Source organism: Dipteris shenzhenensis, chromosome 10 (genome assembly GCF_047967505.1).
Source record: "Dipteris shenzhenensis isolate YYH24624 ecotype China chromosome 10, Dip_SZ_1.0, whole genome shotgun sequence".
In the NCBI taxonomy this organism is placed as follows: domain Eukaryota; kingdom Viridiplantae; phylum Streptophyta; class Polypodiopsida; order Gleicheniales; family Dipteridaceae; genus Dipteris; species Dipteris shenzhenensis.
In genome coordinates this window covers 10,062,953-10,207,131 of record NC_141605.1, presented here as the reverse complement: position 1 = coordinate 10,207,131, position 144,179 = coordinate 10,062,953, and the positions used below count along the sequence as shown (strand labels likewise).

Here is a 144,179-nt window from a genome sequence, read left to right as displayed (position 1 = left end):
AATAAAAAGTGGCTCTTGTAAAATGAAAGCAAATCAAATCATAATTTGGTGGAGATGACACATTAAGCTTCTTTGTTTCAAGAGATTTCCAATTATATATAGCATGATAATAGATTTTTCATTGTGGGTCGTGTTTGGATCTAGTTAGCACTTCAAAAATTGTGCTAATTAGCATTGTCCATGGACATGCTTTTTTGTACACATTAACATCCATCTCTCCTCTATCAAAGCAGATACACATCTCCTCATTACCCTTCATGTACCTCATGATGCACTTAGCTACCTACCAATGCCTCTTTCCTAGATTAGCCATATACTGGCTAACAACTCCCACTACAAATACAATGTTCGGCCTAGTAGCTATCATAACATAGATAAGACTCCCAACTACTGATGCATAAGGAACCTTCCCTCTCCTCATCTGATTTGGGATTATCTGCTTGACTTAGATTCACATATGGAGGTAATGGAGTACTTACTTCCTTCCCCTCCTTCATATTGAAACACTGCAACACTTTTGTAACATACTCTTGTGAAAGCCAAAGGAGTTTCCTACTCTAGTCATGCATGATGCGCATACCAAGAATATGACCTGTAGGTCCCAAATCCTTCCTGTCAAAGGCCTCATGCAACTTGGCCTTCAATGCATCCAACTCATAAGTGTTCTGGCTATCCAATAGCATAGCATCCAACATAAAGTCTCAGGAGTATCAGGCTATTATCCTTAGCCCTTTTAGTGTAGAGGAATTGATCAATCTCACTTCTTTTGAAACCCTGGACTGAATGAAAGCATTATCTTCTGATACCATTCTCTAGGCAATTGCTTAAGTCCATAGAGACTCTTTTTCAGTTTACAAACCAAATGCTCTTTGCCCTTTTCTTCAAAGCCTTCTGGCTGTACCATGTAAATTTTCTCATATAGATCCCCATGCAAGAAACTTGTCTTGACATCCATCTGCATAAGCTCCATATCCTTTGTTGCCACAAGTCCAACTATGCATCTAAGTGTGGTCATCTTCACAACCGAAGAAAAGATCTCATTGAAGTCCACACCCTTCTCTTGCTTGAAGCCTTTAGCAACCAAATAGGCCTTATACTTAGGCACATCATTGCCTGTGACCTTCATCTTGTAGACCCATTTACATGGCAATGCTTTCTTTCCATATGGCAAAGAAACCAAGTCCCAAATCTTGTCTTTCATGAGTGAATCCATCACCGAATTACATAGCATACTCCCACTTTTGCTGATCCTTGCGCATCATAGCATCCCTATAGCAAGAAGGCTCCCTGCAATTAGTAAGCATCACAGAGTCTGCCCTTGGAACAAATCTCTTAGGCAATCTAGATACTCTAGCTAATCTTCTCAATGGAATTTTAGCTTGCTGTCTTGCTTGCATATTAGCCACATTTGGCTCATAATTTCCACCAATAGATGATTCATCATCTACCCTTGATTATGTACCTATAGGAGTACCTAGTGGCACCATTTCTTGCACATTCAGTGCATGGACAGTTTGCTGTCTATCAACATATGTGGTTGGATTCACATCCTAGAAAGTGATTCTCCTCATTTTCACATCCCTCATGGGTGTCTTATGCAACTTCTTCTCATTGAAGACCACATCATGGCTTCATATGATCTTCTTTGCTTTTGGATCTTAGAGATGATAGCCTATCTCTCCACTTTTACCATAACCCATAAAGATGCATTTCCTAGACTTACAATCTAGCGTCTTCAGAAGCTCTTTTGGCACATGTACATATGCTCACACCAAAATATACACAAATGAGAGTAAGAGGGCTTCTTGAGACTCCATGCCTCTTCAGGAATACCACCATCCAAACTCTTACTAGGTGACCTATTGATCACATGCACTGCAATCTTCATTGCCTCAGCCAAAAAACCACTAAAAAGACTTGCATTGGAAAGCATACATTGCAACCTTTCCTGAATGGTATGGTTCATCTTTTTTGCAAATGGATTTTTCTCTAGACTATGAAGGAATGTGAGCTCCCTCTTCATCCCATGTGTATCATAGAAATGGTGAAAGTCATGAGAAAGATACTCTCCACCATTCTTAGTCCATAGGTATTTGAGCGTTCTACCTGACTGATTTTCAAGTATTTGAGCATTCTACTTGACTAATTTTCAACCAAAGCCAGCCACTTTTGAAATACCTTGAACACATTGTTGTTCCAAGCTATAGCATAAGCCCACACTTTCCTAGTTGCATCATCAATGAATGTCACATAGTATTTAGCCCCGCCTAATAATCATGTAGGCATGGGACCACATATGAATAAATGCACCAAATCAAGCCTTTCAAGTTCTTTCTTTGCCCCTTTTATGGGTTGATTTAGTTTGCATCCCATAGAGACAGTGCTCACAAAATTCAAAATCAGTTAAACTCAAATGCGGTACATAACCCAAAATTAGTTAAACTCAAATGCGGTACATAACCCACTGAAATGAGAATCTTGGTTAGATTAGGCACATGTCTCACATTTTTCAAAACAAAAGAGGACCCATTTGCAAAAGAAAACTTTATGTCACCTACTCCCACTATGTCACATGCATAGTTATTTCCAAGATGCACACAACCTATCTTTCCACTGTCATAAATGGAGAACCATTCCCTATGGGGAGCAACATGGAATGAAGCACCAGAATCCAAAATCCAATCCTGGGAATATGCATCATCTAAAGTGGTAAGCAACTCTGCAAGTAGACTAGATATGAAGAGAATGTCATTGTTGCTATTATTAGTGAGACTGCCTTGTGACTGCATTGATCTCCTCGATCTTCACTTTTCCTTTGTCCTCCCTTGGACTCTCTTCCTTCTTATTGGCACCCCAATTTGCATTCTTTTTCTTATCCTTTTGCTCTCTCTTTCAGCTTGTAGCAATCCTTTTTCATGTGGCCCTTCTTGCCACAATGGTAACACTCAATGTTCCATACCCTAGTGGCCCTCACAATTGATGACCATTTACCAATGCTCAGTTTCAATCCAAATGCACTGATAGATGCGAAAACAACCAATCGCCTCTCTCAATGAGCCATATTTCTTCAGGGATGGTATGTTTGTCTATTTGAAGAAATGTTGATACTAGCTTCCTACAAACTGAGTAGAGAAACTTATGGACTTCACGCACTACAAGGGAAGGATCACCACGAAGTTTGCAAACTACATCCTTGATGATAGCTCTACCATAATAAATGGGTTACCACAACTACATCAGAGCATCGATTGCATAATCAAACATAACCCAAATAAAAGTAATCAAATTGGTATAGGGGAATGTTGCCTCTGTGGCACGAAGAGCCAATCAATGTGTGTGTGGAATAGTGGCAAATCTCCGCTTGTAATATCTTGAGATTGGAAGACAACTTGAGAAATCTAGTGGGACAAGGATAGCCAAAATCCTCTCTAGAAAAGATCTAGTCATATTTATAAAATCAAGATCTAGAGAGAGAAAGACTAAAATCCTTCACACTTTGAGGTACCCTCACAAGGTACCTTTACAAGTACCTTCACAAGGTACCTTGGACACCCCTTCTAGCTCAAACAACCTCTTCATGAGGTAAACTTTATTAGAGCAGTTTTCTTCTCATAATTGGCACATAATTTCTTCCACAAATCTTCTGTAGTCTACTCATTTACTACTGTGAAATAAACTGACTTTGCAAGATGAAATCTAATAATAGAATTTGCTAATGCATCCAACTGAAACTTTTTAATGCTGAAAATCTCCTTTTCAAACATGGAAGAGGATGCCATGAAAATAAAGCAAAATTCCAAATGCTAGTGCCTGCAAGAAATAATCACACCAAATACTAGGTGCACCTAAATATGTCTGCCACCACAATGGAGGGTAATATCACCCAAAACCCAAAGCTCAAAGCATCAAAATACATCTGTCTTATGTGCATATACTATGCATCCATATGAGGAAATATGACCCAAAAGAAAATGTTAATCTGCAATGATAAAACAATGACAAACCCAATGCCAATAAGAGCTAAATTCCTCAAGCAAGCATAAACACCATCCATGGACATAAGCATCAATAACATCTCATATAAGAGACCATAGCACTATCAGTGCATCAACTGCAATGTGTCAAACCTATCCCTCAGCATAAAATAGCATCTATGTGCTAAACGTCCATCAATAAAGCATCCCACAAGGCAATCTAGGCCTATCAACGCATCCACCAAGGATCACAATGCATGCAAATGGCCTATAAATCATCCACTACAACCCAATGCAAACCAAAAATAAGTGCACATGACTGAGATTGCAACCAAAGTGATTTGCATAAGGTATGTCCCAAAAATCATGCCCCCTGGTAATGATCGCTACTAAAAATAGGACTTGAGATTCCTTAAAACATGGGCATCACTGCATACTCAAACTTAGCAAGACAATCTGCAAATATCTAACTTCCTTTAGAACTCTAAAATCCCAACCGATGAATGGGAAACAGGGAGTCAACCCTTGCAATTGACCTGTAATCAAAAAATCAAAGGTTTGAACCTTTGAATGGATTTTTGACATAGAAATAGATGATTCGATGTCTCAGAGAGATAGAACTTCTCCAAATCTCCATGGAATTGTGCAAGAGCTGACAAGTAGGGGTTTTTGGGCCTCCGAAACGCAATGGAATAGATGGTTTTAGAAATCATGGTCCCAATCATAGGGTCCAACACATGGACCAAAAAACATTTTAGCAAATAGATCTCTTTATAAACATCACTAGAGTGCGAATGATGAGCAAAATGAAAGTTTAGGACCTCCTTAGTCCATTAGAATTGACAGATCTATGAATGGTAGCTCCAAACTTGAGTTCCAACACACTGATAGAAAAACGTTGAAGCAGAGATAGTGAGTCAAAAATCCAACAAAATGATCCCAAACTCACGAATGAAGGGGTTTTCAAACTCTCAAAGTGTAATGGACACCAAAAGCAGGAACCTTTGCAAGTCATTTGGGACTCTCAGTCGTTGAAAGGAACATGGGGATTGTCAAAAAATGTCTTTTTGCTCCAAAACCACCTGCAAGCTTGCAAAAACCACTCAAAGACTTCCAAAAACCACTTGCATGCTTCTACAAGGTTCCAATAGCACTCGGGCAGCTCAAACAAGCACTTACTAGCTTGCTCCATCCTCCCACAGAGCTATAGCAATAGACTCTAGGCTCCAGGTGGCAGGCACATACATGGGCTCAACTAGACCACCTACAAGCATCAGATAGACCATCAGGCTATGATACAAGTTGAGAGTTCTCTCAATGGAAGTGGAATGGAAGAGGGTGAGAGAGAGATAGAAAGAGCCAGAAGAGAGCCACACAAGTTTTGGTGGGTGCAAAATACCCTAATCTTCTATTTCATCTGTATATGTGTGTGTGTGTGTGTGTGTGTGTGTGAGTATTATACATAACTAGGGTTCAGGAACAATGGCCTTTAACCCCCACAACCCATATGCAATATATTCCCTCAAGCTCATAAAAAATGGCTCTATCAAAAACTTGAAGTGAGAAAAGCATTAAAATGTAAGAAATTAAAAAATTAAGAAAAATAATGTATACAATTTGTGATGAAAATTTTGACGATATTATTGACAGTAAGATCAATGACATGCAGTAAAACACACTAATAAAAAATTAAGAAAAATAATGAATACAATTTGTGATGAAAATTTTGATGGTAGTATCGACAGTAATTTTGACAGTAAGATCAATGATATGCAGTAAAACACACTACCTTGAATTACATTGGTTTACTAAACTCTTCAAGCTACCTACAAATCTCAATCCTACAAACCTTGCACCAATTTTCCCCTTCTTGCTTTGGAGACACAGCCACATTGGGTGAGGGAAAATGGTATGGCCTCCAAAAACAAAATCTTAACAAGTGTACTATGTAGTTTAGCACTATCAATTTGCATTCTCCTCTCAACTTGTTGCTTTAAGGATTTCTTTGCTTTTTTTTGCAAGAAGAAGAAGAGGAGAAGGAAGATTTTTGAAGAGGAGAAGAGGGGGAGGAGGATTTTTAAAGAGAAGAAGAGGGGAAATAAGATTCATGAAAGGGAGAAGAGGGACAGGAGGATTTTTGAAGAGGCGAAGTAGAAGAAGAGGAAATTAGAATTTGCTTAGTTTAAGGAGTATCCATTCCCCTTCCCCTTCAACTTCACCTTTCCATCCTTTCTCCCTTTCCCTACCCATCCACTCCCATTCCATTTTCTATCTTTCTCCCCCCGTTCCTCCCCCTTTCCATTTTCCCCATCTTTCTCCCCCCTTTCCTCCACCTTTCCCTTTTTCCAATCTTTCTCCCCCCTTTTCCACTTTCCCCACATTTCTTTCCCCCTTTCCATTTTCCCACCTTTCTCTCCTCCTTCCTCCCCCTTTCCATTTTCCACTTTCTCCTCCTTTCCATTTCCCATGTTTCTCCCCTCCTTTCTACTTTCTTGTGTTTCTCCCCCTTCCCATTTTCCTGTCTTTCTCCTACCTTTTTCTCGACCATTCTTCCCTTCTTCTTTACATATCCCCCTCACCTTTCTCACATCGTTCTTTTTCTCCTTGCATCTTTCTCGTCCTTCTTGCCTCCTTCTTGCTCATCCATTTTGCACCCATTTCTCACCCGTTCCCATCCCTCCATTCCCTTCATAGATACAACTATGGAGGCACAAATTTAGCCCTCTAGCCCCTTCTTAAATCCAACCCTCCATCCCTTACTTAAATGCTTGAATGAAGTGTTTAAATGGAATGAAGTTTAAAGAAAATTCTTTGTTTAAATAGAATGAAGTGTTTAGCATGTTTAAAACTTGAATGAAACTCTAAATCTCATATTAATGCCATTCCCCCCTTATAAATTGCTTCATGGGAGGTATCAAACATCTCTTAGTTTGGTCCTATTGCTTCAAAATGTCTCTTATTTGCTCCTATTTCCTTGTTTTTATGCATTAGATTAATGGAACGTCCAAATCCTTCCCACTCCTCTTTGAATCTGTCCAATATTGCTAATGTTTCGACAATACGGGATATGTTTTCCTACTATCTCATGTTTGAGAGAAACTCAAACAAGGGGACCCTAGATCAAATGGATCAAATATGCTTTGAGATAATTACTTAGAAATGGACAAGGAATAACTTAAAAGATTGCAACTCCCAGTGGAGAGATTGAGAGACACACAATTTATACACAATATCGACAAGTCAACCCATGTAAATGCTATAATGAACAATGTTGATGACTTCATGGATCAAGGATACATTATCTGTGAGAAGTCAAAATGGACTTGTAAGGTCATCCTCCAAGTGATGAAGATGAGATTTGTAGTGATAGATGATAGCAATGCTAGTTTGTCGTGTGATGTTTGTCTATTTCGTGTATACTTTATACTCTCTTTTTAATAGAGTTTTCACATCTTCTTAAGGAAAAAAAATAGTGTAATCCAAAAAAACATAACAAAATATATTGTCCTCCTCCCCTTCTCCTTCATCTCCCATATCCATTTTTAACTCCCTATCTTTTTTTCTCATGCACAAAAGGTAGCTCTGGGATTTTCATTTGGATGTGCTATGAAAAATTTCAAGAATGTTTTCTTTGATTTCATAAAGTTGTTTTAATACTTTTGGTGTTCTTTTTCCATCTTTTTTTCCTCACAAAAATTCTTATGTTTTTGTTTTGTAGGCTTCACAAACCACTATCAAAGCAAACTCCACGTAAGCACCTTCTTTGTTTTGCTTTTTTCATGTTCTCTTTTGCTATGGTGTTTAAGTAGAATGAAGTGTTTAACTACCTTATTCCATTTCCCTATCCTGCATTCCATTACTTTTAAAAGATGTGAATTTCTTTTTAAAGGATGGCAAGCAGAGGGGAGAATAGAAGACCCTCTAACGCTACCACCTAGGATAATGGTATGGAGAATGTGAGGCAATTGCTGAGATATCGAGCTCCACTCGTGATATGCTAGGGTGACCGTTGTGCATTTATGTCACCGACTTATTAACTGCAGATGCGGTTGGTACACCACCCATTAATAATAGCTAGATGACAGCTATCTTTATGTACTCTAGTTAGTGGCTCAGTTAGTATGCCACCTTAGTTAGCTGAGTTTGGTTTGAGACCCACATATAGGGTTCACCTATTCTTTTGTACTTAGAGTTCTTTTGGCTTTCACAACTAAGAAGAGGAAAACTATTTTCAGCCCTTACCCTTTGTGTATATTCCCCCATTGTGTATGTGAGAAAGCTGCAAGTGAGACTCCTTTCTTCTCTCTCACTCTCTTCACATGGTATTAGAGCTCGATTCGTGGTAAGGAGATCAAGAAAGAAAACCAAGTTCACAGTGTCCTAGTAAGAGGATCAGTGTTGCTTTCCTTTTTTTTTTTCAAGTTTGGGATAGCATAGCATAGCTGAAAAGTAGTTGCAGGCATTTAAAGGCTAGCATGAGAGAGCAGAAAAAGTTATATACTGGCTATCTATCAGTATTTTAGATTCTCTAATTCTGCATATTCAGGATGCAAGCGTGCCATAGGAGGCATGGGATACTTTGACAAAAATGTATAGCACAAATACACAAGCCAAGAAAATGCAGCACAAGCAGGAGTTGCATAATGTGCAGAGAGAAAATATGAGCATCAATGACTACCACATGAAGGTGAAGAAGATTGCAAATGCACATGCTTCTATTGGGTCGCAAATGGAAGATGATGATTTAGTTTCTGTGACCTTGAATGGTCTAGGAAAGGATTATGCACAATTTCAGACATCCGTTGCCGTCCGTGAGAATTTTCCTAATTTTGAGGAGTTGATTGCTCTTCTAGTTTCTGAATAGCAGAGAAATGGTGGTGCATCTTCTTCAGGAGGAACTTCAAAAGAAGCTGTCTTCTACTCAAATATTGGAAGAGATAGAGGCAGAGGTAGAGGAGGCCAATTTGGAGGCCATGGTAGAAATTAAAATATGCATCAAATTCAAGAAAACTAGTCCTATGGAGGAGGACGTGGTAACTTTAGGGGTAGGGGGAGCCAAAGAGGTCATGGTGGATGGTAGAGAGGCCAAAATGCAAACAGCAATTTGTTGAATGCTACTACCATGGTAAAATGGGTCATATGGTTAAAGACTACTATAAAAAGTAGAATGACATCATGACTAGAAAATTGTAACAAGGCAATTATGCATCCTCTAGTAGACAGGGTGATGACAGAAATGAGCATCTATTTATGGTGCAACACATGACCAATTCTGTGACGTGCAGAAGAAAGCAATGATGTGTGGTATGTTGACTTAGGTGTATCAAACCAGATGACAGGCCATGTAGAATGGATGCCGGATGCAAGGAAAATGGAAAGACTAGGATTTGTGGAGACTGGTGATGATGGTGCACATCCTATTGTGCAGGTTGGTAAAATTCCTTTGTCTATGCAGGATGGGAAAAAGAAATACCTGTCTGATGTATTTCATGTCCCAAATATCACCAAGAACCTGGTTTTTGTTGGTCAAATGGTTGAGTAGGGCTTGCAGGCTAGATTTAATCCTCATGGTGGCTTTGTTAAGGATATGAAAAATAAAGGTTGCTTGACAACAAAAGGGAAGAAGAAGGGTAGGATGTTTACGTTGGATGTGGACATGCCTGAATTAAGTGCAGCAATGTTTGCACATGGGACTGGTGTAGTTGTAGATATTGATATCTGGCAAAAATGCATTGATCATGTTAATGTACAGTGACTTCATTTAATGCAGGCCCAAAATATTATTGCAGGATTGCCTAAGTTTAAGGTTGCAGAAATGCATAAGGTATGTGAAGCATGTCAATTTGGAAAACAGGCAAGGAAACCATTTCCTAGACATGTTCAAGAGAGTAAGAGGCCATTGGAATTAATCCACTCTGACGTGTGGACAACTAAAGCTACATCTATTGGAGGTTGTCATTATTTTGTCACTTTTATTGATGACTACAGCAGAAAAGTTTGGGTGTATATTATGAAAAAGAAAAGTGAAGTGTTGGGCATTTCAAAGCTTTTAAAGCTATGGTTGAAAAAGAAACAGGTTACATATAAAATGCCTAAGGTCAGATGGAGGTGGAGAGTACCTCTTAAATGAGTTTGCAAGTTTCCTGTAGAAGCATGGCATAAAGTAGCAATATTCATGCAGTCATACCCCACAGCAAAATGGACTTGCAGAAAGGAAAAATAGGCATATTAGAGAGGTATCTCATGCCATGCTTAACGAAAAAGACCTACTAGATTATTATTGGGCTGAAGCAATTGCTACATCAGCCTACATAATGAATAGGACTCCCATTGTAGCAATACATGGCATGATGCCAGAGGAGAGGTATACTGCTAGGAAACCAAATATTTCTCATTTGAAAATTTTTGGTTGCGTTGCCTATGTTCATGTGCCAGATGACTTGAGATCCAAGTTGGATCCAAAAGCTGAGAAGTGCATCTTTATTGGTTATTCTCTGCAGCAGAAAGGGTATAGATGCTATAACCCTTCTACTCGTAAGTTTACAGTGAGTAGAGATGTTGTTTTTGATGAGATGCGTAGCTGGTATAGACCAGTAAATGTGATTGATGATGTAGATGCACAAAATGGTAATGCTGCACAGAACTCACACAGCAATCACAAAATATTAGTGGATCTGTTGTGTCCTCTAGCAGCGGTTGACATACTTCGCCATGGATAGGCAGATCGAGATTAGGAGAATCTCCTCAAACCAATGCAGATAGTGGTATGCAAGTATCACGAAAAGGAAAAGAGAAAGTAGATCAGCCCATGGTTGATGTGAATGCAGGTCACTCTTATGTGGATGGCGAATCCAGTGGCTCAGAACAAAGCCTTAATGATGAGTTGGGTATTCCTTCTATTGTTACGCTTGGAGTAAGGAAGACAAGGGATGTTTTGAGAGCACCTGGTAGTGAGCCTATTTTGTGCAGGTCTACCAGAGCTAGGTATCTTGTGGATAGACTGAAATATGATGGATTTACAGCCATTCACTATGCTTGTATGGTTAAAGTGATATATGAACCAGGAGCCACTTCTTTTGAGCAAGCCATGGGAAAAGAAAAATGGGAAAAAGCCATGGATGAAGAAATTCATGCCTTGGAAGCAAATGCTAGCTACATGGGAATTGGTGCCTTTGCCTAAAGACAAGAATGCAATTGGCTGCAAGTGGGCTTATAAAGTGAAGCATAATGCAGATGGTTTTGTGAACAGATACAAGGCAAGATTAGTTGTCAAGGGGTATGCACAGACATATGGCATTGATTATGAAGAAACATTTAGTCCGGTTGCAAGGATGGCAACCGTAAGAGTAGTCATTCTATGGCTGCATCAAAGGGATGGTCTTTACATCACATGGATGTAAAGAATGCTTTCTTGCACGGTGATTTGCAAGAAGAGGTCTATATGGAGCAGCCACCAGGTTATGTTCATGCCGTTCGTCTTGAGTTTGTTTGTAGGTTGAAGAAAGCCTTGTATGGCTTGAAGCAAGCACCCAGAGAATGGTATGACAAGATAGGACAGTATCTTGTCACTATTGGCTTTCAGATTTCCAAGGCAGATTTCTCACTTTATGTGAGAAAAACAGAGAAAGGGATTATGCTGCTTGTCATTTATGTTGATGATTTGATCATCACAGGTGATAGTGATGAAGATATCCTTCATGTGAAAATGCTATTGAAGCAAAAGTTTGAGATGAAGGATTTGGGAGATCTGCCTACTTCTTGGGCATTGAGGTGATTAGATCCACAAGTGGGATATGGCTCTTGCAAAGGCAGTATGGATTGGACATGCTGTCTAAATATGGGATGATAGGTTGTAAGCATATTTCAGTTTCTTTGGAGCAGAATGTGAAGCTGAGCACAGATGCAGGTGAGCTTTTGGAAGACCCTACTATGTATAGACGCATAGTAGGAAATTTGATTTATATGACTATTACCAGGCCAGAGCTATGCTGTTGGTTTGGTAAGTCACTTTATGTAGGCTCCAAGGAAACCGCATTTGGATGTGGCTAGATGCATATTGAGGTTAGACGATCTACCAGTGGATATGTGTTCTCTTTTGAGAGTGCTGCAGTCACTTGGAACAACAAGAAATAGGCTATAGTCACCTTGTTGAGCATAGAGGCTAAGTACAGGGGTGCAGTAATGGCTGCATGTGAGGCAGCTTGGTTGCATAAGCTACTTTATGATATGCATTAGTCTACAAATGGGCCACTTGTCATTTATTGTGACAACATAAGCAATATACACTTGGCAAATAACCCAGTCTATCATGCTAGAACAAAGCACATTGAGGTGCATTATCACTATGTGCGAGAGAAGGTTCTAAGTAGGTTTTATTGATCTAGTTTATGACATCACAGAGGATCAGGTAGCTGACATATTCACAAAGGGATTAGGTGCAGAGAAGCTGCGTAAGTTCAGAGACCTGCTTGGTGTGGAGAAATTGGGATTGAGCTCGAGGGGGAGTGTTGAGATATCAAGCTCCACTCGTGATATGCCAGGGTGACCGTTGTGCATTTATGTCACCGACTTGTTAGCTGCAGATGCGGTTGGTACACCGCCCATGAATAATAGCTGGATGACAGCTATCTTTATGTACTCTAGTTAGTGGCTCAGTTAGTATGCCACCTTAGTTAGCTGAGTTTGGTTTGAGACCCATATATAGGGTTCACCTATTCTTTTATACTTAGAGTTCCTCTGACTTTCACAACTAAGAAGAGGAAAACTGTTTTCAGCCCTTATCTTTTGTGTATATTCCCCCATTGTGTATGTGAGAAAGCTGCAAGTGAGACTCCTTCCTTCTCTCCCACTCTCTTCATAGAAATTGCTTGCCTCCTTAGATTTGCATGAGAGGGAGAGCCTCTTGCATGAATTAAAATATGAAAGACAACCATTCTTTGACACACCACCTTCCATTGTCAAGACCTTCCAAGCTACTACGATAGAAGCTAGGGGGGGGGGAGAGAGAGAGAGAGAGAGAGAGAGAGAGAGAGAGAGAGAGAGAGAGAGAGAGAGAGAGAGAGAGAGCATCAACATAGATGCTCGAGCTTCAGAGCTAGAGGAAGTGGCATAGGGGATCCTGATGCTAACTCCTAGAGTTCCACCACTCTCCCCTATTGAGTTAATAGCCTGGATGAGATCATAATACATACATCAGATACTCATTTCATGAATTGAGTGATTCCTCTAGTACTTCAAGAAGGTAATGGAGGACTTCCAAAGTCAGCCAAAAAAGAAGAAAGATTAGATATTAACCAATTAAGGGAGGAATTCCTAGTGTCATTGGAGTAGGAGTTTGGATGTTCTCAAAGGTGGCTGTGGTGCTCAACTCTAGAAAAGTAGGGCAAAGTGAAAAAATAAAGACAAGCCTACTTGGGCACATGCCAATGATTTGAAAAAGGTCAACAAGGAGATGAAGGATATGACTGAGAATTATGATCAATAGAAGCAGGCAGCAAGTGCTAAAAAGGGTAAAGTAGGCCAATCCCACTTAAGCTTTAGAGGCAAGGCTTGATTTCATCATTTCTTTGTAAGTAGCTATGGTTTCTCTTCTTCTATGTAATTTTGAAATGTAGCATCTAAATCATTCAAACAAACATATATTCTTGTAATTTTAGTCCATGAAAATGGGAAGGGTGTGAATGGAGGAGAAATATGCCTATGGAAATGGTATGAAAGTTCTCTTTGGCTTTGCTTGAAGAGAGCAGGCAATTTGTACCCTTCTATGATGTAAGCTCTTTAAACTACACCCCTTTATTTTCAAATGCTCAAATTGAACAACTAGAAGATATACTAACCTCTAACATGTGACAGTGCTTGTTGTGAACAAGATTGAGATGGAGAGGAATTGTTGGCAAATGCCTGCCAAGACAATGAAGCTAGAGCAAGTGGAGGGGAAGTTGAGGAGCAAGAAATTTAAGGGGATAGTTGAGATGGAGACAATGATGAGGATGATGGTCGAAGGGATGAGTCCAAATAGGCTATGTATATAGGATGTAAATATGTAGTAAGATATAGTAGAAAGTCCAAATTGAGGCATAGGCAATTTTATAATCAAATTATGTCAACTGACTTATGAAATTGCCACTATATATTGTAATACAAAATTTTATAAGAAAGGGAAAATTAGGGCTTGGCTAAGCCCTAACCTGCCCCCAAAAAATTTGCATTTAAACAAGAACTTTGATATTTTCGTTGACAACAACCTTGGGAATTTTGACAATAGTCGATATTTCCATCGAAATGGTTTTTGGAAAAATCCCAAAGTCAATATTATCATAAAACTATCATCAATATCAATGCCGATTTTTTTTGTCCATATATCGATGGAAATATGGGCCATACTATAATATCGACAGTTTCTCTTCAATGCTAATATGAACAGACATTGCGATGCTTTCCAGACTTTATTTCTTTTTAAAATGTAATCTCCATTGAAAAAAGCATCGATAATGTTGTCAAGGGTTGTGGTGATTTTTCATGTCCTTGATATACCATTGATATGTGGACCAGTGGTGGTATATGGCCATATACTGACTATATATTTCTTGATTACCAAGTCATTACCATTCATGTGGTGATTTAGGATTGGTGATGTGTTTGCATGATCATGATTGTCACTATCTAAAAGGAAAGTAATTATGTGATCTTCCAAATCCAAAGAGGAAGTTGGTCACATTTCACTCAAAGAATGAATATGACTCCTAGAAGTTACTTATATTCAAATATATCCACAAAACCTTCGAAAATGGGTATACACAAGTGTATTTGGACCCCATAACATTAACTAGATAATTATTATACCATTGGTACATGGGTTTATCAAAAGCAAAACTTTTTCTACCAACTAATTAAGTTACCTAATTAGTGGGGAAGCATCCATGACTCTCTTGATGTTTGCATAATAATGCTTGATATTATAGAAAACAATGATATTATAGAAAACAATGTGTGTACCTATCCTTTAGCCTTTGCATGTGAAATAGGGCTTCAAGCATCAAATGGGCATTGTTGAATTCTGATCTATGGAAAGGTGCCCTTGAATATCTAGAAGAGCTCAACCTATGGCAACGTACAAATCAATGGAACTCTCAAAAGCAATAACATAGACTATCAATTATCTGCTTTCAAAAAAGAATCACTAGAAATGTGCTCTCATTACATAATAATAATAGTTACAACCACAAAGGCAAGTCCAAAAATCATGCCATACATAGGTTTCTTTGTGGCTAAAATTGACATATCACTTTGTTCCCTCTTTGTGCGTTGTGAGCAGTCTCAATGCAATTACTCAAAGCACTCAAGGCAAATGTTTGAAAACACTCTCATAGCAATTTATGGTGTCCCCCACCAGTCTCAAGAAGCAATCTAAAACAACTCTCAAAGTAGTTCATGATGTCTCCCATAGTAAAGAAACAATTTGAAACAACTCTCAAAGCAGTTCATCATGCCATCCCATAGGTTTCTTTGTGGCTAAAACTATCATATCACTTTGTGCCCCCTTTATGGTGAGCAGTCTCAAAGTAGTTAGTGGAAGTAGTCTCAAAGCAATTATTCAAAGTAGTCTCAAAGCAGTTACTCAAAGAAATCTCAAAGCAACTCTCAGAGTAGATCATGATGTTCCAACTAGTTAAGAAACAATCTGAACAACTCTCGAAGCAATTCATCATGCCACCCTATAGGCTTCTCTGTGGCCAAAACTAACATATCACTTTGTGCCCCCTTTGTGCATTGTGAGTAGTCTCAAAGCAATTATTGGAAGCATTCTCAATGTAGTTACTCAAGGCGGTTACACAAAGCAGCCTCAAAGAAATTGTTTGAAAACACTCTCAAAGCAGTTCATCACTCAGAAAGCAATTTGAAAATAGTCTCAAATAGTTCATCATGGCTCCACAACCAGTGAGAAAGAATTTAGAAAGTAGTCTCAAAGCATGCTCAAAGAAATTCATCATGGCTCCACAACCAGCAAGAAAGCATTCAAAAGGCAGTCTCAAAGCATGCTCAATGAAGTCCATCATGGCTCCAAACAAGCAGAAAGAAATCTGAAAACCCTCTCAGTGTAGTTCATCATTGATCCAATCAATCACAAAGCACTTTATCACGGTTGCATCCACAAAGCATTTTCAAAGTATCCTCAAATAGTGACAAAGAAGTTTATCATGGCTCCACCGACAAAGCATTCTCAAAACAATCTCAAATAGCCTCAAAGCACTTTATCATGGCTCCAGCCACAAACCATTATGGAAGCACTCTCAAGCAGTCCCAAAAGTAGGTTTAGTTGGTGCTTGGGGGAGTCTATGTGGCCCCCAGCTTGGGGGAGTCCACATGACCCCAAGCAGTTCCAAAGCAGTCAAAAAACACCAAGAATTGGTAGCTTTATTACATGTGATCTTCATTGTGGCCCCCAGTAGCCACACAGTATTTTCAAAGTAGTCAAAAAGCACCTCAATCCAAAGCAATCCAAAATTCCATAGAATTTATAGGGGGACAATGAATGTGTGTAAAGCATTGTTGTGTCTATTGGAAGTACCCAATAGCAGTCCCATGAAAGCTATAAAGAAGTGAGTGCACTGACTTGAGGTTCCTCGAGAAGATGGATAGGATGCTTTATACAACTTTTTCTGCTTAACCTCTTTAGACATACATCTTTCTTATTGGGGGAGACCTTGTTTCTCGAGTCCAAAATGTAAAGACAATATCTTGAACCTCCTAATGTAATGTTGCTACATCATCGTTTTATTTGGCACATGGATAGCAACAATGCTCCCTGATCTTTGACTAATGGTCGAATGTGTTAGTATCCCTGCAGTGACATCCTTTGGTGCGAAAGGCAAATATGTTAGACACACCTGCAAAAAAGAAACATAATCATTCTCAAAGATCAATCAAGAATAGAAAAGCCAATGTATTTCTTATAGCACAAGAACCTACCATTTCATTGACAAAGAAAGAAGTACAAGAAGGGCAGAGCTTGTAAGAAAGGAGAGTGCAGAGAGAGAGAGAGAGAGAGAGAGAGAGAGAGAGAGAGAGAGAGAGAGAGAGAGAGAGAGAGAGAGAGCTATAGCACTAGACTCTAGGCTCCAGGTGGCAGGCACATACATGGGCTCAGCTAGGCCACCCACAAGCATCAGATAGACCATCGGGCTATGATACAAGTTGAGAGTTCTCTCAACGGAAGTGGAATGGAAGAGGGTGAGAGAGAGATAGACAGAGCCAGAAGAGAGCCACACAAGTTTTGGTGGGTGCAAAATACCCTAATCTTCTATTTCATCTGTATATGTGTGTGTGTGTGTGTGTGTGTGTGTGTGTGTGTGTGAGTATTATACATAACTAGGGTTCAGGAACAATGGCCTTTAACCCCCACAACCCATATGCAATATATTTACTCAAGCTCCTAAAAAATGGCTCTATCAAAAACTTGAAGTGAGAGAAGCATTAAAATGTAAGAAATGAAAAAATTAAGAAAAATAATGTATACAATTTGTGATGAAAATTTTGACGATATTATTGACAATAAGATCAATGATATGTAGTAAAACACACTAATAAAAAATTAAGAAAAATAATGAATACAATTTGTGATGAAAATTTTGATGGTATTATCGACAGTATTTTTGATAGTAAGATCAATGATATGCAGTAAAACACACTACCTTGAATTACATTGGTTTACTAAACTCTTCAAGCTACCTACAAATCTCAATCCTACAAACCTTGCACCAATTTTCCCCTTCTTGCTTTGGAGACACAGCCACATCGGGTGAGGGGAAATGGTATGGCCTCCAAAAACAAAATCTTAACAAGTGTACTATGTAGTTTAGCACTATCAATTTGCATTCTCCTCTCAACTTGTTGCTTTAAGGATTTCTTTGCTTTTTTTTGCAAGAAGAAGAAGAGGAGAAGGAAGATTTTTGAAGAGGAGAAGAGGGGGAGGAGGATTTTTAAAGAGAAGAAGAGGAGAAATAAGATTCATGAAAGGGAGAAGAGGGACAGGAGGATTTTTGAAGAGGAGAAGTAGAGGAAGAGGAAATTAAAATTTGCTTAATTTAAGGAGTATCCATTCCCATTCCCCTTCAACTTCACCTTTCCATCCTTCTCCCTTTCCCTACCCATCCACTCCCATTCCATTTTCTATCTTTCTCCCCCCGTTCCTCCCCCTTTCCATTTTCCCCATCTTTCTCCCCCCTTTCCTCCACCTTTCCCTTTTTCCAATCTTTCTCCCCCCTTTTCCACTTTCCCCACATTTCTTTCCCCCTTTCCATTTTCCCACCTTTCTCTCCTCCTTCCTCCCCCTTTCCATTTTCCACTTTCTCCTCCTTTCCATTTCCCATGTTTCTCCCCTCCTTTCTACTTTCTCGTGTTTCTCCCCCTTCCCATTTTCCCGTCTTTCTCCTACCTTTTTCTCGACCATTCTTCCCTTCTTCTTTACATATCCCCCTCACCTTTCTCACATCGTTCTTTTTCTCCTTGCATCTTTCTCGTCCTTCTTGCCTCCTTCTTGCTCATCCATTTTGCACCCATTTCTCACCCGTTCCCATCCCTCCATTCCCTTCATAGATACAACTATGGAGGCACAAATTTATTCCTCTAACCCCTTCTAAAATCCAACCCTCCATCCCTTACTTAAATGCTTGAATGAAGTGTTTAAATGGAATGAAGTTTAAAGAAAATTCTTTGTTTAAATAGAATGAAGTGTTTAGCATGTTTAAAACTTGAATGAAACTCTAAATCTCATATTAATGCCATTCCCCCCTTATAAACTGCTTCATGGGAGGTATCAAACATCTCTTAGTTTGGTCCTATTGCTTCAAAATGTCTCTTATTTGCTCCTATTTCCTTATTTTTATGCATTAGATTAATGGAACGTCCAAATCCTTCCCACTCCTCTTTGAATCTGTCCAATATTGCTAATGTTTCGACAATACAGGATATGTTTTCCTACTATCTCATGTTTGAGAGAAACTCAAACAAGTGGACCCTAGATCAAATGGATCAAATATGATTTGAGATAATTACTTAGAAATGGACAAGGAATAACTTAAAAGATTGCAACTCCCAGTGGAGAGATTGAGAGACACACAATTTATGTTAGAGTTAGCTCAAATGTCCACCTCTCATGTAACCCACCAATATTCTGTGTACCCAATGTTGTAAGGCCCCCATATGAGGAGAAGCCATGATGGGTATCGGATATTGGGAGGGATCCCCAGTTTAGACACTGGAAGGGGTCTTAGAGTAGACCAGATGGTTATGAGACGGCTTAGGAGCCAAGAGTAGATACCTGTCTGCAAAAAGGGGGGGTTCGGGGGGGCGATAGCCCCCCTGATAGCAGGGGGTCCGGGGGGCGTAGGCCCCCGGTGGGGGTCTGGGGGCAAAGCCCCCAGCGGCAGGGTCCGGGGGCTGCCGGTAGCCCCAGGCCCGACGGTATGACCTATGCGCGATCCTTCATCTGCCCGCCGGCATGATTTCTGAAGGGTCGGCTGGTCTATTAGGCCGACTGCCTATTACAGGGCCGACCGTCAACCACTTACACTATATAAGTGGCCACCCCCTATCATCATATCACCAGTTCTTCATGCTCATAGTCCTCCGTCCAGCATCTGTCTAGATCACCATCGAAGCTCTATCTGTAGAGCGCACGGGTGGATAGCCAACCATCAGTTGTATCAGCAGTTTGGTATATCAGAATTTTTGTATTCTCTCCAGCTTTCCATCGTGTACTTGCGTTTTGTTGTTATCTTCCGCTGCGTACTATTTTCTTACAATTTATACACAATATCGACAAGTCAACCCATGTAAATGCTATAATGAACAATGTTGATGACTTCATGGATCAAGGATACATTATCTATGAGAAGTCAAAATGGACTTGTGAGGTCATCCTCCAAGTGATGGAGATGAGATTTTTAGTGATAGATGATAGAAGTCCTAGTTTGTAGTGTGATGTTTGTCTATTTTGTGTATACTTTATACTCTCTTTTTAATAGAGTTTTCACATCTTCTTCTTAAGGAAAAAAACAGTGTAATCCAAAAAAACATAACAAAATATATTGTCCTCCTCCCCTTCTCCTTCATCTCCCGTATCCATTTTTGACTCCCTATCTTTTTTTTTCATGCACAAAAGGTAGCTGTGGGATTTTCATGTGGATGTGCTGTGAAAAATTTCAAGAATGTTTTCTTTGATTTCATAAAGTTGTTTTAATACTTTTGGTGTTCTTTTTCCATCTTTTTTTCCTCACAAGAATTCTTATGTTTTTGTTTTGTAGGCTTCACAAACCACCATCAAAGCAAAACTCCACGTAAGCACCTTCTTTGTTTTGCTTTTTTCATGTTCTCTTTTGCTATGGTGTTTAAGTAGAATGAAGTGTTTAACTACCCTATTCCATTTCCCTATCCTGCATTCCATTACTTTTAAAAGATGTGGGTTTCTTTTCAAAGGATGGCAAGCAGAGGGGACAATAGAAGACCCTCTAATGCTACCACCCAGGATAATGGTATGGAGAATGTGAGGCAATTACTGAGATATCAAGCTCCACTCGTGATATGCTAGGGTGACCGTTGTGCATTTATGTCATTGACTTGTTAGGCTGCAGATGCCGTTGGTACACCACCCATGAAAAATAGCTAGATGATAGCTATCTTTATGTACTCTAGTTAGTGGCTCAGTTAGTATGCCACCTTAGTTAGCTGAGTTTGGTTTGAGACCCACATATAGGGTTCACCTATTCTTTTGTACTTAGAGTTCTTTTGGCTTTCACAACTAAGAAGAGGAAAATGTTTTCAACCCTTACCTTTTGTGTATATTTCCCCATTGTTTATGTGAGAAAGATGCAAGTGAGACTCCTTTCTTCTCTCCCACTCTCTTCACATGGTATTAGAGCTCGGTTCGTGGTAAGGAGATCAAGAAAGCAAAGCAAGTTTGCGGTGTCCTAGTAAGAGGATCAGTGTTGCTTTCCTTTTTTTTTTTCGAGTTTGGGAGCAAATCTTTGCAGGTAGCATAGCCGGAAAACAGTTGCAAGGCATTTAAAGGCTGGCATGAGAGAGCAAAAAAAGTTATGTACTGGCTGTCTATCAGTATTTTAGATTCTCTGATTTTGCATATTCAGGATGCAAGCATGCCGTAGGAGGCGTGGGATACTTTGACAAAAATGTCTAGCACAAATACACAAGCCAAGAAAATGCAGCTCAAGCAGGAGTTGCATAATGTGCAGAGAGAAAATATGAGCATCAATGACTACCACATGAAGGTGAAGAAGATTGCAAATGCACTTGCTTCTATTGGGTCGCCAGTGGAAGATGATGATTTAGTTTCTATGACCTTGAATGGTCTAGGAAAGGATTATGCACAATTTCGGACATCCATTGCCGTCCATGAGAATTTTCCTGATTTGGAGGAGTTTATTGCTCTTCTAGTTTCTGAAGAGCAGAGAAATGGTGGTGCATCTTCTTCAGGAGGAACTTCAAAAGAAGCTGTCTTCTACTCAAATATTGGAAGAGGTAGAGGCAGAGGTAGAGCAGGCCAATTTGGAGGCCGTGGTAGAAATCAAAATATGCATCAAATTCAAGAAAACTAGTCCTATTGAGGAGGACGTGGTAACTTTAGAGGTAGGGGGAGCCAAAGAGATCGTGGTGGATGGTAGAGCGGCCAAAATGCAAACAGCAATTTGTTGAATGCTACTACCATGGTAAAATGGGTCATATGGTTAAAGACTACTATAAAAAGCAGAATGACATCATGACTGGAAAATTGTAACAAGGCAATTATGCATCCTCTAGTAGACAGGGTGATGACAGAAATGAGCATCTGTTTATGGTGCATCACATGACCAATTCTGTGATGTGCAGAAGAAAGCAATGATGTGTGGTATGTTGACTTAGGTGCATCAAACCACATGACAGGTCATGTAGAATGGATGCAGGATGCAAGGAAAATGGAAAGACTAGGATTTGTGGAGACTGGTGATGATGGTGCACATCCTATTGTGCAGATTGGTAAAATTCCTTTGTCTATGCAGGATGGGAAAAAGAAATACCTGTCTAATGTATTTCATGTCCCAAATATCACCAAGAACCTGGTGTCTGTTGGTCAAATGGTTGAGCAGGGCTTGCAGGCTAGATTTAATCCTCATGGTTGCTTTGTTAAGGATATGAAAAATAAAGGTTGCTTGACAACAAAAGGGAAGAAGAAGGGTAGGATGTTTACGTTGGATGTGGACATGCCTGAATTGAGTGCAGCAATGTTTGCACATGGGACTAGAATAGTTGTAGATATTGATATCTAGCATAAACGCATTGATCATGTTAATGTACAACGACTTAAATTAATACAGGCCCAAAATATTATTGCAGGATTGCCTAAGTTTAAGGTTGCAGAAATGCATAAGGTATGTGAAGCATGTCAATTTGGAAAACAGGCAAGGAAACCATTTCCTAGACATGTTCAAGAGAGTAAGAGGCCATTGGAATTAATCCACTCTGATGTGTGGACAACTAAAGCTACATCTATTGGAGGTTGTCGTTATTTTGTCACTTTTATTGATGACTACAGTAGAAAAGTTTGGGTGTATTTTCTGAAAAAGAAAAGTGAAGTGTTGGGCATTTCAAAGCTTATAAAGCTATGGTTGAAAAAGAAATAGGCCTACATATAAAATGCCTAAGGTCAGATGGAGGTGGAGAGTACCTTTTAAATGAGTTTGCAAGTTTCCTGTAGGAGCATGGCATAAAGTAGCAATATTCATGCAGTCATACCCCACAGCAAAATGGACTTGCAGAAAGGAAAAACAGGCATATTAGAGAGGTTTCTCGTGCCATGCTTAACAAAAAAGACCTACCAGATTATTATTGGGCTGAAGCAATTGCTACAGCAGCCTACATAATGAATAAGACTCCCATTGTAGCAATACATGGCATGATGCCAGAGGAGAGGTATACTGGTAGGAAACCAGATATTTCTCATTTGAAAGTTTTTGGTTGCGTTGCCTATCTTCATGTGCCAGATGACTTGAGATCCAAGTTGGATCCAAAAGCTGAGAAGTGCATCTTTATTGGTTATTCTCTGCAGTAGAAAGGGTATAGATGCTATAACCCTTCTACTCGTAAGTTTACAATGAGTAGAGATGTTGTTTTTGATGAGATGAGTAGCTGGTATAAACCAGTAAATGTGATTGATGATGTAGATGCACAAAATGCTAATGCTACACAACTCACAGCAGCAATCACAAAATATTAGTGGAATTGTGGTGTCCTCTAGCAGTGGTTCACATACTTCACCATGGATAGGTAGATTGAGATTAGGAGAATCTTCTCAAAGCAATGCAGATAGTGGTATGCAAGTATCACGAAAAGGAAAAGCGAAAGTAGATCAGCCCATGGTTGATGTGAATGCAGGCCACTCTTATGTGGATGGTGAATCCAGTGGCTCAGAACAGAGCCTTGATGATGAGTTGGGTATTCCTTCTGTTGTTAACATAAGGGATGTTTTGAGAGCACCTGATAGTGAGCCTATTTTGTGCAGGTCTACCAGAGCTAGGTATCTTGTGGATAGGTTGAAATATGATGGATTTACAGCCATTCACTATGCCTGTATGGTTAAAGTGATATATGAACCAAGAACCACTTCTTTTGAGCAAGCCATGGGAAAAGAAAAATGGGAAAAAGGCCATGGATGAAGAAATTTATGCCTTGGAAGCAAATGCTAGCTACATGGGAATTGGTGCCTTTGCCTAAAGACAAGAATGCAATTGGCTGCAAGTGGGCTTATAAGGTGAAGCATAATGCAGATGGTTTTGTGAACAGATACAAGGTAAGATTAGTTGTCAAGGGGTATGCACAGACATATGGCATTGATTATGAAGAAACATTTAGTCCGGTTGCAAGGATGGCAACCATAAGATCAGTCATTGCTATGGCTGCATCAAAGGGATGGTCTTTACATCACATGGATGTAAAGAATGCTTTCTTGCATGGTGATTTGAAAGAAGAGGTCTATATGGAGCAGCCACCACGTTATGTTCATGCCATTCATCTTGAGTTTGTTTGCAAGTTGAAGAAAGCCTTGTATGGCTTAAAGCAAGCACCCAAAGAATGGTCTGACAAGATAGGACAGTATCTTCTCACTATTTGCTTTCAGATTTCCAAGGCAGATTTCTCACTTTATGTGAGAAAAACAAAGAAAGGCATTATGCTCCTTGTCATTTATGTTGATGATTTGATCATCACAGGTGATAGTAATGAAGATATCCTTCACGTGAAAATGCTATTGAAGCAAAAGTTTGAGATGAAGGATTTGGGAGAGCTGCTTACTTCTTGGGCATTGAGGTGATTAGATCCACAAGTGGGATATGGCTCTTGCAAAGGCAGTATGGATTGGACATGCTGTCCAAATATGGGATGATAGGTTGTAAGCCTATTTCAGTTTCTTTGGAGCAGAATGTGAAGCTGAGCACAGATGCAGGTGAGATTTTGGAAGACCCTACTATGTATAGACACATAGTAGGAAGTTTGATTTATATGAGTATTACCAGGCCAGGGCTATGCTGTTGGTTTGGTAAGTTAGTTTATGCAAGCTCCAAGGAAACCACATTTGGATGTGGCTAGATGCATATTGAGGTATGTGAAGTCCACATTTTAGTATGGACTATTTTATAAGACTGGGGTTCAGATATAGTTGCATGGATACACTGATGTTGATTGGGCTGGTAGTATTTCTGATAGACGATCTACCAGTGGATATGTGTTCTCTTTTGGGAGTGCTGCAGTCACTTGGAACAGCAAGAAACAGGCTATAGTCACCTTGTCGATCATAGAGGCTAAGTACAGGGGTGCAGTAATGGCTGCATGTGAGGCAGCTTGGTTGCATAAGCTACTTTATGATATGCATTAGTCTACAAATGGGCCACTTGTCATTTATTGTGACAACATGAGCAATATACACTTGGCAAATAACCCAGTCTATCATGCTAGAACAAAGCACATTGAGGTGCATTATCACTATGTGCGAGAGAAGGTTCTAAGTAGGTTTTATTGATCTAGTTTATGACATCACAGAGGATAAGGTAGCTGACATATTCACGAAGGCATTGGGTGCAGAGAAGCTGCGTAAGTTCAGAGACCTACTTGGTGTGCAGGAATTGGGATTGAGCTCGAGGGGGGGTGTTGAGATATTGAGCTCACCTCGTGATATGCCAGGGTGACCGTTGTGCATTTATGTCACCGATTTGTTAGCTACAGATGCGGTTGGTACACCACCCATGAATAATAGCTAGATGACAGCTATCTTTATGTACTCTAGTTAGTGGCTCAGTTAGTATGCCACCTTGGTTAGCTGAGTTTGGTTTGAGACCCACATATAAGGTTCACCTATTCTTTTGTACTTAGAGTTCTTTTGACTTTCACTACTAAGAAGAGGAAAACTGCTTTCAGCCCTTATCTTTTGTGTATATTCCCCCATTGTGTATGTGAGAAAGCTGCAAGTGAGACTCCTTCCTTCTCTCCCACTCTCTTCATAGAAATTGCTTGCCTCCTTAGATTTTCATGAGAGGGAGAGCCTCTTGCATGAATTAAAATATGAAAGACAACCATTCTTTGATACACCACCTTCCGTTGTCAAGACCTTCCAAGCTACTACGATCAAAGCTAGGGGGGGGGGGGGGAAGAGAGAGAGAGAGAGAGAGAGAGAGAGAGAGAGAGAGAGCATCAACATAGATGCTCGAGCTTCGGAGCTAGAGGAAGTGGCATAGGGGATCCTGATGCTAACTCCTAGAGTTGCACCACTCTCCCCTATTGAGTTGATAGCCTAGATTAGATCATAATACATACATCAGATACTCATTTCATGAATTGAGTGATTCCTCTAGTACTTCAAGAAGGTAATGGAGGACTTCCAAAGTCAGCCAAAAAAGAAGAAAGATTAGACATTAACCAATTAAGGGAGGAATTCCTAGTGTCATTGGAGTAGGAGTTTGGATGTTCTCAAAGGTGGCTATGGTGCTCAACTCTAGAAAAGTAGGGCAAAGTGAAAAAACAAAGGCAAGCCTACTTGGGCACATGCCAATGATTTGAAAAAGGTCAACAAGGAGATGAAGGATATGACCGAGAATTATGATCAATAGAAGCAGGCAGCAAGTGCTAAAAAGGGTAAAGTGGGCCAATCCCACTTAAGCTTTAGAGGCAAGGCTTGATTTCATCATTTCTTCGTAAGTAGCTATGGTTTCTCTTCTTCTATGTAATTTTGAAATGTAGCATCTAAATCATTCAAACAAACATATATTCTTGTAATTTTAGTCCATGAAAATGGGAAGGGTGTGAATGGAGGAGAAATATGCCTATGGAAATGGTATGAAAGTTCTCTTTGGCTTTGCTTGAAGAGAGCAGGCAATTTGTACCCTTCTATGATGTAAGCTCTTTAAACTACACCCCTTTATTTTCAAACGCTCAAATTGAACAACTAGAAGATATACTAACCTCTAACACGTGACAGTGCTTGTTGAACAAGATTGAGATGGAGATGAATTGTTGGCAAATGCCCGCCAAGACAATGAAGCTAGAGCAAGTGGAGGGGAAGTTGAGGAGGAAGACATTTAAGGGGATAGTGGAGATGGAGACAATGATGAGGATGATGGTCAAAGGGATGAGTCCAAATAGGCTATGTATGTAGGATGTAAATATGTAGTAAGATATAGTAGAAAGTCAAAATTGAGGCATAGGCAATTTTATAATCAAATTATGTCAACTAACATATGAAATTGCCACTATATATTGTAATAGAAAATTTTATAAAAAGGGGAAAATTAGGGCTTGGCTAAGCCCTAACCTGCCCCCAAAAAATTTGCACCCAAACAAGAACTTTGATATTTTCGTTGACAACAACCTTGAGAATTTTTACAATAGTCGATATTTCCATCGAAATGGTTTTCTGTCCATATATCGATGGAAATATGGGCCATACTATAATATCGACAGTTTCTCTTCAATGCTAATATCAACAGACATTGCGATGCTTTCCAGACTTTAATTCTTTTTAAAATGTAATCTCCATTGAAAAAAGCATCGATAATGGTGTCAAGGGTTGTAGTGATTTTTCATGTCCTTGATATACCATTGATATGTGGACCAGTGGTGGTATATGGCCATATACTAACTATATATTTCTTGATTACCAAGTCATTACCATTCATGTGGTGATTTAGGATTGGTGATGTGTTTGCATGATCATGAATGTCACTATCTAAAAGGAAAGTAATTATGTGATCTTCCAAACCCAAAGAGGAAGTTGGTCACATTTCACTCAAAGAATGAATATGACTCCTAGAAGTTACTTATATTCAAATATATCCACAAAACCTTCGAAAATGGGTATACACAAGCGTATTTGGACCCCATAACATTAACTAGATAATTATTATACCATTGGTACATGGGTTTATCAAAAGCAAAACTTTTTCTACCAACTAATTAAGTTACCTAATTAGTGGGGAAGCATCCATGACTCTCTTGATGTTTGCATAATAATGCTTGATATTATAGAAAACAATGATTTCATGATTATGAGATACATCTCTTTTGTATTGTGCTTTGTGTTGTGTGTGAATTATTTCGGAGGTTTCTAGATTTAAGAAGGACAAGTAGAGACGACATTTAGTTACAAGGGTGCAAACTGTGTCTTCCATTATCATATACTTTTAGCTATAAGGATGTAAATCCTGTCTTCTATTTCAACTACATTATCATACACTTGTTACATGACTTAATAAAGATTGGAGGATACTTTGTTGCGACTGTATACTTGGCGGATGAACTTTTAGCGTACAATAGAGCTCTTGCATAATGATGCTTGCTACTTGAATGTAAGACGCCGATCTTCACTCTCATAAAAGATGCCGCAAACAGAGATCAATCGAAGAAACCTGTCTGGCGCCACACAGAGTTTCTAACATTGCGCAGATCTCTTCCTTTCAACGTCCTTCCTGCGCCTTCGATCATAGAGCACGCTCCCACTTGCTTGCTTCCATACTGTAGCGCCACGATTACGTGAGGAGGGAGCCAGTCATTCTCCTCATCATCTCGGGGACAAAATGCATCCTCAAGCCTGGACCACTGGGGAACTTTAACCGGTGCAGATTTATAAACACCCCTCCCACCATAATCCGAGCCGGCGCCATTACCAGGAGGGACGAATCCCATGTTGCTGCTTGTGAGTTGCCCCGAAAAAGAAGTCACCCCAGCATTCCAGGCTATCGACTTGCCTGTCTGTTGGTTCAAAGACAAAGAGCTTGATACTCCCCACACGTCCTCTTCTTCCAACTCGATGATATCGGGCGGGTCTGCGGGGCTTAAATAGCTGTAAACTGGCGGTGTAAAATCAAAGAACTTCCTTTTGCTTAGAGCACTTACAGTGGGAATTAGCTTCCGTTCCTTGGCTTTATGGACAAGACTGCTGGCGATCATCTCGAAGTCATCAGACAGAGCAGCACTACTTTTGGCCGTCATATTGTGTGAATACAAGTTCGCTTGCCTTAATATTATCCCTTCCTGGAGAATAAGCTACAAAGGCAAAAGAGCTACTCCGCTTGATCTCTGGGTTGTGGTGCAAGACTGGCGGGGGAGGGAGGCGCGGCTGGAGGAAGGGTAAGCAGCACCTGGGAATACCGCGTATGGATAACCGGGAATGCACACTAGACTCACAGCCCCACAGGTCGACAATACAGAATTTGCGAAACAATGAAGCGCGAATGGGAGAGTCGGTCGAAATAACGAGAGCGAGCGCGCGCCGCTCTCTCTCTGGCTCGCTCTCCGCGCAAGCTTCAATGTCGTCATAGACAGTGCTTCGTGCAAGGCACCCTTCACTAAATAAGAACGCAATAGCTGCCGTGAGCGTGTCGATAGCAGACGTGTTCATGTTCACAACCTCATTCCGCTGCTTCGTATCTGTCATTTTGTTTGACGCTGGTATCTACCATCGGATTTTATGGAACTTCTTCGAAATTCCAATATGTATGCTCACGCTGACGAATCACATAATAGCAACCAAGGTTTGATTGGAAGCAAACAGGAAGGAGCCCGCAATCGAATTGCTTAGGAACCGTTCTTTTGGTTGATTCTTCGGCAGAAAAAGCTCTAGGACGTGTCGCTAGTCCTTCAATCATCGTCCAACCGCACCCCATTTTATGCAACGCTTTCCAGGCCTGCTCGACCTTTGCTTGAATCTGGATGGACCACCTGCTCCTTGCAGCTTGAATCCAAAGTCTCTTCGCATGTCATCCTTAGTAACTCAATCATGACAACGCTCCCACCACCTTCGTGCATCACCCACGTCCCGCGAAAATTCTCCAAGAAAGCGCGTCCTTCGGCCCTTTGTCAAGGCTCTAACAGGCAACGTCCTCGTTGTACCTCTTATCGCATGCCACATAAGTCCTTGTCATTGCTTATTGCGTGTACCTCTCAACTCTCAATTCCACCTTAGCCTCCTAGTGTCGTGGATTTTTATCAACGTTTTTCGCTCTCCTAATGGTCTTACTAGACTATGGAAAGTGGTGATTTTCCCCCCAATCTAGAGAGTGTTCACACAAAACATTTTTCTTGAGAATATATAGATTTTAAAGCTAAAATATAACTAGATTGCCTAAAATTTTATAGATTTTACAAAATTGAGAAGATGTTTTTAAAGATGAATATGAAAATGTTGTTGGTTCATTGTGTAGACCTTACAAGTTTTTTGTGGACACTATTGGGAGATGCCCTCTTTTCCTTTGCTTTTGGTCAAGCTAACCCACTTACAAAAGTGGTCAATGAATAATTATATGCTAAGTGTTAATCATATTTAAGTATTTAAGTGGTAACTCTACAACTCATACTTTCATTGAAGCAAGGCATACTTATTTGCCACCTTGTTTGTTATATTACAAGTATTATATTCAACCAAATTCATGTCTATTCTTGGATTTATATATATGAGCATTTCCTCACATTGTTCCCTTGTGATAGTTATCATAGGTCCCTAGTCCTAAATGTTAGCTATTATTAAGATGGTCTTATTGGACCTATTCTATGACTCCTTTGCACTAGCCCATTAGATTTTGATACAAAAAGTATGGTCTTAACTTAGACCATGCTTTATTCCAATCCATTTTCAAATCTCAAAAGAAAGGAAAAGCCTTGATGGATACTGATATTGTAGGACAAGTTATATTGCACTTGCACTTATTGGACAAAGCCACAACCCTAAGTCATGAATAACCAAGAAAACTCTCAGCTACTCAAGAAGTGGCCTAGATAGCCCTAGCCCATCAAGAAGCCACTACCCTAGCCCTTAATACCTAAACCAAAGTGAGAAAGGCAAACCTTTGAGAAGAAGCAAGAATTCTAGGGAGAAACAAATTATGAGGCTAATAAGGTTAAGTTGGTGATACTATATATACCTCAAAACTCCCTCAAAATTGAATCCCCAAGATGCATGGGGTGCCACCAAGGTCATGGATTAAGTTCAAGGCCTCGAAGAAAATAACCATGTAGTTTGGTACTTCATTGCCTTGAAGGCTCAAATTGAGAGTCAAATGGTTGAATTTCAAGCCTTATAGATTGTTCTAGACTAAGAAAATGCATGCATATCAAATCCATCAAGCACCATAGAGGGCAACAAGCTCAAGAATGCTCAAAGTTGGGGAAGTTTAGAAGAAATTGGTTGAAGAATCTTGATAAAATATATTGGGATATTTATGGATGTATGGATCAAAAGTTGAGAGTTCCAAAGATATGAAGGAAGAAACGCTTGTGCAAATACATATTTAGAAATGTCTTTTGTATCACCAAAATATCCAAGAGAAGGTATTGTTCAATTATCCAAATTCACAAAGTGATCCAAATCTATTAGTTACAATAACTCAACACATATCACATCATGGGAAGGCTCTCTTTTGTGAAGACTATATATTCATCTCAATATTATAGTAATAGAAAATAAAAACCACATGTTTCTCACATACATGCGTATGCTCATGGAATAAGGGAATTATTGACAAGATCAAAGTTCTTCTTGTTTGGTCCTATTGATGATCAAATAGATCAATATTTAGTACATCTCCAAGAATCTTGGAAAAAATGTTGTATTCAGTTTGGTATTGATGATGAATCTTGTGAAAGAATCTTATACTCCATGGCCTTAGGTGTATTGCTTGAAAGAAGCTTATGATTTTAAGAGACTTATTCAAGGTGGAGAAGGTGAGGAATGTTATAACAAGAATTTAAATGACATGATCTTTTAATATCAGTTTATCATAAAAAAAATTGCTCAAAAATTGCAAATCAAAGAACACATATATATGGTAAGCAATACACTTCTCCTCTAGAACGGCTTACACATTTTCTCCTTTGATCCAAACTATGAAATATATGATTTGGTGAAAGAACCCCTAGTGCTTCATAGTGAGGTAAAGTAGGAACAAGATTAAAGAAGGAATGTTGACTATGAAGCATGCATGTTTGAGAAGATTGATTGAGAAGGAAAACACATACTCTAAAAGTGGAGACATGGGAGTGTGGTGGAATACGTACCAAGACCTCATTCTTGATCACTTCAAGAGTTACACTAAGTTACTTTGTGTAATCCTTTTTAAGGCCAACATCTCCTCCTCCTTTAGGATATGAGTTAAATCATGGTTAGGTGGTTCAAAGTGTAGTCATTGACATGCCTTTGTTAAGTTCCAAAGAGTAGTGGTGGTTAAAGGTAATAATGAGCTTATCATGAAAATTTCACACAATTGTGGGAATCATTTCAAGATGTCATGGATTCTTATTGTCATGCTTGAATGGAGCATCATTGTCACACTTGCATGGAGCACGATCATGGTCTCTCTCTCTCTCTCTCTCTCTCTCTCTCTCTCTCTCTCTCTCTGCTCATACTGAACATTGTATTATAGGAATAGATCAATTTCCCCCTCTCTTCTCATATGGTTGTCGGAGAAAGCCTTTCGCCTGCTCAAGAAGAACTTGGTTGTAGTGCCAATTTTGGTCCCACCAAAAGGGGGTTTGGAGTTTTGTATATTTATGGATGCATTCGACGTTATGACTTGAACAGTCCTGATGAAGATGCACAAGTCCAGATGGTTCCACCCATTATGCAAGATGGAATTTGTCACCAATAGAAAGAAATTATACAGTCACTAAAAGAGAAGGTTTTGGTATGGTCTATGCATTGCAAAAATTCTAGCATTACCTTTTGGGTAAACAAATCGTATTCCATGTGGATCATCAAGCCTTACTATACCTAACACCTATTTCATTAATTTTGGACTTTTTCTATTGTTTTTGGATGAAGCCCAAAAATCCTTCCCAAATGAAAAGTTTACTTTGTGAAAATATCCTTCCCAAATTAGAATTTTACTTTCTGAAAATATTCTTCCCAAATCAAAGGTTCACTTTGTGGCACTATCATATTCACATAAAAATCTTGTTTTTTCAATCTATACTTTTGCACCAACATGCAAGAATTTGAAATAATCCTATTTTAGAAATTCTAGCTATACCTAAGTTATTTGTTAATTTAATTATTTTTAATATTTTTCCTTGACGTGATAAATTCATAAATCCATGAAAGGAGACTTAAGTATTTCATGTAAATAACATTGTCACTCGCAATATGCACAAAATTTTTAAAATTCTTAATAAATAGAAAAAAGACATGATGCCATAAGACCCAAGTTTTGTATTAAACCAAAGAATTATAATAGCAATTATAGCTATCATTATATATTTACATTGAGAGACGTTGCTCTCAGCTAGAGTCTTTGTATAAAATGATATAGATTGAACATATGTTTACAATTTAAATTGTTGCTCTTAAAGAGCCTCAATTCGTGCCATCTGCATAATTTGACTCCCCATTGTCTTATTGCTCAATGTCATGACAGTCCGTTGCCAGGTGCCAGCTGCATTAACTCCCACTTGTCTTGCCAAGCCTTGCCCCTTGGGTGCATTGACTCCCCATTGTCTTATTGCTCAATGTGACAGTCCCTTGCCAGGTGCCATCTACATTAACTCCCTATTGTCTTGCCAAGCCTTGACCCTTGGGTGACATCTAGTGCATATTTTGACTCTCATTTGACATAGGAGGTGATGACTCTGATTATAATTGTCAATTGGCTTCTTGGGTCATCTCTTTACACATCAACTACTTTTGCAACCCAAAATTTCACATTCTCATATTCATCATCCGATGGCCGAACCACAACAAAACAATCGACCTCTATATCTACTTGTGGCATAAACTCTCTCTTCTTCGGTCCACAATATGGATGTGGGAGTAATGATACAAATTCATTTTCAAAGATTGGAGCTGGGCGCAAATTGTTATGAACATTTGGCCAAAACATATTGCATTCTTCCTTGACATCCTTTGAGCCTCGCATTCTCTCAGGGTCCTTTATTAAATTTCATGTCTTGTTAATTACAGTGGTAGTGTGTTCTCTCCAAGTAGGCTTCGAACCAGGATATCTTCGGAGCATTTCCTCTTTGTATGTAATAAATGCTTTAGTCCTTCTATTTCACAGTTAGACCTCTCATTGAATTCTTGTATAGGAGCCCATGTTGGATACCTTTCCTTGCTGGGAATTGAAGTTAAGATACTGTAAGGTTCTTCAGGTTCCCATTTTGTATCATGAGAATACTGTTGCCATTGCATTACGGGTTTTTCATCTTTAAAAAAAAAACGAAAGTAGTGTGGATTGGTATGACCTATCAATGCATCACCACCTGTTTGTATGAAAGGTAGAATGAAGCTCTTCTAATCATACATTCTTTCGAGCCTCTCACATACTGTACTTTCCTTACGACCACCAACTTTTCTAATCATACATTCTTTCGAGCCTCTCACATACTGTACTTTCCTTACGACCACCAACTTGCCTGCCACATCTTCTTACTAAGTCATTTATTGTCTCCACATCCTTGCATTTAAGCTCTCTTGAGACTGTGTTAAAAACCTGATCGATATCCTCATGTGTATGCCCAACATACAAAAATCCACATTCAACCCCATTGAAGATTCGATGAGCAACTAGCATGGAGCAGAATGCAAACATGAGTACATTCTTATTTTCTCGCCAGCAATTATCAGCTTGTATTATCAAAGTCGGTGGTAGGCGACCTTTTTCTGCATGTACATTGCGAATTGCCTTCATAATAGATGTTACAACTTGATTGCTATCATGTAGATGCAAGGAATCAATCCATATATCTACAAAGAACTTAATTCCATGCACTAACACTCCACATAGATGTGTCTTTAGAAAGTGCTTTCCTTGTAATTTAGGTGGAGTGGCAACAAAATGAGGCAATGTTGTTGTATTCTGATCCATGCCATCTACAATAAGGCGCATGTAGTCATCAGGATGCGAAATAGCTTGCTCCTTCCAAAATGCATATTTTTGTCTAGAATGTTGAATAAGGTCATGATGAGATTTTTGGTTTTTTTTGTATAATTCCCTTTGATTTGGACATGTTGCACTCTCAATCGCTTGCTTTAAATCATCATAGACATTGCACTTTGACATTTTTTGCCTCCTTGGGATTTTAACATATCCAAAGTTCTTCTTCCAAAGAGTATATAAAGTATGAGAAGAAGCTATGGCATCCCCTCTTTGCCTTTGCTTTTCTTCAATAGAGTCAAATACTTCGAGCTTTGTCAAGCCCATTGGAAGGTGCATTTCAGTGATCGCGTCACCGTTAGGGAGTGATAGATATATGGGGTTGAGGTAAAGTATTTTCATGTGTGAAGTCTTGCAAAATTGCTGCTGCCCTGACACTTGAGATTCTTGATTTGGACCTTCCTCTATTACTATGAATGCTAAATTTGTTGCCACCCTTTGCCTTGGTGACTAAATCCCAATATGTACCATGGGAGAATCCAGTAATATTGCGATATGCCTTATTGCAAATCTTTTTTCCATTTACGAGAGGTTTTACCTTTTGTCTTGAACTTAGCCTTTTATTGCCATTCTGAAGAAAGCAAGAGAGACTTGTGAGAAGGTATTCATTTCTTTTACTTCCTCTTCTTTGCTACACGTGTCCTCTACATTCCTCGATGTCTGCAAGATCAATGAAGCACATACATCTTCGCTTGCAACATAGATATCCCAATGCATTTAAATGTTCTCCTCCTTCATTACTCTCTTTCTCTTTGGTTGCTTTTGTGGATCTGCCTAGATTCGCTTTCTCTTCATGCATATGTATGACCGTTTTCGTTCCTTGTGCACGTTGTTATTTGTATTTATGCACTTCTTCTCCTCACATTTATTTATAACCAAGCATCCATGATTGGTCGTTGCATCCTTGGCCATATCACAATCAAAGTTAAATATTGAATAATCTTCTGTTGATCTCATCCTCGTTTTTAACATACTCTTAGGACCATTCAATGAATTCAATATTCTACGAGAGTATTGAGAACCTTGAAACTCTTCCACTCCTGAGAGAACATTGCTCATTGGGACATCTTGCATGGCTTTCACAAATCCACAAGCTTGATGGACACCAGGTTTGTTAATATGCATGAACTCATCCACACTTGACAAGACATTGCTATTGAAACCTTTGCCCTTCTCACTGTGCAAGAATTCATCCACCCCAGATAAGGCTTCACTTCTAAAATCATTTTGTTTCTCGGAACCAATGAACTCATCCACTCCAGATAAGATGTCAATTCTATAATTGAGTACATTGAAATCATCTACATTTGAAGTGATAGAGCCTGGCACACGGGCACGCTTTTTTGGTCCTTTGATATTGTAGTATACCTTGTCTTTATCATTGAAAACCACGTGCCTCTTTCTCATGTTTAAAAATTACATGCTCCATCTCATATTCTTTCCTACCTCATAGTAGGGATCACATAAGGATGTACAACGTTTTTCCGGTAGTGATATGCACATCCGTAAAAAAACACACCCTTAGGTATGTTATCTGACCGAGTACTTATTGGATGGGTGTGCCTCCTTGAAAACATTTCAATACCACCTAGGTTAAGGCATAGGAAAAGTATTGTGCCCATTGGATATGCTTTGCATGGTTGATCGAGCATCAAATACCATTTTTGCCTTAGTGTCATGCACATCCATAAAAAAACACGCTGCTAGGTGTATTATCCGATCAAGTACTTATGCGATGGGAATGCCGTGACTTTGCATGTAAGTCAATTCCACCTAGTTGAAGGTGTGTGCAAAGTATTGTGCCCATCGGATATGCTTTGCATTGTCGATCAAGCATAAAACACCGTTTTTGCCTTAGCATCATGCACAACCATAAAAAAACACGGTCCTAGGTATATTATTCAAGCGAGTACTTATCGGATGGGGGCTCCACTTTGCACGCAAGTCCGTTTCAACTAGGTTGAGGTTTGTGCAAAGTATTGTCACCATCGGATATGCTTTGCATGGTCGATCACGCATTATCCACCGTTTTTCCGGTAGTGATATGCACATCTATAAAAAAACACGCCCTTAGGTATGTTATCTGACCAAGTACTTATCGGATGGGTGTGCCTCTTTGAGAACATTTCAATACCACCTAGGTTAAGGCATAGGAAAAGTATTGTGCCCATCGGATATCCTTTGCATGGTCGATCGAGCATTAAATACCATTTTTGCCTTAGTGTCATGCACATCCGTAAAAAAGCACACTGCTAGGTGTGTTATCCGATCAAGTACTTATGCGATGGAAATTCCACTTAGCATGTAAGTCGATTCGATGTATTTGAAGGTGTGTGCAAAGTATTGTACCCATCGGATATGCTTTGCATTGTCGATCAAGCATAAAACACCGTTTTTGCCTTAGTGTCATGCACAACCATAAAAAAACATGGTCCTAGGTGTGTTATTCAAACAAGTACTTATCGGATGGGGGCTCCACTTTGCATGAAAGTATGTTTGAACTAGGTTGAGGGCGTGCAAAGTACATCCGTAAAAAAACATGCTGCTAGGTATGTTATTCGATCAGGTACTTCTTAGATGGGCGCTCCACTTTGCACGCAAGTCCATTTCAACTAGGTTGAGATGCGTTCAAAGTATTATGACCATCGGATATGTATTGCATGGTTGATCACGCATTATCCACCATTTTTGCCGTAGTGATATGCACATCTGCAAAAAAACACGCCCTTAGGTATGTTATCTAACCAAGTACTTATCGAATGGGTGTGCCTATTTGAGAACATTTCAATACCACCTAGGTTGAGGTGTATGAAAAGTGTTGTGCCCATCGGATATCCGAGGGATATCCTTTGCATGGTCGATCGAGCATTACATACTATTTTTGCTCTAGTGTCATGCACATTCGTAAAACAACATGCTGGTAGGTATGTTATCCGATCAAGTACTTATGGGATGGGCGTGCCACTTTGCATGTAAGTCAATTCCACCTAGTTGAAGGTGTGTGCAAAGTATTGTGCCCATCGGATATGCTTTGCATTGTCGATCAAGGATAAGACACCGTTTTTGCCTTAGTGTCATGCACAACCATAAAAAAACATGGTCCTAGGTGTGTTATTCAAACAAGTACTTATCGGATGCGGGCTCCACTTTGCACGCAAGTCCGTTTCAACTAGATTGAGGTGCATGCAAAGTATTGTCACCATCGGATATGATTTGCATGGTCGATCACGCATTATACATCGTTTTTCCGGTAGTGATATCCACATCTGTAAAAAAACACGCCCTTAGGTATGTTATCTGACCAAGTACTTGTCAGATGGGTGTGCCTCTTTGAGAACATTTCAATACCACCTAGGTTAAGGCATAGGAAAAGTATTGTTCCCATCGGATATGCTTTGCATGGTCGATCGACTATTAAATACCATTTTTGCCTTAGTGTCATGCACATCCGTAAAAAAATACGCTGGTAGGTGTGTTATCTGATCAAGTACTTATGCGATGGGAATGCCACTTTGCATGTAAGTCAATTCAACATAGTTGAAGGTGTGTGCAAAGTATTGTGCCCATCGGATGTGCTTTGCATTGTCGATCAAGCATAAAACACCGTTTTTGCCTTAGTGTCATGCACATCCGTAAAAAAACATGTTGCTAGGTATGTTATTCGATCTAGTACTTCTTAGATGGGTGCTCCACTTTGCACGCAAGTCCATTTCAACTAGGTTGAGGTGTGTGCAAAGTATTGTGACCATCGGATATGTATTGCGTGGTCGATCACGCATTATATAATGTTTTTTGAGTAGTGATATGCACATCCGCAAAAAAACACGCCTTAGGTATGTTATCTGACCAAGTACTTATCGGATGGGTGTGCCTCTTTGAGAACATTTCAATACCACCTAGGTTGAGGTGTAGGAAAAGTGTTGTGCCCATCGGATATCCTTTGCATGGTTGATCGAGCATTAAATACTATTTTTGCTCTAGTGTCATGCACATCCGTAAAACAACATGCTGCTAGGTATGTTATCTGATCAAGTACTTATGGGACGGGTGTGCCACTTTACATGTAAGTCAATTTTACCTAGTTGAAGGTGTGTGCAAAGTATTGTGCCCATCGGATATGCTTTGCATTGTCGATCAAGCATAAAACACCATTTTTGCCTTGGTGTCATGCACAACCATAAAAAAACATGGTCCTAGGTGTGTTATTCAAACAAGTACTTATCGGATGGGGGCTCCACTTTGCACACAAGTCTATTTCAACTAGGTTGAAGTGCATGCAAAGTATTGTCACCATCGGATATGCTTTGCATGGTCGATCACGCATTATAGAACGTTTTTTCGATAGTGATATGCACATCTGCAAAAAAACATGCCCTTAGGTATGTTATCTGACCAAGTACTTATCGGATGGGTGTGCCTCTTTGAGAACATTTCAATACCACCTAGGTTAAGGCATAGGAAAAGTATTGTGCCCATCAGATATGCTTTGCATGGTCGATTGAACATTAAATCCCATTTTTGCCTTAGTGTCATGCACCTCCGTAAAAAAACATGCTGGTAGGTGTGTTATCTGATCAAGTACTTATGCGATGGGAATGCCACTTTGCATGTAAGTCAATTACACCTAGTTGAAGGTGTGTGCAAAGTATTGTGCCCATCAGATATGCTTTGCATTGTGGATCAAGCATAAAACACCGTTTTTGCCTTAGTGTCATGCACAACAATAAAAGAACATGGTCCTAGGTGTGTTATTCTTTGTACGGAAGTCCGTTTCAACTAGATTGAGGTGCACGCAAAGTATTGTCACCATCGAATAAGCTTTGCATGGTCGATCACACATTATACAACGTTTTTCTTATAGTGATATGCACATCCGCAAAAAAAAAGGCCCTAAAGTATGTTATCTGACCAAGTACTTATCGGATGGGTGTGCCTCTTTGAGAACATTTCAATACCACCTAGGTTAGGATGTAGGAATAGTATTGTGCCCATTGGATATGCTTTGCAGGGTTGATCGAGCATTAAATACCATTTTCCCTTAGTGTCATGCACATCCGTTAAAAAACACACTGCTAGGTGTGTTATCCAATCAAGTACTTATGCGATGGGAATGCCACTTTACATGTAAGTAAATTCCACCTACTTGAAGGTGTGTGAAAAATATTGTGCCCATCGAATATGCTTTACATTGTCGATCAAGCATAAAACACCATTTTTTGACTTAGTGTCATGCACAACCATAAAAAAACACGGTCCTAGGTGTGTGATTCAAACAAGTACTTATCGGATGGGGGCTCCACTTTGCACACAAGCCCTTTTCAACTAGGTTGAGGTGCGTGCAAAGTATTGTCACCATTGGATATGCTTTGGATGGTCGATCACGCATTATACAACATTTTTCCTGTAGTGATATGCACATTCACAAAAAAACACGCCCTTAGGTATGTTATCCGATCAAGTACTTATCCAATCGGAATGCCACTTTGCATGTAAGTCAATTCCACCTAAATGAAGGTGTGTGCAAAGTATTGTGCCCATCGGATATGCTTTGCATTCTGTCCTAGGTGTGTTATTTAAACAAGTACTTATCGGATGGGGGCTCCACTTTGCACGCAAGTCCGTTTCAACTAGGTTGAGATGCGTGCAAAATATTGTCACCATCAGATATGCTTTACATGTTCGATCACACATGATACAACGTTTTTCCTGTAGTGATATGCATATCCGCAAAAAAACATGCCCTTAGGTATGTTATCTGACCAAGTACTTATCGGATGGGTGTGCCTCTTTGAGAACATTTCAATGCCACCCAAGTTAAGGCATAGGAAAAGTATTGTGCCCATCGGATATGCTTTGCATGGTCAATCGAGCATTAAATACCATTTCTGCCTTAGTGTCATGCACATCCGTAAAAAAACACGCTGCTAATTGTGTTATCCGATCAAGTACTTATACGATCGGAATGCCACTTTGCATGTAAGTCAATTTTACCTAATTGAAGGTGTGTGAAAAGTATTGTGCCCATCAGATATGCTTTGCATTGTTGATCAAGCATAAAACACCGTTTTTGCCTTAGTGTCATGCACAACGATAAAAAAACATGATCCTAGGTGTGTTATTCGAACAAGTACTTATCATATGGGGGCTCCACTTTGCACGTAAGTCCATTTCAACTAGCTTGAGGTGCGTGCAAAGTATTGTCACCAACGGATATGATTTGCATGGTCAATCATGCATTATACAACGTTTTTCCGGTAGTGATATGCACATCCGTAAAAAAACACATCCTTACGTATGTTATCTGACCAGGTACTTATTGGATGGGTGCGCCTCTTTGAAAACATTTAAATACCACCTAGGTTAAAGCGTAGGAAAAGTATTGTGCCCATCGGATATGCTTTGCATGGTTGATCGAGCATTAAATACCATTTTTGCCTTAGTGTCATGCACATCCGTAAAAAAACACGTTGCTAGGGTTGTTATCTGATCAAGTACTTATGCGATGGGAATGCCACTTTGCATGTAAGTCAATTCCACCTAGTTGAAGGTGTGTGCAAAGTATTGTGCCCATCGGATATGCTTTGCATTGTCGATCAAGCATAAAACATTGTTTTTGCCTTAGTGTCATGCACAACCATAAAAAAACACGGTCCTAGGTGTATTATTCAAGCAAGTACTTATTGGATGGGGGCTTCACTTTGCACGCAAGTCCGTTTCAACTAGGTTGAGGTGCATGCAAAGTATTGTCACCATTGGATATGCTTTGCATGGTCGATCACGCATTATCCACCGTTTTTCCGGTAGTGATATGCACATCCACAAAAAAACACGCCCTTAGGTATGTTATATGACCAAGTACTTATCGGATGGGTGTGCCTCTTTGAGAACATTTCAATACCACCTAGGTTAAGGCGTAGGAAAAGTATTATGCAAATCGGATATCCTTTGCATGGTCGATCGAGCATTAAATACCATTTTTGCCTTAGTGTCATGCACATTCGTAAAAAAGCACGCTCCTAGGTGTGTTATCCGATCAAGTACTTATGCGATGGGCATGCCACTTGGCATGTAAGTCAATTCCACCTAGTTGAAGGTGTGTGCAAAGTATTGTACCCATCGGATATTCTTTGCATTGTCGATCAAGCATAAAACACTATTTTTACCTTAGTGTCATGCATAACCATAAAAAAACACTGTCCTAGGTGTGTTATTCAAACAAGTACTTATCGGATGGGGCCTCCAATTTGCATGAAAATCCGTTTGAACTAGGTTGAGGTGCGTGCAAAGTACATCCGTAAAAAAACACGTTGCTAGGTATGTTATTCAATCAGGTACTTCTCAGATGGGCGTTCCACTTTGCACGCAAGTCCATTTCAACTAGGTTGAGGTGCGTTCAAAGTATTGTGACCATTAGATATGTATTGCATGGTCGATCATGCATTATCCACCATTTTTGCTGTAGTGATATGCACATCTATAAACAAACACGCCCTTATGTATGTTATCTGACCAAGTACTTATCGGATGGGTGTGCCTCTTTGAGAACATTTCAATGCCACCCAGGTTAAGGTGTAGGAAAAGTGTTGTGCCCATCAGATATCCTTTGCATGGTCGATCGAGCATTAAACACTATTTTTGCTCTAGTGTCATGCACATCCATAAAACAACACGCTGCTAAGTATGTTATTCGATCAAGTACTTATGGGATGGGAAGGCCACTTTGCATGTAAGTCAATTCCACCTAGTTGAAGGTGTGTGCAAAGTATTATGCCCATCAGATATGATTTGCATTGTTGATCAAGCATAAGACACCGTTTTAATCTTAGTGTCATGCACAACCGTAAAAAAACATGGTCCTAGGTGTGTTATTCAAACAAGTACTTATCAGATGCGGGCTCCACTTTGCACACAAGTCTGTTTCAACTCGGTTTAGGTGCATGCAAAGTATTGCCACCATCGAATATGATTTGCATCGTCAATCATGCATTATATAATGTTTTTCCGGTAGTGATATGCACATCCACAAAAAAACATGCCCTTAGGTATGTTATCTGACCAAGTACTTATCGAATGGGTGTGCCTCTTTGAGAACATTTCAATACCACCTAGGTTAAAGCATAGGAAAAGTATTGTGCCCATCGGATATGCTTTGCATGGTCGATCGAGCATTAAATACCATTTTTGCCTTAGTGTCATGCACATCCGTAGAAAAACACACTGCTAGGTGTGTTATCCGATCAAGCACTTATGCGAAGGGAATGCCACTTTGCATGTAAGTCAATTCCGCGTAGTTGAAGGTGTGGGAAAAGTATTGTGCCCATCGGATATGCTTTGCATTGTCGATCAAGCATAAAACTCCGTTTTTGCCTTAGTGACATGCACATTCGTAAAAAACCACGCTGCTAGGTATGTTATTCAATCAAGTACTCCTCAGATGGGCGCTCCACTTTGCACACAAGTCCAGTTCAACTAGGTTGAGGTGTGTGCAAAGTATTGTGACCATCGGATATGTATTGCATGGTCGATCACACATTATACAACATTTTTCGGGTAGTGATATGCACATCCGCAAAAAAACACGCCCTTAGGTATGTTATCTGACCAAGTACTTATTGGATGGGTGTGTCTCTTTGAGAAAATTTCAATATCACCTAGGTTGAGGTGTAGGAAAAGTGTTGTGCCCATCGGATATCCTTTGCATGGTCGATCGAGCATTAAATACTATTTTTGCTCTAGTGTCATGCACATCCGTAAAACAATACGCTGCTAGGTATGTTATCCGATCAAGTACTTATGGGATGGGTGTGCCACTTTGCATGTAAGTCAATTCCCCCTAGTTGAAGGTGTGTGCAAAGTATTGTGCCCATTGGATATGCTTTGCATTGTCGATCAAGCATAAAACACCGTTTTTGCCTTAGTGTCATGCACAACCATAAAAAAACATGGTCCTAGGTGTGTTATTCAAAAAAGTACTTATCGGATGGGGGCTCCACTTTGCATGGTCGATCACACATTATACCACGTTTTTCCGATAGTGATATGCACATCTGCAAAAAAACACGCCCTTAGGTATGTTATCTGACCAAGTACTTATCGGATGGGTGTGCCTCTTTGAGAACATTTCAATACCACCTAGGTTAAGGCGTAGGAAAAGTATTGTGCCCATTGGATATGCTTTGCATGGTCGATCGAACATTAAATACCATTTTTGCCTTAGTGTCATGCACCTCTGTAAAAAAAACACGCTGGTAGGTGTGTTATCCAATCAAGTACTTATGCGATGGGAATGCCACATTGCATGTAAGTCAATTCCACCTAGTTGAAGGTGTGTGCAAAGTATTGTGCCCATTGGATATGCTTTGCATTGTCAATCAAGCATAAAACACCGTTTTTGCCTTAGTGTCATGCACAACCATAAAAAAACACGGTCCTAGGTGTATTATTCTTTGCACACAAGTCCGTTTCAACTAGATTGAGGTGCATGCAAAGCATTGTCACCATCGGATATGCTTTGCATGGTCGATCACACATTATACAACGTTTTTTCGCTAGTGATATGCACATCCGTAAAAAAACAGGCCCTAAAGTATGTTATCTGACCAAGTACTTATCGGATGGGTGTGCCTCTTTGAGAGCATTTCAATACCACCTGGGTTAGGGTGTAGGAAAAGTATTGTGCCCATCGGATATGCTTTGCAGGGTCGATCGAGCATTAAATACCATTTTTACCTTCAGAAAACACACTTCTAGGTGTGTTATCCGATCAAGTACTTATGCGATGGGAATGCCACTTTTCATGTAAGTCAATTCCACCTACTTGAAGTGGTGTGCAAAGTCTTGTGCCCATCGAATATGCTTTGCATTGTTGATCAAGCATAAAACACTGTTTTTTAGCTTAGTGTCATGCATAACCATAAAAAAACACGGTCCTAGGTGTGTTATTCAAACAAGTACTTATCCGATGGGGGCTCCACTTTACATGCAAGTCCTTTTCAGCTAGGTTGAGGTGCGTGCAAAGTATTGTCACCATTGGATATGCTTTGCATGGTCGATCACGCATTATACAACGTTTTTCTTGTACTGATATGCACATCCACAAAAAAACATGCCCTTAGGTATGTTATCCGATCAAGTACTTATGCGATCGGAATGCCACTTTGCATGTAAGTCCATTCCACCTAAATGAAGGTGTGTGCAAAGTATTGTGCCCATCGGATATGCTTTGCATTGTGTCCTAGGTGTGTTATTCAAACAAGTACTTATTGGATGGGGGCTCCACTTTGCACGCAAGTCCGTTTCAACTAGGTTGAGATGCGTGCAAAGTATTATCACCATCAGATATGCTTTGCATGGTTGATCACGCATTATACAACGTTTTTCCTGTAGTGATATGCACATTTATAAAAAAACACGCCCTTAGGTATGTTATCTGACCAAGTACTTATCGGATGGGTGTGCCTCTTTGAGAACATTTCGATACCACCTAGGTTAAGGAATATGAAAAGTATTGTGCCCATCGGATATGCTTTGCAGGGTCGATCAAGCATTAAATACCATTTTTGCCTTAGTGTCATGCACATTCGTAAAGAAACACGCTACTAGGTGTGTTATCCAATCAAGTACTTATGCGATGGGAATGCCACTTTGCATGTAAGTCAATTCCACCTAGTTGAACGTGTGTGCAAAGTATTGTGCCCATTGGATATGCTTTGCATTGTCGATCAAGCATAAAACACCGTTTTTGCCTTAGTGTCATGCACAACCATAAAAAAACATGGTCCTAGGTGTGTTATTCAAACAGGTACTTATTGGATGGGGGATCCACTTTTCACGCAAGTCCTTTTCAACTAGGTTGAGGTGCATGCAAAGTTTTGTCAGCATTGGATATGCTTTGCATGGTCGATCACACATTATACAACGTTTCTCCTGTAGTGATATGCACATCCGTAAAAAAACACGCCCTTAGGTATGTTATCCGATCAAGTACTTATGCGATCGGAATGCCACTTTGCATGGAAGTCAATTCCACCTAAATGAAGGTGTGTGCAAAGTATTGTGCCCATCGGATATGCTTTGCATTGTGTCCTAGGTGTGTTATTCAAACAAGTACTTATCGGATGGGGGCTCCACTTTGCACGCAAGTCCGTTTCAACTAGGTTGAGATGCGTGCAAAGTATTGTCACCATCAGATGTGCTTTGCATGGTCGATCACGCATTATACAACGTTTTTCCTGTAGTGATATGCACATCTGCAAAAAAACACGCCCTTAGGTATGTTATCTGACCAAGTACTTATCGGATGGGTGTGCCTCTTTGAGAACATTTCAATACCACCTAGGTTAAGGCATAGGAAAAGTATTGTGCCCATCGGATATGCTTTGCATGTTCGATCAAGCATTAAATACCATTTTTGCCTTAGTGTCATGCACATCCGTAAAGAAACACGCTGCTAGGTGTGTTATCCGATCAAGTACATATGCGATGGGAATGCCACTTTGCATGTAAGTTAATTCCACCTAGTTGAAAGGTGTGTGCAAAGTATTGTGCCCATCGGATATGCTTTGCATTGTCGATCAAGCATAAAACACCGTTTTTGCCTTAGTGTCATGCACAACCATAAAAAAACACGGTCCTAGGTGTGTTATTCAAACAAGTACTTATCGGATGGGGGCTCCGCTTTGCACGCAAGTCCTTTTCAACTAGATTGAGATGCGTGCAAAGTATTGTCACCATCGAATATGCTTTGCATGGTCGATTACGCATTATACAACGTTTTTCCTGTAGTGATATGCACATTCACAAAAAAACATGCCCTTAGGTATGTTATCTAACCAAGTACTTATCAGATGGGTGTGCCTATTTGAGAACATTTCAATACCACCTAGGTTAAGGCGTAGGAAAAGTATGTGCCGATCAGCTATGCTTTGTGTGGTCTATCGAGCATTAAATACCATTTTTGCCTTAGTGTCATGCACATCCGTAAAAAAACACGCTACTAGGTGTGTTATCCTATCAAGTACTTATGCGATGGGAATGCCACTTTGCATGTAAGTCAATTCCACCTAGTTGAAGGTGTGTGCAAAGTATTGTGCCCATCGGGTATGCTTTGCATTGTTGATCAAGCATAAAACACCATTTTTGCCTTAGTGTCATGCACAACCATAAAAAAACAGGGTCCTAGGTCTGTTATTCAAACAAGTACTTATCGGATGGGGGCTCCACTTTGCACGCAAGTCCATTTCAACTAGGTTGAGGTGCGTCCAAAGTATTGTCACCATCGGATATGGTTTGCATGGTCAATCATGCATTATACAACATTTTTTCGATAGTGATATGCACATCCGTAACAAAACATGCCCTTAGGTATGTTATCTGACCATGTACTTATCGAATGGGTGTGCCTCTTTGTGAACATTTCAATACCACCTAGGTTAAGGTATAGGAAAATTATTGTGCCCATCGGATATGATTTGCATGGTCGATCGAGCAATAAATGCCATTTTTGCCTTAGTGTCATGCACATCCATAAAAAAACACGCTGCTAGGTGTGTTATCCGATCAAGTACTTATGCGATGGGAATGCCACTCTGCATGTAAGTCAATTGCACCTAGTTGAAGGTGTGTGCAAAGTATTTTGCCCATCGGATATGCTTTGCATTGTCGATCAAGCATAAAACACCGTTTTTGCCTTAGTGTCATGCACAACCATAAAAAAACACGTTCCTAGGTGTGTTATTCAAACAAGTACTTATTGGATGGGGGCTCCACTTTGCACACAAGTCCTTTTCAATGAGGTTGAGGTGCGTGCAAAGTATTGTCACCATCGGATATGCTTTGCATGGTCGATCACGCATTATACAACGTTTTTCGGGTAGTGATATGCACATCCGCAAAGAAACACGCCCTTAAGTATGTTATCTGACTAAGGACTTATCGGATGGGTGTGCGTCTTTGAGAACATTTCAATACCACATAGGTAAGGCATAGGAAAAGTATTGTGCCCATCGGATATGCTTTGCATGGCCGATCGAGCATTAAATACCATTTTTGCCTTAGTGTCATGCACATCCGTAAAAAAACACGCTGCTAGGTGTGTTATCCGATCAAGTACTTATGCGATGGGAATGCCACTATGCACGTAAGTCAATTCCACCTATTTTCAGGTGTGTGCAAAGTATTGTGTCCATCGGATATGCTTTGCATTGTCGATCAAGCATAAAACACCGTTTTTGCCTTAGTGTCATGCACAACCATAAAAAAACACGGTCCTAGGTGTGTTATTCAAACAAGTACTTATCGGATGGGGGCTCCACTTTGCATGCAAGTCCATTTCAACTAGGTTGAGGTTTGTGCAAAGTATTGTCACCATCGGATATGCTTTGCATGGTCCATCACGCATTATACAATGTTTTTTGGGTAGTGATATGCACATCCGCAAAAAAACACGCCCTTAGGTATGTTATCTGACCAAGTACTTATCGGATGGGTGTGGCTCTTTGAGAACATTTCAATATCACCTAGGTTGAAGCATAGGAAGAGTATTGTGCCCATCGGATATCCTTTGCATGGTCGATCGAGCATTAAATACTATTTTTGCTCGTGTCATGCACATCCGTAGAAAAACACGTTGCTAGGTATGTTATCCAATTAACTACTTATGGGATGGGCGCTCCACTTTGCATGTAAGCCAATTTCACCTAGTTTAAGGTATGTGAAAAGTATTATGCCCATCGGATATGCTTTGCATTGTCGATCAAGCGTAAAACACCGTTTTTGCCTTAGTGTCATGCACATCCGTAAAAAAACACGCTGCTAGGTATGTTATTCGATCAAGTACTTATGGGATGGGTGCTCCACTTTGCACGCAAGTCCGTTTCCACTAGGTTGAGGTGCGTGCAAAGTAGTGTGACCATCGGATATGCTTTGCATGGTCGATCATGCATTATCCACTATTTTTGCCGTAGTGATATGCCATCCACAAAAAAACATGTCCTTGGGTATGTTATTTGACCAAGTACTTATTGGATGGGTATGCCTCTTTGAGAACATTTTAATACCACCTAGGTTGAGGCGTAGGAAAAGTATTGTGCCCATCAGATATCCTTTGCATGGTCAATCGAGCATTAAATGCCATTTTTACTCTGGTGTCATGCACATCCGTAAGAAAACACGCTGCTAGGTATGTTATTTGATCAAGTACTTATGGGATGGGCACTCCAATTTGCATGTAAGTCAATTGCACCTCATTTAAGGTGTGTGCAAAGTATTATGCCCATTGGATATGCTTTGCTTTGTCGATCAATCATAAAACACCGTTTTCTTCTTAGTGCAATGCACAACCATAAAAAAACACGGTCCTAGGTGTGTTAATTAAACAATAACTTATCGGATGGGGGCTCCACTTTGCACCCAAGTCAAGTTAAACTAGGTTGAGGTGCATCAAAAGTATTGTGACCATTGGATATGCTTTGCATGGTCGATCATGCATTATACACCATTTTTCCCTTAGTGATATGCACATCGTTAAAAAAACACGCCCTTAGGTGTGTTATCCAACCAAGTTCTTATCTGATGGATGTGCCTTTTTTCAAACAAGTCAATACCACCTAGGTTGAGGTGCAAGTAAAGTATTGTGCTGATCGGATATGCATTGCATGGTTGATTGAGCATTAAATACCATTTTTGCCTTAGTGTCAAGCACATTTGTAAAAAAACATGGTCCTAGGTGTGTTATTGGATCAAGTACTTATCTAACTGACACACCACTTTTCATGCAACTCAATAACACCTAACTTGAGGTGGGTGCAAAGTATTTGCCCATCGGATATACTTTGCATGGCATATCACGTATTAAACTCCGTTTGTGCCTTAATGTCATGCACAACCATTAAAAAATATGCTTTTAGGTGTGTTATCTGACCAACTGCTTATTACATGGGTGTACCACTTTGCATGCAATGCAATACCATAATTGTTGAGGCTCATGCAAAGTATTGTGCCCATCGGATATGCTTTGCATTGTCGATCAAGCATTAAACACCGTTTTGGCCTTAGTGTCAATGCACAACCATAAAAAAACGCGGTCCTAGATATGTTGTTCGACTAAGTACTTATGGGATGGGCACGCCACTTTGCATGTAAGTCAATAATACCTAGGTTGAGATGTGTGCAAAGTATTGTGACGATCGGATATGCGTTGCATTGTCGATCAAGCATAAAACGTCGTTTGCCTTAGTGTCATGGACAACCAATAAAAAACATGGTCCTAGGTGTGATATTCTAAAAAGTACTTGTCGGATGGGGAAGCCACTTTGCAAGAAAGTCAATTTCAACTAGGTTGATGTGCGTGCACAGTATTGTGTCTATCGGTTATGCTTTGCATGGGGGATCACACATTATATACCGTTTTCCCCCTAGTGTTATGCACATCCGTAAAAGAACACACTCTTAGGTGTATTATCATATCAAGTACTTATTGAATGGGCATTCCACTTTGCATGGAACACCATACCACCACTTTTGAGGCACATGCAAAGTATTGTGCCCGATATATCCCTCTCTCTCTCTCTCTCTCTCTCTCTCTCTCTCTCTCTCTCTCTCTCTCTCTCGCTCTCTCTCTCTCTCTCTCTCTCTCTCTCTCTACCTCCCCTCCCTCCCCTCCCTCTCACCCTGGCGGCTGCAGCTGCCAAGACCCCCCTCTCTCTCTCTCTCGCTCTCTCTCCCTCCCCTCCCTCCTCTCTCTCTCCCTCCTCTCTCTCTCTCACCCTGGTGGCCGCGGCTGCCAGGACCCCCCCCCTCTCTCTCTCTCTCTCTCTCTCTCTCTCTCTCTCTCTCTCTCTCTCTCTCTCTCTCTCTCTCGCTCTCTCTCTCCCTCCCCTCCCTCCTCTCTCTCTCCCTCCTCTCTCTCTCACCCTAGCGGCCACAGCCGCCAGGACCTCCCCCCCCCCCCCTCTCTCTCTCTCTCTCTCTCTCTCTCTCTCTCTCTCCCTCCTCTCTCTCTCCCTCCCCTCCCTCTCACCTTGGGGGCCGCGGTCGCCAGGACCCCCCTCTCTCTCTCTCTCTCTCTCTCTCTCTCTCTCTCTCTCTCTCTCTCTCTCTCTCTCTCTCTCCTCTCCCTAGGGGCCGCGGCTGCCACGACCCCCTCTCTCACTCTAGTGCTCTCTCTCCACTCCTCTCGCCACCCCCTCCCCCTACCGCTGCCCCCCCTCTCGCCTCCCGCCTCCCCCTACCCCCGCTCCCTCCCCTCCCTCCTCTCTCTCTCTCCCTCCCCTCCCTCTCGCCTCCCCCTACCCCCACTCCCTCCCCTCCCTCCTCTCTCTCTCTCCCTCCCCTCCCTCCCCTCCCTCTCATCCTGGTGATTGCGGCTGCCAGGACCCCCTATTCCTGCCTCCCCCCCCTCCCGCCTCCCTCTACCTCGCCACCCCCGCTCCCCCCTCCTGCCTCCCCCTACCCTGCCTCCCCCCCTCCCGCCCTCCCCTACCCCCGTCGCCCCCTACCCTGCCTCCCCCCCCTCCCTACCCCTGCTCCCCCCTCTCGCCTCCCCCTACGCCACCGCCCCCTACCCTGCCTCCCCCCCTCTCGCCTCCCTCTCGCCTCCTGCCTCCCCCTACCCCGCCGCCCCTGCTCCCCCCTGTTGCCTCCCCCTACCCCCGCTCGCTACCCGGCCTCCCCCCTCCCGCCTCTCCCTACCCCCGCTCCCTACCCCGCTGCCCCCTACCCTGCCTCCCCCCTCCCTACCCCCGCTCCCCCCTCTTGCCTCCCCCTACCCCGCCGTCCCCTACCCCCGCTCCTCCCTCCTGCCTCCCTACCCCGCTACCCCCCCTCCGGCCTCCCCCTACCTCTGCTCCCTACCCCACCTCCCCCCCCTCCCTACCCTCGCTCCCCCCTCCCTCTTATGCCATTGTCTCCCTGCTCCCTCCCTCCCTCCCTCTTCCTCCCTCCCTCCCCTCTTCCGTCGCTGCTCCCTCCCTCCTTTCCTCCCTCTCTCTCCCCCCTCCACTTCCCTCTTCCTCCTCCCTCTCTCTCCCCCCTCCACTTCCCTCTTCCTCCTGGAGGCCGCGGCCTCCAAGGCTTCTCTCCTTCTCTCTAAACTTTCTCTCTCTCTCTAGTTCCTCTCTCTCTTTCTTTCTTTCTCTCTCTTCAAAATTTTTAAAAAAAATCTAGATAAAGAATTAATCAAAAAAATTTACAAGTACCTGGAAAAAGTTTGTAAGTTTGCTCTTTCTTGCTTTCTTGCTCTTCCTTCCTTGCTTTCTTGCTCGTCCTTGCTTTCTTGCTTCAATGAATGAAATGAGGGGAGAATGAATGAAGAAGGAAGACTATATATATTATTATACTTCTTTTTATACTTATTATCATACACCCCTATTACCTCCCCTCTCCCATTCCACACCTCCCTCCTCACTCCCACTTCCACTTCCCATTACTCACTTGCTGTACACATTTGCAAACTATTAATATATTATTATACTTTTTTTTATACTATTTGCAAACTTACATGTGGGCAAAATCACAGGTGTCAAAGCGATCCTATCGTGGTTATATAACAATTGTGCTTTTATTCAAGGGCGTATTTACAAGGGCATATTTATCCTCATCAATAGGCTTATTTCAGCTTTTATTTTGACACAATACTCAAGGTATGAAGTGCATAATTTGTGCATTAGGTGTTTACTTTGTTGTATCAAAATTGTTTGCCACACACACACACATATACACATACCAAGAATTTGCTAATATTATCGCATCTACATTTCTCCGATGGGCACAAAACTTTGTACACACCTCAACCTAGGTCGTATTGACTTGCATACAAAGTGGTGCACCCATCCCATAAATACTTGTTCGGATAACACACCTACAAACGTATTTTATGACGATTGTGCATAACACTAGGAACAAAATGGTGTATAATGTGCGATCAACTATGCAAAGCATATCCAATGGACACAAGACTTTGCACTTCCTCAACTTAGGCAGTATTGACTTGTGTGCAAAGTGGCATCCCCATCCGACAAGTACTTGTTTGAAAAATACACCTAGGATCGTGTTTTTTGACAGTTCTACATGACACCAAGGCAAAAATGGTATTTAATACTCAATCTACCATGCAAAGCATAAAAGTAAGGCTCCGCTTATCCTTTCTCTTCTGCTCTTAGTTGCTTCAATGAAATGAGGAGAGAATGAGAATGAATGAATGGAAACAAGAGTATATATAAGAAAAACTAGCCCACTCCTCCCACTCATGAATAAATTTGAATTTTAAAAAAAAAGAGGGAAATTTGAATTCATTCTTCTAGATAAATTTGAATTCAAATTTGTGTTCAACATTCTTCTTGATACTTTCTTCTCATACGTCCCTCTTCATTCTTCTCATAAGTCAAATCTTATTTGTCACGCTTGCTCGTGATCGTTCCACTCTTAATTGTAAGAATTCGACCTCTCTCCCTCTACTCCTCTCCTCTTCTCTATGTAGTGGGCTCTCTCTCTCTCTAACGGAGCTCCCTCTCTATGGATGGAGCTTCCTCTCTAGTCGCATATCTCTCTCTCTCTCTAGTCGCATACCTTTCTAACCTTCCTCTAGTCGAGTACCTTCCTCTCTCCCTTAAGTCTTCTCATCTCTCCTCTCTCTCTAGTCGCTTACCTTCCCCTCTCCCTAAAGTCTTCTCATCTCTCATCTGTCTCTACTAGTGTTTCCCTCTCCATCACATCTTCTCACCCCTCTCCCTCCCTCACTCCTCTCCCTCCCTTACTCCTCTAACTCTCCTCTCATCCCTGGGGGTCGTGGCCCCCAGGAGTCCTCTCTCTCTCTCTTCCTTCTCTCTCTCTCCTCCCCTCCCCCCCCCCTCTCTCTCTCTCTCTCTCTCTCTCTCTCTCTCTCTCTCTCTCCCCTCCCTCCCCTCACTCCTCTCTCTCTCTCCCCTTCCTTTTCCTCACTCCTCTCACCTTGGGGCCATGGCCGCCAGGACCCCCCTCTCTCTCTCTCTCTCCCCCTCCCCTCCCTCTCCTCACTCCTCTCATCCTCCTCTCTCTCTCTCCCTCCCCTCCCTCCCCTCCCTCTCACCTTGGGGGCCATGGCCGCCAGGACCCCCCCTCTTTCTCTCTCCCTCCCCTCCCTCTACTCCCTCTCACCCGGGGGCCGTAGCCGCCAGGACCCCCCCCCTCTCTCTCTCTCTCTCTCTCTCTCTCTCTCTCTCGCTCCCTCCCCTCCCTCCTCTCTCTCTCTCCCTCCCCTCCCTCCCCTCCCTCTCACCCTGGGGGCTGCAGCCGCCAGGACCCCCCCTCTCTCTCTCTCTTTCACTCCCTCCCCTCCTCCTCTCTCTCTCTCCCTCCCCTCCCTCCCCTCCCTCTCACCCTGGGGCCCGCGGCCGCCAGGACCCCCCCTCTCTCTCTTCTCTCTCTCGCTCTCTCTCTCCCTCCCCTTCCTCCTCTCTCTCTCTCTCCCTCCCCTTCCTCCCCTCTCTCTCTCCCCTCCCTCCCCTCCCTCTCACCTTGGGGGCCGCGGCCGCCAGGACCCCTGTGGCTATATGCTTCACAATATTAGGGTCAATATTGCATTGACCAGTAGGAATTTCTTTTTCTGTGAGCAAATATCTGATCGCACTATCCACTGCATCATGTTTCACCTATATGTTGATGCACTCCTCCATGCAATGGTCTTTGTCTATCCTGCCAAAAAACCATTCTTTCTTGCGGAGTTTTTCTGTTGCCATTGTTACATAGCTATCCGCGGCAAATACTTCACGGGCCTCCATATTCTTTCTGTCACCTCTTTTTTCTCAACCTTTGACTTTTGTGATAGTAACAAAGAACCATCATAAGTAACCTCACCCTTATGCACTGCAAACTGCCACAACTTGCTTAAACACCTCATCAGGTCAAAAAATTATACTTGTGTAGTCAGCATATCTATCTCTTACTACCTTGAAGCTTGTGAGAGATTCTTCCCCTTCTTGACTTCCCCTTGGTACAACTGCACTTAAACAACTTCACCCTGTTCATGTGGAATTTGCCGAAGTCTTTGTGTGAAAAATTTGCTGAAAGTTTTCCCAAAATGGGTAGGTCCTTCAAACGTAACTCCATTGTCATAGCTACCTATATTTGGACAAAAAATTATTGGATGTAAGACTGCATTAGAGACCACGGATTTCTTGCCATCCACCAAAGCCTTGATTATTTGCATCGCATAAGATATATCAAGATTTCTATTATTGGTAAAAATAGATGTTGACTCCAAATCTTGAGCATTCATAGCATAGGTCTTTTGTCCCCATATATATCCGACATTATCTTCTATGATCGTCTCATTGAGATGCAAATTGAGATTCTTTATTGACATGAGCTGACATTTATCTTCCTCAACCTCTTGTTCTGACTCTTCTTCCTCTATATTTTCTCTGTCCTCCTCTTTCTCTTGTACTTGAAGTTTCTAAGCAAAGGAACGTTGCCTTTTTTTCAAAGTAGCCTTTGGAATTGTGTCCTGTTTATCTTTTACTGTACTTTTTGAATGGACGAACGTTGCCTTTTTGTGAAAGTAGCCTTTGGAACTGTGGCCCTTGTAGTACTAATCTTTTCTATTTTGCATCTTTCTTTTCCTTTGATAGGTTGCACCAAAGTGACTGTGGCTCGTCCTTCCTCTTCCTCTATCTTTTGTATTTCTTTAGGCCACAATGGTTGTGTTGCTTCTTCATTTTTCAGTTTGAATGCAGCATCTGCTTCTGCTTCTATCTCAAAGAGTTTGCGTGCAGACCCTTGATGTGGGGCTCCTTGTTTAGACTGCTTTTGAGCCAAACTAGGAGGTCTCTCATCCTGCTTGTCTCTTCTTTGTTTCTAAACCAAACTAGCATCCATCTGATCCTACTTGTGTCCTCCCTGCTCTTGATTGAATTCATGGTCTATCTTGAGTGTCCATGAGAGCCTGTAATGGAGTTTGTAATTCTGTAAAGTTTGATGGTGGAGGAGGTGGCATTGTGAACCTGTTTAGACCTCTTATAAGATAAAATGATAACCCCTAATATTAAGTTGTGAACACTTCACAAAAATATCCAAGTATGGGCTCTTTGGTTCCATAGTAATTCCCACAACCATGCTAGAAGTTACATCTTTCTTAGAGAAGCTTGCATTCCATGGCTCCTCATTTTGCTCCATATCTTTTCTCGACATCATTAGAAGTAGCAAAGTTTTTCTTTGAATGAGAAACCAAACTTTTCTTCCCATGTGCATGTGAGTCCACTTCCCTTCAAAGCTACCAGGGGCATACTCTTTCCCATTGAAATGTAAGGTGGTGCTAGAGACAAAAGCTCTAATCTCTTGAGAGTGCTCCATAATAGTAGAAAACCCTACATGAAAAATAATTCACAAAACTTTAGAAACAATACTTCAATAAAATAGCCAATAAGGCATTAATATACAAAGTGAAAGACAATACACCCAAACACCCAAATCTCCCAAATCCCCCAAATTCCCTCAAACCCCCATATCCCCTCTCTTTCACCAAAAACCCAAGGGCCTAAATCCCCCCTAAATCCCTTCAAAAACCCAGTCACCCCCCAAAATTACCCCACTTCCCAGCCCCCCCAAAACCCAAAACCCAAAACCCCCCAAAACTCCCTATTTTGTTTGTATGGGCATTGGTATATATTGATGTGACCATACTGACGCACTGCTTTTACATACCCACAGTAATACCAACGTTTTTTGGGAACCAAAAACTGCACGTTCGTCCCACGATGCCATTAGTTTTTTTTTTGCATTCTCCTCCCTCACTTTTGCTTTTAAGTCATGATTGCCCACAACCCTTACTTACTCTTGCCTCGTCCCTTCCCCTCCCACTTCTCCATCCTCTCCATCCTCTCGTATATTGTCCCTCTATACCTACAAGACTTGTTGTAGCTCCCTCTCCATCTCTATGTAAGAATCCCTCTCTTTCCCTTCTATTTCAAGTTTGTTTGCTTTCTTTGTCTTTCTTTCTACCTCTCCTCTTCTTTCCCTTTCTCTACTTTCACTTTCCCTTCCTTTCTCTAAAGTTTCTCTTCTCCTTTCCTTTCCTTTTCTTTCTTAGAAGGAAGAAACAATACACAAAAAACAATCACAAAAGAGAAGAGTATGAAAGCTCTATCTATTGTTTTCGTGCTTTCTCCTTGTTTGTAGGCTTCTCTTTGTCTCCTCAATCCAATCCCTTTGGAATGTTGCTTCTCTAAACTCCTCCTTTCACTAATTAGTTTTATTAAAATGGTATGTTTCCTCTCTTTATAGGGCCAGGACACGAAACACCTTCTCTTACGAGTCGGATTATCCGATGCCAAGAAACGTCATTTCTAGGTAAGAACGTGCTTCCTCTCTTTTCCTATTTTTCTTTTTGTGATTGCATTGGCCTAAGCATTAGCTGCAATGATGGGCATAGGAACTCTTCTCCTCTCTTCTCCCCATTCTTATTTCCTCTATTCTCCTTTTTCTTATTTCCTCTATTCTCGCTTTTCTCCTTCTCTTCTCTTTTCCTTTTCCCCTCTTGATCTTCTCTTCTCTTCTCTTTTCCTCTCTTACCCTCTCTTCCCCTCTCTTCTCTTATTTGCACTCTTCTCCTTTCTCCTATCTCTTCTCTTCTTCCCCTCTCTTCTCTCCTCTCTTTTCCTCTCTTCTCCTCTTCTCTTTTTCCTTCTTTTTTCCCCTCTCTTCTCTCTTTTCCTCTCTTTCCTTCTCTCTTTTCCTCTCTTTTCCTTCCTTTCTCTCCCCTCTCTTATTTACTCTCTTCTCTTCTCTTCTCTTTTCTTTTTCCCCTTTTGATCTTCTCTTCTCTTCTCTCTTTTCCTCTCTTCTCTCCTCTCTTTTCCTCTCTTCTCTCTTTTCCTTCTCTCTCTTCTCTCCTCTCTTTTCCTCTCTTCTCCTCTTCTCTTTTTCCCTCTCTTTCCCCCTCTCTTTTCTTCTCTCATTTCCTTTCTTTCCTTCTCTCTTTTACTCTCTTTTCCTTCCTCTTCTCTCCCCTTTCTTATTTCCTCTCTTTTCCTCTCTTTTTCTCTCTTTTCCTTGTCTCTATGATCAGTAGATTAGTCTTCAAGATATGCTAGCATGATCTTAGTTATACCACATTGCACTACACTTGGATTCAGTTATCCCCACCACCTTAGATTAGCAAATCATTCCTCATCATGCAGACATTTATGCATCGGTGCAATCATGCCTCAATTTAAATGACACTATCAAATTTGTCCATAGAGCAACTTGGGGAACCTTAGTGTTTAAGCATGGGCTTATGGTTGTTGTATACAACCATGCTTGATGGAAATTAGTGGCTAGCTCTATGACTTTAGATATGCCTTGACATTTGCATGCGGCATCCAATATGCCTTAGGTATAGGTGATGTAGGGATATTAAATCCAAAATTAGATTAACATAGCCAAATATGGGTTTCTTTTCCTTCCACTTCTCTCCCCTCTCTTATTTCCTCTCTTTTCCTTCTCTCTTTTCCTCTCTTCTCGTATCCTCTCTTTTCCTGTCTTTTTCCCTCTCTTTTTTTCTCTCTTTTCCTCTCTTTCCTTCTCTCTTTTCCTCTCTTTTCCTTCTCCCTTTCCTTCTCTCTTTTCCTCTCTTTTCCTTCTCTCTTTTCCTCTCTTTTCTTCTCTCTTTTCTTCTCTCTTTTTCTCTCTCTCCTCTTTTATTCTCTCTTTTCCTCTCTTTTCCTTCTCTCTTTTCCTTCTCAAATCCCCTCTCCTTGAGATCCCACTGACATGAAACTTCAACATCCTGACATTGAGTAAGCATATGAAGACTTGTGTCATTGCGCCCCTCTCTAAATCATGCTACAATAGCTTTTTCACTAGGGGGGATGGGGAGCAGGAGAGAGAGAGAGTGAAGAGAAGGGAGCGACTAGCAGTGAGCGATGAGAAGGAAGCAACAAAAGAGTGACTAGAAGTAGCAGAGTGGAACAAGGGGAACAACGAGGTTGGAGTGGTGTGAGACAAAGAAGAGAGGAGGGGAATTAGGTGTAGTAGAATACGACGACCTACTAAGCAAAGTTGATGCTCTACATTCAAAAATCGATTTACGGGCTCTTAGGAGAAAGGCGGTCGAAGAAAAATTATATCATTCTTGTGTTCCATCACTTTATTTTATAGATTTTAATATACTCAAAATCTATTATCTCACATGTCTTGCATTACGGTCTTGCATCTATTACTTCACATAATCTAGTAGTCTAGAGTTCTCCAACCATCATCATAGCGACATCTCAGCCTCTCCCAATTCTTTATTCTAAATCTTTCATCTCACATTATGAGTCTATACTTCTATAAATCCCTCTCTAGTCGTTTGTCTTCTACATCTCCCCCACAGCTTTACTCTCAAACTTAGGGGGTTCACTATGTATGAACCCTTTATATCACGTGTGTTCAAGGTCTATTTATTAAACCCCTTATCTGTGAATTTTTCATTAATAAAATGCACCCTTTTCCTATTCAATCTGTAAATTTTTTCCCAAAATGCTTTTTTTGGCACCCTTTTGTCTATGAAAATGTGAGAACAAATGAAATTAAATATTCCCTTATGTTGAACTCACGTGATAGTCACATAAATTATTGAGTGAACCTCCCGAGCTCTCAGACTCTTCTTCCACATTTCTCTCATTACCTTCCTCCTCTCCTCAAGCTTACTCCTTCCATCTTGCCTGTAGCCTTCCTCTCAAGCTCTTCTTCCATCTCACCTTGGAGTCTACTCCCATTACCATTCTTGCACTCATCTCATAGCCTTACTCTCGAACTCTTCTTCCATCTTGCCTTCCATTACCATTCTTGCACTCTTCTTTCATCTCACAGCCTTACTCTTGAACTCTTCTTCCACCTCGCCTTACTCGCTCACTTTCTCTTGTTCCATAGCCTTAAGGATCGCCTAGAATGAGGTGAACAAATAACAAAGAAAGAGACAATGAGCTCCATTAACCCAAGAGGAAAAGGAGAAGTTTGCTCTTCAAAAGCACCTAGAGGAGGAGAGAGAAAAAATAAGTAGATCTATTGGTAGCGAAATAAATAGATTACTTTCATATAGAAGAGAGCTAATAGAGTTTCTAAGTGAGGTTACTTCACGTAGAACTTATTATGGGAGATTTCCACCCCATGAAGTGCAAGCCATACAGAATCCAGAAAGTTGATGATATGGTCTCAGCAGAGGAATGGGTTGAATCTCAGATAGAAATGGAAAATATTATTGTAACTTTTGAAGGTGTTTGTTAACACCATTATAAATATTATGAGAGTTTGCTTATTGTAACTTTTGAAGGTGTTTGTTAACACCATTATAAATATTATGAGAGTTTACAATGGCCAACGGCTTCTTATCTTTTGGTGTAACTTATCTATCTCACATTAAATTTTATAATTTTGATTTTATTTCCTCCAAAAGTCTCTAACAAATTGCTTGTTTTTATGTTTTCATCTGTGCTTTGAAGAGTGGGTTTTTTCTTAAATATTATCCAGAAACTAGTCCAAAAGTATCTATAAAAATGAGTTTGTACATTGACAAGTCCAAAGTTAATGAAATAAGTGTTTTCTTCTCTTTTACTGATTTGGATAGTCTCAAAATCATGGGATTATCTCAAAATTTCAAAAATTACTTTTATGGTAAAGGGCCACATAAAATCTCTATATTCAAATTGTACCATGAAGTCAAAATGTCTCTCATTAGTTTTGCCAAGAGGCATTGCTTTCCATTGTAAATGGCCCTGCCAACTCTAATGTATATAATTCTTCTATCTTGTAGTGTGTTTCCCTTTCTCTAGCATGTTATTGTGCCATTCTAGAGCTAGGGTTGCTTCAATAGCCACATCAATATTTTCTTCTACATCTCTATCGTACTTTGAGTTAGCACATCTTATATAAACCTAGGTATGGGGGGATATTCTATCTCTAAGATCACTATGCAAAAATTGCAATTCTTGCGACAAAAATTAGGTTCATATGGACCCCATTTAAAGACACTTTTCCTCCTTATTTATTTTTCTATAGTGCATGGGACCAAAGAATTTACAAATGCTATATAATCTTTGCCTAGAAGATGGATCACTCTTAGGACATTAAAGGATGATAATATAAAGGATGCATTGCACTATGTCTAGATGTAATTGGACAATATACTAGTTGATGTAATTGTCCATGTACTCTATGACATCATGAAAAATATCATTGTGATTTCACACTATCTTGATCACAATCCATCTTATGATAAAAGTTCTCATATAGCTCCTCCTCTTTATTACTGTATATGCCACAACATTATGGTATCCATTTCAAGGGGTGGCCATCAAAGTTATATCAAAGGTGGTATGGGATGGACTAAAGAAGGTGTTGTGTACCTGATGAATGCAATAAAGTCTGCACTAAGACCGAAGGCCTTTATATATAACATGGACTCATGAAAACACTCTTAAAAACTCAAAGAAGACTCAATATACAATTTGTTTATTCTTTGCTATACTTTGAGTTTATTTTAGAAAATTGAATCTCTCTAAAGCCAATTGTAAAATAAGTTGGGCAATAACATGTATTAACTTGCCCACTACAAATTCAAAAATCACCATGAGTAGAGACTAAAAATCTTGAGAACATATTTTCTTGCATTTGGCATGACAAACTTTTCCCAAATTAGGAAACGTTTCAACAAACCAAAAATTAATATAGGTTCAATGCACAAAATTGAAATATTGTTAAGCTTTATATTCATAAGTGAGTTCACACTTCAAAATCTATTAACCTTATTCAATCAAAGTATGAATGTCCAAGGTAGAGGATATCCATTTTTTGAGCAAAATTTCTCAAGCAAGTTTCATCTTCAAGCAATGAAGGCCATTTTTGTGGATGATAGTAGTTAACACATCGCTTAAAATTGGTATGGCAATACATTGCTTATAGTTATGCTTGAAAATGGTATTGCAATACAATGCTTATAGTTATGCTCAACAATGGTATTGGTGATAGTAGTCAATATATTAGTTACAGTTATGATCAACAATGTTCTGGCAATGCTACATGCAAACTCAAAGATTTCAAATTTCATCCAATGATGGAACTTGACTTTACATTTAAATACTAGAATGGTAATGCTTAACTCCGAATTAAGTGGCAATTAAATGCTAGTAGTCTAATTTTGAGGTTTTGAATCTATGCATCCTTTGGTGCCAGAAATGTCAAAGTCACGATTTAGCCCTCCATGGAAGTCTCGTACTTGCTGTGCACATCATCGAGGCCAGAATAGCTACTTTTCATGGTTGTGATGATGAATCAACACACCATTCACACCTATCACAGGTGAACGTCATTTTGTATTCTTGCTCTTTGGGATCATGTAATAGTCAGGTCCTGGGGGAGACAACAAAGTCCTACTCTTCTATGAGTTCATGGAAGGGTGCAAAGGGAGTGAACGTGGAAAAGTGAGGAAGCAAAGGAACCTTCAAGAGTGAAGTTGGACAAGAGAAGAGCCGTGATAATGCCATGATGATTGCTAACCACACCATTCCAGCAAGGAGCACATGAATAATAATAATAAGAAGAAGAAGAAGAAGAATAGGATGTGGCATTGGTTTTGGGACACCACATTGCAAGGGCATTGAAGAGGTCCTTAATAGAATTCTTGAATTCTAGCAACATTGTAGCCTCTTGGGGTGTTGGCACACAGCCTTTCACAATAATCCATTAAGAGTATCAACACCCCCACCATCACTCCCCCAACCTTTTGAGAGCACATTCTCTTGTTCTAGCCTATCGTAAATCAAGACAACCCTTGGAATGAGGAATTGCTGAAACTAATGCTTCTTTCTAGGCTACAAAATGGGAGAAATATGCACGAAATGAAACCTCTATCCTCACTCTTATTCTACCCTCTTTCTCAATGGAGGTTCAATCTATGGCAAGCCTCATATTTCAAGCATATGGGACCCTTCTTGAGGATTTCCACCCAAATCATTACTATGCATTCTCCATTTTCATCTCCTTGCTTCAAATCATTAATACCTATGATAATAAAAGAGTACATGTATGATGCTCCCAATTTAATGAAAATAGAGAGATTGGTTGAGGATGAAGACTACAATTAAAAACAAGATGGTGACTAGTTTGGAAAAAAGATATTTCAGATCAAGAAAAAGAGAAGGAAGAAGGTGCAAATAAAGAAACCCATGACTAAAACCAAAGAAAAAGAGACGAAAATAAAGATAGGCATGTTCATTATTGTTCTTCTTGCAATTTTCAACCAAACCTTCTTTTTCATTAGTCTTCATGAATCATCACATAAAGTAGGTTGTTGAAGAAGAACATGCATATGATAATGACAATAGAAGGATGGAGACCAACATGGATTGGAGACAAGGTAAAAGTAGGTTGTTGAAGAAGACATGCATATGATAATGACAATAGAAGGATGGAGGCGAACTTGGCGACAAGGATAAAAGAAAATGTTGAGAGATCATGAATAATAGAAGGAAGAAGGTCTAGAGGAAGAGGCTTGACTAAAAACAAGGGAACCCTCTTCCTTATTAACACATAGTGTTTGACAAAGTTTCAAATTTTCATTTTAATCATGACAGATGCATGTTTAAAGCGGACCCACTTCCAAGGGTTTTATCTAGTAGTATATATAGGCATGATTTATCATATTTTGTGGACACTAACCTTGATCTTCTTTACTTGTTAAAGAAAGACCCTATGCTTGTCCTTAGGGACTCAACATGAGCCGTTGGATGTTCAAGGGCTATTAACTTCTCATGCTCTCAAGAGAGTTAGGATCTCCTTTAAGTGGGAGATACATTCTTGAAATACAAGAGTGTAGCATAAGCTTTGAACGTGACTTCAAGTTTTCTAGGATAGTTTTAAATAGTACAAACAAGTCTGTGTCTTCTAATTCTTATCATTAAAGAAAAGTACACAATATAAATATGATAGTTTTAACTACAATATAAAAGGTTATCACCATCTAGTAAGGAAGTATTTAATTACTATATTGGCTCAAGAGATTCTTGTGAATTCAAATCTTAACAAGAAATGGGCACTGAGGAGGGGGCCAACGTGGTGGAAGGCTAGATTTAGGGAGGTGTGGAAGGACTGCAGGATTGGGAAAGCAAGCTTCCTCTTATGGAAAATCATGCACCAGTGGCTTCCCATGAGAGGCAAGCTTGCGAAAAGAATGCAAGTAGATCCCTACTACCCCCTCTACGAGAAAATGATTGAGACAGTCTACCATCTATTCTTGAACTACTCGATGGTGGCAAAAGCATGGCATAGCCTGGAAAGAGCGGTGCGGGAAGCAAGTCTGATGTCCAAATTCAACATATGCGATAGATGGAAGGCACCCCTAGTTGGAGACGCGTCAGGGTTGCCATCCATGCTAACAGTTAGATGTGCATACCTGAGGGCCATAGTTCTTCTTGCAATCTGGGAGACCCGCAGTAAGTAGGTGTTTAAAAAGAAGACACTAGTAGGGGGAAGAGTCCACGCCATCAAATTGCTTGTGGAGGTGAACCTCAGAGACTTGTGCTTCACCTTAAGGAACCTATACTTAGCAGAGCATTGTTGGAAGTTAGGTGGCTCTTTAACAAGAAATAGGTTGCTTGCATCGTAGGCCTTGGACGAGAGTTTTGTCCACTCTAGGCCAAGTTTTGCAAAAGTTTTTTAAAATGGGATGACCACCCCCTTTAATATATCCGGCCTTTTAACTTTAAAAAATAGAAAAAAACACCATGGGGGTAAACATAGATTAATGAAGAAGAACATGCATATGATAATGACAATAATTGACATGAATATAGAGATGGGTTGGAGGTGAGTATAATAATTAAAAAGAAGATGGTAACACATAGGTTTGAAAAAACATATAAAAACAAGAAAAAGGAGATGAAAATGAGAAGCCCATGAGTAAAACCAAGGTAATTTTAAGGAGATAAAAATGGAGAAAAGCATATTCATTGTCATTGTTTTATCGATGTTTTTAGCCAAACTAATCACTAACTCCTTGTCTTTGTTTTGCATTTTGGGGCTCTTCCACTACACATTCTTCCCAAGTATATTATTCAAGACCTTTGTTACATTTTTCTCAAACTAATAGATGCCTTTGTTTTCAGTTTGTCCTCATTAGAAACCCATCTTCATCTTCTCTTTTCCCATGTTTTTCCTCATGGACCTCTTCCTCTAACCTTCTTCTTTCTATTACTCAAGATCTCTCTACATGTTTTTCCTATCCTCGTCTTTAATCCATATCTGACCCCATCTCTTTTATTATCATTACCATACGTGTGTTCTGCTTCAACAACCTACTTTTATGTGGTGATCTTGAAGACAAGAAGAAACTAGATAAACTAGACAGCATCACTGATTCAGAAGTAGACTAATGAAGCAAGATAATGCATGCTATTGACGATAACAATCTATTTTCCCGAAGGGTGGAATTTTATGGCACAGAACAAACCAATACAGATGAAAAAATGATAAATAATGCGACATGCTCATAATCGATTGGGTGATGTGTTATTGTAGGGACATGGGTTTACTCATCATCTACTATAGGCCAAAGACTTGGCTGGAACTAGTGCGAATTTTTCAATATCAATCAATAAAGTCAAGAAAACTAATGCTCATCTATTTGTACCCATGGTGCCCATACAATGAACATGGCTAATAAAAGCTAAAGGCATGACTGCTGGCTTTTGTGCATACATCACTATTGTATATAAAGTAGTTTTATTGGCACATAGAAAATCCAAAAAAACAAAAAACAAGATATAAAGTGATATGCTCATCATAATTTATTATGTGATGTGCTATTGTAGGGTATTTGAGTACGCTCATCATCTACTGTAGGCCAAAGAGTTGACTGGAACTAGTGTTGAATTAATCAATGAATGCTCACTATATGTATGCATGGTGCCCATATACCCAACATGGCTATCAAAAGAAAAACAAGGTACAATTTGCGACTTTTGTCCATACAATGCTATTGTATATATGTAGCTATCGTCCCATGCAAATGGCAACTAAATGGAATATAACTTTTGAAACTTAGGTTCATACCCCCATACCTAGGTTCATACGAGATGTGCTAACTCAAAGTAGGATAGAGATGTAGAAGAAAATATTGATGTGGTTACTGAAGCAACCCTAGCTCTAGAATGGTGCAACAACAAGCTCTAGAATGGTTCCTTGCATACAAGATAGTGCCTTCAAGGGCTGGGGGTGGTCTAAGTCCTAAGAGTGGGCTGCAAGAGAATATAGGGCTTCAAGCTTGGGTCCGTAGCTGCTTCGCCAGAGCCATGTCCTTGTCCATGACCATGATGCGCTTTGCGTGGATGGCACACAAGTTGGCATCCTCGAACAGAGCAATGGTCACTTGCTTCGCAGCCTCCTAGAGCGCCCCCATAGCTCCTATGCTGAATTGCATGTCGTCCTTGTATCCTTGTGCTATCTCCCATACCACACGTTGGAAGGGAGCACGCGGGATCAGGTTATCAGTGGTCTTTTGCATTTGTCTGATCTCCCTTAGAGCCCGCGCTCCTGGCTTTGCTCTGTACGGCTTCCTGAGTCTTGGTGGAGGCTTTATAGGTACCTTTGGGATGGGGCTTCCTTGGTGTTTGCTTTACCCTCTTCATGGGCACATGTACCATTTCTACGATGGGCTGTATCACCGAGAGAGGGAAGATTATGCTCTTCCTAGCAATCTGTTGGCCCTCAGGAAGCTTCTCTATGTCCGGGAGGCTATCAAGTACATTTTGTTCGATCGACAGAGTGCTCTCATGGGGAGGGGAAGGTCAAGGGGAAGGCTGAGGGGAAGGTCGAGGGGAAGGCTGAGGGGAAGGTTGAGGGGATGACTGAGGGGAAGGTTGAGGGGAAGGCTGAGGCTGGAGGCCGAGGGGAAGCCTGAGGGGAAAGATGAGGGGAAGGTTGAGGGGAAGGCTCATGCTCTTGGGGCTTGGGAGTGGGCTCACAAGACGTAGAGGAGGAGACAGCTCACGAGACTGGGGAGTGGGCTCATGGGACTTGTGGGAGGGCTCACAAGAGTTGGGGGAGGGCTCACGAGAGTCCTGGGAGACCTCACGCGAGTTCGAGGAGGGCTCATGAGAGTCAAGGGAGGTGCCACTGGACTTGGATAGGTTCATGTGCGCAGATGCCATGGAGCTGGTGGAGCTAGAGGAGGAAGGGTGGAGGCGGTGTCCCGTGGGTCCAGCAATGTTCTTCACTCTTGCCATTGAATAATGAGAGTTAGGGTTTTTTTTAACATTTTATGTAGGCCCATCATGTTTTGACACTCCTTTTAATTACGTTTAGGGTTTCATCGTGCCCCCTACCCTCGTCCTAACCCCTGCAACCCCCCCCACCCTCATCGCCACATGAAGTTCCTGTCAAATGTTTCCCGATGACATGGTGGCCTTCACCCAAAAAGAAGAAGCCTCTATTAACTCTCTAATGCTTACCATTTTGAACATCTACTCTATGTCCAGTTTTGTATGCAGCCTAAACAAGTCGTACATCAAGTCCTTGGGGATGGGCATCACGCTTAGACAGAGGTTTGATTGGTTCAAAGACAAAATCAAGGAAAAGCCCAAAAAGTGGATGGGCTGGAATGTGAGGCTATTGGTGGTTTAGCATATCCTAGCAACTTCTACAATCTACATTGCATCCATCTAGCACTTTAAGATGACTCAATGGGTAGAAATTGAAAAGCTTTTCAGAGCCTTTGTTGGGCGGAGGAGAAAGGTCAAAGGAAGATGCACACATTTCCTTGGGAGGCCCTCAAAGCCCCCAAAGCCCAAGGAGGTTTCGGTCTCCCAGACATTAGGCTAAAGAGCTCTGCGATGTTTTCCCTTGGCATGCGGTGGCAGAGCGGGTCCTCCTTGGAGACACCCAGGGGCTCCCCTTCACACTGGCAACCTGCTGGCCATACCTTCAAGCAGTAGTGTCCATGGTAATATGGGATAGCCACAATCAAATAGTCTTCCTTGAAAACCCTTTGGCAGGGTGGAGGGAGTCAAGAATCATTGCCCTAACCAAAAGCTAATCTCAAAGACCTCAACTTTTTATAGAATATAGGGTGCAAGCGTTGTCCCAAGAGGCACCACTAAAGGTGGGACTTCAAAGTTCTCATTGCTTCTTGATGCTACTACATGCATCGTTAAAGGGGAGCCCTTTGAAGGAAACCGTTGTTTACTACCAGATCATTCATTGTGCACATATGTTCCTTGGGTTGTTGAGATGGTGAACTTCAACAAATGGAATGTTGCTAATGTAATGGGTACAATTGGGATTGTCATAATCAAAGTGGCAAGCAAGGATGGCACAAATTACCAAATCATTGTTGTCGATGGGCCGCAAGATGAAGATAGAGGTGCAGTAGTAAATTAGGTTGGACGTACCTTGTTTTTACAAATTTTACTATTTCTATTTTCTTCGAACAAGTTTCCCTAATAAAATTTGCTGTCACAGTTAACTTTTGTCAATGAGAGAAAACCAACTCTTACCCAACTTATTCAAGAGTTCAATGAAGAAGGTGTTGTCATGTACATCTTGAAGAACGTGTCATTCTTGAAGAGGCAAAGGGTACAATTTGTGTGTTCGACTTTACCATATTGGTTGAAGTGCCTGATGGGCCAACCAAAGATGATCTAAAAGCCGCATTTGTGAGCGAGGTTTCACGCTTGGGATATGGGACTAAGGTGATTTCCTTGACTTGTGTTGTTGCTCTGTTTGTTTAATAGTCCACACTAATATGAAGTTCACATGCAATTGTAGGTATTTGGTATGTTGCACTTTACAAATGTCAATGCGGGCTTGATCGAGCATATTTGCGAGGCTTGTGGAGGTGGTCGTGTCAGCAATAGAGATCCTCTTCAACCATATTGCTACTCTTGCAAAAGCCCTCAAAACATTGAGCAAGTTCCTTCTCTCACAGGCGACATTGTGCAGCATGGTGGTGGGCAAGTGCCAGTACACATAATCAGAGGACCATATGTTAACATTGTCCTTTGTCTACCTTCTCCTTTTGTGTGCAATTGTATGAGGAGCACTTGATGATGGCTAGAGGCAAACTCAAAGCAACTAAGCCTAGCAGAAGCTTTACTATTAATAGCTCTGGCTTTGTAATTGCATTTGAGGCTAATGCATGATAGCCTTCCTTTCCAAATCAAGATTTTTTTATTTAAGCTTTTCATTCCAAAAGTGAGCAAGCGATTTTCCTCTTCTTGAATACATTTGCAAACATTGGCATTTTGAATAACTTTTATTTTTTGGAATAATGAGATCAACATTGCAACAACCCAATCATCGAATAAGCTAATATGTATGCTTTGTGATAAAGATGTCATAAAATAAAAAATACCTTTACTCTCCTCAAAGAACATGTGTATGGCTAACAAATTAAACTTTACAAGTGTACTCAATGACATTGAGGCTCACTTGGTTTCAATTAGAATACCATTCACTTATAAACCATCTTTGGGAAGAACACATTTATAGAAGCAAAAAACAAAACATATGATAACAAAGAGCAACAACTGCAAGAAACACAAGAAGAAGAACTTCTCATAGATACTTTAGTTCATGGAATCTATACAAGCCAACAAGTGGTAGACTTTGAAGGTCAAACTATTGTAGTTGCACCCTCTGAAGGATTTTCCCCTTTAAGCATCTTCAAAGACAAATTTTGTGAGGAACTATCTTTGCCTAAGCTTTTCTTTAGAAGCCCATGTAAATATGACATTCCTAAACGCACCTCCTACCAAGACATAGCAAAGTGGGAGCTAACAAATGTGGACCATCGATTTGCACTTGCCATGGAAAATCTTTTCTTCAAAGCAATGAAAATTTTAGTGAGACAAGTTCTTTCATCCTCTTGGGTTCGCATGTGGAAAGACCAAAGAAAAGGAACAAGACTTCAAGCCAAAGATGCTCTTTTAGACACAAATATCCAAAAACTACTCTATTCAAACGTAGGCTATCGGGACTTCTCGCACCAATGCGCTCGTTTGGCGCTACATTTGAAATCATGCTTTGTGACATAGCTTGTTTAACTACAAAAGTGGTTTCCTTGTCTACCTTCATCATGTAGGATGTGCAATAAGTTGTCACTCCATGAGGGTTAAGTATGAATTGCACGTCGGTGTTTGCTCCCAATAACTTTGACACGGTAGGGTTGAAGTTGGTGGTGTAAATGTCTTTTGGTTCTCTCCTCAAGAAAAGTGTTGGTTGGGAAATAGATGCTTGTAATGCCAATATATATTCTTCTTCAATTATATGAAGAGTTGACAAGAAACTATCGTAATTTAGTGAGGCTATGTTTTCTTGTAGGAGACTAGGTTGATTCTTTTGAGATGTTTTTTCAGATCGGGCACATCGATATTGTCTTGCAATGGCATCAAAACTTTCATTTGTCGCATTGATGGTCGAGGGAAGCCAAAGCGAAATCTTATTTTTCTCTTGAAACATGTTTTGCGGTGTTTATGTATTTGGATTTCTTTTTTTGCATTATTGAATTTTGATATGTCTATAGTTATGTAATGATCTACGAAAGATTCAATCTCATAAGTATTAGAAGTGCCGAACGTGGGCGCATTTTCCACCCATAGAAGCCCGTGATCATGTTGGCTTCCTTTGTTTTGAAATTTTGTTACGAAGAAGAAATCGAGAATTCTTCCCAGCACATTGTCATCTTTCCTTAGGAAGGTCATTAGTGCTTGGAATTAATGAACATAGTATTGGGCTGTAGTGACAGGATCTGAACAAAGAAGTCGTCCTTCCTCCTCTCGTTTATTTGCAGGATTCTCTAAATTAGTTTTTGGGTTGAGCTTTTCAAGTGCAGCTATCAAAGGATCCCATAATTTTTATGTAGGGCAGATAGCATTACAAAGAAGGTCGGTGGTCCTAACTATCTCAACATTGAGAAGAGGTATAAGTTCTCAACAAGCTGTGTACCTAGCACTATCACTCTACTACTCTCAAGTTCAACAAGGAAATTTCAATACATTAATACAAATCCACCAAAGAAGCAAACATTGCTACTTAAGCATCGAGAATAACTCCAAAACATGCACCTCGAAAGCACCAACATTTTCTTCGATGATATCATCACAAAGTACTTGAGGTGCCAAGAGGATTTGCATGGTATTTGCCTTGCAAAGTTTGTAAGCAGCTACACAATAGTTGGAAACACATCAAAGCAAAGTAAAAAAGACAAAATAATCAAATTCAACAACTACAATGAAACAAAAGATCCCAAAAACCACTATAGAGAGCTATGCCTTTTGTTCTTCCCGTACCACAATATCGAGCCTTGTCTTTATGACGACATATTGCATGGTATGATATGTACGTCAAGTACACAGACATCATAGATCCAAACAAAGCAAATTTCAGCAAGCTCATTCCCACATTCCCAATAAATTCTTCAAACGTTAGCAATGGCACAAAATCAACCACAAGCCATCAAATAACAAAACACATTGAAGTTTACGACATTGGGATTGACTTGCCAAAACCCCCCAACAATAATAAATTCCATAAACAAAACTACTAAAATACAACATTGTGTCTAACAATGACTATTATAGTACCTTTAGAGCACTAAATGATGAACAACGTCTAGTAATTGTAGATGACATTATGCTAAAGAAAAGAATCTCTCCAAAAAAACCATTTTAGCTTTTGCTAACAGGAAATGCAGGAATAGGGAAAGCTCTCACACTAATGGCCATTGTTCAAGCACTTCTACGCAATTACTCACACAAGGAAGCTGAAAACGTGGACTCACCAAAAGTCGTCTTATTAGCATACACTGGAAAAGCAACATTTCACATTGGGGGCACAACAATTCATGCTGCATTGCACCTTCCACTTATGGCATCCCACTACACGCCTTTCAAGTGAAAAAGTACAAGAGCTATCGCAAATGTACAAAGACCTAGAACTAGTTGTCTTCGACGAAGTGTCTTTGATTGTGGTCATAGTACTTTGGTAGCAGTTGACATGTGCTTAAGAGAAATCAAGCACAACCACCTCTAACCATTTGGAGGTATTGATGTTCTAATGTGTGGAGACCTTTGCCAAGCCAGCCCAACAAAAGATTATTGGCTTTTTTTTCCTCAAACAACAAACACATCAATGCAAACATCATTCTTGAAAGACAATGTCCTACTATACGAACTTAGCATACCAATGCGCTAAACAAACAAAGAATTCATAGACGTGATCAATAGAATACGAATAGGGAATCCCACATTGATCGACATCTCTTACATTAACAACAAATACCTTAGACAACCACAACAAAAGCAAAACATTCCCCACTTGTTCTACACTAATGCTTCTAAAGACATTCACAACAAAGAAGTTTTTTAATTGCTTAAACAAAATCCTCATATCCTCGAAGCAAAAGACAAAAGACGCAAGACATGTAGCAAGACTATAACAATCCCCCCTAACCCTAAAAACATAGTAGGATTACACAAAATACTACACCTGAAAACAGGAATGATTGTTGAAATTTGTTCTGGGAATCTTGACATTTTCGATGGATTGGTGAATGGAGCTGATGGCGTATTTGAACATTCCACCAAAACAAATGGGAATTTTGTGGTATGGATCTCATTCAACAACACAAGCATAGGCAACCTAAACACATCAAAGTAGATAAAAACGTGTTAAAAGAGATTGAGCGACTCCAACTGGAGCGACAATGGATTACCAAGCAAAAGAATTTATCCGCTTTAACGTACAACTTCGACACACTGCAATCTCTAAACACACGCAAACTTGCATCTCATTGGATAAACATTGTCACAACGATAAAAGCATCATGAGCGCAAAAATCCTCTGCCTCCAAGAGTTGCATGACAATACATCAACACATGTGTCCTTCCCAGGATTCACATGCTTGCATAAGAAAGAAGGAGTGGGAATAGCCGCCGTTGTACAAAAGAACATAGAACTACTCAAAGATTATTACACAAACAACAAAGGTTCAAAATGCTATCTCACAATCTTCAAAACAACGAACTATAAAACCATTGCCATCGTCAATGTATATAACTCACCTCTAACGACAATTAGAGCACTTCTTGCATCATTACAAGAACAACTCAAAAACATAGACAATGGTATACCAACAACAATCATAGGAGATTTCAACATTAACATAAATAATTCAAAGAATTCCAACAAAACACTTCAAAATTTCATGAGCGAAAGGAATTTCACACAATTGATTAACCATCCAACAACTATAAACGGATCAACCATCGACCACTTTTGGACAAACCAAACACTACAACAGGAACTAACTTTATTTATTGGTCCGACCACTCCCTTCTTTACAAAAGCATATAATCAAATAACAATTTCCAAAAAAATCCAACCCATTCCACATCTACTTACTAAATCTTACAAAATATTATACACCAAAAACACTTATAAACCATTTGTCTACTGATGCGATGTGCACAATAGCTAGCCGTCGACTAGCTCCAATTTTAAAACTTCAACTCCATTTCCATAGGATTCCTAACATCTTAGAATTCCACCTTCTAATCTAATAAAGGAACACACGAACTCAAATGCATATGTCTACAGTTGCCAAAATTCACCACTTACATAAAACCTCATTAGGCAGGCCTCTTGAATTGAATCTATAATTCACCTTGTTTTAATTTATTTTGGTTTGCGTTGTACAGAAATTGAAAGTGCCAACGATGCCCACTAGGGCTTGAACTCGGGACCGGTACATACGTATGAGGCGCTTGGTCTAAAAGATGTGGACAAACTCTTGAAATCTAGCATTGTGAGTTTTTATGCATTACCAAATAACAATTACGTAATTGGATTTACAAATACAAATAAAATCACATGTGCCGCACCAAAGCGAACTAATAATAGATAGCAAAGAAAGATCGATAAATAAATCTGTGAACGCTAAAGATTGCCAACGATCCAATGTGGCTCTGATCGCGCCAATTATGAATCCACCATCGAGCAATCAACGTAGATGATTTCTGAACTTGAGGTTGTGGTGTTTATGTCATAGCAGTATTCGGAATGAAACTTCTGGATTCCGGCACTTTCGCTGCAATAATTCCTCCTGAATGAATCCAGATTTTTGGATTTCTCATTTATATCTGATTGAGTGTGCTTGGATGCGGTTGGATTTTCCTTTTCCTGTTTTTACAGCCGACCAACCTGTCAAGGAATTGGACGCCAGAGATGCATCTGGTGTGCCTATTTCCTGAGTGATTTTGAAAGGTCCAAGCTGTGGCGACGTTCAGTGCCGGTTGTCTACGGCATTTTACAAGTATCTGGACCTGCTGCCCAGAGGCAGAATACGTGCCAACTCTGGGCAGAATACGTGGTTGGCAAAGAACCAGCAACCATTTGGTTTCACACAGGAGTACGCGGAGTGGTGTAATATTACCGGCGTATCCTGTTAGTTGGGGGGTCTGGCGAAGGCACCGGTGGTGGGCTTGAGACGATTGATCCTCCCCAGTCTTATCCATCATGCCGGTTTACGGAGGAGTCTATGATCAAATGACTACCAGATTCTTTTGCAAAGGGATAGGAGGCGACTCTCGCCCATTGCTCACCCTCTCCAGAATTTCTTTCATTTTTATTGTTCGTATAATGGCTTGTACTCGGATTCTTATTTCCACTGTCTGCCATTTCAACAGACTCGCACTGGTCTTAGTTACCTAGGAGAGGGTTCGAGCTCACAAGTGACATTCGTTCCACCGGCTGTGCCAAAAGTGTGGACTGGATAGCCAAGGCTTGATCTAGAATAGCCACCATGTTTGAACCATTTCTAATTGACTCTCATTCTGAGTAAAAGCAGGACCATGTTAATTTGGGAAGCTATGAAGCGATGTTCTGGGCAGTCCTAGACCAGTGCAATCTGTGTGTTGGAACCATATTTTAACTGAACAAGACTTGTAACATCGAGAGAGAATACTGAATGTAAGGCTAAGAATGCCACTCATAAGAGCAGAACAAAGGAGAATGTAAGGCTAAGAATGCCAGTCATAAAAGCAGTCTATTATTCCTTACACTTGAGTTTTTTCCACCGTCATAATCACAGCCTTTGAGTGAAGTTTTCTGTTCAATTCGTGTTTCTCCTCTGAAGTCCAAACAGGATCAATAAGTGTGTGCCAACACTTACCATGATCTCTAGAATTCATCGGTCATCTGTAACCATGTTCAAGCATCATCAGTCCATTGCCATGATAAAACTTTGGCTTTGAACAAATGAAATAAAGTAAATTATTACTAAGACAGCACAATACACTTTTCATGAGCTCTGTAGGTGCCTCCATTATTGATTCTCGTCTCTACTAATACTTATACAATCCAACAGTATTTACTTCCTTCGTCAACTTTCCTTGTCTACTATTTATGCAGAAGGTCTTGATGATATTTCCTTTTTAGCTATTATCTTTCTAACCTTAATGTGTTGAATTTGAATAACATTGGTTTGCCAATTTTAGCAAACTTTTTTAATGCCGTTGTTGCAAAACAAAGTTGCATTGCTTGTTCCACCAATATGCATTTCATTTTGCTTTACATGAAATATGTTCACTCACAAATCCTATGACCATATTTCTTATTCCACATTTTGCATTTTTGAAGTATATCTACTCCTTAAACATTGGACTAAAATACAACCATCTTATTTTGAAACAAAGTTCATAAAGAAAATTGTGTTATTTTTTCTCTACTCAAGTGATCATTGTACAAGGAAAATAAATCTTTCCATGAGATAAAACTCCCCTACTGACCCCACCGAGGTCCAAATCCACAATTGTACTCTTCTAGTCGTTATATTATTTCCTATTTTTCTTCTTCTTTTTTGTACACTTAACGAAGTATTATTCCCTATTTTTCTTTTTCTTTTGTACATCTAACGAAGTTAATTGCTTTCTCATTCAACCTCAACACTAATTGCAAATTTTTAATATTTTTTCACATCTTTTATTCTCTATGCTTATTTGTTACTATTTTTTAATGGCTAACTAAAGATCGGTTCCTTTGACAAACTTCATTCAACCTCGCTGTTTATTATAAGATTTTAATATTTTTCCATCTTCTATCCTCTATGCTGATTTGTTACTATGTTTTATCGGCTAACTAAAGATAGGTTAGAATAGGTTACATTGACCAACTTCAAGAATAATTCACGGCATTGATGAGTGACTAGTGATGAGTGATGAATGAAATGATTTCACACATTAATGATAGAAGTAAAGAAGTCCCACATCAATGATCTTAAGTGTAGTTCTTGAGAAGAACTACACCTGTTGTGAAATTATAATGCAAATTATGACTACAAAATTTTTTCCTATATGGCACGAAGTTGGTAGGTCTTGCTCTAACTTTTCAAGTCATACACTTCTCGTTACATAAACTACCAATTCTCCCCCGTGTTCCTTTGTGATCCTCTAGTTACCCCAAGACTTCAAATAAATTCAACCAATAAGCTTTGAAATGATGTCACGAAGTTGGGTTGTATTTAAGGCTTTTTATGAGACTTGCAATCGGAACACCATCACTTGTATATGTTGTTATATGGTTTCTACAAGACATAAGATAGAGAGTGCTTTGGTGAAAGAAGGCCAACAAGTCAAATCAAAAGTGCATTTGTTTCCCACCTTTCTCTTCAAAGCTCTTTACCTAAAGTTCTTCAACATATTGTGATGACATGTTATGCCCCTCCATGTAGTAAACAAGGTACCAATGAAGCCTTTTTTAAAACATTCTTTCATATAGGTTTGATTCCACTCAATACATTAACAAAGTGAAGAATACAGAAAAAATATAAAGAAGCACAGTCTAAAAAGTGCATGCAACTAGTTTCACACCTCTCAACTTTCCGATGAAAAGGCACATTAATTGCGGCAATAATGAGTGCATATTCTCACCAAACAGCTAGCAATTGCCCTATACGAAAAGTTTGTGTGCCAGCATAGAAGCCTAGCTAGTTCAATTAGCCTTTTGCACATAGAAGCCTAGCTAGTTCAAATTAGCCTTTGATTACAGGTCTGGCTATATTGGACCAGCATTGAAGTTTCTTTAAATTGTTTTAACCTCACGTATTCTCACACTATTTTTTTAACTGTGCAATTGTGTCCAATTCAAGAATGCTCGCACTATGCCATGTCCACAAACACACACACACACACACACACACACAAAGAACGGAATCACTTTAGCTGAGCACAATGGGAAAAATAATCTAAATGATTTTGAAATAGCTAATAATATAGTAGTTTATATCAACTAATCTTCTTCAATAATAGGCAGGTGTTTGCACTGCAAACAAGCATGCTTTCACTGCATCCACAATATTTACTTCTATATTAAAGGTGACCCTCGTTACATCAAAGGAAGCCCAAAAAAAAGGTTAGTTACCCTCCCCTCTCTTATTAAACTCAAACCCTTTAGTTTTCAATGTAGCCTATGTGAGAACCTGCCAAATGCATTAAGATTTAAGAACAGCTTTGAAAACTGACCACAAAAATTGCTACACAAAATTGAAAGAAAATGATCAATTGCCATAGTAATCAAGCTCTGTCAGACTGGAACAAATCTTTTGGTGAACCGTCACAAGGACGAAAATGCACCTTGCTCTGTGTATCCCTCTCACAGGGCACATGCGAGTGCTTGCCAATGTGGCTCCTCTCCACAACTTTCTTTGCCATCCAAGAAGCACCAAAAATCGGCTTTCTTTGCTCATTTCCTGCTTTATTCATAAAAAACATTTTTGGTTTCGGGTGTGATTTCACTCGAAGTCTATCAAGGTGATGATCACACAACAAATATCCTACCTTTGCCCTAAGTGGACAATGCCAACCTTTCCCATCAGATCTATTGCAAGGGTTCCCAAGCCCTGCGATCTCTTGCTTCATAGATTTCAGGCGCTTCTTTCGAGACAGTCCAATGGCTTCACCTATATCTTGCTTAGGAATGGAATTCAAAATACAGGAGCCTAGCAAGGGATTTCGCCGTGTCTTACCTGTTCTTGCTCTGCGAATAGCAGCACAGGTAGCCCAAAATTGAGAGATGCCGCACTGTTTATCTCCCTTCACAAAATCTAAGTTTTCAGTTACCTTTTCGTGCCCATTTTGTTGAGTACTCTGCTCACCATGTTCCCTAAAAGGAGAATGATTTTCTTCTCCAACTAATGCACTGCAGAGAATATATTTGGACTCCTCAAGGGGCATAAAATATGGGGAGCTAGAGATTATTTTCAAAACCTCCACTCTGGGAACAACACCACCTTCATGCAGTCCAGGAAGTCCTTGTTCCAAAATCCTTGAAACAGCTTCTCTAGCCGTGAGCCCTGCCTTTCCAGCTTGCATAAAAACTTGATAGATGGAAAACAAAAGTGCCTCTTTTGGCTGATTTGCGGGGTGATCAGGAGCCAATCCGAAAGCCCCATCTGATTGTTCAGATCTTGTAGTTGTAGCTCCCTGGCCAGATTCTGGAGCTTCACCTGAACAAACAGTATTATTATGTCATATCTGAGGATGCACAACTAAAAAGACAAAACCCCACTCTATTTAGTCAGACAATGGGAGATATGATCACAAATGCCAGAAGCTCAACAGCATGATTTGTCACCTTGAGAGACCTGAGAATTCTGGAATATAATTGTACCACCTGCAAATGACATGAAACGCCCCACCCCAACAAACAGAAAAGAAAAAGAAGAGATCAGAAATCAAGCTCACATCCCTGTACGACTAATTAACAGAAAGATATTTCATCTTGCAGGCACCAAGTTGAAATGAGCCCATTAAGTTAAGATATACATTAGAATCAAGCAATCTGCCTAAGCAGCCACACGACATGGATAGGCCACATATCAAAGCCCAAATACAGGAGTGCAGAGATGTAGCTTTCAAACAAGAGGTGAGTAGACTGTACCACACTTATGAGGGAAAAGCCCCATAAGATTCTAACCAACACCCCCGACTGTGTAGTTGCTAACACCTCTGACTGTATAATTGCACAAAACTCAGACATAAGGATAAGGAAATCACTATACTGGAAGCTCATTGTCTGCATCTGTTTCTCTTGTGAGGAATATGTCTGCCACATCATTTGCATATGCCGTATCATGCTGTCATACTAAAAACACTGTGAGCATGACAAGGCATACCAAGCGATCATTGCCATGATATCACCACACCAACAAAATGAACCATCGAATAGCCACTCTCATAAGGTAGCTGCTATACCTTGGCTTTATGCAAACTTGGAGGAAATTCCTATAGTAGAGTGTGGATCAGTCTTGTTAGGAAACAATGTGCACTTTTGACAATGGTCGTCATACTAGGCATGATAATCCAATGATGGGTGCATGTCAAAGGCCAGCACCACCCTAATTCTCTATCTCATGATCATTCTTCAGAGAATGAATAAAGAGCTTAGAGCCAACCTCTTTTAGACAACTTAAAGAGCAAAGGTGGTTTTAGACTGTTCGCAAATACAGTGCCTATTCTTATCAGTAATGAGTCCAAGGCACTTAGAAACTGCACCACAAGGAGAAGGTAAAGCTTGCCTCCACCCACAAATCTATGCATATGAATGAATTCAAGTCTCTTGGTAAAGCGATCTCATGGCAAAGTCTCTTGGCAGAACAGACCTAAACTCTGATTTATGTTTCACTCTCGTCCTCAGTAGCAAATTACAAATAAACAGACAGTTGTGATGTGGACCCTGGACATTGCAATTTTTCTCCCATTACTTATCTCTACATCATTTCTGAAGGCTCTAAGAGAATAGTCACTTATAGTCCACCTTGGCTACTTAGATGTTGGGACACATTTAAAACTGCAATCTCTTCTATGTTTGTGCAATTGCAATGTGCAATATGTAGTTTTTCTTAGTTCTAGACTGTTTATTTGTGCAACAAGCTTTTCAAGATTCTAAATTTTGTGCAATGCAATGTGCCTCCAAATTCTCTAATTGCCTGCCTTAGCACACTGCAATGTGGCTTTAAATTCTCTAATTGTGTGCGTTAGAATTCTATAATGCCCGACTTTTTATGTAATTGGAAAGTGTTTGTAATAATGCGGTACTTCCCTAAGTCCGTGCTTCTAACACCGGGGGCACCTCTTTTCCATCATTCCCTGTTTATTTTATCAAAATCCTCTTCTGTACCCGTCCATCAAAATATCTTTTCTATGCACTACAAGCTCAAATTGATATTTGGTCTGCCTTAGCTTTGCATGATCTAAAGATCACTTTAAACATTGACTTGGAATTCCAGACCAAACAGCATGCTACCACTTCCAAGTCATGACAGTAATCATCCAACGGAGGGACACAATAGTCATCCAAAGTTTGTAGACTTTGCAATTCACAATGTCACTTAAATCCTTAATCATCCAATTTATACTCAATCAAAGCTAGTCTCTATCCACAAGCATAACCATGCAAGCAACATGCCTGCAACGTAAACCCCCTGATGAATACTCTGTGTGTATCCTCCTTAAATACAAAACGAAAGCATCAATATCATAGATGGGAGCCATTACAGCATGTAAGATCATTATCGGACTGAATTTTTCCTAATTCTCCTGCAAGCATCAAGCACTATGAAAACGGATGTAAAGTTAAAGCTCCATTCGGAAGAGAAGGAGAAATGTAAGGACAAAATAATTATCAACCTGTCTATCACCACTGTATGTACCTACTGTGCTTTCCTCCTTGTAAAGCTTTGCTGCTTCCAAGCCTTTTCCTTGACTCGAATGGCGGATTATTCCTATGAGAAAACCTTTCACAAAGACAAGTCAGTTTCCAACAAGAAACAAAAACAGGTGATGATTCAGATGATTCCCTTCATGACTCTGCTGAGGCTCAGCTTGTTTATGAGGTTATGCATGAAGGGTTTGAAGACACCCGCAAAGGTTGGAAAGATCCACTTCCCACCACTGGCATTATGGTGGAAGTGGATGATATCTTTGATCCAATGAAGGAGTATGCAAAGCATGCCATTATACTTTTCTTCCCAGGACGGATGCCTACTGCAGCAGATGTTGGGAATTGGTTGACTCGAACCCTGGGTGGTTCTTATGTCAAAAAAGTTCATTATGCAACAAGGGGCTTTTTTGAGATCATCATGGCTGATGAGGAGCACCGTCAACTCTTGCTGGAGCACTCTCCTCTCTTCTATGACCAACAGATGGTCCATGTCCTGCCCTGGTCCCCCACCCGAGATTATCAGGCATTGATTCGGCACCGTTGCCCTGTTTGGGTACAAGTTGTGGATTTTCCTCAATGCTTGTCTTCTCTTCTACCTAAAATTACAGCTTCCCTCGGTAAGGTGGTATGCCTACCGCAACCCAATGGAAATTCGAATCGCTTCTGCATTTTGTGGGATACAGATCATATTCGGTTACTATGAATAATGTTTCCATGGGGAGTGCCTTTTACAGGATCAAGTGGGGGCTGTTTGCAAGTGCTTGCTTTGAATGCAAGCAATTTGGGAATATGGCTTCACAATGCCCTTCCCGAGCTCCACGGATGCCAATGCAAGCTAAAATGGTTCATCCTTTGAATAAAATGCAAATGCCTCTTCTGTGGTAAAAAACAAAGGGGTCATACAGTTTTTCTCTTTTCAAGACAAAGGCAAAGCCCCCCCTTCTTTTCCTGTGCCTTTGTCCTCTCCACCTCAGGAAAATGAGGAAAATTTTTTGCCTGATGGATGGCAAGCTTCTCGCAAAGTGATCTCCCCCAGGCGACCTTTGCCTTCTTGGACTTGGAGTGGTGCATCCTCTCATGGAAAAACACCTGCTGAAAACTCTGGTATTAGCTTGACCTGGGCTGCTGTGACTGCAAATCGGACCTTGTTTCCTGAAGAAGAAGTACTGCACTTTTGTCCTCTCCTCAGGCTGATGCTTCATCCCAGGACAGAGGCCCGGACATTGAGGTGGAAATGCAGACGTAGAGAGCCCGTTAGGTGCTGTACATACCTGTCCCATAACTGTAAATATGCTTGATCATCTGAAGTGTGTTACTCTCAATGTACAAGGAATGTGTGATGGTCGCAAATGGAAACTGGTCTGGATGTATATCAGGCAATTGCAGCCTGATATAGTTGCTTTGCAAGAGCATAATCAGCATATGTATGCTGGTCCGATAGGCCATTTTGCTGGTTATGATATCTTCTATGCTGGAGAGCACTCCTTTTCTGGTGTGTCTTTTTTGGTAAAGCACAACCTTCAACCTGTTGTGGCTCTCAATGATCACCATGGTAGATGGATTATTGTTCAATGCCTTGTTCAAGGAAAAATTTTTGAATTTGCATCGGTTTATGCCCCCCAATCTTCTCGTGATAGAGCTTTGATCTGGGCTGCCATGCATAGCTATCCATGGCGACAACATGCCTTCATTTGTGGTGACCTTAATAATGCCCCTCAATCAGGTGACAACACCTCAGGCCACACTCATATGTTGGCTTCTAAAACACAGGCATGGTCTGATTTTTCTTATCAGGCACGGTTGGATAGATGGTATCAAGTTGATCCACAGCATTGTGATGCCTTTACTTGTCAAATTTCTATTGATCACACATTCGGATCATGCTCCTCTTTGGTTGAGGCTTTCCTTACATGAATTTCCCACTGACAGATTGCCTTACCGAAGGCTTTTGTTGATTAATAATAGTTATCTGGAGCATGCTGACTTTAAAGCCTCGGTCTTTGATGCTATTCAGCCTCTCTCTCATCAGATACACATTGGTTTGGATTATGCTTCGCAGGCTTTTGTTGCTCGGATGCAAGCAATTATTTGGGATTATGGCAAATCCTATATGCAAGCCACAAGGGAGACTGTAGCACATGCCAAATTTACTTGTCAGAGTTTGACTGAGCTTGCTCATCTTCGCCCTTTGTCTTCAGAGGAAAGCATGCTATTATGTCAGGCTCAATTCTCTCTTCAATCCAATGATTGCAGAAAGCTTGCTAAATAGGAAACCCAATCCAGACAACGGGATTTTTTGGATAAAGGCTGCTCTTCCAAGCAATTTTTTAAGAGTTTACACTACAAAAGACACGCTGCCAATATCTGTCCGATCCGGATGCCTGATGGTTCTTGGTCACCATCTCGTTCAGAGCTTGCTGATTTATGTGTGCAACACTTCTCCACTCATTTTGGACATGTGGATACTCTTTCTCCTCGGGTCGTGTTTGCACTTCAACTTCTTTTGCAGCACGTTCATCCAATTCTGTCTGATGCTCAGGCATTAAAACTTGAACATCCCTTCATTGAAAGGGAATTGTCTGATGCACTCAGATCCTGTGGCAGATGGAAATCTCCAGGATGGGATGGTCTCACTATTGAATTCTTTCTTGCATTCTGGGATCTTCTTAAATTCACCTTACTACAAATGGTAAATACAGCATAGCAAAATCAACAGATGCCTGTGTCATGGAAAAAGGGTCTTCTCAAGCTGATTCCAAAGCAGCAGCTATGTGATTTATTTAGTGATTGGAGGCCAATCACGCTCATGCCAGTCATTTATAAGATAATTAAGAACATGAGGACACATACTTATGGGAATTGGAATATGGATCATTGCGAGGTGGTCATTGGTAAATTTCAAGGCGTTATTTCCGGGTTGTCCTTTCGCATCTTCTTTAGTATAGGATTGGAAGCGAGTGCTTTCTAAAGTTAAATGGTCTCTTGCCAATTCAGCTCAGCCCAACTCTCTTCGTCAAGAAAGCATACACTAGAGCTCAGTCTTTGATATGCCTCTTGCTTTACAAGAGCCAGTTCGGGCATACAATCTGATGAAGCTTGGGATTCATTACATTGATGATGCAGTGGATGTTCAGAGGAATATATTATCCTTTCCGGATGCCTATCGTCGTTTTCCTCTTGGTATGCATCATCGATTCATATGGAGGAAAATAAGTGATTTATTGCAGCCCCTTCTCCCAATTCCTCCATCTGATGGATCTCATAGACTTCAAGATTGGCACCTCATATCTGCACTCCACCTGAGCACTATGGACCATTTGGAAGCAGAGTAATCAGGTGTTCTTAGGGCAGCCATTTTGTCATGTGCACGGATTAGTATTTGACGTGTACTGGGTACACAAGACTAGCTCAGGTAGCCTGGGGAGGCTTAGAGCTAGGCAGGCTTGATTCTCGGGTTGAGTGGCAAGGGTATGAACCAGTTAGAGGTCTTCGCTATTTTTGGCGCTTGGGGCCCGAGTCTATATAAGGGGCCCAGGGGTTCAATTCTGAGAGAGCCGATGGGAGCAAGTTTCGTTCCCAGATTCTAAGTCTGATAAGTCTGATCCTGGATTGAGTCGCGGACGCGCGCCTGCATCTTAGCGTAGCCCAAGGCCCAGTAGCAGATCCCAGGCTTCACAGCGCCACCTGGTGATATGGGACACCAAGCTGGTTTGGATCTGGTTGGGAGTTCGTGCCAATAGCTTGTGGCTCGGAGGGGACATCTCCTGATTCGGGATCACATCCCGTAGATGTAATGGTTGGGTGGTGAGCAGCCTGCTCAGTTTCTCACGTTGTGTGTGTGTTCTTGTGTTTATTTGCAGATCAGAGGTTTTAGGAGTGCTGGGACGTGTCAGTTGGTATCAAAGCCAACTCCTGAGGTAGGAACTTCTGATGGGTTGATGCTTTTTCTCGCCCCACCCTCCCAACTTGGAGGGTGGTGCTTTTTTCAAAAAAACAGCTCCTCCAACAGTCTGGCCGCACCCTGCTCCAGCCTATGGCGCACCTCCCTGCCTGGCCGAATCCCTCTCCATCCTATGGCGCACCACTCAGCCTCTCCTACCTGCGTCACCTACCTCTGCGCAGCCCTGACCAGCACACAGAATCCCCTCGCCTACCAATCAGCTCTTCTCACACCTCTCCTCCATTCATCTCCACTCTCACCTAACTACACCTCACACCCTCTCTCACTTTTCCCTTCAGTAATTTCGAAATCATCACTCACCTTCTTCCTACCTTTTCCCTAAATCGTGACCACTTCCCATAACCCATGAACCAAACAAAAACTTGCAGCACAAATTTCGAAATTAGGGCATACCTGGAGGAAGAAATCGTCCAAAACTTTGATTACGAAGAAAGCCTTCAGTGAATTCACCACTGCTCTAGATGGAAAATTTGAGCAGGTTAATGCGAATCAAACGGGGTTGACACAGCAACTCCAAGGGATTCAGACTACTCTCACACTTTAGACTAGCACTGTGCAGGCACTCACGCATGTGGATGCCATGGCTTCAGTGTTAGGTCCGAACATAACTCCAGATCCTTTTCCCAGATATCAGAAGTCTTGGACCAAGGAGGTTGTTGACACTTGGTTGCACAAGTGGCAAGTACACTTCGAGTTCCACCCGTACCCAGATGACAAGAAAATACAGCTTGTAGCCAGCTTCATGTCAAGAAAGGCTTTGTTATGGTGGAAGGAACTCCAACCAAAGCCTGTAACATGATAGATTTCGAAGGGGTCTTCAGGAAGGAGTTCCTGAAGAAGGAGGACGACTATGATATCGTAGGCAAGCTTAAAGCCCTCGATATGTCTAAACTGAACTTGACGTTTGAAGTTTATCTTCAAAGGTTTCGAGATCTGCAGACCAGGGCCACAAAGATGGATCCAGTGACCTTGTTAGGTTTCTTTGTGGATGGTTTGCCAGATTCGTACAAGTTGCACATCAAGATCAAGAACAACAAATGTACCACGTTGCAAGAGGCCATGAATTACGTGCATATTTATGATGATACCATGGCCAGTGCAAAGGCAACTACAGTTTCCGACACGAGTGGGAAGAACAAACGGAAGTTCTTCCAGTCTACCACTGGTACCGGGGAGACAAAGTCTATAGACAACGCCTCCAAGAAACACTTGACTCAGGCGAAGAATGGTCGTGCCCGTTTCCTTCGTACCTTGAAGCTTAAGAAGGAAGGACGTTGCTACTACTGCGAGGAGCAGGGCCACACTAAGAATAAGTGTCCAAAGCGCAAGAATCAAAAGCAAGCGCTGGGACCGAAGCTCCAGGCGGGTCCAGGTACCAAAGCCAAGGGAGCGAACCAAGTTTCGATGACAGGTATTTCTATAAATGTCATTACCTGCCCACTTTCTTGTAATTGCACTTTCAATACTTCATTATTTGGTTCCCATGATCTTTTCCGAGTTTATGGAGAAGTTAGGGACCAAAGGGTTCACATTCTCTTTGACCTGGGCACCTCTCACAACTTTGTTAATTACAAATTTGTGCAGAAGATGGGGCTGTCCACGATACCTAGCGATCACACCTATGAGGTGCAGTGTAGAGACCCAACCTTTCAAAGGTATGAAGAATTCTTATCAAGGGGATCCAAACTTTTCTTATATATGGAACAAATTACAGCTGGGAAGCAGTTTTGGGATCGCAAGATTGAAGCGCTTCCTATCCGGATTCAAGCATACACAGGGGCTCTTACGTGCTATGTTATGCACTTGGAGCATGTGGACTTGTTAATCGGAATAGAGTGGTTTAAAACCCACAATATTCAGATTGGATGGACGGAGCATACCCTTTCTTTTGTGGATAAGGACACCCAATTTTGTATTCAGTGTGATAATATTCCCTCTTCTCAGGGACCTATTGTATCTGCGATGCAGCTTCGGAATATATTAAACACTTCTCATTATGATGTCTATCAGTGTGTTTTGATTCCGCTTTCTTCATTTGTTGTCTCTGTAAATAACAAGAATGATTGAAGACCGTGAATTGAGAATGTTGTTAGATAGTTTCAAGGATGTATTCCCTGCTCAACTGCCGGAAGGTTTACCTCTAGAACGGGCGGTAGATCATCGCATAGACTTAGTACCAGGGGCACCTTATAGGATGAGCCAGCTTGAGGAGGATGAGTTAGCTACACAGCTACAGGATTACCTTAATATGGGCTATATACGCCCAAGTAAATCACCTTGGGGAGCACATGTCCTCTTAAGGAAGAAGAAAGATTCTACATGGAGAATGTGTATAGATTATAAACGATTGAATAAAGTGACAATTAAGAATCGATACCCTCAACCTCGTTCCGATGATCTGATAGACCGTTTGGCCGGAGCGAAGTATTTCACTAAGATTGATTTGCGTACGGGTTATCGCCAAATCCGTATCTATGCTAAACACATAGATAGAACCGCATTCCGAACTAGGTATGGCCACTACGAGTTTCTTGTATTACCTTTTGGTTTGACCAATGCTCCTGCCACCTTCCAGCAAATGATGAACAATTTGTTCCAAGATTTTCTGGGCAAATTCGTTGTAGTGTTCTTAGATGACATCTTGGTATATAGCCGAACGCTTGAGGATCACATAGGACACCTCCGGATTGTCTTAGTTATTCTAAGACAGCATAAGCTCTATGCCAAGATGAGTAAATGTGACTTCTTTATGAAGGAGATCATTTACTTAGGACACAAGATTTCTTCTGAAGGTATTAGCATTGATCTGGATCATATCCAGAAGGTTTTAGAATGGCCTATTCCTCAGACTGTGAAACAACTTTGTTCTTTCCTAGGATTTACAGTATTTCTACGGAAGTCTATGCGTGATTATTCACATATCACGGCACCCCTGACAAACATATTGAAAGGTCGTGGACGCAGCTCTACCCAGCCGATCTCTTGGAATGATGCATTGAACAAGGCTTTTGAAACCTTTAAGTTTTCTATCAAGGAAGCACCCGTTCTTGCATTACCCGATCCTACCCGGCCTTATGTTTTAGAGGCCGATGCGAGTGATTTTGCGATTGGGACAGCTCTATTCCAAGAGGGCAGACCTGTAGCTTTCGAGAGTAAGAAGCTAGACGACACCCAATATTGTTGGCCCACACTAGAAAAGGAACTTTATGCTGTAGTGTATGCCCTTAAGGTTTGGAGACACTACTTGTATGGTTCGAAGTTTCTTGTATTGACTGATCATCAGTCAATTAAGTATGTGTGTGATGGATCTGAATTGAGGGGACGGAAAGCTAGATGGGCAGAATTAATGCAAGATTTTGATTTTGAAATACGTTATCGAAAGGGTTCGTTGAACAACGTAGCGGATGCCTTAAGTCGAGTCAAGTTTGTAAATGCTATGTCATTTACGGAAATATCCTCAGACCTATTTCAATCCTTGAGAGGGCTTTACGCAACTGATAGTCATTTCAGTTCTTATTGGCAGAGAGTCCAGGATGGGAGCTCCATGGTTGACCAAGACTCAGGGATTGTGCCACCTACGGTACAGGCGGCGAGAGGTCAGTGGATGATTAGGAACGGCTTGCTGTTCCGAAATGGAAAGATTTGTGTGCCAGATGTTCTGGAGCTTCGATCCAAGATTCTCTGGATACTTGTGCTAATTGGTGATCAAAGAAAACAAGACCTAATTATTTGTCATATTTGAACCACAATCACATGTGCCTTCCAAATCACAATCGCATATGCCTTCCAAGTTTCTAAGGACTATGTCATGACGCTCCTACTGTTGGACATCCGGGTATACATCGGACTCTGTCTCTTGTGAAGCATACCTTTTATTGGCCTAAGATGCCTGCATTTATTGAAAACTATGTAGTAGGTTGCCGGGTTTGTCAGGTTACTAAGGCAGAACGCCTTCGAAGCGCGAGTTTATTACAGCCACTACAAATTCCAAGTAATAAATGGGAAAGTATTTCCATGGATTTTATTACTGGTTTGCCTCGAATGCGCAAGGGTCATGACTCCATTTGGGTCATAGTCGACCGTTTGACAAAAATGGCTAGATTCTTACCTACTAGAACAACTATTTAAGCTGTTCAGCTGGCTCACGAATTTGTGGACCACTTGTTTAAACTGTATGGTTTACCCTCTGACATACTCAGTGACAGGGACTCAAAGTTTACAAGTAACTTTTGGACACTTGTTTTTGAGAAGTTAGAAACTACTCTAAGTTTGAGCTCCTCAGATCATGCACAATCCGATGGCAGTACAGAGAAGGTTAACCAATTGGTTGAAGATATGCTTCGGGCATATGTATCTAAGAGACAGTCTTCATGGAAAGATTATCTACCTATGATAGAATTTGCTTATAACTGTGCAAAGCATTCGAGTACTGGTTACAGTCCTTTTATGCTTATGTACGGGTTTCAACCTAAGTCACCAGTTATGGTTGGGTTAAAAGGGATTCAAAATGATGTTGCAAAGACCTTCTTGCAAGACATGCAGGAAATGTTGGAGTTTGCCAAGGAGTCTATTAGAAGTGCCCAAGATCATGACAGATTTTATGCTAATAGACATCGTTCACCTAGAGAGTTCTCTGAAAGAACAATGGTATATTTGTGAATTCCAAAGGAATCCAAGAGCCTAAGTACTAGTTTGGTTCCAAAAATATCATCTAGATACTGTGGTCGGTTCAAGGTCATTAAAAGAATTGGACCAGTTGCATATCGACTAGAATTGCCTCCTGATGTTAAAGTACATCCAGTCTTTCATGTCAGTAGACTGAAAGAAGTCTTGGGTGCGGATGATCAACTTGTTTCTCCTCACGAGATAATAGAAGTTACAGATTTGACTTTTATTCCACACGAACCTGAGTGTATTCTTGAATTTCGTGACAGACAGATTCGTAATCGAACTATCACGGAATACAAGATCAAGTGGAAGGATCGTGTTGAGGAGGATGCAACATGGGAGACATTACAAAACCTCCAAAGAACATTTCTGAGTTTCTTAGCGAACTCAGGAGTGAGTTCTTAGAGAAGGGGAAGTATGTCATGTGCATGGATTAGTATCTGACGTGTACTAGGTACACAAGACTAGCTCAGGTAGCCTGGGGAGGCTTAGAGCTAGGCAGGCTTGATTCTCGGGTTGAGTGGCAAGGGTACGAACCAGTTAGAGGTCTTTGCTATTTTTGGCGCTTGGGACCCGAGTCTATATAAGGGGCCCAGGGGTTCAGTTCTGAGAGAGCCGATGGGAGCAAGTTTCGTTCCCAGGTGCTAGGTCTGATCCTGGATTGAGTCGCGGACGCACGCCTGCATATTAGCGTAGCCCAAGGCCCAGTAGCAGATCCCAGGCTTCACAGCGCCACCTGGTGGTATGGGACACCAGGCTGATTTGGATCTGGTTGGGAGTTTGTGCCAGTAGCTCAGCTCGTGGCTCGGGGGGGACATCTCCTGATTTGGGATCACATCCCGTAGATGTCATGGTTGGGTGGTGAGCAGCCTGCTCAGTTTCTCACATTGTGTGTGTGTTCTTGTGTTTATTTGCAGATCAGAGGTTTCAGGAGTGCTGGGACGTGTCACATTTCTCCAACCTTATGAGTTTTCTAGAGCATCGTTACGGCAATCTCTATATTATGCTTGTCATCATGATGACTTGGATATATCATCTTTAGAGGTGTTTTCCCATTGCTTTTGATTTTTCAAAATAGTCTTTTCTTTAGACTATTCTCATTGTAAAAACTTAAATACAGTGGTTTCACCACACAAAAAATGTGTGTGTGTGTGTGTGTTCTCGCAAGCCTTCCGAGAGAGAGAGAGAGAGAGAGAGAGAGAGAGTTTATTAATAGTCTTTGAAAGGGTCTATGAGACTGAAAGAACCCAGATACAATGAGCTGAATAGGTGGAGCAACTAATCGAGCATCTACACCCAAGACAATTACAACATGAATATAGAAACACTAGTACATAAAATGTCTGAGAGAATGGAAGTTGTGGCGTGGCATCACTGTGATGTTGGCAGAGGCTACAAGCCCACGGGAGATACCGGCGCTGATGTATGAGGCTGCAGTGCCATGATAGGGTGTTGGCGACAATCAGGGTGTGTGGTCCGCTATGGTGTTTCTATGTGTGTACAAACCCACACAAATCTAGATGCTAGTGGAGGATGGGAGATCCCCATGATGTACGAGGCTGCAGTGGCATAGAGCCTGTAATAGATTGCTGGCGGCTATCAATGTGTGTGGTCCGTTGGGGGGGGGGGTGGCTCTGCGTGTGTGTGATTTCACTAAAAAGGTGTATGTGTGTGTGTGTGTGTGTGTATGTGTGTATGTGTGTGTGTCTTTATGGGTGGAGGAAGACGATGGAGAGCTCTGGAGCCCCCGTAGCCCTGGTCGAACCTCCGTCCCCCTCTGTTCCCTCCCTCGTTTTCCCCATACAGCCCCCGTCTTCCACCTTGCAGCCTTCATCACCATCCGTATAGCTCACGTCAGCTGTACGGAATTGCGTACAATCCGTACAGGCCCCCCACCCCAGCAGTTATCTACACAGCCTTCGGTTCAGCCTTTTGTACAACCCTCCGTCCAAGCAGACGTGGTGCAAACGCCAGTACCTGCCTCATCCGTACCTGCAAAATCTATACAAATTTCCCCACTCGTACAGGCTCCCGAAACATCTTTTGTTTTTTATGCTTCCTCTATTCCTCTTGCTCGAGTCTTCATTCGACGGAAACGCGGTGCTTTGCCTTCTTCATCCTCTTTCAAATAGGCAAAGCTTGATCTCGCAAATGGCCCTTCTTCTTCCCTACAACTGGATCTTCTGCGTCAGCTATGCTCAACCTCTGTCACAAATGTTCCTTCATTAGGTTCCCTGTTTGTTTGCTCTTTGGATTCTGCCCTTCTGGTTTCAAGTCTTCAATAGGCTCAACAGTTTGGAGTCTGTCTCTACTTTATGGGCAGGGTTCTTTCTGCCGCTCAACTTCGTCGTTGGGCTGAAGATACAATGGGTCCGGATTGTATTTCATCCTTTGTCTTTCTAGGCAAAGGATTTTATTATGCCCATGTTTCTTCGACTGATGTGGTGGAGTGGCTAGTCAGTCGTGCTAGTGTTCCTGGGTCTGGTTTCTTCGCTTATGTCATGCCCTGGGATCCACTTTTCGATCCTTCTGCTACCCTTCTGACTCACTGTCCGGTTTGGATTACTCTCAAAGCACTGCTTGTGCCTCTTCTTCAGCATCTTCCAACTCTTGCAGCTTTTTGGGGAAGGCCTCTTCATGTTCCGGGACAGGAGTTCTTGCAAGTCTCCCGTGATGTTCGCCTTTGTGTTTTGTGGGATATGACGCAACCCGTGCCATCCACTCTAGATCTTGATTTGGGATTTGCCCATCCTATGCGCATCAGGCTGCATTTTGCATCTTTTCCCACTGTATGTTATCGGTGCCGATAGGTTGGTCATTTTGCACATGATTGCCCTTCTACATCCAGGCCCATTCCTCCTGCTCCTTCTTCAGCTGTCAAGGTTACTCTCCCTTCTCCTCTGGTTTCTGCTATGGCTTCTTTGGAGAAGCCTTCTACTGCTCCGAAGCACTACTAGAGGAAGGTAGATAAATCACAGGCAAATCTTCCTCTTGCTGAAGAAGCTCAGGATTGCACCCTTGTTGAGCACCATCAGTCTCCTTCTACTCAGAATATGGATATACCGGATTTTACACGATGATATGCATGCTCTCTCTCAAGATGCTGCCCTTGCTCTTACTCAGGTTGATCCTCAGAATGAAGCTCAAATGCTAAGTCCTGCTTTATCAGATGCAGCCTTTTCGTCGGAAGATACAAATGTTGATTTAGCCTCTCTGCCTTTGATGTCTGTGCCAAAGTTTTCTTCTGTCCGGGATACAGAAGTACCCTTTTTAGTGGAATCTTTTCATCCCATGTTACAACAGGTTTTTCACCCTATGATTCAAAAATTTCGGGTACTAGCCTATATCAAGAAGAATCACAAGGGCAAAAAATAGCTTGTTTTTATTGATGGTGTGGTTTCATCACTACATCAGTTTTTACAGAGTAACAATTTGAAGCTGGAGGATGCTGTGTTTAATTCTCCTCCAGCTTGATATGTAACTTTTTACTCGGCTGCCTCATGACTTTTGCTCTGAGGTTTTACTTGTAAATTTTTTCCTTGTACTTATTGGTGGGTTTTTACCTCTTTTGAGGTTTCCCACACAGAAATATAAGATTTCACTGAAAAAATGTGTGTGTGTGTAATATAATGACTCAAAGATTCCACCCAAAAAAAAAAAGTGTGTATGTGTGTGTGGTTTCACCCCAAAAAAAAAAAAAGTGTGTGTGTGTGTGTTTGTGTGTTTTAGAGCATCGTTATGGCAATCTCTATATGATGCTTGTCATGATGACTTGGATGTATCATCTTTAGAGGTGTTTTCCCATTGCTTTTGATTGTTCAGAATAGTCATTTCTTTAGACTATTCTCATTGTAAAAACTTTTCTTGATATAAATACAGTGGTTTCACCCCAAAAAAATAAAAATAAAATTTAAATGTGTGTATGTGCACGCGCGTACACGTGTGTACAAACCTGCCCCTTATGACTTGGCTGATCTCTCTGGCTGGTTTGTGTAAGATCTTGATGCCGCCTCCTTGGATTTCGCATCATGTAAATCAGTTTTGATCCTTCAATCGTTATGCCAAATGATGTGGCGTAAAAGATGCAGCAGCTCTGTTCCTACACACTTCCTCTTCGTCAATAGGTTTTTTCTGTGGTGAGTGATACTTGGTGTTATTCCTTTCGTGCAACCGGCACGTAGGCATATTGCTCCTGCTCTCTGCCACATATATTTGGCTCCAAGGGAATCTTGCTCCATAATTTTTTGACTTGTCATGTTACTCGTGACTTCTTGCTATTTCTTCAACATCGCCTCCAGGCCCGCTTTCCCACTACTTGCGCTTTGGGACCTTTTTTGGATCTTCGGTATTCACCCGCGGAGGGAGGAGTTTGATTTTTTTCTTCGATATTGGGCACTCTAGACCCTATGGAAAGGCAGGAACCACAGAGTCTTTAGAGAGCCTACTTCTTCCATGTTCTACTATTTCCGCATGTCGCTAAGTAATCCTTTTATGATTGCATGTCTGTTCATCAGATAGACTACACTGTTTACTTGTCTTACAATGAAATTTTCTGATCTTGTATTTTGATGCTCTCCACTTTGGGGACAGCCTCTTATAATATTAAAATACATGGATTCCACACCCCAAAAAAAGTGTGTACAAACCCACACTAATATAATGTCATTCAAGGCCGCGCATATGGAGAAAACACATATCTAAATGAGCTTAGGTACATGCCCAAAGATACGATACCACCCACAAGATTGCAAAACATGAGCTCTACTATGCATAGCAGGGACTAGCATGCATGCTTGCATTGCAAGTATGTAACTACTTATTTGGCATATTTGTTATATATTTTGGAAGCAAGGAAGACGTGAGAACACTTCAAAACACTTATTGAAACTCTACATCTAACGATTTAAAGTTCCAAAACATCTCTAGGCACTTTTGGTTTATGGGAAGTGCAACATATATGCATAGTCAGCAAGCTCTATCTCAAAACCCACATTCTTGTAAACATGTAAGTGAGCCATAAACAAACCAAACTAGCCACCAGTGATTGGTCTTTGGTGTCAAATGCCGAGGTCAATTACATGCATGTAGTGAGAAAGACAAAGAAAAAAAATCTCAAGGGCCCATGATCGAGCCACGTGATAGCCCATGCTGCCAACCAAGGGCCAAAGCTCTTCCATCTTATCTCTCCAATGAGTTGTGAGAGAATTTTTTCTCCTCCCCTATATATCTTAAGGTTTCTTGACTAGGTTCCTTGACTTCAACATTGAATATGGGACATGTCATATGAATGTATATGGGACATGTCCTATGAACTAGGACATGTGGCACATCATGATGAGTACTCACTTTCTTTGTATTATAAATATATTGACCTAATTTAGAGCCCCCTTTTACACATGTTATGCCCTAGGAATGAGAATTACTTTTGACATATTTGAACGGTTCTTATTGTTGGAAAGCTGAAAGGAAAGCAAAGAGTGGACACAAAATCAGAATACTTGCATTACTTGCTTGTAGAATGAAGAAGAGTGAGGTCCTTAAGTAGGCACCTCATACATGCTCACTGACATCACTGATGACTTCAGAGCTCCACAATCATCTCCTAGATTCTCTCAATCATCCTATGTGGCTCTCCACCACCTAACTGTGCTTGTGGGCACCTAACTGTGCCTCTAGCACTCACACATAGAAACATAAGGTGTGCCTGAGGCATACACCTTGAGATATCCCAACAAACCCCCCCCTCAAGGAAATGGCTCAGGCTATGTCAAGGATACATCTAGTCTCATAGTTTCTCATGCCATCTCATGGTGGTCAAGGATAAATCTATGGCTAGGTTCTCATGCTAGCAAGGGTTCCCTTGGGTGTAAGGTAAACAAAAAGGGATACAAAAAGACCTTCCAATGGTTATCTCCCCTGCATGTACATGCACACAATGTCTACAGGAGGTACCATGGAGCAAAACATACACATGGCCTACATCATAAGGTGACCAGAGGTGTTTACAAAACACACAAAACACAATAGTTTATTTCATTCATTTTGGAGGACTATCCAGGCTGAGTACCTTGACATAAAAAGAGAGATCTGGAGCATACATAGAGATGTTTTAAAATGCATAATCTTCATGGGATGCCTCATCTTGTGGAGGCAAAATATCCATGTCAAGGCAAGGTCTTACCACATGGGCAGTGTCTAGTGCCTTATAAGATGGTACTATGATAGAACAAGTGGATCTAAAAGTCATATCCTTCAAGAGAACAATTATCTTGTCATCTCCATAGTTGTGTAGAGAAGCATATCTTAGGTATCTGACCTTCATCTTTTTCTTGTACTTGGAGTCAAATAACAGTGCCATGAGAGGGTAGATCTCTGTAGTTGCTTCCTTTTTGGCAACCATTGTTTTGGCAATCTTCAACAAGGAAGTCAGGTTGGCATTTTCATCCTTTGTAGCATAACAAGACATTGCTTTATATTTTGGCTTTTCACATATTTTGCATAAGCAAGCCATGAGAGGCTCTAACCCAGGTATTGGGTAGTGTCTTCTCTCTTACAGGGCTTAGAATAACAACTGAAATGCTTCAAAATATAAGCATTTAATGTAGCAAAGTCTTGTGACCAAATTTCAAACAATGATGCTTCTTCTTACATGCTTCATAGAAGTGGCTAAAATGAATACTTTCCAATCAAAACCAGGTCTAGCAACACTTGTACTGAAGTTGTTGAAAACTTCAAAAGACCAGAAATGCTAGAGTAGCATTTTATGTAGCATCATTTTCAAAAGCTTGTCAAAACTGTCAAAACTAGAGAGCTGAACTTGGAGGGCTTATAGCTCACTCTTCAAAGCAAAAGAAAGGGGGCTTTCTGAGGCAAAAGAAAGCTGGTATACCACAGTAGAACCTCTGGGAAGAAGAGGCGAAAAAACGCGTCAGGTCGCCTTCTCCTTCTTCAACAAAGTCGACTGGTTTTTCTCTGTTTTCTCCTTCAATATGCAGCCATTGCTGCTCAGATTTCAGCCCAAGGTAGCCCAAGGTATGGAGAAGCTTGCCCTGAAAGGAATTAGAGAAAGAAGGAGCAGGCGCAGAGAAAACACAGCAAGAAGAATCGACGACCTTCCTGTAATGGCGACGAGCAGAAGCGAAGATTCGTCAATTCCTTGCAGCCAGAAGTTCGCCCCAACAAGGTGGATCTCCAGCTGGAAGGGCGTGGGAAATGGCTGAGAATCGGAGGAGAACAGGCTTAAGCAAATTTTTGGAAGAAGAGGGAGAGATGGTGAAGAAGAAGATGAAGAAGAAGATGATGATGTGGCAGAAATGGGCTGAAGGGGGATCAAAGGGCTCTGATACCATGTTGGAAAGCTGAAAGGAAAGCAAAGAGTGGACACAAAATCAGAATACTTGCATTACTTGCTTGTAGAATGAAGAAGAGTGAGGTCCTTAAGTAGGCACCTCATACATGCTCACTGACATCACTGATGACTTCAGAGCTCCACAATCATCTCCTCAATCTGCTCCTAGATTCTCTCAATCATCCTATGTGGCTCTCCACCACCTAACTGTGCTTGTGGGCACCTAACTCTACCTCTAGCACTCACACATAGAAACATAAGGTGTGCCTGAGGCATACACCTTGAGATATCCCAACACTTATATGTCAATTGTCAAGAGTCTACTTTGATGATCTCTCCATGACAATTTACTCCAAAATTTGCATCTTACTCTTGTCTTGAAGTATAATCCTACTACATAAAAGTATTTGAATGCATAAAGGCATCCTATTTTTAGAACATATTGCGGACCTATTTAAGTCAAAATCTTGCTATACCATTTGAGGATCTCGAGTGTCTCGTGTATTCGCCTTAGTCAAATGAAGTCTGAAAACCCAAATCAGATTTGTTTGAACATGAGTTTACTTTGGAAGCTTCTTAGAACGTAATATGTCCTCATGGCATTATGGCAAACTATAGGCCAAGGCCATCTGCACTTTGAGAGATCCAAATTGACATTAGTTCAAGAAGAAACAATGAAGCAAGAGGTAGTGTGTTCCATACGCCACAAGTCAAGAAACATTTATGTTGAGAAAAGGTGATTTAATAGCTTAAGTTGTATTATATTAGGCATGCATAAGATTTATCTCTATAAAAAAAATATTTATGCTCAATTTAGGCACCTTCAAGGACGTGTGGATTGAACAGGGGAAAATGCAACTATTGTCACACATATGGGCAATTCATTGCGTAGAAAGAGGATTCATGAATGCAAGTTCATACACAAAAGCACACGGCACAAATTGTCGAACGGCTCTGATAAAATTTGAAGAGAAAAAGTACAACTTTTGTTGCTCATAGTCTATAAGGCCCAACACAAATGGCGTAGCTATACTCGACACACCCATGCCTTTGTCTTCTTTCCATGCACCCATCTACCTACCTCCACAATTACTAATGAACACACGTTGTATTACTGTGTACTTTGCATCACTCTCTATAACATCTCAACATCATAACATCTACCCTCTACAATGATGACTCAATCAACTGCATCAAATTTACTACTGATCCCTTAAATACTTTCTCGCCTCAAAGAAGGACACTAGTGACGGTAGTAACCTTCCTCAAGAAGGTTCAAATAGGCACAACTTAGAGATGCATGCTATTTGTCTCCAATCAAAAAGACCATGTCCTTGTAATCATGGCGGATGGCACATTGAAATCAAATGTTTTGGACAGCAATATAGCAAATTATTTGCATGGATGAGATACAACCACTTCAGAGTACAATAAGCACTTTTTGAGATGTAAATGAAGTTCTCTTAATGTAGAGGATGCCCCATTTTCTGTTCTTATTACTTCTAAAATCTAATGGTAATCGGAAACAACATTCAAAGCACATAGCCAACCAAAGAAAGTAGTTTTCTGAATTCCATCCTCTAATATTAAGGACTATTCAATGTGCCAACGGTTCTGAGGTTCGGAGCTAATACACAATTGATGCAAAGCCTATTGTAGTAACTGCATTATTAATTTCAGCTTCTAGAAGTACACTTGGGCATGTCAGATATAGCCATCTGAATTATTACTGAAGGAAAACCATGACATAGTCCAAAACTTTCCTTCATTGAGCAGCCTATGTCAAGGCTTTGTGAGACGTACACATGTGGCAAGTTACATCATGATTTTTGAAGTAGAGTTCAATACAAGCCATGCCTCTTGGTGATGGTTTACATCGGTGTTCCCCAACAAGGCCAGGTTTTCCCAGGTTCCGAAAAACAAAGAATCAAACCGGATGCAACCTGAAAACACTAAAAAGTTGTAGGAGGTTAGAGGGTATGTCAGCTAAGTTCACAGCATTTTGTGAAGCTTGTGGGATACTTATCAGTTGTGTTGTATACCCCAAAAAACATTGGGTAGCTGAAAAATATCCGGGAAATGGCATAGTGCATGCTAAAGCACAAGTCTTTGCTAGATAATCTTAGCTCTACCAACAGCACACATCAACTCAAAAGTAAGTTGGATTATGAGTGGATTAAAAGGAGATAGACCCTACAACACAGCCATATCACAGATCATGACTATTGTGGAATTTTAGAAAGAGAAATGCAGGGTTAAAAACCTTAAATACTAAAAAGTGGTTGCCATCGAATTCAGCAGTCCGGGGCAGAGTGTATTTTATTGAGATGCATGAATAATTTATACTTCATCTAGTAATGAGCTTTGGAATGCTAGGTATGGGCATTGCATTACAACAGCTTGGTATTTATGCAAAACGTGACATGGTCTTGCATTGATTAGCCAGCCTATCTCAAGTGTTTGTGAGGCATTCACATGCATCGCAATATTCTGAGGTCTAGTTCAATAGGAGCCAAGTCTCTTCTTGCAATGATGCAGTGTCTTTAACAGTTTACATGAATGTTTCCCATTCAAAAAAAATCCAGATTTCAGACATTTTCTCGCTATGGCCAAATATCAAGCTGGATGCAAGCTGAAAACACTGAGCCATGATAAGAGGGTAGAGGATATGCCATGATAACAGGGTAGAGGATATGTCAGCTGAGTTTATAGCACTTCGTGGTGCTTGTTGCATAATTCATCAGCTTGCACTTGCCTACAACCCACAATGATGGATAGCTGTGAATCGCACTCTCCTGGACATGGTACAGTGCATGTTAAAGCACAAGCCTTTGCTAGATAATCTTATGGCTGAAGGTTTAATAACAGTGAGTTATAGCATGATGTGAAGCCTTGTGAATAAAACATCATCATTCTCTTACAGTTACACATTGGAAGGCAACCAAAAGAGTGCTACACTATGATGAGGACAATGGCTCATTCATACTAGGAGGCCGCTCCCCCCTTTTGTAACAGCCAAAGCTGCATTGCCATTGCTAGGCATCCCCTTTTTCATGCTCGCAAGACATACATTGAAATTACTATAATTACATATGGAGCACATAGAGCGGGTGACATTGACCTCGTCTGTCTCGCTGTCCGGACATCATCACGAAGAGCCTTTCAAAGTAGAAGGGTGAAGTCCTCATAAAAGGTCTCAGTATGAGAGAGAATTACAAAATGTCGATTGAAGTGGTGACTGGTCAAACAATCACTTTTTATTGTTCTTATAGTCCCATAGGTTGCTATATCTTTCTGCATAATACTTCATGTGCCACTTGGGACTTGGCTGAAACAGGAACCCAACCTTCAATGTTGGAAAAGTCCTTTTTCACAGCCCTTCCAAATGCCTTGCAGTCCCATGCATCCCTCCGGGCACATGTCACATGGTACCACCTTGTTCTACTCATTGTACTCATCTCCAGTTGTGAGTCGGTGTGGAGAGGATTGCCATCCCTTATGGACAACCCTAGGCCAGAGCCAGTCACAGCCCTTGCATGCGCCAAGTAGAGGTCTGCCAACCAGTTGGCTGCCTACATCTAGTTTTTGAGACAGACCAACGGGCAGACACATAGCCACCTATTTGAAGGAGCAGCCATCCTGAGAGTGGAGCAGATCTAGGCAAAAGACTATCCTCTGACCTTCTCTTCATACAGTCCTACAACCAGCAGAGCTGCAGGTCTTCATCAACAGTATCTATTACAGTATCAAAAGACAGTATGAGTAAACACGTTCTACCAATGGAGGGACTACTGCATGCAGTAATGTGTCGTTGTGTGACTGCTCCTTGCCTTTCAATTTGCTCTTGGGTTATACGAGCAGCAAGTATTCTGCTGTGAAGTTGTAGCAGCATGTTTGATCATCTTTGAAAAAAAAAAAGCAGCAGCATGTTTGATCTTCCATATCAGCAGGCAAAACTCATCTATGTGAACAAAATAGTCAAGATGTTCACAGATTGACAGATAGCCAAGGAATCAAAGAAGGAATGCTCTGATCAAACCCCAATTGATAATTTCAAGTGGCATCTTATGACAACGAACCAACATAAGACAACCAGATCCTGCTAGATGGGAATTGAATAGATCCACACAGTGTCATGATTTGCAGATGAAATAAGCATCCTCATGCCCATTGCTCCGAAATCTATCTCACACCGCTTTAGAAGCATAATTATCTAAGCTATTTCAAATTATATCTGCACCAAATATCAATAATAATACAAAAAACTAAACTGTGAATGGGCCACATACCTTCAAACCCTGCACTTTTCCTCCTCTTCCTGGATGACCTGCTGCCATCCACAAACGTTCAAGTTTCAAGATCAACCAGGAAGACAAATTGCAGAGATGTATGATACAGCCAATACAACAGGTGGAGAGTAAACAAAAAGCCATACCTAGTATGAGTTTGAGGCACAGTCCTCCATGCCTCTGTTGCAATCAGAGGCTTTATAGCATCATTATCACCCTGCAACACCCATCATAAGATCATTCTCCTGTTGCCCACGCAACCACAAAGAAAGCTTCCAAACTTCCGTTCAGAATCATGTATCATGCAAATGGCAGCACACATGGACAAAATCCATATCATGAATTTCTTTTAAGAATGCTTGCACCTAAGACTGAATTAGCAATAAAAAATTACCTAGAACTAAGTCAGCCCAACCCTTCCATCAGTAAGAAGTAGGTTTTCTGTAGAAATGCTTACCTATGACTCTTTTTCAGCAAAATTACTTCCAAGTAAAGTGAAGTACAACAAGGTAAAAACAACTAGCCCAAGGCAAGTGTCACAGACAGAAATAATATAATGAGTTTACCTTACATCAGCTCCAAACAGCAATATGGAGATATTCAAAACTCATCATGTTTGAATCAATGTGAGGCATTCATATGATATTCAACACAATATGCTTAGGTGGTCACCTATCATAGATATCAACTTCTAAATTTAAAAAGAAGATTGAGTAATGCTAAGAATTAAGAAACTTAGCTTCTAGTGGCTGTACAATTAAGTTCACAAAACTCTCAAGGATATATTTCTCCACTGAAAGAATTTTCTTTAAACATAAAGTCTTTAAAGTTTGAAACGTCTGGGACAAAAAGCCATCTATGAATCTCCTAACCTTATTAAGTTTATAGGAACGATTGGACAAGTCTCACAAGAGATCAACCATTGCATAAACTTTTGTGACAACGTCGTCCATGAATCTCCTAATCTAACTAAGTTTATAAAGAACAATTGGACAAGTCTCACAAGAGATCAATCTTGCATAAACTCAAATGTAGAAGCACAAAGGTAGAATATACCTAGATGAATCCAAGAACATTCCCAAACTCATCCTCTAAAAACACAACATAGTGCAGTTTCAATCTCACGAGAGTCACTCATAAGATTGAGAACCATAAACTCCATCATGCATAGCAGGGACTAGCTACTATGACATCCCCACTGACGTCATCAGCGCCCAACAGTGGGTGTAGACCATAGTATAAAAGTATGCTCTCACACATACAAATCCACACACCCACACATACTTGAGCATCCATTTATACAAAGTCTTCGTACTAAGTTTCTGTCCGCACTCCAGAGGTGAAGGGCAAACTCAGCCATGACGAAGGCTAGCACTAAAGGAGAAGGCTAATCAAAAAGTAGTCCAAATCTCTTCATTCAAGCTACAACTGCTTGGGAAGTCTAAACGATTTCATTTTAGTCTCTCTCAAATGAGCATCTAAATCTAAAGGTAGAAGTTTGCTAGCACAATTAGTGCCCCTAAAATACCAATGCTTTATTAGAATAAAGAGTCTCCTAGAGTTTGAACAAATTATGTAGAAGAAAATTTAACCAAAAAAGGACATCTTCAACATTTACAGCTTTTGTGCATCGTTTGTTTTTCAAATCAAGGTCTTGCTTTTTAGATTTCATCCAAGGAAAATCAAAATGCAAGGCTGGTTTTCAACTCTTAGAGCTTTGCACCTATCTTTTTCATATCTATAATTGAAAACCTGTAAGACAAGCTTTCCTATTCAAAACTTCAAATCTTCCAAATCTATCTTAGTGTAGAGTGTAGTAAATTTAATGGTTTCAGGAAGGGTTAGAGTACACAGCTCTTCTACACCCTGAGAGGAGTTTTAAAAACTTTATGACTGCTATAACTCCTATTGAATATTCAAAATCCAACTTAAATCTACTGGAACATCAGTCTCTCTCAATAGGTTTTTCCAAAGTTCATGGACAGTTGATAATATGGCATTGAGGCAATAACGCAACAACTTTGAGACATCAATTATAGAAGTCTTACAAGCCGTTGCAATGACTCTAGGTTCTTAGCATTTTTATGAAACTTCCAAGTTGCACAAAGATGAGGAAGACTTTCGTTGCAAATGAACCGCTATTGCAAAATCAAATCCTTTCGAAATGTAGAACAAATAGCATGTCTTTGCTCCAAAGTTAGCCTCTCCTAGCAAAGATTACAAATAAAAAATTTTAAAGGTGAAGAAAAAATTATTTGAGCATTTGTCTACATAAGAAATCAAGAACTTTTACTAAAATTTACACAAGGATATCTCATCCTCTGAAGAGAGAGAGGTGCCACTATCAGAGCTGCAAACCAAGGAAACTTTCCTATGTTTTATGTATGCCAATACAACGAGGCCTAATCCCTCGAATTTGCAACCTAATTTCTCGTGTCCAATGCTATGGAGCATACAACAAGAAGGCTCCGATGGATAGTTCCGTTAAGACTTTAAAAGGCTTCAATTGAACTTCGACACTTACAATAAATTCTTTTCATTGCAGATCTGGTCTCAACAGTATTGATCAGTACTTTATTTGCATCTTTCATCCAGGATTATCAAGTTAAAATACCATTACCAACTACGTAATAGGTGAGAGATAGATGTAACTAGTCAATATGCCTAGTTCTGCTTTTAAAACTATTAAGCAGTTCATGTTGGTTTTGAAGCAACTAGATTCAAAACCATCGATTTTCAATGTGATAAGAGACCTTCAACCCCTAAATATTCATCTACTTGGAAAGCAAGATATATAACCTTCGTAAGACTACAATATAACCAATCTTACAAATCAAATTTTCTTAATAGAAAAACAAAGTCCTTTTTAGATAAAGAAACTCCTTTCTAGAAGAAGAAAGTCAGAGTTTTGTGCCTTTTAAGATCAGCAGTAACAATATACCTTTTAAGAGCTGTCAACAAAAGGAGCTAACTTTTTATGAGTGCAACAAGGGCTACTATTTATGGCAAACTTTCCATGCATTGTAGGTTTCTACCAATGTCTGCATAATGGAAGGCCTTTTGTCCTAACGTTTTAATGTAATTACAAGCAATGAAAGGATGCATCCAAACTCCTCTAACCCAAGGATAAAAGCATTCATAACTTGAGGTGACATCAATATAGAACTTAAACCTATTTTGTCAAGATTAGGAGACGTAAATATAGTGTTCATAGGCTCTTTGAAGATTAGGAGACGTAAATATAGTGTTCATAGGCTCTTTGCTTAAAATGGGAGTGCTTTCAAGATCAAGAACTTGGGACTTTAGAAACCTCTCTAACAATACCTTCAATTGAAAGCCATGTTGATTTCTTAATGAAGATCTCGACAACAGAAATTTTCTAAAGCATATAGACATTTAAAGAGAACTTTAACATTATGTCTTTCAAAAACCTTGTTAGAAATTTTACCCAAAACCGGAAGTTGCTATAACCTCGTCTTATAGTCTCTATAGGCGAAAACCAACCACTCACGCACACCTTAGATAGCACATGACGAGCCCTAACTATTATTTCTAGTTTGGATCAAAACTAAGCTGTTTGAGTTATGGCATTTGCAAGCTTGGGTTACATTAAATGTGCAATTGTTGGCTGTGGTATTGAGATATTGACGAACTTGATGCGGGAAGTGTATGTTTCAGTGTCTGAGTGATTAGTGTAAGAATCTTAAGTTCTACCCTCAGCACATGCTTTTGGCCAAGCTTTGGCACCATTCAGAAGTTCGGGAGCTCTACACAACTTTGGCTATTTGAAACAGTTTTTGTTCACTTGTGTTTGGTTACCTTACATAAAATTACCTAAAGAAGAAAGAGAATATTTATTTTTTCTTCTAGGGTCCATCCAATATTATAAAATAGTATTGTATTCGACAACCAGCACAGAAATATGCCTAGTGACTAGCTTTGGCCGGGGGTGGTCCCCGTTCACCCCACACAATGTCATCATTTAGTCTTCTCTCACCCCCTCTAATTTTCTTTTTCAGTCATAAATCTGTTTGCATGAAAGTTAATGTTATTTTTTAATATTTCAGTTGTGGCTGTTTCAATATTCTCCGTGATAATTGAATAAATCATTGGAAACACACTTCTGCTAAAACTCGACTTCAACAAGTATTAGAGCTTGCTTTATTTTCCCTTGATTTATTTGGTTTTCTTCTCGAGTTATAGCCTTACATCAACCTAGGTTGCCAATGTTGTGTTTATGTGCAAAAAGAAAGAGTTCAAGTGAGTGGTATCCTGATTGAAGCCATGGTTAGAATGATGATGTCAATGGTTCGAAGAGGCCATCTCTTGCCCTGAGTAAGACCATGCCCACAAAGAAGAAGAGATCAGTCCAATTTGTGGACAAAATGAAGCCAGTTATTCAAGCATTGAGGAGTAAGAGATGCCCAAAGGAAGGGTAGTCGAGAGGACTCTACACAGAAGGCAGAAACTAATAATTTATTTCAGCTTCTTGACTCTTTTAAAGCTGTGATCGAATGAGATTTGAAGAAAAGGTTTTTGAAAATGGGATCATCCCTTGAGAAGGCAGAAGGATACATTTCAACCATTGTTAGGTAGAATTCAGCACAGGTGAAGACTATGGATGATAGACCTGCTGAAGGGAAAACACAATGCAGCCCCGAAGGATTTAGAGGGCTATAACCGATATTACATGACGGTTATGATGTCTAGGACCTTACAGAGTAGGATGAGTTTATATAATTTGATGAAGAGGGATAAAGAAGATAAAGCTTCATGGAAGGAGATACAGGCTGATCTTAGAATAGTAAACTTAATTCTGTTAAGGAAAGAGGTAATAAATCAGGAGAACAAAACACTTCAACCCTGCTTCAGAAATGGTCAGATCTAAAACCTTCGCAGAAATTCAGAAAGGAAGGATTACGTATCAGGTGTGATGAAGCCCATAAATTTCTGGACTGTCCATTCTGGAAATTCAGAGTACAAAAAACAGTTAAACAAGAACCTGAAAGAGAGAAACGAGATGATCCAGCCAGCATTATTTCTTTCCTATGTGAGATCTACAAACAATATTATTTCTCCAGAGTTAGCTCTTTATCTTGGCATAGTTCCAGATCCATATTAAGAAACACTTCGGAAGCTATTGTGACATGTCGAGTTCTTCACTTGTTCCAGTTGGAAGCAAGCTCAGAATTCATATTCAAGGATATTTAGGCCATCTTGACTTTTTGGTGGGTCCACTGGCTGATGTGGGCATCATTCTGGGACAGCCATGGCATTATCAGATGGATTTTCCACAAAGGAGTTATAGCAATGCATCGCAATACTCGTGATAGTAATGCACCACAATCCTAAGAGCGTCCAAGCATTAATAGCAATTTGAACATGTAGAGTACCTGTGGAGTTTCATCCCTATAGTAAGTCATGTCCAAATCTTTTTAAGGGAGCAATTTGTTCATATTTGATTTATGTATGGGAGGCTGACAAGGAGACCAATGAGGATTAGTCTGACCTTGGAGAGGAAGCATTTCTGAGATGGATATGGAGATTATCTTCCAAAGAACTTGCCACAAAACTTACCACCTGAGAGGCCTAAGAACTTGAGCTAAGATTTGATTCCGAGTACACACTGAGCAGATCACCTTATAGGGTGAGCAAGTCACAATAAGATGAAATCCAAAAGCAAGTCCAAGAGATAATGGAAAATGGACTAACTCGTCCCAATCGTTCAATGTTCTATTCTCCAAGGTTGCTTTCCCTAAAAAAAGATGCATCTTGGAGAATGTGTGTGGATTGTAGATCCTTGAATAAGATGACAATCAAGAAGAAGTTTCCAACTCCAACAATGTAAAGAGAGCACAAATCTTCAGCTAGATAAGCCTGAAAATTTGTTATCATCAGGTTTGGATACTACAACAGGATATCCATAAGACGGCTTGCCAAACCATATTATGTCCTTAAGGGGATCGTAAAGAACTTGCCAATAACAGTCCAAATCATATAATGTCCTTTAGGGGATCGTAAAGGACCTATAATCAAGTTTGTCACTATATCCTCCCAAGGTGCCTCTGAGACTGGCAATGTATGCAATAAACCTTGTGATTTTGACTTGTCATACTTAGCCTTTTGGCACAGCAGATAAGATGTAACATAAGGGAAGACATCTTTTCAAATCAGAGGCCGATAAAAATGACACTCCAACTGTGCCAAAGTGGGCAGCATACCTCTATGTCCACTGAATGGTGGATTATGGCTTTCATCAATGACCTTCTCCCTCAAATTTCTGAGAACACAAATTCAGTTTCGACTCTAGAGATATCCATCACGTAAATAATAATCTTTGTTCCCATTACTTGCACTCAACTCCGTCCAAATAGGTGAAAATTTAGGATCATCCTTATACACATCCCTCATGATAGCTAGCTCCTCTTGTTGAGCTGCTGAAATTTCATTAACTTGTGGTCTCCATGATAAAGCATCTGCAACAACGCTTTCTTTGCCTGGTGAATGCTGAATCCGAAAATTAACTGTGACTAGACTATTGTAGATGATTAGATCATGTATCTTGCCCATCTCTATTAAGGTGTGCCTGTATGAAGTGATTTGGGATCGTTAGTCCATGGAAATCCCTAAGCATTTCTGTCAAAAACTAAAGATGAATAGTGAGTATGGGAACATTCTCTCCATAATTTTGTAACCTTTGAACAATATTGTAACAAGCCGTCAGGCAAAAACTGCATAAAACTGGTCCACCCATGGAATTATGGAGCTTGAGAAAGAAGTGGGTCTAAAGGATTTATCTTCCTATCCAGCCATAGATCCATATGTTTTCCCCTTCATTTTTTCTGAATTATTATCACTTGCTAAGAGGATTTATTCCTCTTTAGAAATGGAGCATTCCGAGCGTCCATCTAGAAATGATTTTGTCTTAGTCCCACCACCCACTCTAGTTCTAGACATTCTTTTGTGCTGAAGTGACATTCCTACTAGATTTGCCTGAAATTGTCATTGGAGTGTTAGAAATTGGCCGAGAGCTGCATTAAATCTGTTATATTGCCAGAAACAAGCAATTTTTAATAATTAATCATAATATTAAAAAGACCAAATGCAACATCGACAATGTTTATTTGTATCAAACCAAGTGTGTTTACAGTTGTTCTTTTAACAAAGATCGAGTAAGAAAATAAACTTCTTCAGGAGACTGTCAACATACTTGAGTTGACTCATGAATGTGCTATCTAAATCTCTCTAGAACTCAATTCCAAGACAATAGTGCATAAGTCCAAGATCTTTCATGTCGAACTCTGCAGTTAAGTCTTGTTTCAATTTTTTGATGAAGCTATCCTTGCTTCCCGTCACAATCAGATCATCTATGTACAAAAGTGCAATTGTATCTTCATTTTAGTCTTTCCATTTCCTTTCCATTCCGTGCCATGTGCCTTCATGTGGTATCAGAGCCACTCAGCCATGTTCCTAGCCCTGCTTTCCCTTTCCCTTCCACGAGGTTGAGGTGAGGGAGGCCAATGAAGCCACTCTCCCTCCTCCTCCTTGGAAGGCTGCCCTCTTCTCTCCTTCCTTGAGCTCTCTTCTCCTCCTACCCAAGCCTCATCAACGTGAGCTGAATATTGCCCATCTACGACATGCTGTTGGTCACCATCGAATCTACGCTACCATCTTTTTTAAGCTGAGTGGAGCTGGAGCTGCTGCGGATTTTGCTGCGCCATCTGCCCCACCTAGCTATTCGTGATTGCTACGCCTCTCTCTACAGCACGGATTTGCTGCACATTGCCCACACTGCTGCTTCCCTCTGCCCGCTACCTTCTACTGCCTGCGATGCTGCTCTCATTTGCCTCTGCCTCATGCACAGCCTCCTCTCCTTTGCACACTTCTCTCTACAGCTAGAAGAGCAGCTCGCTGTCCGCCATCTACAGCAGCACTACAGCTCTCTCTAGCCCCCCATCTACAGCAACACTTTGCTGAAACAATTCACTATGAGATCCTCTGAGATGCTGCCCAACGAATGAAGTGATTAACGGAGGTGATTTGTTATACTCTACCTGCTGCTCCTGCTCTTTCCCAACCATGGATTCTTCCAAATCAACTACCATTTCATTCGAGAAGTTTTTCTGGTAAGAACTTCCCTACATGGCAAACAAAGATGCGTCTTTTACTTATGAAAGATGGAGTGTGGCATATTGCTAGTGGCAAGGATAAAAAGCCACATTCAGATGAAAAGAAAATTGCGCACTGGGAGAATTTGAATGACAAAGCTCTTTCTCTCATTGGTTTGGGGTTGGGTGATGAAGTTATTCGTCATTTTGATTTTGATTCCACTGCTCACGAATTAAGGGCTAAGTTTGAAGGATTATTTGGCAACAAAGTCATCAATTCAAAGGTATTCCTAAGACAGGAATTCTTCAAGCTGCAAATGAAGCACGAAGACTCTCTTCTTGCTCACTTGAATCATATGGAATCCCTTGTCACTCAGCTTGCTAGTCTGAAGGCCCCTGTAGGGGAAGATGATCAAGTAGCTGTGCTCCTCTAGAGCATTAAGGAAATTCCTAAGTACCAGGAGATCATACCAGCATTGCGAGTGACACAAATGAGTTATCATGATATGGTTGCTATGCTTGTTGATCATGAAAAACCGTATGCAGACCCTCTGGACTCCAGTGCACTGTACTCCAAGGGCAAAGGCAAATTCAAGCCTTTCAAATGCAATCACTATGGGAAGCTTGGTCACACCGAGGATTGTTGCTTCAAGAAGCTTGCCAAGCAACAAAACAAGGATCATGCCAACTTGGTTGGGGCTGCAACAATTGAAGACGAAGAAGATGATGATTCTTCGACACCGACTCATGCTCTCACTGCCGACGTCAGAGATCTCTCTCTCCATTCAGAGGTCTATGTACCTGATGATCGAGACTTTTGTTTCTGATCTATTCTATGTGTGCTTGGGTACTCTACCCTGGGTAGTCCCCCAAAAATGCTTGTAATAATGAGTCTTGTGTGCTTGAGTCAATAAAAGTTCAGCCTTGGATTGTCCTAATAAAATGTTGTAATCTTTCTTGCTTTTTCATGTCTGACTCCCCACCATTATGTTATGGAGTCAGGAGGGGATGTATTGTGGGAGCCTTTCTATTGGCTTTGATGGGTCTCTTTATCAAGCCTGGCCGAGTTCCACGATGTTGGTCTATTCTCTAGATCTATGAGCGGGTCATGTAGCCAAAAGAAACAAGATATTCATATAAACAAGAGCAGATGCAATGCTCAACCCAAAAGAAACAAGATATTCATATAAAACCTATGAAGTTTGGACAGCCGTCTTATGGATATCCTGTGGTAGTATCCAAACCTGATGATAACCACTTTTCATGCTTATCTAGCTGAAGATTTGTGCTTTCTTTACGCTGTTAAGAATCATCTATGCTCGAAGTTGGAAACTTGTTCTTGATTGTTATCTTATTCAAGGATCTACAATCCACACACATTCTACAAGATGCATCCTTTTGTAGGGAAAGCAACTATCCATGCATGAAGACTTTGAAGGCTATTGAAGCCACATCATGTTTAATAAGCATGTATGCATACACCATGGAGTTCCCAAGTTAACCATTTCAGATCATGAGATGAAGTTCAATAGCAATTTCTAGCAGGCATTATTTAATAATTTGGAAAATTTTCTTCTTCTTTCCATCCTAAATCAGGTGGCCAATTTTATTGTAGTAGTGAAGGCTGCCATGCTTCACATGCTGATCTTCCCACAGTGGACTGTTTCTTGCACAACCAAGAAATGCATGAACTGCCAATGAAAAGAAACAATTCCCACTGGTGGAGTATACAGTATCATAATACCCAGCCCAATTTGAATCATGCAACTCAAAGCCACCCCCTGACATAGAAAACAGATCAAGAGACTAAGTACCCTGCAGATACCTGAAAACACACATTTACAGCACTCCAATACTGTATCTTTGGGCTGTCCATATACCTGCTTGGGAGTATCCAAAGGCTGCTGTGCATCAGCACGTGCAGGCTAAATATTCTGATCTTCTATTGGCGGCTCTTAAGTGCCTTCCATTGCTGGTGGAAGTAACCCTTCAAACACAGCCTAAGAACTTGTATGCATCTGTCCATCAACTCAATCATGGACTGATCTAATTCAGCTGCAAGGACCACATCTATACTGACAAAAATCCTTCTGGTTGAGGATTGTAGAGTTGGTAAGCTTTTCTTTCACTGTTGTAGCCAACAAAAATGCACTTAATGGCCTTATCATCCAGCTTGCCTCTCAATTGACTAGGCAGGTGTGCAGCCAAACCACCTTGAGGTAGTCAACCTTGGATTTTCGATTATACCAAGCCTCAAGGAGAGCAATGGTTTTTAAGGCCTTGGTTGGGCATCTGTCCAAAATATGTGCTGCACACATTGATGCCGCCATCCAAAATCTGGGTGGCAATATTTTCCCTTTGATCATGAATCTAGCCATTTTCCATCAGAGACCTATTTTTTCTCTCAGCGACACAATTTTGCTGAGGTGTACATGGGATTGTACATGGATGTTAAATGCCTCTCTCCTTCAAGAAATCTTTGAAGGCATCTTCATTCAGCAGTTTCAGGAGTATAACCATCTTTTGTCTATCCCATCGCGTAGATGTAGACTACTGCAAATAGTGCCTTTGTCTTCCAAAACCTGTTCTTCCAGTGAACGAAGGGTACCAATGAAAACAGATCTGAAAATGGATTAAGTTGATGTGTATGGCTAAAATTGTAAACAATAGTTACCAAATTTGTTACAAGAGTTACAGTTAGGCAAAATGTGCTAGGAATAGCCAAAACGTCTTTACGATGTAGCATGTGATATGCTGAACAAGTCGATGAAGACAGCGCTAAAATCTGACAAGTTATGGTCAAAACAGTTCAAAAAAGCCTCCTGAAACAGGTGCACTAATTGTTGTGAATCATGATGCCCAAAAATAGGCTTTAAGGCATCAAAAAATCTAAAAATAGGTAATTTCAAGCTCTTGGAAACAGACATGGTTGAGGTACTAGATGTCCTAATTATTCTGTAATATTGTCTTTTGTGGAGTTCATTCTCTGAATTACCCTTGAGGATGAACCAACCTAACTATCCACTAGTAACATGCAAAACAAATCCCCAAAAATGATTGATTTTTAAGGCAATGTGCAATGTGCATAAAAATGATGATGTGGACTTTGTGTGCGCATGCAATTGTGTGCTAGTGGAGGGGGTGTGCCTAGCATGCACTATGTGACATGGCATGCACATGCATATGCAGGAATGCAAATTGTGCTTAGCAAGCACTTTGCGTTTAAGATGTAGACCGATGGTGTGTCACTGTGTGCCACTTCACGCTACTGAGGTGGCAAGTAAGATGACGTGGCAATGTGCTATGTGTCAGGTTGGTAAGGTGGCATTGTTTATTGGTCTACTCATATGACAATGGTTAAGATGTCGTGGTTGTATCACGCAAGCCTATGGATGAGGATAATACTGACGTGGTAATCGGTTGCCACGTGTCACCTCTAGTGATCCTATCTTCAACCTATCACATGGCCTTATTTGCCATGTGGTGATGTGATGGGCCTTCAAGCCTTATGATGAGGCTAGGGAGGTGAAGCAACCAATAATGAGATTGTGGCACACAAGGCAAGTCATTAGAGAGGTGTTAGGGGATTTGACACAACATGCAAGGGGAAGAGAAATGATAGAGATGGCTTGCAACGGGACAACTGATCCACTCATGTGAACAAGGTCATTGGGCTTGAACACTTAGATGTTAAAGTAACAATCATTTTTGCAAAGACTTTGATCTAGGACTATAGTATGCACTGAAGAAATCGTATTGCCTTTGATCTCATTCTTTGACTTGGTCTTTAACTTCGACAATGCATCGCATGTGTCCCTTTCATCCACAAATGAAGCAACGACCCTCCTTCACAAAATGAAGGGTTTGATCCGCTTTCTTGACAAGCTTTGGAGTCAATTCAGCTAGAGTATGTGAAGGTCTTGGGGCTTGAGTCTGTGCAGCCCTTGTAGGATGGAATCGTCTCTTCTGCCTTTTGTGAAGAAGTTCCTCTGGCCATAGTGTCATTGTAGATTACACAAAGTAGTAGGGTCCATGTACGTTTGCCATTGATTGCAATTCTCTAAGCTGTTGTAGGTAGATATCAAATGTCAAATTTGCCATGTTTAGTGTGGTGAACTTAGAAACTCATCCTCAGGTCGAACTCAGCCCAAGTTTTTAGTTCCACCATGTATCAATGCACTCAGGAATGCGTTCTTTCTTCTCATTTGCAGAAGCCTCAAGTGCGAAAGATGGTGCTATGGGTACACTCCCTCTCGCTCCCGCTGCCAGGGTTGTAACTATAGCTTGCAACAGGGCAATCGTTTGAGTTTGAACCTCGATGCGCGCTTCTTGGGCTATGAATATGTCCTAGGTTTGAGCCTCGATGCTCACTTCTTGGGCTATGAATGTTGGGGTAAAGGCACATTGCCACCCTTTAAAAGTTATGACCCCTATGACTGTCTTAAGACAGTCATAGGGTGAATCCCTAATCCTAATAAAACCTTTGAGTTTGTGGTGTGGCTCAACACTTTTTACACACCCACACTTCTTGTGTCTCTCTCTCCTAACGTTCCACACCTCCCCTCTTTCCCTCACAAGTGGTATCAGAGCCACCCTCTCCCTCTCACTCTGGTCTACCCCTCCCTCTACCCCTCCCTCTCCCCTCGAGCCTCGTGCCCTCAGCAGCGAGCAGGACGCGGTAGCAGCGAGCAGGGCAGTAGCGTGCGAGCAGCGCGCAGGAGCAGCCGCGCGCAGCATTTGCGCGAGCCAATATAGCTGCAGCAGCAACTAGCTGCTGCTAGCTACTACCTGCCTACCGACGGCCGCAACCTACCAGGCGGGCGCAGCCAGCGCGCAGCACCGGCCGCGCGCAACCAGGCTGCACAGGCAGCCGTACTGGAGCGACCAGCTGCGACAGGTACAGCCAGCCGTACCGGCTGTACGGACGCCGTGCCCTCGCAGGTACAAAAATTTTGAAATTTTTTTTTTTGGATCCGTGCCCTCGCAGGTACAGGGTACAACAGGTACAGAAGGTACAGCAGGCACAGATTTGTTTTTTGGGAAAGAAGGAAAAGAGTGAGAGCACTCTACCCTTTTGCGTGTTACTTGCAAGTACACGCAGGTACAGAAGTACAACGAGGTTTTTTCTTGATGCATTTCTGAATTTTTTCAGTTTTAAAACTGTGTGTTTGAGGTACATCAAGTACACTCGTGTCCCTCGTGCTTGAGGTGACTAGTGCCACAGTGTGTGGTGGTTGCACAGTTATTTTTCGGGAAGGTCAGATGCCTTAATTTGCAGAGGGCTTTTATGCTTTTGCTGAGTGCAAATCTCAGTTTTCGGGTGACAATTTCAAAGGGCTTTTTCTTGGAAGTGTATGCAGTGTATGCCTTGAGGCAGTGTGGAGCCAGGGTGCCCACATTGGTCTTGTTTCCGCAGTGTACTTAGTGACATTTCTTGCAGGTCACATTCTGTGTACGACACTTTGAAAATCTCAGTTGAGCCACGCTTGGCCAAGGCGCATCGAGTTTACTCGGTCCCTAACTGTCCATCGTTGACAGTGCTCAAAAGATTTTCTTTTCGGTGTTTGTACGTTGGGATCTGTGTTGCCACTGTGCACACAGGCAGTTTATGCATTACTTTGTCAGGTGAAAGTGCCATGAGAGTGCTTTATTTTGTATGCTACCTCAGTGTTGAGGTGTTTTTCACTTGGTACAGGTGTCAAATCAAGGGGCTTTTGCCCAGATTTTGCTTGTGAGCACTTGAGTTACTGTTTGAGAACTTCAGATGCCTTTTATCCCCTTGGCAGAAGGGTGATTGGTTGGGATTTGTCCCATACTTTGTTGCAGGTTTTGTGACAGGCTGAGGTGTTTGGACCCTTTTTCAGTGGACAAAACAGTGTATGACAAGTGGTTTATGCATATAAAATCAGTGCAATACCTCATCTGAGGTGGGAGAAGTGATCAGGACATCAGTGTTTTGTGTTTCGTCAGATGATGATGCACTTGTAAAGCACTTGTGGAACAGCTGCAGCATTCTGAAGTTACTGTTTTATGCCTATTTGAGCACGGTACAGTGTGTCAGAAGGTACAGTGACTGGAGGGAAAATTTTCTGTTTTGCTGCAGATTTTTGGACAGTAAAAAAACAGCACTATTGTGAGTGCTCCTGGCTCTTGATAGAGCAGTTTTTCTGAGAAATCAGAATTTTATTTAGTCATTTTTTGACTTACAGGGAGTCAGGCACTTTCCTTATCTGATATGGCATCAGGGGGAAGTGAATCTTCAATACTGAACATAAAGAAATTGGAAGGGGCACACAATTATGCATTATGGGCAGAACAGTGTTTGAATGTACTTCTGCTAAAGAAGATTTCTAAGCCCATGAGGGTGAAGGGTGTCAAGCCATCTGGGATGGCAGATGATGAGTGGGAGGAGCTTGATTTGTCCGCAAGGGCAGCTATCATGCTTACTCTCACTGAATCTCTTGTGTTCAATGTTCAGGCAGAAAAGACCTCTTATGGCCTATGGCAGAGGCTAGAAGAGTTGTATGCCCAAAAGAGTTCAGCCAGTAAGGTTTATTGGTTGAAGAAGCTTGTCGACCTTCGCATGAAGGAAGGTACAGCTATGACCTCACACTTGAGTGAGTTCAATGCCATCTTTACACAGCTTATTGCACAGGGATTGAACCTTGATGAGGAGTTCAAGGCTACTTTCTTGTTGTGTACCCTCCCTGAGAGTTGGGACACTTTCAAGACCACTCTGTCAAATTCAAATGTCACTCTTATGTATGCTGATGTGGAGAGCTCTCTCCTTATGGAGGAGATGAGCAGGAAGAATAATATGGGCAGCGAGTCTTCCAATGCTTTGCAGGTACAGGAAAGAGGTAGGACTCAGCAGAAGGGGAGATCTGCTGGCAAGTCCAAATCCCGCAGTCAGTCCCGTGGCAAAAAGGATATTGAATGCTTTTACTGTGGCAAGAAGGGACATGTGAAGTCTAAGTGCTTCAAGTTTATACGGGATCAGAAAGCCAAGAAGGCTGAGACAAAGGATGCAGGCAGTGGAAGCAAAGGCAAAGGCAAGGCCAAGGCAAATGACTTGGATGCAGTGAATGTTGCAGCAGAGGACAGTGACAGTGACAGACATGATGTATTATGTTCTTCTGCTGTAATTGCACATACATTGGTTGTTGATGGCCATGACATGCACACCTGGCTCTTGGATTCAGGTGCTTCTTTTCATGTTACGCCTCATAGGGAGTGGTTTACTTCCTACACAGGTACTCATGGAGTTGTTCACCTTGGGAACAACTATGTATGTCAGATTGCAGGGATTGGCAGTATACAGATAGTATTCCCTGATGGACGCATATTTATGCTTGATGGTGTTCGCCATGTGCCGCAAACAAGAAAAATCTGATTAGCACTGGCTTGTTGGATGACAGTGGTTACCACACCACATTTGAGGATTCCAAATGGGTGATTACTGATGGCCAGGTTGTAGTGGCTGAGGGTTATAAGAGTGATACCTTGTACCCTCTTTATGTTTCCAGTGCAAGTAATCATGTTGTTGCCATAACCGAGCTGCCAAAGGTTTCATTGTGGCATAGCCGGTTGGGACACATGTCCGTTAAAGGAATGCAAGAACTGTCACGTTTGGGTTATCTGCCGTCTCTTTCTTTTTCAGATTTGCCTACTTGTGATCATTGCATTTTTGGAAAGCATTCTATGACTCCTCATAAGAGGAGAACTCCCCAGAATAGAGCACCGCTTGATCTAGTGCACACTGATTTGTGTGAGATGCCACAGCTATCACTAGGGGGTGCAAAGTATTTCATTACTTTTATTGATGATGCCACACGCAAAGTGTGGGTCTATTTCTTGAAGCATAAGAGCGATGCCTTAGATGCTTTCAAGAAGTTTGTCGCTCAGGTTGAGAATCGGACAGGACGCAGGCTGAAATGCCTCACATCCGATAATGGGGGTGAGTATGTGTCACATGCTTTTGTACAGTTATGCGAAGCTAAGGGCATTAAACAGGAACTCACAGCCCCTCATAATGCATCTCAATGGTGTGAGTGAGCGGATGAATCGAACTATTCAGGAGAAAGTTCGATGTATGTTGTCTTATGCTGCATTGCCCCATGGCTTTTGGGCAGAAGCCGTGCAAACAGCAGTTCACCTAATTAACAGGTCGCCGAACAAGGCTTTGGAGTTGAAAGTGCCAGAGGAGGTGTGGTCTGGCAAGCCACCTTCATATAAGCACTTACGTGTGTTTTGGCTGCGAGTGCTTTGCTCATGTACGCAAAGAACTGCGCACCAAACTGGAGCCAAAGTCTTTCAGATGCATCTTCATGGGTTACGGTACAGGTTATGGGATCCCATCAAACGGAAGATTATACGCAGCAATGACGTCATCTTTAAAGAGGATTGTGTACATAGAGAACCCGTGCAACCTGTGGAATACAGGAGGGTTGTTTATGATGATGTCGGACAGCAAAGAATGCCCATTAATATGCAGCAGCAGGCTGCTGTAAATAACCCTGTTCAAGAGGGTATACAGGCTGAAAATCAGCCATACAATTTTGCCAATGATGCACCACTGGATACGCCAGCAAATGGCGCTGTAGAACAGCCAAATATGGTGGTACAGCCACCCGTCATGCATGACAAACGGGCTAGACAGCAGCCTAATACGGAACATTTTGTTAGGAGGAGCACCCGTGTACAACGGCCTCCTGACAGGTTTGTTCCAGGAGCCAATAATGTGGCTGATTTTATCATGCTGACAGATTGTGGTGAGCCTTCCAGCTTCAGGGAAGGTCTGGGAAGAACAGAGAAAAGGAAGTGGGAGAAAGCCATGCAGTCAGAAATGGACTCCCTACTTCAAAATGATACATGGGACTTGGTGCAGCTACCTGCAGGCAGAAAGGTTTTGCCATGCAAGTGGGTTTACAAAGTCAAAGTGGATTCAAATGCTTTACCGAGGTATAAGGCCAGATTGGTTGCCAAGGGATTTAAGCAGGAGAAGGGCATTGACTTTGATGAGATCTTTTCCCCTGTAGTCAAGATGACTACTTTGAGAGCAGTGTTAGCTCTTGTTGCTCATGAGGACATGGATTTATGTCAGATGGATGTAGAGACTGCTTTTCTTCACGGAGATCTCCATGATGAGATCTACATGAGTCAGCCAGAGGGATATGCTGTTAAAGGCAAAGAGCAGCTTGTGTGTAAGCTCAAGAGGAGCTTGTATGGACTCAAGCAGGCGCCAAGAGAATGGTACAAGAAGTTTGATGCCTTCATGCAGTCCCAAGGGTATCATAGGTGTGAGACCGATCACTGCTTGTACACCAAACGGGCAAAGGATGGCAGTTTGATGCTACTCATTCTATATGTAGATGACATGCTGATTGCCAGCAAATCTCAGCAGGAGATTAGTGCTTTGAAGAAGCAACTGCATAAGTCTTTTGACATGAAAGACTTGGGTGATGCAAACCATATTCTTGGTATGCGGATTATTCGTGATAGGTCCAAGGGACTTTTGTTTCTGTCACAGAAGGAGTACATTGACAAAGTATTGCAGAGGTTTAAAATGGAGGGGTGGAAGTCTATTAGTACCCCGTTGCCTCCACATTTAAAACTCAGCAGTAAGGACAGCCCCAGATCAGATGATGATAAGGCTGAGATGGCCAAGGTTCCGTATGCATCTGCAGTTGGTTCTTTGATGTATGCCATGGTTGCCACTCGTCCGGATATTGCTTTTGCGGTGGGAGTCATCAGCAGGTATATGGCAAATCCAGGCAAGCGGCACTGGGAAGCAGTGAAAGGCGTCTTGAGGTATCTCAAGGGTACCAAAGACTTGTGCATATGCTATGGTAGGCAGGATGCATTGGTGCATGGTTTTACAGATTCAGACTATGCAGGGAATGCAGATAACCGGAAGTCTACTACCGGTTATATTTTCACATTTGCAGGAGGTGCTATATCATGGGTGTCTCAGTTGCAGAAATGCATTGCACTGTCAACCACTGAAGCTGAATATGTTGCAGCCACTGAGGCTTGCAAGGAAGCAATATGGCTTACTCGGCTGGTGGGAGATTTGGGCATTACAGGAGATATGCCAGTCTTGCATTGTGATAGTCAGAGTGCTATCATGTTGGCAAAGAATCCGGTCTTTCATTAGAAGACCAAGCACATAGATGTGAAATACCATTTCATCAGGGAGGTACTAGAAGACAAGCGGCTTGAGCTTGTGAAGGTGCATACTGATGATAATCCTGCAGATTTGCTCACTAAGAGCTTGCCTACAGAGCGGTTTGCACATTGTCGCCACATCATGGGATTAGGATGAGACCATTCTTATTTTATGGTCTTGTATACAGTGACTGTATATTGCTGTAATTTTTTATTCTTTTCTCCCCTTTAGGCACATTGGCCTTTAGGTGGGAGGTTGTTGGGGTAAAGGCACATTGCCACCCTTTAAAAGTTATGACCCCTATGACTGTCTTAAGACAGTCATAGGGTGAATCCCTAATCCTAATAAAACCTTTGAGTTTGTGGTGTGGCTCAACACTTTTTACACACCCACACTTCTTGTGTCTCTCTCTCCTAACGTTCCACACCTCCCCTCTTTCCCTCACAATGAATATGTCCTTTAATACCTATATCTACATTTTGAAATATAGCTCATGCAACCCAATTTTCAAGGAGCACCATCCTTTCTTGATCGCATGCACATAGACTGCAAGACCTACCATGCTAGACACAGTTGAGGCCTCTTCAAGGCCACAACTTGATCTGGTGCTACCTCCTACAACATCATTGCCTTGCAACTTACTCCCTCCTCAAGTGCTGCATGGCCGCACTCTTCACTCAGACTCCAATCTCCAAGGCTAGAACAGTTCATATCTTGATTGACTCTAGTAGTACTCACAATTTCAGGATGCTTAACTTGCAGAAATTGGGACTACCAACACAACCAAAGGACCATGTCTACGAGGTGGACATGGCAGCTGGGAAGCAGATTTGGGATCAACATGCGTGCATATTCTCCTTATATAAAGAAATAGACAAAGGATCTAAATTTCATGTTGATGAATTTAGACCAAGCGGTTGTGAATTCGAGGAAAGAATTGGTTACATAAGTCGAATTCCCAAACTGATTGGCAGTGGCATACATTAACTTTCGTTAAAGCCGGTGTAGCCTATGCATTACAGGGTGATTTTGATGTCCCATCATAAACCCTTGTAAACTCGTTGGAAGTTGTTAATATGACTACAAATTCTGAGTACGAGTGAATCAATGTATGTTGTGTAATATTGCATCTGAAGTGGATAATGTTTCTGAATCTTCTAAGTTAGATGCATGGGAAGCACAAGCACTTGCAGAGATTAAAACACAATTTGCGGATGTATTTTCAGCTGAGTTGCTGCATGGTTTGCCACCCATTAGGTTGGTAGATCATCGGATAGAATTAGCCCTAGAAACTCAGCCTGTAAGCATTGCACCTTATGAGTCAAATGGAAGAAGATGAGGTATCTTGACAATTGTCGGAATGGCAGACTAGAAAAAGTAAATCTCCCTGCAGTGCATCGGTATTATTAAAGCACAAGAAGGATGAAGTGGGAGGATGTGTGTAAACCATAAAAATGTATACCTTCATATATCCAATCTTACACAATTAATTTTTTTTTTATAGAACAAGCAAAAGAACAAAGGAAAGAAGAGTTTGTAAGCGCTAAGTAAATAATATGAGTTTAAAAAATGAGAGAACGAGAAAAATAGAAAATAATAATAATTTGGCAAGCAGAGCTATGCCTATGTTCTCATTAGTACCCCAGCATAAACTGCCATCTGAGTTCCAAAGATTCTAGAATCTCTTAAGTAAACCCAATGCTTATTAGGCTTTGAAATCCCAACCAAATAACAAAAAATTTGATAGCAAAAAGGAAGAAACAAAGCAGAAAATAAGAATAAGAAATGCGAAGAGAGAGAGAGAGAGAGAGAGAGAGAGAACTTAGGTTAAATTTCCGCTACAATAGAAGCTAACTACCCCCTCCCCCAAAAAAAAGAAAGAAACAACACCTAATGCTAACACAAGGGAACAAAGACAAACCAACTTAGATATAATAAAGCAAATGAAACACCAACGTAAACACAAGGAACCAATTATTATCATTATTTTTGTTCTCCCAAGATGCATGGAGGTCTTAATATTCTTAATATCCATCTGCACATTCTTGCCCACAAGGGGAATCTCAAGCTGCAGTTTTTGCAAGGTTCTCAACCATGGACTGCCATGATTCGTCATTTGCTCTTGCACGTTGAATCTCCAGCTTTTGGTCATTGGCAGCTTACCCAGTGGGAGTTTCTTTTGGTTCTGTGACAAGCAAAATCCTCGGCTGTCCTTTGGTTTCTCATTTGTTGATGGATTGGAAACATATCCTTTCTCACTTGCAATGGCATGGCAATGATTCCTTGCAGGGCAACTCTTTCAGAGCTGAAAGCATACATTGGTCTCGAGTGTTTGCCCTTCCTTTGGCTTTGCAGGAGCCTCGACGTTCGTATTTTTTGAGTCTCAAGGGATTCGTTTGGTTCAGAATGTTGTTGATGATGCTGGAATTCCCCTTTCTTTTCCTTTGGCCGCTGCAAAATTTGGCCTTGGAATGCATTATCGTCCACTTTGGCATAAAATTACTTTGATGCTCCAGCCTTTTCAGCCGGTTCCTCCATTGCATTTGTAGGATCATCTTCAAGACTGGACACTCTCTTCTGTGGGCTTGTCATGCCGTCCTCTGCAGTTTGCACATATTACTGTCTCTTCTCTTTATAAAGTTCTACTTCCTCCGCCATTTATCTCTCAAAGGGCAAACCAGCTTTGGCATCTTCATCGCCCTATGAAATGGTGGCGGAAACGTTTGAGACAGATTTGGCATTCTAAGATTCCTCTCCGTCAGCAAGTTTTCTTGTGGAGAGCTTTTTTGGGTGTTCTTCCTCATGGACAGCTCTTGGCACAACGACATATTGCTTCTTCTATTTGTCACGGATGTCTGGCTCCAAGAGAGACTGTGCCTCATCTCTTTTGGCATTGTCCTTCCTCTCGTGCTTTCTTGGACTTCCTTGGGCAACTTTTGAGAGCTCAGTTTCCTCATATTGCTTTTGGCAAGTTCTTCTGGCTTTTTGGTGTACATCCACCCAGACAGGAGTTTCATTTCTTTTTGGTTTAGGTTCGGTATTGGGCACTCTGGACTCTATGGAAGGATCGCAATCATAGGGTCTTTGGTGATCCTATTTTTTCTACTTTCTCTTTCTTCAGACACTCTTTGCAGCAATCACTTTTTGATTGCTTGCAATCTCATGTCTTTAATCATGATGTATATTTGTCCTACCATGAGATTTTCTCTTGATGTATTAAAGCTCTCCCTTTCTGGGATAGCTTCTTAGTAATATAATGACTCAAAGATTCCACACAAAAAAAAGTGTGTGTGTACAAATATAGTTATATGCGTACATACATATGTGCATGCGTGCGTGTGTGCGTGCGCGCGTGTATGTGTGCGTGTGTGTAGTAATATGAATTTCACAAAAAAAGTAAGTGTGTGTGTATAGTAGAACTAAACTAAACAGGTGATTAAAAGTTGATGTTAGAACAATATACCTTTGTAAGACTAGAATAAGTCCAATCATACAAATTTAGATTTTTTGTTGTTCTAAAGACCAAAAATCTACATAAAAAATAAAAGAGAAAATGAAAGAGAAGAAAAAAGAGGTAAACAAAACCTTTTGTGAAAAACAAAAGGAAGACATACTTAGCGAGCAAAGCAACACTTATGTCGTCATCAGTGCCCAAGCATAAGCAGCTATACTGGGTTTCTAAAGACCCGCGGAGTCTCTTGGACAAACCCAATGCTTACTAAAATGCATCAAATAAACAAAAGAGAAAGAAAACAAGAAATTAAGAAGAAAGGAAGAAGGTGACTAAGCAAAAATAAACAAGCAAGTCAAGAAACAAAAATCTTCCAAAAAACTAGAATTATCTCTCTCTCTCTCTCATTTAAAACATAAAAGGCTAAATGGACCCTTTACACTTATGTATCGCTTCCTACAAAGAGGCAAAATTACATTCCTAACTTAGAAAGCACAAGCATACTCAATCAAACTCTCTTTTGAAACTAAAAGAAAAGCGGGCTATTCAGCTCCCCGCTTTTTGTTTTCAGCTTATGTTCAATCATTCTAAACATACCTAAGGCCGTTACACCATAGATAAAAGACTTCATATCTAAGATCGTGCGTACTTTTTTCATTATTATCCTTGGATTATACCTCTTGTGTAAAAGTAAAGTGATCAAATTACTACATTGAGTGATAAAAGACTCCTTAGTTGTACAAAGGCCGGAAAATCTATGGAATTGGGAAGAAATGACTCCATATTTTGCCAAATCAGAAATGTTTGAGTCAATGTGAGGCATTTTTCTAATGTGTAAACCACTATTTTCAGGTTGTTCACGTTTATTGTATATATCAACCTCTAATCCTATGGTGGAATCCCCTCTTGAAGTGCAGTTCAGTTCACAAGAGTCACGAGGATAGATTCCTTCTCCAAAAGCACAAGCGTCTTTGTACATAAAACCTTGAAAGTCAAGAACATCTGGTACAAATAAATCATCTATAAAACGCCTAACTTGGCGAAGCTTATGTAAAATGATAGGGCAAGTATTGATAGAAATAAGACGCTGCATAAACTCAAATTCATAAGTGAAAAGATAAAAGTTTGCTAAAAAGACGGCATAATTAGTGCCCATGGGGATTCCTATAATTTGTTGAAACAAAGAATCACATATTGTGATGTAAAGATTATCTAAAAGAAAATCTATCCAAGAGCAAACATCTTCAACACTTACTACCTTTGTGTATCTTTTCTTTTTAGAACCGATGTCATGATCTTTATTATTTAGCCACAAAAAGTCAAAGCATAAAGCTGTTTTCTCAACTTTTAGCACTTTGCATCTATCTTTGTCAAATCTCAGCTTGAAAACTTCAGCCACTAGCTTTTTGATTCTAAACTTCAGGTCTTCTAGCTCGATCTTTGTGTAAAGCGTGGTAAAATCATAGGTTTGAAGGAGAATAGGAAACTCTTTTTCCTGAATGCTCTGAGAGGAATTTAAAAAATATACAACTGGAATCACTCCTACAGAGTCATTTAAAATTCAGCTTGAGTGCGAGGGGACATTTGCCTCCTTTAATAAGTCCCTCCAAAGTTCATGGACACTAGGCAACATGGCTTTGAAGCAGTAGCTTAGCCATTTAGAGAAATCTGTCAATGTAGTCTCACAAGCACCTGCAATAAATCTTGGCTTTTTTGGAGTTTTGTGGAACTTCCAAGCAGCACAAAGAAAAGGGATACTTGGATTGCAAACAAAGCCAGAAGACTTGCAAGAACTCTGGTGTTTTGAATTAAATCCTTTTGAGAAATTAAGACAGGGGCGTAAGTTTTAGCAGACGAGTTCACTTCTCTCAAAAGACATTCTACGTAAAACTTTTTGCAAATAAAAACAAAGTTATTGAAGCATTTGTCCATATAAGAAATGACAAAATTCCTATGGAGTTTTCGAAGAAGAGTTTCATCTTCTTTAGAAAGATGGTTACTTTGCTTCGAGCAATTAACCGAAGGGACTTCTTCTAGTTTCAAAGCAACTTTTTTCAAAATCTTCCCTTTTCATTCTGATAAGATATTTTGAAGTCCTAAACATTCTTCTAAATGCAAAGCAAACTTTCAGATTCCCTTATCGATAGCTTTTAAAAGGCAAGACTCTTTAAAAGAGTACAATCGAAATTTCGTGCCTTTCATGAAAAGGTCTATTAAGTTACTAGAAAGTAAAATTGAGGTATCAGCTGTGACTACATGTCCTAAATCAGCATCAATAAAGCTTTGGAATCTCTTACTTTTACAACAACAAGGTTCTTTAAGGATAGAAGATTTTGAATGCTTTGAAAGCCTTTGTCCTATCTCTCCATAGTTGAAAGCCTTATGTCCTAAAGTTTTTACATACTTCCAAGCTACTACTGGATGCTTCCAAATCCTTCTCACAAAATGAGGGAGAGAATCCATTACTTCAGGAGACTTCAAAATTGAGTTTAAGCCTACCTTGTTAAGAGAGAGAGAAGTAAAAATACAAATCAAGAGTTCCTTATTTAGATAGACTTCTTTGCTTTGAAAGGAAGCTTTTACTTTTAAGAAGCAATCCAACAAAATTTTAAGTTGTATATAATGGAGCTTATTTAGTTGGAAGAAGCAGGCATTTCTTCGTCGAAATGAGGAGCTGCTAAACATCTTGTACAGCAACAACTCTAAGGATTTTTTGCGGAGATTCCTTGAGCGTAGGTCTCCATCACCCCTCACCGACATGAAAGTCTGGCACACGTATGCACACCATCTTTATGATGTTCCACACCAGCCCACTCCAAATCCCATACACACCTTGCCCCACCACTTGCACGTTGTTCACCAGAGGGGGGGTCAAGGACGCGACATTGAAATTGCACAATGGCCGAGCTAAGGATCACGAGGGGCTATGCACTGAGTTTATCGCATATGGGATCGACACTTTAGCCCCGATCCTAGCAAAGCCAATGACGTTGTTTGCCCTGGCTTCCCCCGCACTTGGACACTCAACACCATCACCCCCATCCACAAGGCAGGGGATCCCATGGACCCGAGTAACTACAGGACTATCATGATTGGACATGTGATGTCCAAGATCTATGTAGCTGTATTGGATGCGTCAGTCAACCCTGATGCTCGTTTTAGTAGCTCCACCCTTACTAGGATTTGTATCAGGTTTTCTTTAAGTCTCATAGACCCATCGGTCTTCCAAAGACTCTAATAAAATTTCTTTCTTTCTTTCTTTTTTTAATACTTCCAAGCTACTACAAGCTACTTCCAAATCCTTCTCACAAAATGAGGGAGAGAATCCATTACTTCAGGAGACTTCAAAATTGAGTTTAAGCCTACCTTGTCAAGAGAGAGAGAAGTAAAAATACAAATCAAGAGTTCCTTATTTAGATAAACTTCTTTGCTTTGAAAGGAAGCTTTTACTTTTAAGAAGCGATCCAATGAAGTTTTAAGTTGTATATAATGGAGCTTATTTAGATTCAAATCCTCAAAAGAGAAGTTTTCCAAGGTGTATTGAAGTTTAAAAAGAACTTTGACATTATATTTTTCAAAAACTTTTATTGAAAAAAGACCCAGAGACATTAATCTATCTACGTAAAGGAGTCTTCTTTTATAGTCTCGAGAAGCAAAAACTCTTGAAACTGAGGAAGTTAAAGGAACTAAAGGAGGAGAAGGTGGAGGAAGAGGAAGTGAGGGAGGCAACTCACAAACATGTGAGATTGCAGGAGAGCTAGGACAACCCCATAACATAACTTTAGGTTTCCATAGGAGGTTAGGTGTATTACTATGTTGGTAAAGAGGAATGTTGAAGGGCTTGATATGAGTTCTCCACATCAAAGGGTTCTTTTTAGAGATTCTTTTATTCTTACGATAAGTTGATTTTCCTTCCAAATTAAAACCTCTTGGGAAGAAAGTGTGTAAAGTTCTCATCCAAAACAATTCACGAGCAGCCTTGTAAAAATCCTTGGCATTATTAAAATGGCCCTCTATATGCTCAAAGGGAAAGCAACAAAAAGATTCGAAACCAGACTTTGCCATTGCCGCATATAGGGGTTTTGAATTCTCAACAATTAAGGAATTCTTCCTATGAACTTTTCTAGCTTTCCTAACATGTTCTTGAAAACGAATAAAAGCTGTCCTATAGGTTTGTCCTACATAAAGCATAGTACTACTATGTATGTTATAGACAACATAAATAACTTGCGTGGCATGAATAGGACTAATAGAAACAGAAGTCTTGAGATGCTTGTTTCTAAGACGTCTTAGTTTATTAAGAATTCTTATGTTATTATTAGCATAATGAGTGCTAACTAATAAAGCCTTAAAGTTAGACCAATTAATGTTACCTTCTCCAAAATCATGAAGATTATTCATGTTTGACCTAGCTTAAAAGTTAAACCTTTCTCTATATATGTTTCTTCTAACTTTTTTGTTTTGATTTACCGAGCTAGACCCAACTAAATCACCTACCAAAGAGACAAGACCATCACTAATATTTCCAATGTTATTCGTTGAGGTCAGACCATCCAACATTGGGGAACTTGCTTGCACTCTCCCTACCCATCCCAAGGCAATTTCTCCCTTGCTATATCCCCTAACTCTAGCATGAGTGAGACTAGTATTTAGGGGGGGGCTTGCTTGCACAATCGTTACTCGTCCCAAGGTAACTCCTCCCTTACTACTACAAGGGAATGTCATAGGAGCCAGATGACATCCCAAGAGATCGCCCTGTTGGTTTCCAAAAGACAAATTCATCATAGCATGTATCGCTAAACCAATACACCCCCAAACTGGCGATTACAGTTACGGTTAGCCAAGGCCCCAAGGCCACTGTAAATAAAAATAAAGCGGACACTACCAAAGACAAGAAAAGAGAAATGAACCAATGAGAGCAACTAAAACAAAACACAAAAGCACACTTTTTGTAAAAAACTAAAATAAAAATGACAGTTAAAAAGTTAACTGAAAAAGAAAATATTTTTTTTAAAATTAAAACATTTAGAGAGAGAGAGAGAAATTAACAAAATACTACTAATAATAAAATATTAAACAAAAAGAAAATAATTAAAATAAAAATAAGAAGAATTTTAGTTGTTGGGGCTTCTGCACCCGCCGCGTAAGATAAATCAATGTAATTGAACAACTGATCACCACTTGGACCAAATTCAAAGAATTTGCATGTCCGCTAAGGTGATAGAAAAACATACCTTTGTAAGACTAGAATAAGTCCAATCATACAAATTTAGATTTTTTGTTGTTCTAAAGACCAAAAATCTACACAAAAATAAAAGAGAAAATGAAAGAGAAGAAAAATGAGGAAAACAAAAAAACAAAAGGAAGACATACTTAGCAAGCAAAGCAACACTTATGTCGTCATCAGTGCCCAAGCCTAATAACTAAAAAGAAAATGGGTATGAAGCCAATCTTCAATTTGGATTTTGATTCTAGGTTCAAGGATCCTAAAAGCTGAAATTTCGAAGATAGAACGACTACAACGTAGGACAAACCAAAGTTTCTTCATTACTTTTCTTGCATTATAGCCCTTCAAAGAAGTAATAGGATTAAATTACTAAATTGAATAGATAACTGCACTCTTACTTGTGCAAAGACGAGAGAACGCATAGAATTGGGAAGTAAAGTGGATAATTCAATTGACAAGCCAAGGAGCTGCCTATTTTATGAACCTTGACCTTCGTACTAAGCCTAGCTGAGAAAGACGTTTATAAGACAGGATTCAAAACTAGATAAGGCCATTATGAGCTTCCAGTACTCCCTTTACGACTCACGAACGCTCTTGCGACATTTCAACAGATGGAACGATATCTTTCGTGATGATCTAGGGAAGTTTGTGTCATATTCTTAGACAATGTTATGGTACACATACGCTCTCTCAATGAGCATGCCGAGTCTCTGCATTATATTAGAGATACTAAGGCATGAGAAATGGTTTGCCGCATGAGCATTGATCATGAGAGGATGCAAAAGGTTTTGGATTGGGCCGTTCCTCAGAACAAATGCAAAAGCATACCTCGTATCTCCCTGGCAACCGCCCCTAAAATGTGTGGTCTGGTAAAGACACACGTGTCGTGGGGATATTGGAAGTGTGCCAATGGAGCTCCTCACTCCCATTCTCCTCCTTGTGGGAGCCTTGAGTAGTGAAGCCTTCACTCATGTCACTCGACTGCCTACCGAATTGTTGCAATGGGGTTTCCATCGAGAAGGAGGAGGTGATAAAGAGAGAGGGGGAGAGGGAGGGAAGAAGGAAAGGGGATGGAGAAGGAGACAAAGGTGAAGGGGAATCGTGGCAAACACCAAAGGAAAACAAGGAGAGCAAGCAAACCTCAATCTCAACACATGAGCAAGAAGAGAGCTTGTATTTCTGAAAGGTTGCATACAACTGTGAATAAAAACTTGATGAGGCCTTCCCAAACTCTCAAGTTTAAGGTGAAAGAGTCACTTGTATTCAGCCATTCGTGGTCGAAGCTTATGCGAGTGATTTGACGGTAGGCGCAGCTTTATTCTAGGAGGAGCAACCTGTAGCTTTTGAGAGCAAAAAGCCTGATGATACACAAGCTCAGTGGCATACTCAAGAAAAGGAATTATATGCCGTTATTCATGAATTGAGATCTTGGAGACATTATCTTTATGGATCCAAGTTTGTTGTATTGACAGACCACAACTCTATTAAATACATTTTGTGATGGGCCTAAGTGGAGGAAAAGGAAGGCATGGTGGGCTGAATTGATGCAAGAATTTAACATGGAAATTAGATATCGGAAGGTTAGCTTGAACAAGATTGCTAATGCAGTTGCATTGGTGATGTAAACTCTTTGAGTTTAACTGAGATTAGAGCTGACCTTTATGATTCCCTAAGAGGATTATGTAGGACCAACTATCATTACGGTTAGTATTGGCAGCAAATCCAAACAGGGAGCTGCACAGAGATATACCAAGACAGGGATTATAACACATGTTCAGGTGGTAGGTGATCATGTATACATTTTGAATGCCTTGATATTCTGAAATAGAATGGTTTGTGTTCCTCATGACACCAAGGTTAGCAAGACGATCTTATATGAATGTCATGATGCTCCAACGGCGGGTCCTCCGCGAATTCAATGAACCAATGACTTAGTAAAACCACCATTTTATTGGCCTAAGATGAAGGTCAAGATAGCTGATGAAGGTCAAGATAGCTGACTATATGGTAAAATGCCAACAATGTCAATTGAATAAGGTAGAATGCCTAAAGGCTAGAGGGTTGTCACATCATCTAGATATCCTTGGAAGTAAATGGAAGAGTATTTCCGTAGACTTCCTTGTGGGGAATACTCATCAAGGACATGACACCATCTCGGTTTTGATGGATGGATTGACAAGATGGTAAAATTTTTATCTACAAAGAATAGTGTGAAGGCTACTGAGCTAGCATCAGTGTGTTGAGCAGTTGTTTAGATTATAGTGACATAGTCGGTCGAAGTTCTCTGGGCACTTCTGGCAAGTGCTAGTTTTCAGAAATTTAGTTTGAAGGTAAACGCTTGAAGGATGGAAGAATGTTACATACGGATTAGTAGACTTAATCTAGTAGGATTAGGGGAAGGGAAGCCGGCTAATGTTGGCCTAGATGACTTATGCAATAGCAAAGGACCACTTGGCTAATTTTAGCCAACGACAATTTCTATGAAGCAAGATGTTCTTCTATATAAGAGTGGCCAATGCTATTCAATGTGCACAAACCACTGGATGATTCTAGTTTGGATCATGAGCCTAGACTCTTGCCATCGACATGATAGACCACAAGATTCTATGCCGAAGGTTCCTTCAAAATACGTTTTGGTGTTATGGCATGCAAGTGTTATAGGTATGGGCTTTGGGAATCTAATCTCTAGCCGATGTGCTGAGCGGTGGCTGGGAGGTGAGCCACCTGCTCATTGTCTTATTGTTTTACTGATTGCTATTTAGGAGTGTGTTTAGTGTTAGATCCTAGAGGGGACTCTAGATGACATATCAATAGACTTAGACCTTTATGGTTTTATTGATGTAGATTGAGCTGGTAGTGTGGATGACAAAAGATGTACATGTTTCTCCTCCAATCTTGGCTCAATGACCTTATCATGGCAAAGCAAGAAGTAATGAATAGTTGCTTTGTCATCCACTAAAGCAAAATACAAAGTATCTACTTCAACAACACGAGTAGCATTTAGTTGCCAAAGATCCCAAGGTTTCATGCCAAAACAAAGCATATTGAAGTACACTAGAAAGTCCTTAGTGGTGAGATTAATCTTGTTCATATTCCAACACAAGCACAAGTTGCAAATATCTTCACCAAGCCATCTCCCTCAATAAATTGAGCTACTTCTAACATCAACTTGGCAACCTCCAAAACCAACTACAACTTAAGAGGGAGAAGTGATGCTTGGTTATATAAAGTTGTACATATTTTCCCGCCGCACTTTGCACTTGCATACTTTTTTATTTTTCTTCCCTATCACCTTGTTGCCATATTGTAGCTTTTAGTTTTTTTTTAATTGCACCATCTAGAGAGAACTAGATAGGGTTCACGGAACAAACCCTAATCCTAACCCTAAGAGTGAATATGTATATATTCTCATTTTCTTTCATTTTAAAGTAGGGTATACTTAGTCATCTCTTATGCACACCAATTCCTAAGCTCCATGGTAAGAAGCCAAGCTTACCATTGAGCTAGAGACAAGGTCTGACCAAGGGTAGAGCTACCAAGCAATAAGTATTCCCATCCCATAGTACCAAGACACACCCCAACAGGGTCTTCAGTTGAAGCAATCCATTAGGGCTTGCAAGGTATCCAAGGTTCATGACCATTAGTGAGGCCATGCCCTCTTTATATCACCTCAGTCCTTGGCTATAACTATCTATACAAAAAACAAAGCCCAATTGAATTCTCTCTTAATGTCTCTTTGTATGTCCTCCGTCCCGTTGAGTCTTTTAAACAGAGCCAAATACCTCACCAATCCATGCCCTTCAACATAACACTCTTTAAGTACCAGATGAGCTAGCTAGATTGGGATGTAGCAATTTGCCAAGCTATTTCCAATAAGCTTAAAATGGCCTTTGAAAGAGAAAAATATGTTTGAAGCTTTGACTATCAAGGGGAAAAAGATAGACCACCCATAGAACTCATATCACATACACACGTTAAGAAATAATATTTTATGCCAAGCTAGTTCCTTTAACATATGTACAAAATTTGCTACATTTTAACGTGGTAGCAAGAGCTAGTGGCTAGGCGGGTCAGGCTGCATCTTGCTAGTTGGTTGTCTCCTGGTCATGACACATGTCAAGCTTTCAACGTGTGGATCGAACCTTGTGTCCCGGACGCTATAACCGATTACTTGGTATGTGTTTCCTAGTCAACCACATGTCAAGCATTTGGAGTTTGTGAAGCGGCCTTGTCATCACGTGGTGCCGACAATGAATTTGCTAAGGATGAACTTCCTATCTCTAGATTTGAAGACATACAATCTAATCAATTCATGATTCTTCACCTGCAAATAAAGAGCCTCATAGACTGAGCTAAGCTGAACTTCAAAATAGATTTAGAAGCGAATTTCTGAGGTTCTTGAAAGGGGCTGATTTCGTGGTAGTTCCCCTTTGATGCTTCAATGCTACTAGTAAGAAATCAGGATGGAACTCTTAAGAATTGCATTGAACCACAGAGCTCTTAACAAACTCATGGTCAAAATTCAATATCTATCCCTAGAGCTGTGAATGCTTATCAATAAGTGAAGATGAAAGAGGCTGGCATTTGCAAGACTGCTTGACATTCACAATTGCCTTTAAGATACACAGTAGACATGTGAAAGTTTCAATCTTTGTGTAATATGTGGAGAAGTTTGTGGCCCGTATTCTGTAGATGTATGTTGATGTGTAATCAAAGCGAATCATCTTAATTAATACCTAGACAAGCAACTTCTTCAAGAGAGGTATGCATATTTTGACCAAATTATCACCTGTCACATGAAAGCGTGGGAATATTATAAAAGTTCGGGGAAAAACCGTGCCCATCTATGAGTATCACGTTAATTTTAGACGTGAACCTACAATTACTTTTGTTGTCTCTGTCATCTCAATTATTGTTGTCTGTCTCATGTTCGTTACTTGGCAAATAGATTGCACTTAACTTACTCTCATTCCCCAACACATTTTGTTCTCACTAATGAATCCCCCCCATTTAGACGTCCACTCTCAAAGCATGAATATTTCCTTCTTTTCTGCAATTGCTTACCTCTCTAGGAAAGCCTTCCTGCTCCAATTGACACTTTCATCCCTGTAACACTTTACTCTCTCTCACACAATCCCATCAGTTTCTCTCTTAAAAACTCCCTTTTCTTGACTCCAAGTTTTGGCTACATCCCTGGCAGTAAGTTTGGTGGCTTCCCACCACTTCCCCCTCATCAGTGAGCAATCCACAAGGTTTGGCAGAAATTGAGGAAATTACATCAGATTTCAAGGCTTTCTGCTCCAGTTGACACTTTCAGCCCTGTAATACTTTACTCTCTCTCTCTCACATACAATCCCATTAGTTTCTCTCTTACAAACTCCCCTTTTTCTTGACTTCAAGTCTTGGCTACATCCCTGGCAGCAAGTTTGGTGGCTTCCCACCACTTCCCCTCATCATTGAACAATCCACAAGGCTTGGCAGAAATTGAGGAAAGTACATCAGATTTAAAGCCTCTATGCAGGCCAAGTTTAAATCCCAGCCTTGTAAGGCTCTGTTTTAATGTCAAACAGGGACTTGAGCAGTTGTGAAAATGGCAAATGCATTTCTTTGCATTAGATCAGTTCAGGAGTCAAAAAATTAAGGAAAAGAATCGAGATTATCACCTTGTTAGGACTCTTCTCTTCTCATTCACGCATTTTCAACTTGATAACCACGCTGCCCGTCTTAGCTTCTCAATCTGTGTGCCATCTTATTCCTTTTCTTATTCTCTCCCTCTATTACAGTGTCTACAAAAATAATCACACAGCCGCATAATCATGGCTTCTAGGCTTCTCTTAAAATAGCAATGACATCTAAGTATACATAATCTCGTAAAAAACATACCACCACAAACCCTACAACTAAAGAAACTCTAAAAGGTGTTGTTGCTGAGACCTCAGCCTGCATTGTACAGTTCTCCAAACTGCCACTCAGTCCATAATCCACAGCCCTCAGAATTCTACCAACCGGAACAAAGTTGAGGCACTTACTTACTCCTTTCCCTGCCCCTTTAACCCTGTCTAGATTTGACTTGCAAACAACTAAGTGGGTGCCTTACAGGTAGGTGTCAGACGAGCCTCTCTCTCTTTCTTTCATAACAGGCAGCATAAGCTGGAAGTCAAAAATCCAAAAGTCAAAGTACTTGGTAAGTAAAACAATACTTACCAGCAATCACCTAGGCAATAGATTCCAACAAATATGATCTCAACCTAAAATCCTATGTAATTATAATATATCCCAAAATTCTAACATCCGCATCCCATTTAGCAGAAGCACTATCCATGGCATGACCGGTCATACAGCTTTTACATTTGCCCCATCCATGGCAATATTTATAGAGTCAATCTAGCCCTACTCTGCATGGTTGAGGTGAAATAGGAAATGTGCCTGTAAGCTTCACCAACTTTCCATGCACTGTTCTGGCTAGAATAGATTTTTACAATTTTCTATGTTACTATATACATATATATATATATATATATATATATATATATCTTTCTTTCATAACAGGCAGCCTAAGCTGGAAGTCAAAAATCCAAAAGTCAAAGTACTTGGTAAGTAAAACAATACTTACCAGCAATCACCTAGGCAATAGATTCCAACAAATCTGATCTCAACCTAAAATCCTATGTAATTATAATATATCCCAAAATTCTAACATCCGCATCCCATTTAGCAGAAGCACTATCCATGGCATGACCGGTCATACAGCTTTTACATTTGCCCCATCCATGGCAATATTTATAGAGTCAATCTAGCCCTACTCTGCATGGTTGAGGTGAAATAGGAAATGTGCCTGTAAGCTTCACCAACTTTCCATGCACTGTTCTGGCTAGAATAGATTTTTACAATTTTCTATGTTAATATATATATATGATTACTAGCTTTAAACGTATGTACTTATATGTATATTTGTGTATACAGCATATTATATGTCTATATAAATACACACAATATGCCTATATAAATACATCTATGCATGTATATACATTAGACACGTGTGTGTGTGCGTGCGCGCAGGCATTTGTGCGCATGTGTGCGTGCGTGCGTGCGTGCGTGTGCGTGTGTGTGTGTGTGTGTGTGAGAGAGAGAGAGAGAGAGAGATTTTATGTACACACACACAGAGAGAGATATATATATATATATATATATATATATAACAAGCGAAGGGAAAAAGGAAGGAAAGGAGTTTGAAAGTGACTCTAGACAATATTGTGAGTAAATGAGAAAATTAAAAAATAACTACGTAAGCAAAGCTATGCTTATGTTCTCATCAGTACCCAAGCATAAGCTGCCATCTGGGTTTCGAGAGATTCCAGAATCTCTTGGGTATGATTGTCAAAATCTCTGCTATCCAGAGCATTGACCCCTCTAGATAGATTGACAGATAAACATATATACAAATATACCTTTGTAAGACTAGAATAAGTCCAATCATACAAATTTAGAATTTTTGTTGTTCTAAAGATCAAAAATCTACAAAGAAAATAAAAGAGAAAATGAAAGAGAAGAAAAAAGAGGTAAACAAAAACTTTTATGAAAAACAAAAGGAAGACATACTTAGCAAGCAAAGCAACACTTATGTCGTCATCAGTGCCCAAGCATAAGCAGCTATACTGGGTTTCTAAAGACCCGCGGAGTCTCTTGGGCCAGCTTTCCAGAGCATTGACCCCTCTAGATAGATTGATAGATAAACATATATACAAATATATGATTGTCAAAATCTCTCTAGATTAGCCAGAGCATTGACCTCTCTAGATAGATTGATAGATTAATGGATCGATACGTGTGTGTGTGTGTGTGTGTGTGTGTGTGTGTGTGTGTGAGAGAGGCACTGGATATTACCAAAAAAATATGTGTGTGTGTGTGTGTGTGTGTGTGTGAGAGAGAGAGAGAGACAAGCATCTTTAGCACAGGGAAAATAGAGACTGTGGTTTCTAACCTAATGATGTTCAATTACCAGAATGACATATCCACCAACTTCTTCAGTACAAACCATGGGTGTCGAGTGTATATCACTGTATAAGCATATGCTTCCACACAGCAAACATGTATCACGATACATTCTATCACCCTGAAGCATTTGGTCGCTAAATTTTTCCTTAGGACAAGAGCTTTAAGAAAACTCCTGATTTTCAAACCTATATTCTTGATGGCTTCTGGACAATTGAACTCATAATCAGAGGTTGATCCTACACTCCCTAGACCATGCAGCTCAAGATTTACAAGTATATATTACAACCTCTTTACACACACGGGACGTGACACGACACCCACCCACTCCCACTCACTCCTTTTTCTACACAAAAGACTAATGAGCTTTGCATCAACATCATGCTTGGCCTTTCCCAGTTCTGTCGTACAATGGGAAGTCATGTCTGTGATTCAACTGTTAAGAGCATGACAAAGATCCCACTCAGACGCCTTATGGAAAGACAACTCAACTTGTAACTGATGTGTGTTCTCAAATACTCTCTGTGTGATTTTAGTTCATCATGACTGGTATATTTCAAAGAATTTATATCCTTTTGTACGTTCAAACTGAATACTTACCTGCAGCGAAGATGATCTTGGACTCTATCAGACAGTTTAAAAACCATTTTCCAAGCCTGCATATCTTACCACAAGCAGGCAGTTCTGTGACAATCAATAGCCTAGCGGTGTGTGCAGAACCTCTGAAGTGAGAAAATATTGGAAGCAAACCGCAGAATAAGGAGCCCAAACGCTCAATTAAAGTGGTATTCATTTCATAGACTAGCCCAATGCTAAACACGTGGTCCAATAAGCTAAGAAATCATACATTATCTTCCTTACAGAAAGTGCAAAAGCCGTCAAACAAATACAAGTGGGGATCCACTTAGGAATCCGGACGTTAATTAGTGTTTATTTCAAAGGTTGAATGGTAAGGTGCAAGTACAGAGGTGAAACTAGACGATTGCAAACAGAGTAGCGTCATGTAATTACCTTTTCTATACGCGAGCCCAGTTGCCAATGCCTTTTTATTCCGTTAGCACGGGGTTTCTCTGTTTTCGACTGAGCTAAGTGTGGCGTTCTTGCCCGTTTCTTCGAGAGTGACATATCCGCAGTATTTTTTGAGTTTTCTGTCCCCGGGACCGTGCACTTATCCTTAATCTTCCAACTGTTTCCTTTCCGGATAATAACTTTTTCCACCCTCCAGCCCCGCACACTGGTGTCAATGACAAAAATGTCATTCCTTGAGCTTGCCTGACTTTCCATATTCTCTTTTCTTTTGCTAGAATCAGCAGCAGTCTGATCTACACTCTTCTGTTCCACCAATGTATCTCCTAATAACTGCGTCTCTGGGGAGGAGCTAGGAGTATCCCTTGCATCTATTTCTGACTGCAATGTCAGGTTCGCCGCATCACCTTCGCTGAGAGGATAGCTATCCAAATCACCCGTCTGCAGCTGCGATGAAGTGTTGGTCACACACGGAGGTTCTGAATCCGATGACGTCGGGCAAATCTTCGGTTTTTCTTGCTTTCGTTTGTGCTTCTTTGCAGCACCTGCAGGCTGAGCGTTCCAAGTTTCGTCAGGACTGTCGACCATGCAAAACAGATCGGCGAATACGTTGATGGGTGGCTGAGCCCTCGCCCCGTCTGCGTCCTGAGAGGGTACATCCGTCATCACTCGACGGCTTCCTGTCTTCCTTGAGCCTCCATCATGTAGGAAATATGATTGAGAGGTCAAATTTAAGCTACAATTCGCATCTTTGAGGCTGTTTCCTCCTCCCAATTCCTCGGAGGTATTCTTTCCGACAGGATTAGTGGTCTCGGTAATCGGGCTGCAGCCACAATCTGAATCCGCGGCAGCATTACATATCAACGTGGCTGGGCCGTTCGGTATATCAAAATCATGGGTCTTACAGACGCCGCTATCGACAGCCCTCGCTTCTTCAATAATCCTGGTTTGCAAAGAGTGAACTTGCGAGTTATCAACGCTACCCGGCTCAACGTTATCAACATACGAAACCCGACTGCCATCTTGAGCAGGAGAACCAGTCTGAGATTCGGTCGGCGAGAAATCCCGAGACGTCAAGAAATCTTCAATCCGAAGATCCGGCTCTACGGGAAAACCCTTTGCAGCTCTCAGTTTGTTCAGCCAGTTGACTGAAGCCCTAAAATTGGAAGAGGAGTAGATCACGTTGAAGCTACAATCGTCCGGATCCCTAGAGTCGTCAGGAGATACCGCGCCCTTGGATTCGACGACTGCAGCGAGGACGGGGAGGAGGGTACCAGGCTCCTCCACGCGGAGCTGCTGGGGTTTACGGATCCGCATTGTGTTGGGGGGAGCAAAGCAACCCCGAAGGATAAGGGGCGGAGGGGAAGGCAATGGGGGGGCTACAAAGGTGCAGAATTGCAAAAAATGAGGGAGAGGGAGGCACACCGACCGGGAGAGGGGCTGACGACGTTACTGCTGCTGCTGCTGCTGCTGCTGCGGATGTTACTGCTGCTTCTGGTGCTGCCGATGTTACTGCGGCTGCGTGTGGAGATGTGGCTGCTGCTGCTGCCAAAGGTGAAGGAATGAAAGAGTGTGAGATGTCTGTGATGCAACGGCGGTTACAGTTTCGAGCGACGGAGTTGGTGCTGCTGCTGCGGAAGGAGGAGGAGGAGGAGGAGGAGGAGGAGGAGGAGGAGGCAAAGAAGAGGTGCAGGTAAAGGTGCTGAAGCAGCTTGTGGAGTTGCGAGTGATGTGGAGGGTGGTGGAGAAGAAGAAGGAGAGGTGGTTGGGGATGATGATATTGTGCAAGGAAAGCAACTGGGGGGGAGGAAGAAGGAGGTGAGGAGGAGGATGCGGCGGCTACGAGGGAAGGAAGGAGGAGGAGGAGGAGGAGGAGGAGGAGGAGGCACCATAGCCATTGAGGAGGAGAGAGGCAACGTGGAGGTGGTGATGGAGAAGGAGCACCATAGCCATTCAGGAGAAGAAGAAGAAGAAGAGTAGTACTACTAATAGTAGTAGAAGAAGAAGCAGCACAAATATCAAATGAAGACGATGAAGAAGACGACATTACTATCATCACACGAAGTTGAAAGAACCCACAGCCCTTTTGCCAACTCCATTTCTTCTTAGACATTAACATAATTATTATACATTTTTCTTCACTCTCTCCTCCCTTTCTTTTTTTCTTTTATCATTATCATAATAATAATGGCCTCCCTTTTAGTTTTGCATGCCCCCCCCCCCCCCTCCACGTACCCTCCCTACTTTTCTTGTTTGCTTTTATTACCTTCATTCATTCGTTTCTTTCCCTCTCCCTCCTTCCATTGTGGATCTCCTCATTAACTCTAGCTACCCTCTTTCCCTTGTCCTCCGTTCGTCCGAGGAACGGCAGACAGGGAGGGCTAACATAAAAAGGCGCGTTACTAGGGAGAGAAGTGAGGGACGCTAACACTCCAACACTATAAACACAAGACACAACAAGGAGACACCTAAACCTCTTTCTCTCAACTCTCTCCGTCCATTACCCCTTGAAAGAACCAATGAACACAAGGTGGTCTCCCTCTTCAATTTTTACAACAAACACTCGCAAGTGAAAACAGGGATGCAACAAAGTGTACACTAGAAAGAAAAGGCATGCACACACAAAAAATATGGGGCACAAAAATAATGAGATGGGAGTAAAAGTAGAGTATTTTGAGAAATAGCTTAAGAAGGCTCAAAGGTGTCCATCTCAAGGGCAATACTAACAATGTGGTAATGTGCATGACATGAAAGAAGTCCTTAAGGGCTCCAAACTTGAGAATGGAAAACCCAAGGGATACACTAAGGAATACGTAAGATAGCGCATGCATTCATGAAAAGGGTTCTTTAATTGAACAATTTACATAATATTTACAAAAAATACTTACAAAATGGAATTTTGGATTGGATCTTAGGAAATAAACTCAAAGCTTACAAAGGAATGCCTGGGTAAAGTAAGAGTATTTATATCAAGCCCTCTGTGTGCGGATGTTATCTAGGGTTTCTACATAATGAATGAAACTACATTACATTGGTAATGCATGATTCATTCATCCATAGCAGAGCAAAGAGGGTGTAAAATATATGTGAGCATGCAAAAATCCAGGGAAGGAAAGGGAGTGTAAACTCACAATTGATGTTCATGAGAAGATGCAAATCATTGTTCTTCTAGTGCATTATGACATTCTCGAATGTTAGTTTTCACATTGGTAATGCATGATTCATTCGTCCACAGTAGAGCAAAGAGGGTGTAGAATACATGTGGGGATGCAAAAATCCAGGGAAGGAAAGGGCGTGTAAACTCACAATTGATGTTCATGAGGAGATGCAAATCATTGTTCTTCTAGTGCATTATGACATTCTCGAATAACATCCAAGAATGATGTGATGAACAAGGTGGTCCTTTTGGTCGTGGTGGTAGTGTAGGAGGGAGCTTGCAAGGTGTGATGGTGTAGGTGTAGGAGGGAGCTTACAAGGTGTGATGGTAGTGGTTAAGGGAGCTCGTGAGCGGTAACTAGCAAAGTATGCACAATATCAATGATATATGAAATGCCTACTTAGCAATGAAATGATGATAAATACACCCAGGAGCAAGCGAGATTACTCGTGTGGTATATACACTTGCATCTAATTCGTATGTATCGGTTGATGAATATGGTCTCGGTATTGGTTCCCATATCATGATGAATGTTGATCGATCAATTTCGATAATGTTATCAATTTCAAATAATGGTGTGATCAATTTGGAACATCATGATATATTAGTTTTTGGGGATGAACAAATGGAGCATGTACAACTTTTGAAAATGATTTTCTAGCATTTTTCTAGAGATGTACGATATGGCTTTTTGAAAATTTCATAATAATATGTTTACTCAATCTATGAGTCTTTGGGGTTTATACTTACATTCTCATTGAATTATCAAATGTCTTTTGATGATGTCTTGGTATCATGAAAAGCAAACTCCTACAAAGAGGGGAAGAGCTAGGTGGAATTAAAGATAGCCTCGTGGCACAATTATGATGTGAAGGTGCTTGAAGCAAAACAAAGCACATCTATTTTGAACATCCTGATGTACTATATGATGGGATGGGAAAAAGCAATTCGAACTACTAGTACATCAGGTTTCCATGACAAAGGACATGCAAATGGGAAAGGAGCCTTATAAATCATATGGAATTGATGAATGGAAAGTAGATTGTGCTTGACATAAGGAACCTCTTTTAGTGAGTGTACATTTTTGCAAAATTTAATTTGGACTCGTCATGACTCATTGCTAGGCATGGGGTTCTCAAGCATGCATCTTGAAGATGTTAAAACAATAAAATATCTTAGAAATTTCGCTATGTCTACCTTTCATGCCTAGGTCGACACATAGATGTTGGGCATACATGTGCTTTATAGCATGCAATTTGCATGGCCCATGGTGAAGACTTCAAATGATATACACAACATACTTTTTGGTACAAAGCCCATGCAAAGTCTCCATGTTATGCATAAGGTCTCTTATATACAAGTTGTTATCTTTGTCTTGTCCCAACATCTCAATTTCATAGGCAAGGTAGTTGATAAGGATGGCATTGAGCCCAAATTTTAGATCAATTAGAGTGCTAGTGATTTGAATGGTCTTGAGCAACAACATGGATGATCACCACCACATTGTAGCTCCCATTGACACTAAAGTAGATGATTTTATTATAAGAGGTAAAGCAGATAGCTTACCATGTACAATGGTCACACTAGCGATGGTGACAATGATGCCTACAATGTTATGTCTACGTTTAATGTGTATACTTTCAAATGAGGCAAAGCAAATAGCTTATCATGTACAATGGTCACAATGGTCACAATTAACACTGGTACAAAGCCAATGCAAAGTCTCCATTATGCTGAAGGTCTCTTATACAAATTGTCCCAACATCTTAATTCCATAGGCAAGATAGTTCATAAGGATGGCATTGAGTCCGATTGGTGTGCTAGTGATTTGCATGGTGTGAGCAAAAACATGGTGTGATTTGTATGTTGTGACAATAACACGGATGATCACCCTCACATTGTAGCTAAAGTGGATGGTATTATTATGGAGGTAAAGCAAATAGTTTGTCATGTACAATGGTCGGACTAGCGATGGTGATAATATGCTTATAATCTTGCGTCTATGTTTAACATGTGCACTTGTGTGCTTGCAAATGAGCTCATTCATGCATGTGCATGCGTATGCACATGCACGTGTGTGTGTGTTTAAAAAATAAAACCTTTTAAGGATAAGAAATTTCTAAAAATGAAAGAATGGAAATTATTGTTCAATGGGGGGTAGTCCGCACCCATAATGAGTAGAACCCTGGGAGGTATTCCACACCCATGATTAACAATTTGGGTAGAAGGTGGAGAATCTATTTGCTATCCCCAATTAAAGAGAAGAAAAAACATTACGTCCATTTGTAGTCCACAAGCAATTAAAGTTGTTTGGTAAATGAGTCCATTAACCAAGTACATTCATTATCGGCCAATTGCTTATAAGATAGGATATAAGTGGTGCTTCAAATTTTTGGCATTAATTTTTTCCAAGCTCATGCTAACGTGAACTCTTGATCAACTGTTTGTATAAAGAAATCATGACAAGCATTTTAAATGAAGGGAATCAAAGTTAACCAACGAAAAATATTACTTTTGGTAAAATGTCTCTTTATTTTTATTAAAACCAATTAGTTAATGATGATGGGGGGTAATCCACACCCATGATTGGCAATTAAAGGTCAAATTTTTAAATTTTTAATTTTGAAAAAAATGAATGATTGAACCAAAAAATAACTTGGACATAGGAAAAATAACAAGGAACAAGCAAAGCACTTAAGCCATGAAATGATCAATTACACAATTTAATTAATTAATTTGTAGAAATGTTAAGATATTAAGCAAATTACAATAATTTACATAAAGCATTTGAAATGATAAAGGGCCTAAATAAGCACGTGAAATGAGTAGAGGAAAAAAATAACTATATTAAGGAATTTATACTTAAAAAAAGCACAATAGAGAAAACTACCAAGAAAAACTTAAGTATCCTAAAATGAGTTGTAGTCCATGACTTGAAAAAATAAAAGTACATCTAAAAAGGGTTCAAAATAAATAAATAAAACAAAAAACTAAATTAAAAAATGAATTTATAAAAAGGAGGAGATATATATATATATATATATATATATAACTAAACAACGTAAATAAGACTAAGCAAAAGAGTGGAATAGAGGCAAGGAAGCATTACACAACAATCCACGAAGAAACTAGAATGTACAAATTTATAAATATACAGTGAAAAGAGGCGAAACCCAAAGGCTAAGGAGGGAAAGGACCAAAGCGGAACTAAGCGAATCACCACTAGATGAAGCAAAGTGACTTGGCAACAACAAGCAAATCACCACAAGATGAAGCAAAGTGCCTTCCAAAGAAATAAAAATACTACAAAGGCTGCAACTAGAGAGATTGTATAAGTGCTAGGTGAGTCGAGAAGACCATGCAGTCAGTGAGAGCTTGCACAAGAGTCCAAAGGTAAGTTCAATTAGCACAGCATCGAAGCCAATGCACGTGAGAAAGTCTCCATTAAGGAAAAGATGCAGAGAAAACCGCCGCCCGAGCAGAGGAGCCGAGAAAGAGCACTAGCATAAGCAAGGTGGCCAACACATAATTTGGTGGAGACTCTAAACTGTGTAAGGGATAAATCTCGGTCATCATCTGAAGAGCCAGCATGCACAACATAAAGGCAGGAGGCTACAACAATGGTGACTGAGGCTATGTGAGCAGCATCAACAGTTGATCGTTCAAAAAGGGATGTGCAAAGGTATCCAAAGTGGATCGCGTAGTTCGTAGACGGAAGGTGAGTGTACAGGAAAACTGCAAAGATAAGCAAAGACGTCATAGTAAGATTGCTAAGGGGTGGCGTGTAGAAAAGAGCACGTTGAGACGTAGGAAGAGTGCGATATCAACCTGAGAGGCATACATTTTGCAAACTTTGCTAATAGTAGGGCGAAAAAAGAGTAATAGCTAAGCACGGGAGTATCATGCAACGGGTGAAGAAGAGCAAGGAGGTGGAATATAGAAGGCAAGGCAAGGCAAGTGCGACAAGCCACAAGTGAGACGATCCAAGCCCTTAAGGAGAAGATGAAAGTATGTTGGGGGCACCCATGACCAGTAAGGGAAGGTCATTACTTACCAGGGTGGAGGGCAGGGCGTCATGCATAAAGAAGCAAGGTGGTGGATATTGGTCCTAATGTCTTAATAAAAGGTCCTAAAGTGTGTGTGTTAGGGGGGGGGGTGGGGGGGTTGTAAATAAATTATGCATGCAAACAAGGTTTAAGCCTGCATAAGTTAGGCCGAGGAAGGCGTTGTTGGTAAGTGTGTGAATTAGGCCAAGAGAGAATTAGGGATGGGTTAAGAGTTCTATATAAAAAGAGAGAAAATCTAAATTTAAAAATAAAATAAACAATTACATAAACTAATTAAATAAGGGGTCATAAACAACAAATTTTAATTTAAATGAATGAGAGGGGGGAAAAGGAATTAAAGTAAAATCAAAAGACTTTCAAAGTTAGGGGATAAGTAAGCCCTTAGTTTTAAAAAAGGGTGTATTTGACATTTTGCATGTGTGAGTGAGAGTCAAAGGTGGAAGCAAGGGAGGGCTTTGTTGTGTATGTGTGAACTTGCACGGCAAGTTGGAGTTGTCCTGAGTTACAAGACAAGAAAAGCAAGAGTCACAAGCTATGAGTGAGTCAAAGAAGGAACAACTTGTAGGGTGAGATAGAGCACTTGTGA

General features: G+C 40.8%; 2 protein-coding genes and 1 long non-coding RNA gene across 4 annotated transcripts; 1 reads left to right on the top strand and 2 right to left on the bottom strand.

Moving 5' to 3' along the window:
• Window positions 1–27,805: 27,805 nt before the first annotated feature.
• On the bottom strand, window positions 27,806–28,605 carry LOC147897387 (protein S40-6-like). Its single transcript, XM_087380976.1, has one exon. The coding sequence runs from the start codon at window positions 28,497–28,499 to the stop codon at window positions 27,903–27,905; it is 597 nt and encodes a 198-aa protein (XP_087237102.1). The 5' UTR covers window positions 28,500–28,605; the 3' UTR covers window positions 27,806–27,902.
• Window positions 28,606–73,333: 44,728 nt separating this feature from the next.
• On the top strand, window positions 73,334–74,454 carry LOC147897386 (uncharacterized). The gene is made up of 3 exons (XR_015541708.1): window positions 73,334–73,442; window positions 73,607–74,388; window positions 74,433–74,454. It is a non-coding gene; the product is annotated as an uncharacterized LOC147897386 (long non-coding RNA).
• A 2,525-nt stretch (window positions 74,455–76,979) lies between these two features.
• On the bottom strand, window positions 76,980–138,081 carry LOC147897385 (uncharacterized). 2 transcript variants are annotated; one of them, XM_087380920.1, is made up of 5 exons: window positions 136,355–138,081; window positions 100,544–100,614; window positions 100,398–100,438; window positions 78,044–78,082; window positions 76,980–77,915 (listed from the first exon to the last, which is right to left on the bottom strand). In XM_087380920.1, the coding sequence occupies exons 1-5, from the start codon at window positions 137,684–137,686 to the stop codon at window positions 76,984–76,986; spliced, it is 2,415 nt and encodes an 804-aa protein (XP_087237046.1). In that variant the 5' UTR covers window positions 137,687–138,081; the 3' UTR covers window positions 76,980–76,983. The 2 variants fall into 2 exon arrangements, with proteins under 2 accessions (XP_087237046.1, XP_087237047.1); XM_087380921.1 differs by having other exon boundaries at window positions 100,398–100,435.
• Between the last annotated feature and the right edge of the window lie 6,098 nt (window positions 138,082–144,179).

Excerpts from the sequence above, each read along its gene's own strand:
- LOC147897387 (XM_087380976.1), bottom strand. The coding sequence starts at position 28,499 with ATGACGGCCAAAAGTAGTGCTGCTCTGTCTGATGACTTCGAGATGATC.
- LOC147897385 (XM_087380920.1), bottom strand. The coding sequence starts at position 137,686 with ATGCGGATCCGTAAACCCCAGCAGCTCCGCGTGGAGGAGCCTGGTACC. Across the intron at positions 100,439-100,543 it reads GTGCCTCAAACTCATACTAG|CAGGTCATCCAGGAAGAGGA; the intron begins GTATGGCTTTTT and ends TGTGGATGGCAG. Across the intron at positions 77,916-78,043 it reads GAATTCTCAGGTCTCTCAAG|GTGAAGCTCCAGAATCTGGC; the intron begins GTGACAAATCAT and ends CTGTTTGTTCAG.